Source organism: Electrophorus electricus, chromosome 7 (assembly GCF_041902795.1).
Source record: "Electrophorus electricus isolate QZ-2024a chromosome 7, ASM4190279v1, whole genome shotgun sequence".
In the NCBI taxonomy this organism is placed as follows: Eukaryota; Metazoa; Chordata; class Actinopteri; order Gymnotiformes; family Gymnotidae; genus Electrophorus; species Electrophorus electricus.
The window spans coordinates 16,296,817-16,440,995 of record NC_137503.1 but is presented as its reverse complement, the minus strand read 5'-3'; the positions used below and the strand labels follow the sequence as shown (position 1 = coordinate 16,440,995).

General features: G+C 39.5%; 5 protein-coding genes and 2 long non-coding RNA genes across 17 annotated transcripts; 5 read left to right on the top strand and 2 right to left on the bottom strand.

Moving 5' to 3' along the window:
- Nucleotides 1–21,785: 21,785 nt before the first annotated feature.
- On the top strand, nucleotides 21,786–37,635 carry rbl1 (retinoblastoma-like 1 (p107)). 3 transcript variants are annotated; one of them, XM_027004994.3, is made up of 22 exons: nucleotides 21,786–22,043; nucleotides 24,099–24,232; nucleotides 24,737–24,937; nucleotides 25,069–25,133; nucleotides 25,294–25,422; nucleotides 28,290–28,435; nucleotides 28,599–28,663; nucleotides 29,008–29,194; nucleotides 29,772–29,938; nucleotides 30,017–30,129; nucleotides 30,310–30,413; nucleotides 31,137–31,274; nucleotides 31,539–31,703; nucleotides 32,940–33,078; nucleotides 33,522–33,752; nucleotides 34,135–34,316; nucleotides 34,619–34,795; nucleotides 35,363–35,434; nucleotides 35,519–35,603; nucleotides 35,724–35,869; nucleotides 35,996–36,160; nucleotides 36,385–37,635. In XM_027004994.3, exons 1-22 carry the CDS (start codon nucleotides 21,882–21,884, stop codon nucleotides 36,553–36,555), a joined length of 3,144 nt encoding a protein of 1,047 aa, XP_026860795.2. In that variant the 5' UTR covers nucleotides 21,786–21,881; the 3' UTR covers nucleotides 36,556–37,635. The 3 variants fall into 3 exon arrangements, with proteins under 3 accessions (XP_026860795.2, XP_081574106.1, XP_081574108.1); XM_081717980.1 differs by lacking the exon at nucleotides 25,069–25,133 and having other exon boundaries at nucleotides 24,891–24,937; XM_081717982.1 differs by lacking the exon at nucleotides 21,786–22,043 and having other exon boundaries at nucleotides 24,216–24,232; nucleotides 24,891–24,937.
- A 20,675-nt stretch (nucleotides 37,636–58,310) lies between these two features.
- Nucleotides 58,311–99,000, bottom strand: chd6 (chromodomain helicase DNA binding protein 6). Of its 5 annotated transcripts, none has more exons than XM_081717463.1 (38): nucleotides 98,917–99,000; nucleotides 96,874–96,926; nucleotides 89,932–90,461; nucleotides 89,365–89,512; nucleotides 87,969–88,118; nucleotides 87,568–87,633; nucleotides 87,385–87,443; nucleotides 85,880–85,997; nucleotides 85,373–85,459; nucleotides 85,120–85,254; nucleotides 84,701–84,822; nucleotides 83,982–84,225; nucleotides 83,606–83,782; nucleotides 82,868–83,011; nucleotides 81,347–81,602; nucleotides 81,031–81,241; nucleotides 80,236–80,431; nucleotides 79,653–79,817; nucleotides 79,175–79,354; nucleotides 78,771–78,881; nucleotides 77,277–77,479; nucleotides 74,156–74,355; nucleotides 73,444–73,603; nucleotides 73,074–73,163; nucleotides 72,814–72,917; nucleotides 71,919–72,048; nucleotides 71,603–71,678; nucleotides 71,461–71,515; nucleotides 71,040–71,286; nucleotides 70,623–70,831; nucleotides 68,585–70,507; nucleotides 66,283–66,428; nucleotides 65,979–66,194; nucleotides 64,974–65,444; nucleotides 64,641–64,838; nucleotides 64,109–64,252; nucleotides 63,898–64,002; nucleotides 58,311–63,744 (listed from the first exon to the last, which is right to left on the bottom strand). In XM_081717463.1, the coding sequence occupies exons 2-38, from the start codon at nucleotides 96,898–96,900 to the stop codon at nucleotides 62,632–62,634; spliced, it is 8,916 nt and encodes a 2,971-aa protein (XP_081573589.1). In that variant the 5' UTR covers nucleotides 96,901–96,926; nucleotides 98,917–99,000; the 3' UTR covers nucleotides 58,311–62,631. The 5 variants fall into 5 exon arrangements, with proteins under 5 accessions (XP_081573589.1, XP_026860783.2, XP_081573588.1 ...); XM_027004982.3 differs by lacking the exon at nucleotides 98,917–99,000 and adding an exon at nucleotides 98,629–98,750; XM_081717462.1 differs by lacking the exon at nucleotides 98,917–99,000 and adding an exon at nucleotides 98,335–98,610.
- A 16-nt stretch (nucleotides 99,001–99,016) lies between these two features.
- On the top strand, nucleotides 99,017–100,558 carry LOC145658724 (uncharacterized). The gene is made up of 2 exons (XR_014124525.1): nucleotides 99,017–99,337; nucleotides 99,951–100,558. It is a non-coding gene; the product is annotated as an uncharacterized LOC145658724 (long non-coding RNA).
- A 2,166-nt stretch (nucleotides 100,559–102,724) lies between these two features.
- ripor3 (RIPOR family member 3) lies at nucleotides 102,725–136,539 on the top strand. Of its 4 annotated transcripts, none has more exons than XM_027005017.3 (23): nucleotides 102,725–102,934; nucleotides 115,718–115,834; nucleotides 117,265–117,414; nucleotides 117,731–117,809; nucleotides 118,089–118,112; nucleotides 118,225–118,278; nucleotides 118,591–118,740; nucleotides 119,818–119,881; nucleotides 119,966–120,009; nucleotides 120,361–120,486; nucleotides 121,510–121,655; nucleotides 123,603–123,732; nucleotides 123,835–124,047; nucleotides 124,345–124,734; nucleotides 124,831–124,976; nucleotides 127,779–127,977; nucleotides 128,480–128,609; nucleotides 129,940–130,101; nucleotides 130,225–130,383; nucleotides 131,052–131,254; nucleotides 131,426–131,509; nucleotides 134,966–135,056; nucleotides 135,718–136,539. In XM_027005017.3, the coding sequence occupies exons 2-23, from the start codon at nucleotides 115,737–115,739 to the stop codon at nucleotides 135,816–135,818; spliced, it is 2,943 nt and encodes a 980-aa protein (XP_026860818.2). In that variant the 5' UTR covers nucleotides 102,725–102,934; nucleotides 115,718–115,736; the 3' UTR covers nucleotides 135,819–136,539. The 4 variants fall into 4 exon arrangements, with proteins under 4 accessions (XP_026860818.2, XP_081573662.1, XP_081573661.1 ...); XM_081717535.1 differs by lacking the exon at nucleotides 102,725–102,934 and adding an exon at nucleotides 102,943–103,388; XM_081717536.1 differs by lacking the exons at nucleotides 102,725–102,934; nucleotides 131,426–131,509 and adding an exon at nucleotides 102,942–103,388.
- A 1,233-nt stretch (nucleotides 136,540–137,772) lies between these two features.
- Nucleotides 137,773–139,915, bottom strand: blcap (bladder cancer associated protein). The gene is made up of 2 exons (XM_027004981.3): nucleotides 139,667–139,915; nucleotides 137,773–138,740 (listed from the first exon to the last, which is right to left on the bottom strand). The coding sequence occupies exon 2, from the start codon at nucleotides 138,610–138,612 to the stop codon at nucleotides 138,349–138,351; it is 264 nt and encodes an 87-aa protein (XP_026860782.1). The 5' UTR covers nucleotides 138,613–138,740; nucleotides 139,667–139,915; the 3' UTR covers nucleotides 137,773–138,348.
- Nucleotides 139,102–140,444, top strand: LOC145658729 (uncharacterized). Its single transcript, XR_014124539.1, has 3 exons — nucleotides 139,102–139,217; nucleotides 139,966–140,095; nucleotides 140,348–140,444. It is a non-coding gene; the product is annotated as an uncharacterized LOC145658729 (long non-coding RNA).
- An 852-nt stretch (nucleotides 140,445–141,296) lies between these two features.
- Nucleotides 141,297–143,504, top strand: tmem74b (transmembrane protein 74B). Of its 2 annotated transcripts, none has more exons than XM_027005019.3 (2): nucleotides 141,297–141,546; nucleotides 142,509–143,504. In XM_027005019.3, the coding sequence occupies exon 2, from the start codon at nucleotides 142,557–142,559 to the stop codon at nucleotides 143,274–143,276; it is 720 nt and encodes a 239-aa protein (XP_026860820.2). In that variant the 5' UTR covers nucleotides 141,297–141,546; nucleotides 142,509–142,556; the 3' UTR covers nucleotides 143,277–143,504. The 2 variants fall into 2 exon arrangements, with proteins under 2 accessions (XP_026860820.2, XP_081574278.1); XM_081718152.1 differs by lacking the exon at nucleotides 141,297–141,546 and adding an exon at nucleotides 141,556–141,767.
- The last annotated feature ends 675 nt before the right edge of the window (nucleotides 143,505–144,179 follow it).

Below are 144,179 nucleotides of genomic sequence, written 5' to 3'. Positions count from 1 at the left end.
ATTGAGTTCCACTGTGAAAGACCTGTGAAGGCAGAGATGGTTTCAAAGAGACTTTCACACAAAGATATACATGGCTCTTCCTTTCACATAGCCAATCAATTGTAGACATGCTGTTTCTAATTAGTGAAGCCAAGCAGGGAACATATCTTCTATCCTCCACCAATAATTCTTTTGTCACTGAACGCTTTTGTATACTGATTTGCTAATAATAGCTGGCAGGTAATTAAAAACATCAGAAAACTGCAGAAAACCAGGTTTCTGAGGTGCCAGTGTTTGTGGTAAAAAAAAATAAATAAAATAAAATAAAAATAAATTGCCATAGCTTAACCGACTTTGAATCACAAAAAACGAAAAAGAAGACTAAAGTGTAGAACAAAATATATTCAAAATGTACCCAAAATGATTGCCCTTAAAAATGTTAAAGAATTATTCCAATCACTGCCTCCTCCTGCACACTGGGGGGTTGATTTCATTTCTCTTCAAGTTGCATGGATAAATCATTGCTGTTTCCATGTCTGTAGGCTATTATAGATGCCACCCATTTTCCCCTCCATTTCTGTCATAAACTGAGATTGATTAGCATTAATATTGCTTGAATGGGAGAAGCTTTCAATGCAAAATATCACATAAGCTTAGGAAAATAACTGAAATGTTTGGTGGTAAGGGGAAGTAGCTCCTTCTGTACTGTTTTGACTGCATCCAGCTCCAAGTTGTTGTTCTGACTACTCCACAGGACCAGCTGATTAACGACCTTCCAATATGTAGTATGAAGCAATTCTGAACGAAAGTGAACTTCTCCAAACTCACCTTAGTAATCTTAACCACCTTCGGAGGTTAGTAATCCACGTGGTGTTGGAGGATGGACTGTAGACCCATGACTGCATCTTCAACAGACCTGTTGCCTGATACGCAAACTGCATGGGTTCCAGCAGAGAGTATGTCATATCCTTCAGATTAGCTAAAACCAGTTTTTCAAAGGTTTCATGACTACAGAGATTAACGAAATGGGTCTGTAGTTGTTTTAGTCCTATGATACCTATGTTTTGGGGGACAGTTATTATTGTATAGCATTTGAAGCAAGAAGGAATTTCACATAATTCCATCTACATGAAGACAGGTGCCAGTTTGTCAACACAGACCTTAAGACAGGAGGGCAAAATGCCAACTGGGCATGGAGCATTCCTGGCCTTAAAAGACTGTAAACCAGCTTTCTGTGGTGGTCCAATGCAATATTTTACACTTCTTACTCATTTTTCATTTGGGCCAGTTACATGGAGTTTTGTTAAAATGTCTTGTTAGAGTTATTTAAAATGGCCCCTCTTCCCCCTGGCCAGCCCACCCAGTGATTCTGCTCCACCCTTGTGGACTCTATTATCCCACAAATACCGGGATACCGGTCTTTGCAAAGCCTTGCCAATTACTGCACAATCTAAGATGTTCTGATCTCTAGTATATTATCTGATCTCCAGTATAGTGTCCATGTGTTACAACCTACTTTGGTCTACCCTTTCTGTTAGTTGCATTTGACATATGCTTATCTAACTCTGTTAAAAATGGATCATTGGTGCTCATTATAAAGCCTGGAGCTTAGTCTGGGCTTGCCTGGCCATTACAGCTTCAAAACATTTGGGGCTCTATAATGAAGTCTAAGGAACAATAATAATCGTTTGGATCTTAAGCATATTAAAATTGCATGCTGGTAGTGTGACTGATGTGCCTTGTGGTATAGCAGCACTCCAAGATAAGAAATCATATTCTCCTATTTTTTAGCTTCCCACATGAGAGAATCCTGTGCACCTGCAAATAACATATGCAGACACAGCACTGCTTCTCTGATTAACTTCTAATCAAGTTTCTAATAAATGGCTAAAAAAGGTTTTCTGAGTGCAAACACTCATGACCTGCTACTTATAACAAATTTGAGTTCTGGATAATACTTTTGTAGTAACATGTTGGTTTAAAAATTGTTTCCCAATCCTTACTACAAAAAATGCCCAGTATTAAATGAACACCCATAGTTTCAAATCTTTCAATGTTCATCAAGGTACAGCTATCCTTATACAAACACTATTGGTGTCAATTCAGCACTTAGGTTTTTGTAATGCCTAATGAGTATGAGCAAGAAACTCTGAGAGAAACAAAGACCCAAAGGAGGAACAAAAGAAAAAAGTATCAAAACATACCAGTTTACCGGTTATGACAGCATTGCACCATACCAGTTTATCATAACTCTCAATACCCATTAACCCCCAAATCTAAACCTTTTATCTAAGATGCCTAACTAAGCAAATACGTTTTTCAGCCTATACTTAAATAATGAGACTGTGTCTGAATCCCAGTCATTGACAGGAAGATTATCCTATAGCATGGGAGCTTTATAGGAAAATGTTCTGCCCCCTGATGTAGATTACCTGATTCCATATACTAATAAAGAGCTTGCATCTTTTGATTGATGCAGACATTGTGGATAATAATAGACCAAGAGTTTGCTCACATAGTGACATTCAGTTCTTTGTAGGTCATTAAAAGTATTCTATAACATATTTTAGTGGGAGTCAACACAGTGTAGCTAAGATAGGAGTAATGTGATCAAATATTCTAGCTCTAGTAAGAACTCCGCCTACTGAATTTTGAATTATCTTGAACTTGTTTATGCACTTAGTGGTAACCAGATAATAAAACATTACAGTAGTCTGGTCTGGAAGAAATAAACACATGGGCTAATTTTTCTGCATCGTATAATGATAGTATAAACCTAATCTTTATAATCTTATATTGCCATATATATAATCCTAATAATAATAATAATAATAATCAGCCCCAAACATCCTTAAAAGATAAATATTTCATATATGGCTGTATAGCATGAATTGCAATAATTTCTTTATTTTTATTTTATTTTTCTCTCAATTTATTCACAGAGCTTGTTGACTTGACTGCACCACCAGTTTTGGAGGCCAATGGCCTGCATTAACCTTGTGCATAGCAACAAAGTGTGCCAGGTTTTGGGGCTAGCCAGGCTACACTGTGCCTCAGTATGCTTGGAGAAGGAATAAAAAGCTCAACCTGGCCAAGTATAGGCGTAGTCACCTGGCTGGCTGGCTGGAACATTGTATTTAAGTCCCTGCAACCAAAATAAGAATTACACCCAAATCCCCACTTTGTACTGCTCTACTCCTGTGTTTCGTCAAGGGTCAGCCAGTGGTCAGTTGAAATCCAAGGTCATGGAGAGGATACCAGATATCATATTAAATCACTACTTCAATGTTCAAATTGTCCTCAGAATTCAGACTGAGCTAAGGCTGAAACATTTGGCATTTCATTGAGTAAATCCATTTTTTTTCAATCCTGTCCACCTTGAACCAGCACTGGTGTGAAATGCTTTCAAACCAGTATATCTCTGAGTCGATATTCATAAAGGTTCTCGGGGTAGGGGTGTTTTCATTCTGTTTGTCTTCCTCCCACCTTGCAATTCAGTAGATAAGAAGTACAAAGGGCATGAGAGAGTGCAATCTAGAAAGTAATAGGGTTTAATTAATAGAATAAAAGCTTTGTTTGATTCTGGCAATGGAGAAATTAATTATTCTGAGAAAGTTAAGTCAGATGCTTGGAGGAAGATATACAGATAATATGAAATGCTCCAGGGGCATGAAAAAAATAATAATTAAACTCTTGAAAAAAGTTGCTTTCAACTGCAACTGATGATGCAATAGTGTAGCATGTAACAATGATATGAGTGCAGTTTGGCAAATCTTATTGGAATGGGAAACTGGTATTTAATCTATGAGTCTCATTCTGCACTGATATTTAATGAATATTTAACAGGGTTACCCAGCTCCGGACATGAAGGACTGGAGCCCAGCACAGTTTAGTAATTTCCTTCTTAAACACACCAGATTCAATTAATCACTTAGTTATAAAGTTTGTGGATGTATTAGATCAGGCAAATCATTTGATCTTCTAGGACAGAGGTTTGGCACAGCTGATCTAGGGGCAGGGGTAGTGGTGGCTCAGTGGTTAAGGTACTTGACTTGTAATCAAAAGGTTGCATTTTTAAGCTCCACCACTGCCAAGCTGCCACTGTTGGGCCCCTGAGCAAGGCCCTTAACCTGCAATTGCTCAAGTTGTACTCAGTCATAATTGTAAGTCGCTTTGGATAAAAGCATCAGGTAAATGTAGACTGACTTCATCATTTTCTTCCTTGATTCATCTTCACTTTGGTATACACAATATATAAATAAATAAATGCTTTACAGTATGTTTTGAACGTCCCTTAAATACTGCTCGATTATATTATCATGTCAAGTGGAGTGTGGACAATTATCAGAGATATCATCATTATTAGCTGCTCCAGATTGTGAAGGACTCATGGTCATGTGATAAGTCTAAAGTGCCTTTCTAGCTGAAATTAACCTCCATTAAAATAATTACATTAATATGAATATGCAATAGCCTATCTAGGAATATGCAGTATTAACGAACAAGTTAATTTGCCAAGTTTAATAAGTGTAAGGATTTGAGCTTACATTGAGGATCTAAATTTGTGTTTGTGATTGGTTCCCACACCATATAACACAAAGCAATAACTGTATGTACTTTCTTTCTTGCTCTCCTTTCTCGCTGTCTCCCCTTCATGTGAACTTTGCAACAATCCAGAACACTCCCTCTGTCCATGGGGATCCACGCATAAAATTTAATGGAGGATGAAAGACAGAGCGATAAAGAGGATTTATCTGGCACAGTCCTGATAAATAAGGCTCCTAATGATGTGTGCCTGTCATTATTTATGTGTGACTGGTTACAGACAGGCAATTTGGAGCACAGCCAAGGCCTTGTCTTGTCATGGACACATGGCGTCCACAAGAGGCCCTGATCAATCGGGTCCCAAAGTACATTTTGTCTGGAGTTTGGACTTGATGGCTGTGGCTGGCGATTGATGAGTATGCATGAATATGTGTGCGTGTGTACTGGTGAGTAAATTAGGATGAGGATTGAGGTATGAATTACTTGCCGACCACCCAACATGGTGTCATGGGATGAACAACTTTCTGGTGACATGCTGTGCTGCAGGGGATAATTTTTCTAGTGCCTCTTTAAAGGAAACATAAGAATCAGTTGAAAGAAAATCAGTTGTTTGTAAGAATCAGTTGTAACATAATGGTCGTATAATATTTAACATCAGTGGTAGTCTTATTCATTATAAATTTTAATTTACGTTCATTATTAGAATGTGGAATCAAACCCAGGAACACAAGGGTTGAGCTTTATGTTTTGATGCCAAAAGAGGATACCACTTCTGCAAAATACCCCAGTGGCATTGATTCTGCAGGATAAGGTCAAATCATCACACATGCCATTCACCTCAGAAAAAAAACAAAAAACTCTCTGACTTTTATGTGCTATGCCCCCTCTGTGAAGTCTCATCCTCATTTGGTGTGTGCAGTATTCCTATCACTGACATCACTCTTGTAGATGCAAGACTTCAGGAACCACTGCAAAGGTTAAAGGCCAGAGGCACTGGCCATAGTGGGAAAATGGGATAGAAGAACACAGATTTAGAGAGAAGGTGGCTGAGGAGGGAAGGACCAGTGATGTGGTAATCAGACATCCTGGAATAGCAGAGGCAGCACCAGGGGCTTTGGAAGAGACCTCAGCATGCCCAGGAACGAAGGGATTTGGAACGGGGGTAGGGGGCGAGCCTTTGAGCAGGTTCAGTCCAATGCAACTATGGGAGCTGGAATGACAGCAGGCAGGAAGTATGACCGTAGGGATCTGAGCTTGCAGAACAGTGTCACCCAGCTAGACGGGTTCTGACAAGGTGCAGAACAGGGAAGGCAGAGCGGATGAGGCGAGCAGTGGGTAACACAGAGGGCAGAGGCATGGCAAGGATGGCCTGTGGAGTAGAGAGACCAAAAAGGTCATCAGAGCCAGGCCTATAGTGGCGCTTCCAGTTTGGGGAGGTCCAACCTGAGTGTGATAGAGGAATGGGTTGGACTGGAGTGTATAAGTGGAACAGCAGCAATTTTCTGCTCTCAAAGCATTCTGTAATCACACTGTCTTGGGTTTTCCATTACCCACTCCCTGCTCACATGAGAGAAAACCTGTTCACTGTCTGCTCCATATCTAACATTGTCTTCACAAAAGTCCTTCACAAATTTCATGTTTGTTTTTTCCTCACTGCAAGATAAAAGAGTGCAACAACTGCTAACACATTTAACCAACTGACTTGCAGTTGCATTATGGCCTGTTGGTGCTTTTTTTTGCTTGTGAGATAGAGCAGTATCAATCTTGCAGTGAGAGAGAAGACCACAGAACATTTTCCCTCATCCACCTCCTCCCATGTCCTCCGTGCATACACTCCTCCTTGGTCCTCCTAATTCTCCAGGTAGGGGGACCGATTTTACCCACATACAGAGGCATATTAGTACTACAGCCCATTCATACATACCTTCCTCCCACACCCAATCACCATCCTCTCAACCACTAGTGTCAGCTCAGTGGCATGCATCATATAAATTGTGACATCATATAAATTGTGAATTTCTGTAGTTTTCATTATACCAAACTGACAAAAATAAGCAAAAGATAACAAAGGATTCAACTTTGTACTGACAACCTCCTGGTGGAGGTTTTTAAGCGTAAGTAATGTTACCTGAGGACACTGCCCTCAATCATTAACATTTAATTTTTAAAGGGACAGGTAATACTGAAAGCTTACCAACTGGCCAAAATGGAGAGGACACACAGTACTACCAGTACTGAAATTATATTTTATAATAAAATTATATTTACCAGTACTGAAGTTATATTTACAAACCACGTTTCAGTCGGTTCTCAACAAAACAAGGGATTCAACAAGTGGTATTTAATGCATTGTCTCCCCTTTCCTGTGGAAAATCATTACAGTGCTCAATTGCGCTAAATTAACCTGCATTGAAAATCACTTCAACAAAACAAAAAATATTTCAGACTGCTAAGACAGTTGTCACATTTGCTTTATTTATTTTGTCAGAACTGCATTTCAGATGTCCTAAAGATTTAGTAGTAACCATGGCTATTGACATAATATAATGTAATACAAGTTAATTTGATTTTAATCATGCCCAGGTGAAATTCTCAATTTCTGGTGTGGTTTATTTGATTTGAATCTGGACTGATGTATGAATATAAACCTTGGAGTTGCAGAACTATTACTGGTTCATTTTGTGTGAGTCATTTTACCTCAGGGGCCTAGTGGTTGTTACAAATCAACAGGGTCAAACAGTGGACAAGATAGATTACTAGGGAAAAATAAAACAACAACAAACAGGCTCTGAAATGCTCAATGAAAAAACTAAATTTAAAGAACTCAGTAAAAGAAAGGAATATATTATAAGTCTTAATGAGTTCATATATAAGAAATGGGGCTGGGCTAGACTTTGTGACAGTTGCTCTCTTGCGCTCTCTCTCTCTCTCTCTCTCTCTCTCTCTCTCTCTCTAAAGCAGACAATATATCTGAAATGAAAAGCATTATACTCAACTTGATTACAGGTTAATTTCCACAACAGAGGGAAGATTTATATGCTGTTCTCAATTAATGCCTGGCTCTCTGTTGCAGTCAGCACAAAATATGAAAACAGTCAAAGAGGGGAGCCGTTCTGAACATAGAATTTCAATTCACATGTGCCATTGCGTATTATATCTGAGAAATGAAAATCTTCCTCCTCATAATTTGGTGTTAGCTAACATCTAACCTAACTATTTAAAAGTGATGTTGAACTGGAAGCAGAGTTCATATAACAGTGACAATGACTGTACACAAGCAGGTCTTTAGGATTAGAGTACAGCAGGTACTACCAGTAGTCAGATGACCAAGGAATCTCCTGTAACCAGAGGTGGGTTTATTTAAGGTTTACTCAAATAACCTTTTGAACAAACTGTACTTTTAATAGTTCTTCTAAAGTAGGTTATTTAATAGTCTTACTCGAGTACATTTGCAAGTTCAAAAATGTCCTTGTTCTTCCCATTCTCTACATTCCTCCCATCGCATTTTAAAATGATTGTAATTCAGTGCAAGTTTTGTGCATTTCATTGAACTGCCATTGTTGCCATGATTTGGTCGGTCCAGTGTGGGAGGGTTACTGAGATCTTTAAAGGCCAACGCTGAGCGGCACGTCTGTACCGCTTCAGTAAGTTAGCCAACTGATTAACAGCAATTAGACCAAAATAAAGAGAGAACAAGAAAATTTCCTACAGGGGATGAACAATATCATGTATGGCCCACACTTTTCACAGGACACCTTTCAGTACCATGGTCAAGAGACCCTGTTCATTCATTAACCCATTAGTGTTTCAAATTGTCTTTTTGTTTTCCTTTTGTCATTGTTCTTGCACACACACACACACACACACACACACAAAAAATGTTACATTTATTAAAAATTTTATATTTATTGTATTACATTTGAGCAAATAATACAAAATGGATTTACTACTATTCTGTAGATATGCATATTAATTCCGTTACCTTTGTGCAAAACATTTTAAAAGTTTATAGATGATTTTACTTGGCTAATGTACAACAGCATAACACCAGACTAACCTGACTCAGACATTTGTGTGTGTATGCTATTCAAAACTATATAGCATTAAGTCTAAACAACAGCAAAACAGAACACTATGTATCTCTTTTTTAAAAGATTTATTTTTGAGCTTCCTGCTTATTTCACAGCTTGGGCATCTACACTTAAAAACAGAACAACCTGTGATTTTACATTACTGACACAAAACAATACACATCAGGAGGGATGCATAAATGTTCCACCACATTATCTAAAAAGAATAACATACAGATTCGTGTCTCAGATCAATATAGCAAAAGAATCAATCCTTATTGAGGCAATGAATGTAATAAGATAATAAGCAGCCTAAAAATGTAATAATAAGTGCAGTTTAAGAAACTCTGCATGCTTGGACACCTGCATAATATACGGCTGTTTAGCTCATTTTTTCACTCACTTTTCTGAGAATGTTGAAACTTTGAAAATGTTGAAGCTCTTGCTAATTAAAAGCAAAAATATCAATAAGAGCCCTTGGGCAAGACTCATAACACTACTTTCACCTCCCTCTGAAACATGACTGAAATTATAAGTTTTGCATTAATAGCGAATGTTAATGAGGTACCTTCTGTTAATTCCAGGGTCTCTCAAGAAAGCAACATCTACTTCCTGGAGTTCTTTCTTTTGTGGCCCATATGGAATAAGAGTTAGACCAGAAAAGGTCTGTTCAATACAAAGTGGGGTTTTTTTGGTGTGTCTCTGGGACCAGCATATCCAGGATAAATCTGGCTCTGTTTTTGATCTGCAGAGTGGAGAGGTCAGTGTTGGCTTGTTTCTTAACCTCAAAAAACACTTGAGTCTTACTTGGAGGAAATGCCTCCATCTCTCTGCTTCCCATAAAGACCTTAACCAAAATTGTTCATCAAACATTTTATATAGCTTTGAAGTAAAGCCATCTTTACCATGACTCTTGTTAAGTTTCAAATCTTTAATGGTTTGTAATACTTCATTCTGGGGATGCTGCAAACGCTTGCATTGCAATCTTCTGGCAAGATAATCCTACTTTTGTTGATTGAGCTGGCTGCAACTTCAGAATATTCAGGCATATAAAGCTTTGAACAAAATGCAGAACAGTAAGCTGCAATTTATTTATGTTCAAGGTCATTGAGTATTCTTTCATTCTAAGCTAGTCAGCTGTTGCATTCAAGGTCTTAGCTTTCTCCTGTCTGAAGAAATAAGGAGAATTTTGTTCCCCTTCCTTTAGCAACTTTGGTGTAGAATTAATAACATGGTCCTTTGGCCTTTCATTTGTACCAGCTGTCCAATTTATTTGGTAATTTTGCATATTAAAAATTATCTGTCTTCGCTACCATTTTGTTTTTTAAGGTGTAGATCTTGGTTGCCCTATTGTTTTTAATCAAAACATTCCAAAATTCCTTAGAAACCTGACCATCAAATATTAAAAAACTTAAGTTTTCCCTATAAGTACCTTTGTGTTTTAAATGCACTGATTTGCTGTTTGAGTTTCTTATAGTTTAGGAGTTATGTAATTACGATGGCCCGAGTGCCGCTGGGCGCGGTGCAGGATGCACAGACTTCTTCGACGGTGCAAGACGTTTATTTACACTCACATACAACATTTACGGTAATCGTGAATCTACACTTAACATTAGACGAATAACACTTACACAGTAACTCGTGGCATACACAAACCAACGTTACGGTTACAAAGATAGACAGTAACACATACGTAGTGACAATAACCAGCAAAGGGAGCACACACGGACGAGGATTTAAATAGACACACAATACATTAACATTTAATGCTATACACTTGTGTGCAATCCCGCGGGGGGGGCGTGGTTACAAAAACAAAGACACAGTACATTTGTGAATCCCCCTGCACGCGGCGGGCCGTACCACGTGACTATGGGGGAAGGCGCAGTCTGTGACGAGTTAACTATACAACTTACAAAACAAAGCCTTTGAAAGTTCTAAGGTAAGGCATCCTGAATTTTCTTGAGCAACTCTTATTGCATCAGGTGTACCAGCACACATCTGGAAACATCTCTCTACAAAGATTTCCACCCACGACAAGAAAAGCGTCAAGGTATTTAGTAAGTAAGCATGAAATGTTCCTAATGTACTACACAGAGCATTATTTTCTAACAGAGTATTATATCCAAAAATATTAACAGTTATGACTTTGAATGTGCTGACTGTGATCACCATTGTCAGGAAATGGCCCGAGGAAATCATTGACGTTTCCAAGACACACCCATTCAATTTATATTTTGAAAATTGCCACCCCAGACAAGCTCTCTAATATGTGTGCCATCCCCATTGTGACCTGCAAAAGCTAGCATTGTTAGCTGTTGAGTGACTTTCTTGAAACAAAAATCTGTATTGTATTGTACAGTACAAAAATAAAGTCTTTCATTTTATATTTTAAGACCTGGCATTAACAGACAACAAGGACAATGACATCTAATTCAACAAAGAATACTGGAACTGGAAAAGATACCACACAGTGATGAGAACACAAACATCCTCTGTAAAGTCTCAGAAATTATAGTTTGCAGAGCTCAGCAATGGAGCAACAAATCTACACTGAACTGAGGGCTTCCTCAACCCTACTTTTCCTTTGAAAATTTTGGTTAATTTTGTCTACTTGTAAAAATCCAGTTATCTAAAAATAAGTCTCTATAATGTTTTAACAGTTTTCAGATGAAGAGAAAGAAAGTTAATATTCAATTCCCAATAACCCCATAATAGTGATGTGTGGGCATATGCAAGACTAAACTACATCACAACTACATCAAAAAGGAGACAATAAATCAAAAAGGTTTGTCAGAACAGATATGCATACAGACTACTTCAGTGTTGCTGTCTAGTCATTCAAAGTAAACTACCACCAGCACTGAATGTTATTTCACATATAACAGCTTTTCAAATAACAAGTATCTTCACTGTTCTATATATTAACTTTAAGGAAAAATAGTCATAAGTGACTTAATCATGCCATTGTCTAAATGAAAATTGTCCCCAAAACAAACACTATTTAAACAATTTGGGTGATCAAGCAGAGAAAACATAAACACACTGACACCCACCACTGCAAAGATCATTTAACCAAAAAAGACTAGAGCACCAGCCTATTTCAACTAGTTTATATGTCTATCGTGACTTTGTGCCACTGATATATGCAAAGGGAACCCCGAAGCCTGCTTTTTCCCCTTTTCTTGCTCTTTTGACTAATAGCTTAATTGATTTTTGACAAAAAAGTCATTCTAGTTACCTTGGGAAAGAGCTCTAGAGTATTTCCACAAATTAGGCTAATTACAAAATGATCACTAAATCCACTGTGATTATTCTTATTCTCACATGCAAAATATCAGAGATCCTTAAAGAGAGAAGATGATGTAACAATACTTTTACTGTTTAGTGATATTCTACCCACTTCTGTCTGGCTAACTATGAGTCAGCTCTTGTATAAAGCCTTTTGGTTGACTGAACTGTTTGAACCACATGAGCTGTTCAAACCCAGTACCGTAGAAACTGGCTGCACTTGAGCTTTGGCATGGACTTTACACAAGGTACCGCATCTCTATTAGGTGTTTGCTGCACGTTCAGTACAGAGCAAAGGGCAGGTGCGATTGTGTTTCCGACCGCCGACTTCGTCTACTCAAGCTAAATTATTCCGCCTCGTCCGTTTGTATATGATGTATCGCCCGGCTGTGTGGCAGCCACTGTGAATTTCATTTTCCCCAAACCAGCAGGGGTTTCTCTCATCGTGGAAGGGGGCTACTTTTCGCTACCTGTTCCCACCTCCCCTGACAGTTCTATTACGAAGAAAAATGAACAGAAGATATGGTGGCTTGTCCACTCATGTTGGGCGGCTTCTAAAAACTACATGAAATTGGCAACGATGGGAGTCATTAGCGGCACCAACCCACCTGCAGGACCTACAGCTAGTTTACTACTAGTAAACTAGATAGTTTACTACCTACGTGATTCAGTTTACTCAAGCTCAAAAACCACTTAAACTATGTAGCTTCTACTTATTTTGGGGAGTTTACATGACGGCTTTAAACCCCTCCGACGTTTTTCGTTTTTTGTGTACTTCTTTACGCTGCTGAAGTGCACTCTTCCGGCGTGCTTCCTCCTTAAATTGCAGTTAAGAAAAAAAAACATTTGCGCTGACCATTCGTCTTTCCTGATGACGCCTTTTCTCTACTCATCCGAAATTGAGAAAAAAAAAACTAGTTTGGGCTGTTTTATAACACCCTGGGTTGTACAACATTTGAAACAAATATTACCTTAATCCGAACGTGAAAAAAAGGACCCAAATCCTTTTAATTTTCTAAATGTTTATTGGCCATTTGTTCTTTTTTACCTACTTTCTGTACAGTTTTGCCATATTTTTTTTACTGTCTAGTCTTTACCTACTTGGCACCGCCCACCCCAAAAGTTTAGCTTTTTCGAGCGCGTGATGCGTCATGTGAATGTTCCCTTAGGTAGTAGTTTTCAGTAAGATATATCAGATGTAATTTTTGGCTCTTTAAATCATTGTGCACGTGGATAACGGAGGGGAGGGGTAATACAGTCTTTGTTTTTGCACACTTATTCATTGACGTGATGCATAATAATGAAATTTTAAGGAATCGTTGGGCCACTTTTTTTTTCTTTTTTTTTTGCTCAAAGGCACCCCCTGGGTGCTGGCTGAAATCTCTCTATAGGGTGACTGTTGTGATAGAGACTGTCACCCCCTGAAGGAAAGAGTGTGATGTGACGTGGACTGTCACTTCAGGCAGGTGAAATGGGTGCTCTGGCTGCTATGTCACAGAGCTGGCTCTTTGGTCTGGTGCTCCTGTGGAGCGTGAATATGGTTATGGAACCTAACCCCTGCCATTAGGGGGAGGGGGTGTGAACCCTGGGACATGACCCTGCATGATGAAGGGTTGGAGTATGAAGGACCCATGGAAGGCATGAAGCGTGGGTGTATGCTCCCTGAAGGGGAAGGCAGTGTGGTGACAGAGACCATCAACCCCTGAAAGAGAGAGGGTGAGTGATGGTGATTGTCACTTCAGGTAAGTGAAATGGGTGCCTTGGGTGCTATGCCTGGCAGTTGGCTCTTTGGTCTAGTGTTCAGCCAAATGTTTGTTGTCTCTAGAACCTTGGTTCAAGACCCATGTGTGGTTGCTGCCTTTGTCAGTGACAGTTTTTTTCTGGAAAAAATGGGGAGTGGGAGGCAATACATTTCTGTATGAAAATGCTATTTTAACAAGATATGCAGTCCACATGTGGGAATTTAATATAGATATCCACACCTACTCTGGTGAATTCACATCTATAATTCTGTCACATTTGTTTTTAATTTCTGTTTAATGAGACAAAAAGAAATTTAATCTCAGTGTAGATGATGGGGTGTGAGCATAAGGAGACTGATTTTTTTCAAATAATTTTTTTACATGCATGCTGTACACAGACAAAACAGGCATCACAAAAAAAAAAAAGAGCCCAACCACCAGAGCCTCACGATCAGCTCTGTGTTGGGCATTTTTAGGCCTTGTTAAGAGAAGCAGTCTGAGAAGAGAAGCAGGGTGTGCATATGATCGACCAACTTTGACGTGCGAGAAGGCAGAACCTAGAAAGAGTGGTCAAAGTAATACACTGCAGCTGTTTTTGCATGCTGACTGTGTATGCTGACTGCAGTGTATGCTGCCAGAATTCTTTTTCTCACAATAATCCTTTAATTTGTATGTGTCAAAATACATGTTGCTTCTAAATTAAGCTAATTTCTAAAGAAAGCCTTAATACAGTAGGCTGTGCCTGATTTGACCATATCTATTGTTCATTTGTGACACAAACTGACACAATTTAACACTGCAAGAGTTAATGCAACAGGGTAAGTTTTATAAATTAAATACTGGGATTTTTTTTCTGTACAGGGTTTGAACTCCAAATGGAAATTAATATTAACAAATATCTAAACAAAAGCTGAAGTAAGTACACAAATATATTTGATTGGTAAACGTCAGGGCAACTATAGACCCCAACTACAGACATATCATATATCAGTTCAACAGTGTTCAGAAGAAACTCATCGGTTGATAACTGTCACACTGTACACTTTGGGAGGAGGTTACTGTTTTGGAAAGCTTGTCAACAGCTGTGGGGTCTGAGTTTCAAGTTTCAGAATATATAGTGTGTTTGACTGGACAAAAGTCTTCAAACAATGTGGGGAAAAATGGTTTCTGCAGTTTTCCTAGAGCTGTCACTGCAAGGAAGAGTACAGGTCATGTTGTTCACAGCTGATTCAATATAACTGCCAAGACATCAAACATTTCAAAACCCATTATAGCACATACTACAATATATCCTGTTCCCACACAGTATGAAGCAGCACAGAGTCCCACTGTATAGGTGAGATTCAGCTTGGAGATCACAGCCGGTCGGTGACATTGCTATTTGTAGGGAAGAGCAGCAAAATGAATACCCTGGATAAATGCATGACTTGGATATGGATATCTCTTCCTTGAGAGCAAAAGGTTGTTTCTTCAGGGTGTATCAGAAAAATATAAGTAAAAATGTGTTTGCTGGATAGCTGGTATTGCTGCCTGATAAAGGAGTGACCTATATTCGAGAGATATTATTTGTTTTTTATGAAAATCTATAAAAATTGGTTTAAAAGCATTATTCATTTAAAAATGGTTTCCGGAGAAAGATAGAAGTTCTTTATTCATCTTTGCTTAGCTTGACTTAGTGGGTGATAGTCCGTGTCTCAGGCTCTCTGCTGTTACCTGGTCTTCTTATTTGGCTTCCCTTTAAAGGAACAACCCTATCAGCCAGTAAGATCACTCTTGTTTATGCACTCACTGCCCAGATTCCAGATTCAACTTCTCCAGCTGTGAAAGACAGAAAATAAGATTGTGTGTGTGTGTGTGTGTGTGTGTGTGTGTGTATGTGTGTGTGTGTGTGTGTGTGTGTGTGTGTGTGTGTGTGTGTGTGTGTGTGTGTGTGTGTGTGTGTGTATAACGTGTCTAACCCTTAAAGAGGATTCCAGTTGAGTAACTGCAGTGTATTTTAGTAAATGATGTAGAATTATTAAAATCTCTCTCTCTCTCTCTCTCTCTCTCTCTCTCTCTCTCTCTCTCTCTCTCTCTCTCTCTCTCTCACACACACACACACACACACACACACACACACACACACACACACACACACACCATTCAAATACTTAAAATGTATTATTTTGCTATAAACAAATTTTGAAGATCAAGTGAGATGTCTAATATGGGAAACACTGTCCAAAATGATGGCATATTTCAAACTAAGAAAACTGCTTTAGAGTTAAACCTAATTCAGTATAAGGTACAGTTGCTGAATTACCTAAATAGCAGTCTGTAACCCCTGTAACACATTGTTTTTATTATCTAATTTAAGGTTTGAGGCAGTTTCTCCTAGTTTGTACAGATTCTCCTAGTCATTAACAGCTTAACAGCCTTTCCTATAACCATTCCCAATCAAGTCCCTCTCTTAGGCCAGTAGTCTGCAGTATGTGTACTGGAGAAACATGGATTTCATACAAATGTATGTATATTCATAGATATTCAAACAGATTCTCCAAGATATTGTTCTCGCAGCCTGCATGATGTGTAAAATCACAGGCTCAAGACAAACTTTGAAATCCCTGTTACAACACTGATTTAAGACAATAGCCAAAATAGTTTATTTGCTGCCATCTTGTGGCCATTTCCTGTTTTTTATTTTTATAAACAGATTTTTAACCCGTTTCCAAATTTTATTTTATTTTATTTTTTTTTTTAACCATACCCAAAACAGCTAAATTTTTTCTTATAATTGTACACAAATTCAATTCAATTCAAAGTCAATTATTATGATATATAATTTTAATCTCTGGCGTCTAACATATTTTGTATACCATGTTTGGGGGGGGGGGGTTAGTGCTCTTCCTTCAAAAGAGGAAAATGCATCACTGAAAATAAATATATAAATAAATACTTTTTTGCGAATACAGTTGGCATATGTTGACGGGGGACTCTTATAACAGCAAAAGTATACCCCAGGCCTCTTGTATAAGTCCATTCAAAATAAAGCTTCACGGTAAATGTAATTAAGAACTGCTTACACATATTCAAGCAATGTACACTGTTGCACCATTCCACATAATTCCTGTCTAAAATGAGCACTTCTTACTCCTTATACAGAAACGTAAGTTCACTGCACTACTCTAGGCTGCTCTGCTGTGCTAAGCAGCATGCAAGTCACTAAACAGCATGCAAGTCCTCCTGGGCCTTGAACGTATTCACACACACAAACCAATATGCACACACACACACCTGCTCTATTTCACACCTTTGACCCCTGCCTGGGGTGCCAACTTACATGACAGAAAAACGACAGAGAAAAGCATATACCACTTGTTTCTTGCACACTGGTCTGTGTTTAAAATAGAGCTATTTCACTCTCTATCCCACAATTTGTGTACTGTAAAGCAAGAAAACAGCAATATATGCAGCTGGTGCAATCATGCTCTCCACAGCTGAGCGCTCTTTTGCCAAGATCTGATAGCATTTTGTTCAGCTGTGCCACCGTTCAAAGCAGTTCCTGTCCAAGACAGAGAGGGACATCCCATTCTTGGCATTTCCAGGAAGTGGAATTGTACACTTTTTTGGTTTCCCTGCAGAGCTTGTAACTGTCTCCCCACTGAGACTTTCTTGCTGGGCTCCTGAGAGAGAAATTAGCACAGGTACATGCCCTGTTTTCTCACACAGCCAGTGGACATGAGGTCACCTCCACGCAGCTGTGCAGTGAGCTCCTCCACAAATCCCTTGTGGGTTCATTGCTTTTGCTTTCTTGGCCTTGCACAGTTCTACATGCAGTAGATAGTGTTTGCTGTTGCATCGTTAATAAATTGGAAACATAACGTACAGTACCACCGCATAGTCTTGTGGTGAACATAGTAGTGAATGACTTGTTTGATAGGTCCGTAACACCAATAATATTATTGTATTCAATCACAGGTGTTGGGCAGAGAACATTTTTACATGTCCACACTCCATTCTCATCTTTCCTTTTACTCTAAATTGTGTCTCCTGAGAAAACTCATTGAATTGTCAAACATAGACACCTCTGTAGAGTCCATCCACTTCACAAACAGCAAGTGATCATCTCTATCCACCCAAAAGACTTCTTAGTCAGTGTGTTTGTCTGTACATATGGTCAGCCTTTCCTGTTTTCTCTGTAGGCACCACAAGCTTCAAATTTGAATGAATACAAGTCTGAAAAGTTTTGGACTTGTATTAAAGGTGTCCACATAAAGATTGCATCCAGCTCCTAATATGCATCGTTTCAAAACATCATAAAACCTTGCCCTGACAGAAACTTACTCTTGTCCATTTAAACACTGAAATGTAGAGCATAACCACTGTGAATCAACCAAAATAAAAAGTTGAAAATCCCACTTTGTAGGTTTTGCCTTTATATATTTGAGCATTGCATTTTTCACCTTTGTTGCCACCATTCTTTCATCAGTTACGTTTTTGTGTGGGTGGTAATAAGATTGGCAGGAAAAACTAATAGCCTAGGAAGGGTTTCAGTGTGAAGAGGCCGTTATTCTGAAGAACTTTTCTTTCCACCATTCTCAGTATCTTCATCTGGGTCACTAATATGCATGTTCCAATAAATAACTCTGAACTGACCTCTGTTCATACCTGAGGATGGAAAACTCACTGAAAAAGGTTTCTTGACTCCAGTAGTCATGGATTGATTAGCTTCAGGAGACTAATATAATAACCAGCTCAGATTTGAACAATCTCAGATTTCAATCTGAGGGCAGTGATAGCTCAATGTTTCGGGTACTTGACTTGTGATCAGAATGTGAGATAAATGTAATTGTCTTTATTATGAGCTGAAACTGCCTACAGTTTTTCTAACTCTATCTGCATAATACATACATAGTGTCAAAGTAGATGCACGTCTATCAGATGGCGGGAAATTCAGTGAGATGACAACACAACTTGAACAAACAAAAGCTAGAAAATCTTAATGAGACACAGAATGATTGGTGGGTAAATTTGCATGTCAGTTTACTGCATATTAATAATCTGTTATACATTACTCCCTGCAAAGTTTTAAGATCCCATCATACTGAATGTTTTCATCAAGGGTCACACCCATGACCCTCACCAGGGGTTCACAGTGGGTATTATACCATCCCCTCACAGCAAGGGGGGGGGGGGGGGGTTCCAGAACAGCAAGGGGGAGAGCATTGGAATACTCTCAATGACCTCACAGTACCAGCATGTTTCTGACACCATGAGACTTAGTGCAGCAACCAGGTCTCAAACCCAGAACCTACAGCTGGTAAAGAGATGCCCTGACCACCAGACCAAAGAGCCAGGTGTATAAAATCAAGCATCTAGCTGTGCCATCTGCCTTTGCAAACATTTGTAAACAAATTCCAAAGAGTCATTCTAAAGAGATGACTGAATTTTTTTTTTTACAAAAAGCCAGTTTGTGGAATTTCATCTGTCCTAGATATTCCACAATCAATTGTGAGGGGTATTACTGAAAAGTGGAAGCTTCAAGAAACCACAACAACTCACGCACAAAGTGGCAGTCCACATAAATCTACAGAGCTGAGTGCTGAGGCACATAGTGCATAAAAGTCTCCAACCCTAAGCTGTCTCCATAACTGCAGAGTTCCAAACCTCAGCACATTAACATCAGCATAAAAACTGTGTGCTGGGAGCTTCATGGCATGGGTTTCGAGCAGCTGCATGCAATCCTTACATCACCAAGCACAATGCCAGGCATCAGTTGGAGTCGTGTAAAGCACTGGACTTTGGAGCAGCGGGAACATGTTCTGTGCAGTGATGAATCACACTTCTCTATCTGGCAGTCTGTTGGATTTGGTGAATGCCAGATGAATATTACTGACTGCATTGTGCCAACTGTACAGTTTGGTGGAGGAAGGATGATGCTATGGGTTTTTTCAAAGGTTGGCCTAGAACCTATAGTTCCAGTGAAGGTAAGTCTTAATGCTTCCGCATACCAAGACCTTCTGGACAACTGTATGCTTTCAACTTTGTGGGAACAGTTTGGGGAAGGCCCTTTTCTGTTCCAGCATGACTGTACCCCACTGCACAAAGCAAGGTCTATAAAGGGGTGAGTTTGGCGTGGAAGAATTTGACTGGTCCACATAGAGCCCTGACCCCAACCCCATGGAACACCTTTGCAATGAACTAGAACAGAGTTTTTGAGCTAGGCCTTCTCATCCAACATTAGTAATTAATTATTACTAATTATTAGTAATTAATTGAACACTTCTAGTATTTACTGTTGTTCGATGTTGTACTTATTCATTTTGCATTTCTTTCTTAGTAACGGCATTACATAGTACAAATGTGCTATTAATTGTTACATGTATTTCGACTTTACACAAGTGGCTAGTAACTTTAAGCCACCAAATATATATCGCCCCCATATATATATATATATATAAATGTTTTTTTTTTCCACTATTATTCTTGTAATACCGTACCACAGTATAAGCACTGCTGACTAGCTAACATCTCTGACCTGCAGCAAAAGGTAGGGTTAGCATTAACATCAATAGCAGTTACATCACTTTTGATGTAACTTTGTTGTGATGCATGTGAACATGTATACATTTTAATTGTATATTCGTATAATATCTTGTGTATGCGCAAATAGGTAAGAGCCTCCCATTGGATAATTACTGCATGGGTGATTTCGTTTCAGCTGGCAACAAGTTATTTAACCCTAACTGATGCAGTGAGTAGCTTCGCATTTGTTAAACAACCATGTCAAAAGATGTTAATCTGCCTCAGAAGGGTCAAATTATTGGCATGCATCAAGCAGAGAAAACACCTAAGGAGGTTGCTGAAACTACTAAAATCAGGTTAAGAACTGTCCAACACATTATTAAAAAGTGGAAGGACAGTGGGAAAACATCATCTTCGAGGAAGGAATGTGGTTGGAAAAAAATCTTGAATGTGATCGGCGATCACTTAAACGTGTAGTGAAATCAAATCATAGAAAAGCAACAGTACAACTCAGGGATATGTTTAATAGTGAAAGAAAGAGCATCTCCACACGCACAATGGAAGAAACTCATGTGGTCTGATGAGTCCAGATTGACCCTGTTCCAGAGTGATGGACGCATCAGGGTAAGAGAGGCGGCTGAAGTGATGCACCCATCATGCCTTGTGCCTACCGTACAAGCCTGTGGGGGCAGTGCTATGATCTGGGGTTGCTGCAGTTGGTCAGGTCTCGGTTCAGCAATGTTATGTGCCCAAAGAATGAGGTCAGCTGAAACCTGAATATACTGAACGACCAGGTTGTTCCATCAATGGATTTTTTCTTCCCTGATGGCACAGGCATATTCCAAGATGAGAGTGCCAGGATTCATTAGGGTCAAATTGTGAGAGTGGTTGGGGGAGCATGAGACATCAATTTCACACATGGATTGGCCACCAGAGTCCAGACCTGAAACCCATTGAGAATCTTTGAGATGTGCTAGAGAAGACTTTGTGCAGTGGAACAAATCTCCCATCAATACAAGATCTTGGGGAAAATGTTAATGCAGCTCCAAACAGAAATAAATGTTGACATTGCAGAAGTTTGTGGAAACGATGCCACAGCGAATGCGTGCCGTAATCTAAGCTAAAGGCGGTCCAACGAAATATTAGTGTGACCTTTTTATTGGTTGTACCTCGACATCGCGCTCACTACCAGTCATGACCTGGTCGCAACACTTCCCTTTCACACTGCAGGATTTGGACTCGCCTACAGGTCCAGATATTTAGCGTGCTGGCTTATATATATATTTTCTTGACTCTGCGAGCGATCGGTAAACCGCTTGAATTCACACATGGCAAAAATCGTGTAGTGTGAACTCGGAATTACACCGTCTAAAATAATTTGGTGGGCGCTTTTCTTTACCTAAATCCATCAAAACTATCCCAAATCACGAAGATATGATGCAAAAACTGCTTAATAATACCACTTTATTATAAACACAATACTTTTCCGATTGGAATTAGAGTATTACTGAGAAGCGAAAAGGTAGACGACTACTACCAGATTAACATAAACATCCATGTTGGTCATTGTGTTACCGTGAGAATGTAAAGCTTCATGTCTCGCTTCTATTGGCTAAACGCACAGCAATTTCGCGCCATTGGGGTCTAAGAGCATTATGGGATAGCTGCTCGAGGCTGCTGGTGCTCTGTCTTCGTTTTCTTTTAGGGCAGTTTTTTTCAAAATTACTGGAGATTTTTTAGCGGCGGTACAATGCGAGGAGACGAGTCAGATACCGAGTCTGGTAAATCAGACGACGGAGGTTTGATTCGGAGAAGTCTTGAAATGCTTTGTCAAGAACTAAATATGGATGAAGAGACAGCAACAGAATCTATGCAAGACTTCACTTCCATTTGGAAAACATACACTCTAGAGGTGAGTTCACTAGCTGACATGTTGGCTAATTAGCCAACAGCTAACAAGGCGTATTGCCAAATTGGTTTACACTTTTATCTTATTAGCGATCTATCTTACCTTTGGAGTTTGTGCTTATAACCTACTTTATCCAACTGGTTTGTGAACTAAGCTAAAGCTACGGTCTTAGGTAGGTTAGTGCAAAATTCAGTAAGCAGTGTACACCAAGTTTGTAGTGTTAGCCACTTAACCTAGCTAGCGTTATCAAACGTTAACTAGTTAATTATCTTCTGTAGCTAGTCATTTGACTTTTAGTTAGCTGACTAGCTAGATGTCTTATTTTGGTTATAATCACAGCCTGTTTTGTTAGATAGACGGTTTCGTAAATTGTTAGCGAACTAGCTATGTATTAGGTTAGCTAATTGGTTTTTCTACCAGGTGACAAAATGCCTCCCTCACTTTAAGAAGTTGGCTAACTAGCATCAACAGCGTTTGTGAAACTACGTTACCTGACGACAGTAACATTACTTAAATAGCTAGCGTTAGATATCCTAGCCAGCTGGTTAAGGTGCCAGTTAAAACGCCCCCTTTCTGTGTGGTGGGTGTGTATGTCAATATAGCGACGAGCTAGAAGACTATAGTCGCTTGTCCTAAGGCTGTTTATTACTTAGCCTCGAGTTCAGGGCCAAATGTTTTGTAATTGTGCAGCTAAATATTTCACTAAAGATTACAACATCGATTAAAGTAGCTAGCTAACAAGCTAGTTAGCTGTCGTCCTAATATTGCAAAGCTACATATTGGCTAGATAAGAGGGACCTTGGATCCTTTTAGGTTTTTGCATTCAGGTATTTTTAACAATTGAGGCATCTAGCTAGCTAACCACCGTCTTTGTGTAAACCGTCCTGGTGGTCTCCTGTACTGAGGACTTTTGTTTGCTTGCTGTAACACCTGATTCAGTTAAAACACAACCTTGTTAATTCGATCAAAGTTATGCGAATCGAGTCTCTTCACATACAAGCTGTCAGGATGGCTTGGGTAGCTGGCTGGCTAAGTGGTTTCCTCTAACGGCATATTTCTCAAAAAGAAGCGTAATAATTCTATTCAAATTTCTTTTAGCATAATTTTATTACTTTAGAATGTCACGTTGTTATTAATAATTTGGCTGTCAATAAACTTCTCTGCTGGTGTGTGCTGTAACGTTAGCATATTGAAGAAATTCTAGTATACAGCTATAGATTGCACTAACTGTTAATTGAACCTGTAGAGAAATTAGTGTAATAGTGAATGTTATATAAATAGAATGAGTGACTGACTACAAATGGCTTAAACCAGCTAAAAGTATGGAAAACCTTGGCATTGTGAAATATTATGCCTGAACCATCATTGGATCCTTTAAAGACCCTGATAAAGCTCAGGCACTGTAGTTGTGTGGGTGTGTAGATGTTCTAAGGAAGGGGGAAAGTCTCTGTTAAGCCTTGTTTTCTTTGTGTGTATGTTTATAAATGGTATGGGCAATTTCAAGTAGGCTTACAAATAAAGTGAGCATCTTGTCATTCACAGCATGTTCTTTTAAAAAAATGCACCACTGAGTTAAACTGCATAGCACAATTTTAGTTTTTGAAATTGTTTTTTTTTTTTTTTTAATGATTGCACCATTTGGTTTGTATTTTAGCCCAGTGATGGGCTGTTGACGATTAATAACGTTATAAACTCAAGCTATCATTTAGTTAGTGCTGTGAACAATTTTATAAAAGTTAGGAAGCATAAATGGTGTATGTGACTGCTTATTTATTGGGGCATAAATATGCTCATCTGAAATCACTATAGTTGAGGTGTTTTCAGTATTTTAATGCATATTTAATACTATTTGCTTAGCAAACATACATAATGTGCTGGCTTGTAGGATGATGTGCTAATCCCTTATGAACCCTGCTTTTGTGTTAATGCTGTAGGTTTGTCATGATCGGTAAACTATATACATTTATTAGCAGTTTATCTTCTAGTGTTCACTCTATAACAGGAATGTTTTTGTGCAACTACCCTAGACCACCTTTCTGTCTCCTTGCACACTCTTAGGGTGAGGTGGTGCACTGGCTGGCCTGCTCTCTCTATGCTGCCTGCCGTAAAGGTTCCACTCCCACTATTGGCAGAGGTATGGTAGAGGGCAACTGTGTCTCCCTCACCAGGATACTGCGCTCTTCCAAACTTAGGTAAAGAACTGGCGCTCGCGTGGCTGAGAGGGTGCGTCCTATCACCAGGAACAGAGTCGAGCTGTTTCACAAAATTTAAGACAATAGAGCATCATGCCATCCCCTTTCTGATTTGCTTCCTTGTAGTATTAAAAGTACAAGGGGATAAATTAAGTTGGTGTAATTTTAAATTATAAACTTCTCACTGACTTTGTGTATAAATTGTATAAATCAATGCGTAACCTGCCCATCAACTGCAATGAAAATTAATGTATTAGCTAACTCTGGCACATTTACATTGAGGTGGAAACTGATGATGTGAACTTTTGCTGGTAAATAAAATATCAGCTAACTGACTGGAGTGTAGCTTGCAAGCTAATATGAAAAATCAAAGTACAAGTCTGATGTCTTGGCAAGCAAGAATAATAGTTAATTTTAACATGGTATGCATCTTATTGTAGATGCATTATCTGGTTGTTGTTTTTTTTTTTGTTCACTTTCACCTGTTTTTACTTCTGAATTTAGTCTGATCGAGTTCTTCAACAAGATGAAAAAATGGGCGGACATGTCTAACCTCTCCCAGGATTTCCGTAACCGCATAAGTCATCTAGAAAGGAATTTCGAAGTATCGACTGTGATTTTCCGCAAATTTGAGCCGATTTTTTTGGACATGTTTCAGAATCCTCAGGGTGAACCTCCCCGTCAGCCAAGAGGCAGGAAACATAGGTGAATTTTATGTTGGCTTAACTTTGTTCATATTTATTATCTAGCCATTATGTCTCTTCTAATTTATTGTACAGTAACTATTTTATAAGGTGAGCAAAAACATTTGATGTATAATACGGTCTTTCTTGTAGGCGTCTTCCGTGCCATATCAGCGATGTATTCAAGTTCTGTTGGACACTTTTTGTGTATACTAAAGGTTAACATCACTCTGACCTTTTCCTGCTTATTATATATTCATGCTCATATTATCAATATATTCATGAAATGTTTCACATGATGCATTAAGTTTATATGTAATGCCATGTAGCTTTAATTTTCTTTACAGCATTGTTTACTGTTGTGATGCTGTAATGCAGGTAACTTCCGAATGATTGGTGATGATTTGGTGAACTCCTACCATCTCCTCCTCTGCTGTCTGGATCTGGTCTATGGTAATGCTCTACTCTGCACCAACAGGAAAGACCTCATCAACCAAAATTTCAAAGGTGATGCTTAGTCTTTTTGTTAAATCTCACCAACTTCAAGCCACAGGTAGACCTGTGTATACATCCTTAAAAGCACAATGCTCATGTGTGTGCTTTACCCTTTTTGTTTTCCTTACACTATCGTGTCATTTTGCACTGTCCAAACTTGCATTTATGGCATTTTTAGCTGATGCTTTTATCCAAAGCAACTTTCAATTATGACTGACTGAGTACAGCTTGAGCAGTTGAGGGTTCAGGACCTTGCTCAGGGGCCCAAACAGTGGCAACGTGGCAGTGGTGGGGCTTGAACCCATAATCTTCCAATTACAAGTCAAGTACCTTATGCTGGTAACCTTAACCACTGAGCTACCAGTGCCACAGTGGACTTATTTTCACTGATGATCAATGCTACTGAGTGTTCCTCATTTTTCACTTCATAAAAAATAATTTCTGCCATGCCCTTCATTCTATTCATTTTGTTTTGTTGTTTCTGCCTACAGCTAAGTCTAGATTGCGGTCACTTAGCTGACTGAAGTGCAGTTTACCACAGATAAAGTGGAATTCTTTCCCCATCACTCACATGGCTCCTTCTTTATCTCATCAAGGTTGAACCTTGTGTGTAGCTGGGTGCTCGAACATCTTTGTGTATGACATAGTAATATTAAAGTGTAGCAAAAGCATGTTTTCTGAATTATTGAAAAGTGGCACCACCCACAATGTCTACTAACTGGTGAAGTACTGAAGGCTTATTAACGTTATGTCTCATTCTTAAATTAGTTCATATCTTGTGCAGTGACTATCATTGCTTCAAATATATTTGTCGCAGCAACCAACCTGTTGAATAAATGGGAAACTTATTGATCAATGAATAAACAAATTAGTGATGTTATGAAATGGGTACTACAGACTATGATGGACTTGGCTCAGGCATACAGAATACCTAATGAATAACACCTGAGTGAGAAAAGGAAGGGTGCGGAAGAGATAAAAATGAATCGAATAATAAACCAACAACAAAGACGAGAACTGAGGGACAGACTTTTGCAAAAGCCAGAGCACTGTTTAGCTATGGTACTATCTTGGCTAAGACTAGCCTATCCCAAAAAAATTAACTGCGTTGGCGGTAACCGTAGCAATGTAGCAACTGTGTCAATGTGAAGGTGTATCCTAGATGTAGTTTATAGAAATGTAAAGTTAGCCAAACAGGATTAATTCTAACTTTTACCAACGATGCAAAACAAATTCGACTCTCTTGACTGAATAGTTCTGAACAAATTAGACAAACTTGCACAGTAGTTATAAGACAAACATAAGATGAGTGACTATTCTAAGTACTTGATTCTTTTCTGGATCCACCTAAAACTCCTTGTTGTTTTTTTTAAATTTCTTAACTGTTCAACTCCTTAACTAACACTGTTTCTGAGCGTTAATGTTTATAACCCTTACTCGGGGAGGGGGATAGATTGTTCAGGTTTGCTTATGCATATGCATGCCTTTCTTTTGTCTCTGGCTTTGGCAGTTAAAGTAAAAAAGAAAAGAACTTTAATGAATAGAAAGAGGGGGAATAAAACAAATGGGTGATGGTATTTTGGTTATGAGACATATGTCTTTTAACTCCAACAGGTGGGATCAGTTACCTTAATCCACCTGAGCCATTTGGTTGACACATTTAGATAGTGTAGACATTCTGATAAGTAATAAAGCACAGTTATATGTAAGAAAGCAGTTACATTTTCCCAGAAGTATACAACTTAAAAGCAGAGTTGGTTAGTGAGGGAGATACACATGCAATAATCATGCTTTCTATGTTATTGTCCTCTTATTAATAATGCAAATCTTCCTCTCTGCTATGAGATGAGGAGGTAATCACTAAGTGTTGCATGTCTAAAGGTTAATATGCAAACACTAGAATAAAAGGGTTAAGGCATGGATCTAATGGCTTCATAGTTAGATTTCATCCCAAATTGAGCATGTTAAGCCTGTTATATACATAACAATACATTGTTGGATGTACATAGTAAACAAGTCCAGTTGGAAGTCTGTTAATCATTGAAGGGTGTTGGGGATCCATTGTCTACAATCCATCTGAAATATCGCCTTGTTAAAAGAAAGTGAAAGCAAAAATGGAACAGTTAAAAATCATCTTCCATGATCAGTGTCTCCTTGTGATCCTTGCAAGAAGACCTTTCACAAGGAGAACATTTAAATTCCAGTATTCTTTCAGAAAGATCAAGGGAAACTTCACAAGCTGGAATACTTAAATTTTATTTTTTAAGTCATCCACATAAGGTGTTTTTATGACTTTAGTTGCCTCCCAGTTCAGGGCTGGGGTCGTAAAGCTTGGGCCATGTTTCCTGGCAGCATAAACCTTCCTTACAGTGTGGTGTGGAGACCTGATGAGGGAAGGGAGTACCCTTTTACCAGAGCTAGAGGTGTTCTTGGGTGTTGGGATACCTTGAGTTTAATTGCAGGAGCTGGCTGCAGCATCTGCTTCAAAGGTGATTCTTCTTCACACAAAGTTACACTGGTGTCTTTTTACTGTTTTGTTTTTTCTCTTCAACAATAATGGCAAATATTTGAGTTGATTAACCTTCAATCAGAAGACCTTGCCACTACCAGTAAATGGTCAAAACAGAAACACAAATTATTAGAACATATTTCCCTAACCCTACCCCCACTAAAACTCACATGCACCTTAACATTGCATTGATTAGAAACATTCATTAGGAACTGTGCACAGTTGGAGGTGCTTACTGCAATACATGCCACTGTATTTTTGAGTTGCATCTTTGGTGCACTGCTAATCCCCCACCCCCTGCCACCTAATTTCCATGTCAAGTGCAGTAATGGTAGCAAGAAAACCATAACCATATCCCTGTGCTCTCCAGGTTTACCAAAGGATCTAGAAAACTCAGAAGAGGCTCCTTGCGTGATTGAGAAGTTGTGTGAACTGCATGACGGACTTGTCGTAGAGGCAAAGGGGATAAAGGAACACTACTTCAAACCCTACATCAGGCGGCTCTTTGAGAAAAAAGTGAGAAAATGCTTACAACCGCATTTCATATCTAGCCATCACCTTTCACTTTCACGTGTGCCAGCAATCTTTCACTTAACACTTTGATACCACAACTCTTTACTGAAGAGACAACTAATGACAGAAGAGCTAAACGTTCAAATGGTTGATGTGGTGTTGGCAGATTCTGAAAGGAGATGATGAGACCCTCACAGAATTGCTAGACACCCCTAACTTCCAAGACAATAAGTAAGCAAGTGCTTTTCTTTCATTTTTCTTTTTTCCTTGATCTAATTTTATTAGCTTCTAGCACTTTGAAATATTTGTTTTTTGGAGACATATTTTTATGAACAGTCCAAGGAATCTTCGAAACTCCACTGTAATGTCTTTCCATTTGTACGTTTTTGATTTTGTAATGTTTTTGCAGCCTATGTGTTAAGTGTCGTGATTGTCATGACTGAAAAATAGCTTTAACAGATCTAGTGGTGTTCAATCCCATCTGTATTGACTTGTATTCCTAGGGGTCTTGCAGGAGATGGGTATGTTTTATAAATAGGTCTTCTTTTGTTTTTATCTGTGTATTTGTAATGAAGTAAAGCCATAAATCGTGAATATGAAGAGTATGTCCTGACTGTGGGTGACTTTGATGAGCGGGTGTTTTTGGGGGCTGATGCGGATGAAGAGATCGGCACCCCACGTAAAGTTGCCACTGAGCTGCCATCCGGCCACCTGTCTGCCCGCATGCAGGTGGAGAACAGCCTGCAGCAGCACTTTGAGAAGGTACCGGGCACACCTATCACTTAAACCCTTAAAGTGCTCAGCATACTTGTTGCTGAGACATTGACTAGGGTTGCACAAAGCTGACAGTGCCTTGGCGAGCTTACAAGCTCACACTTTTCTTTTCTATTTTGTCTGACGCAAACGCTCCACCAATCAGTTTTTGTTGTGTAGTGTTGTCAGATGACGCCCCTGTGCAGAATCTGCAATTGTTTTTGTTTTCTCTGCAATTACAACATATTATTCGACAAAGCCTGGTAAACCGCAAAGGGTATGCTAAGGCCTTAACTTCATTTTCCATAAGTGATCAATAGTGTTTGGTATCTGGTAACTACCTAAACCTGAACTAGTGGTTTGGCATGACTGAGAAATTGTCATTTTGAGACTTGAGGGGGAAAAACATCTGAAACAGATTGCTAAGCTTAGTCATTCTTACAGTAAACTGAATTTAGTTTTGTTTCGCCTGACACACTTAATTGACCTTAAGTTTGTCAAGCCCTTTTTATAAGTGGTGATATGTGAAAACATGTTGGTGTTTTGCTTGGCTTTTGTTTTGTTTTTTTGTTTTTTCTTGGCACAGGCACGCTCTCTGGCTCCTTCTACTCCACTTACGGGTCGGAGATACCTCAAAGAGAAAGAGGTGCTGATCACCCCGGTCTCCTCAGCAACTCAAAGTGTGAGTCGACTGCAGAGCATGGTATCTGGCCTCCGTAACGCACCCAGTGACACCCTCTTGCAGATCTTCAAGTGAGAATTTTAACAGCTTTCTCAACAATGCTTATAACATGGCCTGTCCTGAGATTAAAATACTATTCTGTCCCTTAGGTCTTGTTCTCGTGACCCCACTGAAGCCATTTTAAATCGAGTAAAGACTCTGGGAGAGATTTTTAAGCAAGCATACACTAAACAAACAGCTGACCTTCCAGGAGCTCATATGGGTTAGAATTCCTTAATGCTTAAGTGTATGAGTCTGGTAGATTGGTGATAATGGTGTTTGTGAGGAATGTGTTTTCTATTTTAAGACCCAAATGCATATTCCTTTATTTTATATAAAATGAATATTTTATATTATTTTTGTTAAGTAATGTTTTTTCTCTCTGGATTTGCCGATTGTGTAGATTTTGCGGAGAACCGCCTGAAGCTGGCAGAAATCCTCTACTTTAAGGTCCTGGAGAATGTGATGACTCAAGAAATGAAGAGACTCCAGGGTAAAGATATGACAGTAAGTTTGCTTGGCTTTATTGATGCCTGCTGTGCTCATTCTTTACTACCAGCCCCCCCCCCCCAAGAGGGAGCCAGAATCCATAAAGAATGGTTTGAGATGATTCAGTATTTTCATGGGAGTGTTTAAACAGCAGTGAAACTGTTCTACCTGTAATATTAAGTAATTCAATATTTTCCCACTAGAGAGTGCTAGAATGTCAGGAATATTTGATTATTGACTTCTTGCCTAGGAAGGCTAACCTTTTACAACCTGTTGGTATTCAGTCTTAAAATTGGACTGGTGGATAATACTTTGAGTAGAGATAATGGTTTAAGATAAATGTTTCTTTTCTAAATGAAATCCATTGGTTCATTTATTTATTTATTTTCCATAGATTTGTATAAAATGGGAACACACTTAGATGTTGCTTTGAGCCTGTCATTGGTGTTATTTGCACAACCTGTATGGCTCAATACTTTTCAGGGTCGGGGTGGGGGGGGGTGTAGTTGGAGGACGCGCAGGTACTGACTAGACAAACAGAAGGGGGAGCTGGTTCAAAAAGGTTGAAAATCCCTGCTTTAGTAGAAAGTGTTAGTCCTCTTGTTGGAATATTCTTAGTCAGCTAAATACTTTCTTTGGTTAACTTGTATGACAATGCTGGGATGAATATTTTTGATGTAATTAAATTATTTTCAAATGTTCCTTTCTGTGCTACATTGAGGGACTGCTGCCTGTTTTCAGGTGCTGTTGGAGCAGGAAGTGTTTCACTGCTCTCTCTTGGCCTGCTGTCTGGAGGTGGTGCTGTTTGCCTACAGCTCCCAGAGAACCTTCCCTTGGATTTTAGAAACTTTCCAGATCAGACCTTTCTACTTTTATAAGGTCAGATGTCTAAAATAAATAATTATAAATAAATGTAGGGTGCAGGATTAAAATCCTGAGTATGTGATGGTATGCTTGGCTTGAGTAAAAATGTGGAATATCTGGTTCTCAAGGACTGGTGTGACAGACGGTGGTCTACAGGCCATTGTGGGTTCTTATGAAACTGAATAATGTGTGTTAAAAATCTTAACAAAAACACAAGTAAGCTGCTGCTGCTGCTGTTTTCATGTTTGTTTTGGGGTGTGGGGTGGGGTTTGTCTGCAGGTTATTGAGGTGTTCATCCGTTCTGAGGAAGGTCTTTCCAGAGACATGGTAAAGCACCTAAACACTATAGAGGAAAAAGTGCTGGAAAGCAGAGCCTGGACCAAAGACTCTGTACTGTGGGAAGCATTACAGAATGCTAATAATAAAGTCCCTACTGTAGAGGAGGTATGTACCTTTCCACCCAGTGCAACTTGCTTTTAAAAGTAAAAGTACTTTTATCTTATGCAAGTAATCCTAATGTTGGTGCGTTAGCCTGGAGCCTGAGGATACCCCCATCATGCAACATGAAATACATACTTTTTTCCCTTGTGTACATTTGTATGTGAGTATATACACATACAGATCTGTTTATTCCACAGGATCAAAATTAGGAGTAATTAATCTGTGAACCCTGGAGCCTTATAATTTACATAAGTGACTAGTGTATGTAAGATTTATTTATAAAGCTCATTTAAAACCAGTTGCATTGACAAGTATGTAAGATAAGAGTGACACAACAAGCAAACTAAAAAGTACAAACAGACGTAGAACATTACTACCATCCCCTACTCTGTTAAAATGTACACAGATGTGGAATATTACTACCATATCCTACTCGTTAACATGTGCAAACAGACATGGAACATTACCATCTCTTACTCTGTTAAAATGCAAGTAAGCAAAGCAGGTCTTTAAAAATCAAGGACAGTTTGAGGTTTTGAGAATATCACATGCCAAACTGTTCCACAGTCTGAGTGTAGGTTGAAAACACATGGTCACCCTTTTACATTTTAGCATTTTTACATTTTTAGAACAAGCACATTCTGTGAGGGAGACCTCAAGGATTGCTGCATTACTCAAGTTGTAATTAAACTGGCAATATAAAATGGGGTTAAATCATTTACTGGTTTAAAAGCAAAAAGGTCACTTAAAACTATCATAAGTTTAACTGGCAGCCAGTGGACCGAAGCCAGGGTACTTGCTGTTTTTTCTCTTGCTCTCACTCTGTCTCCAAGTAAACGAACAGTAACAGTCTACCCTAAATGTAGGTGGGACAAAAGAAACCGGTTAATCCCATTGTATCATGAGTTACTGAACCCACATAAATAAGGAACGAAGAGGTTTAAGTTTTGCAATGTTCCTAAGATAGAATTATCTGCTCCTCCTCCCCCCCCCCATCAGATTCTAGGTGTGAATCAAAGGTGCCAACAAGATTTCTCAGTTCAGTCTTAGCATATGACGTGACCAAGACTTTGAGATGCTATTAATATGACATGGACAGAATAAAATTATTTCTGATTTGCCTTTGTTTCAGTGAGGGGAAATTTGGAGGGGGGGGGGGGGGTCCTGAAGGCATATAATATGACATTAAGGAGTAATTATTAGATTTCATGGGAAAGCGTGTGTGTGTGTGTGTGTCAGGTGAATTTCCCCAGTAGTTTGGACTCGGGTAATAACAGTAGTGGGGGCCCCACTCACCTCCCTTTGGTGGCTCTGTCCCCCATCATCCACCCACGCATCCGCGAGGTCCGTACTGGCATGGGCTCCAGCATCCGCAAAGGTACCAGACCAAGCAGCACACAGGAGAAATGGCTTTCAGACCATTACAGGCTACAGCACTTGGATAAAGTGAAGCCATTAGAGAATGTGCATATTCAGATGTTTGTCCACAGATTGAGGGGTGGCAGTACTTCCCATAAAATGTTTCAACATACTGATTACTTATGTTTTGTTTTTGTTTTTTTCACTGGTATTGGTTTGTTCTGAATGCTTGGTCCTCCAAAGTCAAACCTGAGTTAAAAAGTATGAGCATATTGCTGCTTAGTGTTTTTCTTCCTAACAGCGAGTAGGTCAGTAAAAACCGGTGCATAGTTTTTAGTAATTGTTACAGCCTAATCCATTTAATAGTTTTTTAATGCATGTTGATCTATGTTTTTCATTAATTAACGGATACATTTTCAAATGTGCGATTTGAATGCATGCTTTTGTCTCTCCTCCTCTCAGACGTGCCCTCCTCTCCCATCTCCCTCGAAGACCGATACAGTTCTCCAGCAGCGGGCAGTGCCAAAAGGCGCTTGTTTGGGGATGACCCTCAGTCTCCAGTGAAGAGAATCTCTGTCACCCCCATAAAATTCATCCCAAACACCCCTACAGAGAGCAGCCAGAATACCAGTGCTGCAACTGTCCTCTCCATGGCCACCACCAATGGCCAGCAGCTCAGCATACCCTTACCAGGTACCTCGATTGTTCCTGATGTAAGCCTAATTCTGACACAAAAAAATGGTGAACTCAAAAACGCTGGTTAATTCAAAGTCAACTATGTGCCAACAAGCTAGCAGTGACCTATTGGTCATGAGACTTGGTTGCTTTCTGATAACCAAATGAGAAACAAGCAATTTTTCAAACTAGTTCCCAGCTTCCTATACATGTCCTTAAAAGTTTCAGTCCAGAGTTTTAATACCACATGAATGTGCTTTAAATCTTGCCTTTTGCGGTGTTTAGAGTTCACTGCGCATGAAGCGCACAGTGCACCAGAAGTGAAGCTGATGCACTTTAAGTATTACACATCACCTCTGGAGTAACAAATGGACACTTTTCCGACTGTCCCTGTATGCAGTGGTGAAGAATGACATGGGAGGCATCACGGTGATCCAAGTGCAGGCCAACGACATGAACCCCCTCACGGCCCAGGTGCTGCTCACCTCCCCGGGCCGAGGCCCAGCCCCTATTGCCGATCTGCAAGTGCAGCCTGCCAGCAGACCCCGCCGAACCGGCTCCCTTGCCCTCTTCTTCCGAAAGGTGAGGATGAGGAGAGTCCTGGGCTTAAGAGTATGTGAGATTTGTCACTGATGTATGAAACTGGAAAATTCATTAACCATCTATTTAAGTCTTCAGTTTATGGATGGAGGTCACCTGTTCAATAAATGCATCGCAAATATATCTTGTTTGTGTTGGTTGAATTAATTAATTAATTAATTAATTAATTTATTTGTGTGTGTGTGTGTGTGTGTGTGTGTGTGTGTGTGTGTGTGTGTGTGTGTGTGTGTGTGTGTGTGTGTGTGTGTGTGTGTGTGTGTGTGTGTGTGTGTGTGTGTAAAAAGGTGTATCATTTGGCAAGTGTCCGCCTCAGGGATCTGTGTTTGAAGCTGGACATCGCTGCAGACTTGAGAGCTAAGATCTGGACGTGCTTTGAGCACTCCTTGGTCTACTGCACAGATCTAATGAAGGACAGACATCTGGATCAGCTCCTGCTTTGTGCCATCTACATCATAGCCAAGGTCAGTAGCACTACGTGTGGAACAGCTTTAGGCGGGGCACACAGACCTCTGGCCAATTTCCAAGACCCAGATTAGCCCTAAGCCTATTCAAAACAGCACTTTTAGTGTTTACTCATTTGGTCCAAGACTGGGCATGATCCATGTCTGAGAAACCAGCCTGTTGTGCATCAGACTTTCTGTTGGAGGCTATTTTGAATGTTGTTGCCACACACAGGTGTTGTCTTCTAGTCAAAGGTTCAGTTTTAATTAAATGAGTCCCAATGCCTTGTTGTTAAATGTTAAATAATTTCACTAAAACAACAACCTTGCCTTGCTCTACATAACACTCAGTGTTGCCAGTATATTGTCAGCGAGGACATCTGTCCAAAACATCCTGTTTCTCTATAAACCTTGTGTGCTTCACTACAAATTGGAATATACATATATAAAAATGGTGTCTGTATATACAAAACCTTGTATGTTTTGTATGAGTTTTAACCATGGAGACAACGAAGCACTTTTGTAACTTTCTCTGCTGAAGGCTGTAAAGAGTAGATGGTGCATTCACATGTCCTCTGGTCTGGACAGATCTCAAAAGAGGAGCACACTTTCCAGGACATCATGAAGTGCTATCGCAGCCAGCCTCAAGCAAGCAGCCACGTAAGTAGTCCAGTTAATTAGAGGAAAATGGGACTTGGTGGTAAGCTCCATTTGTGACCTGAGTGCATGTGATTGTATATCCAGGTATACCGCTGTGTGTTGCTAAGGAAGAGAGTCCGAGATCAGCAAGCTGATGAGAATATGGAGGTTGACCCACCAGCAGATCAGTGTAAAGTCACCAACCCAAGTTTTTTTCACCTTATCATTTTGGCTCTGTTTTTTGTCTGAATATTTAGATGTCCTGTGTAGTAAGCAGGCATTTGTTGTGGTTCCTGTGGTTTGATTTCAGCCAACGTCAGGACAGAGCGTTCCAACAGGGCAGAAGGTGACAGAGAATCAGAAGAGAGGGGTGACCTCATCCAATTCTACAACTCTGTTTATGTTTTGAAGCTAAAGCCTTTCGCGCTTAAGTACACCTTGCCAGCAGTTGATAAAGTATGTACATGCCTCTCCTTAAATTCTCCTGTTTATTTGCAAATGTAAATTGAATATAATACTAAACATCTTTTTCATGCCTTTTTTCTCCCTTTCTTTTACAAATCCTCATGCATGCACGCGCAGATGGAGGCTCCGCCGTCGTCTCCGTTTCCCTCAGTACGAGCTCAGCCCCTTTCCCCACGGCGTATCTCACAGAGACATTCTATCTACCTCTCTCCTCATAAGAACGGTTCTTGCCTCACCCCCAATTCCGCGTACACATACAAGTTCACTGGCAGCCCGTCAAAGGTGAGGAATTTCTCACCTTAGGTATTCTCTTAAATATAAGGTTATGTACATATTTGAAACGTTTAATTGTGGTGCGGTTTTTTGGGGGGTTTTTTTTTTTTTTTTGACCATCTTTTAAATAAAAAGGTGGCATCATTTGAGCTTAGATATACTTTGGTTACATTATATTTTTAAATATTACATTTGTTAATTCTGGACATGATGCTACAATTTTGCATGTTTAGGAGCTGAGTGACATCAACCGAATGATCCGTCAGGGAGGTGTGAGCAAAAAGAGGGCTTTCACCATGGAGGGAGACGAGACAGAGTCCCCTACCAAACGCCTGAGCCAGGAGAGCGAGGACGTCCTTCTCAAACGTCTGCAGGATGTGGTCAGTGAGAGAGCCAGCCACTGAGACAATTTTCTCTCCCGTCAAAGAGGGAGAGATACTGACGGTCACACATTTGTTTTTTCAATCATGGACAAATTGCAATGCAGCAAATCATCTTTGAGCAGTCAAAGAGCATTTCATTCATATTCCCTCCTGAAGCAAGCTCAGACCTGCCTAGTGGCTTGTGCCCATGGAGCATGACTAACAGATCATTGTAAAAGCCTAAACTGTTTAAGTGGCATTTCAGGCTCCTTAAAAATCTGACAAGTACTCAAGTGTCAGTCTTTTGAACTGTATCAAAATAAGTTGATCAATACATGCTGTATTACCAAAGACCATGCTCAAGTATCTTTTTTGGGGTCTGTAGTCTTCAGCCTTTAAAACTGGGCTATATTCAGGACCTAGTCACAGTTTCCATACTGATGTTTGCAGATACAGCAGTGAGTGAGGTATAAAACGTACGGGTTTGTGTCTGGTATCAAGATGAAAGATGTTCTGTGTAGAGACCCATGATTAGATGATCATTGGGCCTAATTGATGATCATATGAAATGTCTTTTCTTTAACACCAGCATGTGGTGTGTTTAAAAGTGTGTCCTCTGTACTGCAACCGTATGCAGCACTCTGTCTTGATGTGTAGTATCTATGCTTCAAGTGTTTTTTTTTTGTTTGTTTGTTTGTTTTTCTCCTTCTCTCCCTTTCCCCATCCTCCTTTAATAAGCTAATGCATTATTCCACTCAGGTGGAGAATTCATGTGCTGATGCATAACCCTGGTTGTATTGCTACATTTTTACATCAATATTTGGTTGTAATTAAAGCTTTTATATATTATAATTGGTCATGATGGTATGTCTGTGAGGTGATAATTTCACTCATATTCTCCATCTGTTTTGTTTGTTGTTTGAGCTCAATGACATCTTTGTATGTTAAATATTCCTAAGAATATTGAATGTCCTTTTTTTCTGCTCAGAAGGGGTTTTGATGAGCATCCTTTGTAAACACATTCACACACCCATTTGACTCTTAAAATTTTAGAACCAAGTTCGTTTTGTACCTACCAGTGCCTTTTATATGTAAATACAAATAAATCTATTCCTACCACTTGCCTTGCTTTATTTATTTTTATTTTTGTATTTATTTTTATATGTGTGTGTCTAATCTAAAATTAATTCTTGTTATATGAAGCTGGAATTCTGGGTGTATACTACACAATTTTAGCTCCAAGTTAGTAAATTTCTTAACATTGCATAGGTAAAATGTTACTTAGCTTTTATTGTGGGGTGGGGGCAGGTATTGGCCCAACAAAGGCTAACCTAATGGGATTTGTGTAGGTACACAAATGTTACAGAAAACATACATTGGACATAAAGGGGGAGGGGGGTGGGGGGAATATTTGGCTGAACCTGTGGTTGCCCTGCATGGTGTTTGAGTGGGTATGCTACTCTGTACCTGCCTACAGAAAACCCTTGTTGGGCCAATGTTTGTTGGGATTTGTTTGGGCTAACTGAAACCCACACTGGCCCCCAACAAGCCCCAAAAGGTTCAATGCAGGTATGTATGCTGAGTACTATTACAATGTTCATGTCCCTTGTTGTTGCTTTTTACAAAGTAATGACAGTTATTACTAAATGATTGAGCAGATATTTACTGTTTGTTTGTTTTTATTAATTTCATTTATTTTTAGTGGGATTTTTCGTATGTATGTGGGAAATCTAGGCTTTGCCCAATATCTAGCCAGTTTCTAGGCTCCAGCCCATTCCTCCTTTTAGCTCAGTAACATGGTAATATGGGAGTATATGGCATGAGTTTGCAAATGTACTGTAATGGACATTTTAGTGGGTTCCAAATGTAAATATTTAGGTTTTAAACTGTTCAAACCTTTTAATACCAAAGGCAAAATTTATCTCATGTAATTGATTAATATTGATGGATAATTTTTGATGGGTGGTTTTTATGTATGTCTCTCTGGTGTTACTGTGTCTTTTATTCAGTCATGTTAGGCGAAAAGTCAAAATATATAAATGATTTCATATGAGTTACGTTTGGTTCATTCAAAAGTTAGGAATTTAAGCATGTTATTCCTTCTTCCACACTTCACAAAACCAAATTAAAATAATTTTAAAAATGGCTTCTTATTCTAATGTGGCTGTGGTTGTGTGCAGAACAAATAGAGAAATAAAAATAAAAAAGGGTTTATGAAAAGCCCTTTAATACTGTGACACTAGTAGAGTAACACTAGTGACAAAAAGAACATAAAACGTAGCCTATAACTTAAAATGCATTAAGCTTTATGTTGATTCATAAAAGCATATGTCTAATATTGTAACATAGATGTTTAATGTTGAATCATGAAATAAAGTTTACGACGTTATTCCAAATGCGGACGTTTCTGCAGAATGACCTTTATATACAGTTCTATGTATTTTCGTGAAGGAGCGGTATTTCCGTATCAGAAGCTCTGAAAGATAATGTAGTACTTTTTTCTGCGATCGCTTGTGTAGTGTGTACACCTCTACGTCAACAACTACAAAAACGTCACAGGAGATAAATATCGTGCAATGTGAGCAGTATAACGAGTCTGAAAGTCGTGAAGTGGCATAAGGTTATTCACAGTTGGCTCCAGAGTACTAACACTTTACTGGTTGTTCTGCTGCCACCTTGTGGGCATTGTTTTGTCCCCTTTATACAGCAAATACATGAGATGTTTGACATGTACTGCTGATTTGAGAACTGCTTCAAATGCCTTTTCACTCGATGTTTTTATTTTGATGTCTACATTCCTGATATCCTTATGGCTCTATAAAGGAAATATACAGAAAATGTCAATGAATTATTAACAATTGTACTGTATATACAATATGTGCACAAAACCTATGTTATTGCCAATAGCTCGTCATATTATGGAGAATCCTTAGCTATCTAAAATATAAAATTATTCAGTTACTCGGCTACTGGTGGTCTCATAGGAGTCCATCCCCACTGTGTATTCCCCATAAACACTTCCTTTGTGTTGTGGCAAGACTTGCAGCGCTTCTGAAGTTGCATGTGTTTCTTGAATTTTGCACATGTCATTTCATTTTGATGAATATGCTTTTTTCATTTGCAGAGCAATGGGACTTTACAGCCACCATAGTTGACAGTTGGACCTGTAACATGCAGAAAAATCTATATATCTATATGTGCACAGTATATATTTTATTCCATCACATTGTCCATTGGAAACCCAGCAAACATGCCCCTACTGACCCAGTGCAGGCTTACTGGGGCAGTGTGGACCTCTGGAAACCCACACAAACTCGCATGGAATACCACTCACTGGAACCCCACCAGCATCCTAGAATTTGGGCCAGCTATACATAAGCGGACAAACCCATATTATCCCTGTGTGGAGTGACCCTCAGGGTGAGTTCACAGTGTAGCTATGGTAGGCACAAAGCTTTAAAATGTCAAACATTCTTGCTCAAGCCAGCATTAAAGCTTATTGACAAATTTCTGCCACCAGTTAACGTTAGAACTTGTTTTAGGCTCTTCATACTATAATTAACCAAACTATTGAATATAGATCAAATATTGCTGAAGAAAATTCATGAAATGCCTTACTTGTAGTGAATGGATGAATGAATAAATGAGGTTACACATATATAGCACCTTTCTCAGAACCCAAGGACACTTTACAATCAACACACTGGTGAGATGCCAGTTGCGCACAGTGTACTTTCAACCAGAAATCAAAGCCCCCTGGTTGACTAAATCAGGTGCAGGGAGGGGAGAGAGGACAACACCCAGGACAGAGCACTCGTCCACCACTAGACATGCACGAACACAGACAGACATTCACATACACACTCAAACCAGGACAGAGCACCATCCCCCACTGGGCATGCAGACATCCATTTATTGTAAACAAATATCCAAGATTCTGAACTGTACCGATGGGAGGAGAGGCAGGATGCAGAGACAAACTATTGTTTAAGCAAATTATTTAAACAATAATTCATTTATCTATAGATTTTTACAACAGCTGTGGCACACTGCAGCTTTACAGATGTCCGAGTCCATTCCAAAGGCAACAGTGGCAAGAAAAACCTCTCCAACAGCATGAAAAAAACCTTGAGAGAAACCAAAGGAGGAATATATCCTCCTCCAATTGACACTGGACACCACAATAGGAACAAAATAAACAATGAACAAAATAAGTAATAGGAGAAGTATGTTCTGGATTCCTAAAAGTCTTAGTCTTGGTTCGATTGAGTCTGTAACAACCCAGAAACAGCTGCCCAGTCAGTCTTGAGCCTTCTAGATGTACTGGTAGGGGAGGGAGCCAGAGTGATGGAGTGCATGAGTGGGGGGAGGTGGGACGAGCCACTGCAAGGGCCAGCAGGGTGGTTGGAGCCACAACAGCTGCTGTCCATGATTGAAAATGATTGTCATTGTCCATGATTGAAATGACTCAAGTGAAACACAAAATGTATTAGTCATTGATAGCTGTCAGACATGGTAGCTCACCAACATATGCTAACATACTTCCAATGCAAATTTATTTGTTAGCTTTATCTGTTATCCAGTTCATCATTGAAGCTATTGAAGCCAGCAAATCCACACTTGAGCTCTCATTAGCTACCTTGTTTGCTTTAAATATCACAAATAATTCATGCTTTCAGGTCGTGAACCTGAATGTTCTGTTGGGCCACAAAATGGAACAGAGATCAAACTGTGCAGTTTTTGAAGCAGACCTCTGTGAAGTGCTGGGCATGCAGTGGCATGCCAAGCTTGCTGGTAAGTGGATAATATTTTAAAGTGTTACAAGATTGCATCTTATAAATTTTTTTTTAAAAAAACCCAAAAAAAACCAAACAAACAAAAAAAAGCCACAGGTCCCTGGTGCATTTGAATCCTTTAATCTTTCTTTGACACCGTATGGTTTTCTGGGAGCTATCAGTGGGACATATCTATTTGGTAGTTTGACTAAAAACATAAGAGTTGCAGACTTCATACTTCTATGTTTGCATTCCTTAGATGTGTATTCCTCCTCGGCGTAAACTGTATTTGGGCACTTTAAAAGACTACATAAGATACCTACATAAGCCCTTTATGATAACTGATTTATACATAAACATTTATAAATACATATTCCAACAGCATAAGTAGTCTTAAAATCTACCTTTGTCAACTTTGATGTTAACATTTATGGCATTTAGCTGACACTTATCCAAAGCAACTTACAAGTGTGACTGAGTACAACTTAAGCAAGGGTCTTGAAACAGAGGGAAAGGTTAATTGAGTTGTTTCTATAATACCCATGCATTTTTGATGTTTCCATGAGGGAGTACTATGTCAAACAAAAAAGGTAAATGTTGGTGATAAATAGCAGAGGCACTTCAAGAACAACAAAGTGAATAGCTGTTATGCTAGATTATCATCATGATAACCTAGTTGTTGTCTGGTTGCCTGGATGCTATCCAAATTTCTATTATTTCTTGAAGACTAGAGAATGGATGAACAGCCAAGTAGAGGCTGTTTTGATGTGCTATAATGGTTATCTAATACATTACAAAAATACATACAGTTGGAAAGATCCAAACCAAAGCTTCCTCACTGAGCAATTCTGCCCAAAGCAAGTCTCTTTGAGGATGTCAAACATAGGAAGTGAAATGAAAAAAATGGCTGCCAATACCTTGTGATTTGTGTCTTGGAAGAGTGTCATTTTCAGAATAATCTCTCCTTTAAATCAAACAGATCAGTGGGGTCAGGCAGCTATTTGTAGTCAGGTAGTTCCAAGGTCAATAACTCGGGGCAGAGTCCAGATGATGTCCAGGCAGGAGATGAGGTCTGAAACACAGGCAGAAGTTGAAAACCGGGAAGGCAAATGTAGCTCTGGAACATTCAGTACACAACACAGAGTTGACAATACTTCACGATGTGAATGTGAGGGAGGGAGGTTTAAATAGGGGGGCAGTAATGAGGAGAATGAGAATCAGGTGTGTGCTAGTGCTCTGGTGAATCAGATGGGGGGGGTTCATTGGGCGTGGCAGTGCGGGGCTGAGTGTGGTTCCTGGGGTTCGTAACAGTATTTCTAACATCTGACTTCTCTTTTACTTTCTGCACATTGATAAACATCAAAATCAGTATTTAACAGGGTATGTCTAAATGGTTGTAAAGTGAAAGTTAAAAATATATTTTTAAGGCTGCTTCAGCAGCTTATTCAAACCATGAATTATATATTTTAGTTATTATATTAATATATCAAATTGTAATTACTCTGAAGACAAGAAAACTGAGAAAAAATACCAAAGGAACATTTATTTTCTTTTAACAGCATTTCAAATAGACATAAAGCCGTACATACATAGATGAGATTTTCCTTTGAATGGTACCATTATTTCATCCTCTAAAGGAACAAGAAGAAACTGATCTTGATGTTTCTGGAGCTCAGGTATATAATGCCATTCCCAAAACTAGCCATTATAACCAAGAAGTGAAAAATCACATACAGGACAATGACCTGAGGAAGGATTAAGAAATCATGCTCATCCTATTCATCACCCATCATCTGTGTTAGAAAGAAGGATAGAAAGAAGGATATGTCTATGTGTTGATTATAGGCAGCTAAACCAAAAAAGCACTCTCAGATGATCTCCCTATACCAAGAACACAAGAGATATTAGAAAACCTTGGTGGTAACTCCAAGGTGGAAAACATCATGGAAGGCTGCACACAGGAATGCCAAACAGATGTTCTTTCTGCATTGGGAAAAGGACTGGAAGCTCAGAGCAGAGGAGACACAGATTGGATATCTGCAATCTCTTGAATGTGAGTGTACTGCTGGAAATAGATTTGCTTGGTGTCAGTCAAACCTATAGCGGTAGAAGATATTCAAACATTACAGACAAGATCTAGTGATTGCCAGAGTAATCACATTGAAACAAGAAAGTGAGTAGCTAAGATACAAAGATAAAATGATAGAAACTGCACCAGGGAAACATATGCTGAGAGAGTGGTCACGTCTGCATATAGGAGAAGGTGGAATCTTGAGACATTACATGGCTTCTTGATCTCAATTAGTCATTCCAGAAAAATTGAAGGCTGTCATTTACAAGCAACTTCATGAGGAGATAGGTCACTTAGGTGCAGATAGACTGGTGTTGCTAGCCAGAGAACTTTCTTTTTGGCCAAAGATGCAAGAGGAGATGGAGCATTATGTGACTAAAGTCTGCGGTTGCCTAAAGCAAAGAAAGCCAAAAAGAATAAATAAAACTCCAGTACAAAACATTGTCACATATGCACTATTTGAAATTATTTCAATTAACTACCTACATGCTGAGAGAAGTAAGGGTGGAGTGGACTACATCTTAGTAATTGTGGATCATTTTAGTAAGTTTGAACAAGTGTAACAAATCTAGCAAGACTGCAGCGAGTAAGATATTTTATTTAATATAACAATTGAATATCCATCCCGAATTATTAGGGAGTTTAATAACAAGCTGTTCAGGAAGTTACAGAGCTATAGTGGGATCCAGCGCTCCTGAACAATTCCTTATCAACCACAGTCAAATCTGGCAGTGTTTCAACAGAATATTGTTGCTCAGGATGGTTGAAGAGACACAAAAAACAAATCGGAAAGATTACTTTAAAAAGTTGTACATGCATACAATTCAATAGGACATGATTGAATGGGATACTCTTTGTTCTTCCTTTTTTAAGAGAGCCTACTTTGCCCATGGAACTGATGTTTCCACAGGAGAAAAAGTAAAGTCTCATGAAGAATACACTGAAAAATGGAACAGCTCAATGCAGGAAGCATACGACCTGCGGCATATGCAATGACAAACATGAGAAAAGCAGCCACAATAGGGCAAACGTTCTATAATCAGAGAGCATGAGGTACTGTCTTGGATCTTGATGAGCTTGTCCTAGTCAGAAATCTTTCTGAAAGAGATGCATACTGGGAAAATAAGATCCATGTGGTGAAAGAGAGATGTGTAAACAGTCTTATTTAATTGGCAGAAGCTCTGAAAGGAAATGGAGGAAAAATGATTTCTACACAGAAACTTGCTCTTACCTTGCCTTTACCTGGTTGATAGAGATAACACAACTCACCTTCAAAAGAAAGAGATATCAACAGAAATAGTCCAACAGAAACAACCCATGAGTCATACTCACCAGTGTGACAGTTCTAGTAAGGAAGAGTGTGGATCCCAGAACAAAGCAATAAAAGCAGTTTAAACCCTCATGCAGTGACTTTCGAATCTACAGTGGATGAGAACCCAGCAGAGGCAGAACTTGCTGAGAGGATACAGATGAGAAGATACAATATGAGTGTTATACTGAGTGTTACACTGGATATTCATGAAGTGAAAGTGGATTGCAAGAGAAGAACAATGCTCAGTGAGGGAAAATTGCACTAAAACTAGAAGAGAGACAACAGCATGAACACTGATGAAAAGGCACTCTACTGGAGTTTTCCGACCAAGACTCATCTATTCCTATTATGAACTGGGATAACCTGTATGAAGGCAAGTGAAAGGAACAACCACCAAGGAGAAGATGCCTGAATCAAAACAGAAAACATGTTAGTAGAAGTTCAACAATGTTCCAGAAAGAAAAGAAAATACCATGTCTTGTAGTTTTACAGTAACTGTGGAAGCATAAGGAGGAAATTTAAACTGAAGCTAAACACTAGGGGTACACATTGGTAAAAGAAGGTAGGGTAGTAACAGGAGTGAAGTGGGTAACACATATTTGCATAGGAAAAGAGGTGCTATGTGTCTTAATAGAACTGTGTCTTAATGGAACTGTGGGCACCACCAATGTACCATAATGTAAGCCTGTACACATCAGCAATAATATATAACATTGTTATTCATGTCCTGTGTATGCTGTTGTATTGTGACAAAAATGTGCATGATGAAACTAAATGCTTACCACTGTCAGAGTTGTAAAGGTTTTGTTAACCTTAAGATGTATGTTTTGATACTGAAGCGAAAAAAAAGTCTTTGAGCATTTAAAAAAATTAAGTAATTTTTTTTTTAGTGCGGAAGCTGTTGTACCCTCAAAAATAGCATTAATCTAATTTTAAAAGAAATAACCACGCAAATTTACTTTAAAATTCTTTTCTTTTTTTTTTTACCACAACAGTTCGTAGATATAACTGGGTTGAAGTGCAGTTCCCCACTGTTTGAAAATACTGGCTATTGCCACTTTAAGAAATGTGACATCAGTTCCTTTTTGGCAAGAATCAAAGGTGATGAGAACATGATGAAAGAGAATGCAGATATTCCATTGTAAACAAAACCGTGGCTATTAAATGTTGCAAAAAAAACCAAAGATGGGCTGCTTCTGTGAGCATGCAACACAACTCGAGGGAGCAACACGACTCTAGCTAACTGTTAACCTGGCACCTACTGTATTCTTGCACCAGTCTGACCAAGACCTTCATCAAGATGTGCTTCTTCCTCACTGCTAGTGTCTGAACATATGAGTCAGCAGGACTGCAGTCCTCATCTTTGTCACCATCCCCTCCTCTTGAATTGTCCAATTTAAAAAAAAAAAAAATAAATTAGCATTTGACAAGTAGAATACAATAATACTATGCAATGCAGCTAAAAAAAGAATGCATAATTTTACTGCATATAACGCCTGCAGTAACAAACTCAAATTAGCAATAAATTGCACAAAACATTTTTGAAATTAGTTGCTTAAGTGGAATAAATACTCATAATAGACTATTTAATAAAAATTGTATTCAAATTATACCATACGCTGCTTTAAATTAGCAGAATTGGCATAAAGGCACAAAAATGCTTGCACTTGGTCCAGGAGGGGCAATCAAAACAACTGTCCCAAGGAATATATTTTCATTAATTTCATTAAATTAAGAAAAAGGTGTCGACATTTAAATACATTTTTGCTTTCTTTGCTTTTAACACACACCAGAAATGTAATTCATGTTGATCATTTAGCATTCTGCAAGGAAGTGATCTTTTAAATAAAAATAAACTTCTCTCAATGTTCATGGGTAAATCATAAATTCATCCCAGGGAATAGATAAAGCAGATGTTGGAATATATGTCCATAGATCACATTTTCCTGCCAGGGAACAGATCCATCAGGTAACAGAAAATATGCCTTCAACTGGTATCACAGTTCTTTTACTGATGTTGAGGCATTCCGAGACCTGCCCATGGTTTCTTTGGTACATTTCCAACAGGTGCATGATGGGAAATAATATCAAAAACAATTTAGATACAATTTAGTGACCCTGCAAGATGAGATGAGAGTTGTCAGGTTTTAGTCTTTTAAAAGTCTTTTCAGAGTGATTTCAAAATCATATAGTGTATGGTTATCATTAGATGTCCTGTGGCCTTAGTTAGAGATTAGAGAATGTGACATTAGAGAATGTGATGGCACCATTATGTCTAGAGAGTTTAGCAAGATTTAGTCTGGAGAGATTATCAGTGGAGTGGTAGAAAGCATAGTACTTTACAGTATAATCTGAGGTGTCCAATTCTGGCAACACAGAATTATTCCTATACACAGTCTGGTATTTCTGTGCATTTGAGGGCATGAAGTATGGATTAGTAGATTTTTACGAGGACCTCACCAATCCAGTAAAGCCATATTTAAACAGATTGTGTCCATAACTGAAAACATTAGTGCTTATTGTGCAGATAACGCATCAGTTAATTATGGTTGGAATGACTAGTTTTTTCAAAAACTCAAGAAAGTTAACCCACACCTTTTGAAGGGCAACCAATGTCACATCATAAACAACATTGTGAAAACAGCCAACTGGATCTTTAGTTCTGCAGGATGTGATGAGGAGGCTTTTGTGCTAAAGGTGTATAGTGAATTCAGTTGTTCTGCTAAAAAGTGTGAATTCACTTTTAGAAAATGCAAGGAAATTCTGAGGCATGTCCCCACTGACTTGCTGTTTTTGCTGCCAGTGATCCAGAGGATTTTAGAGTGCTGGCCAGCCTTAAAGTCTTTTTTTAACATTTGGAAGGGACAACTGCCTGAGTATTGTCTGGACATTTGTGTATGGTCCTACTGATGCTGAAAATGTGGACCCTAGTGTTGCTGAATGCATCCTGGTATCATACACAGTGTGATGTAGGAATTTGATTCCTCTATTAGGAATCTAGAGAGTGACAGTGCTACCGTGATTGATGTTTACTCTGTGATGATTCAATTGAGCAGTCATATGATCACAAGGCATACAGTCAAATTTTATGGTAGCAAAGCAAAATAAATAATGAGAAATCTTTTACCCCAGCACCAGTAACAGTTCAGAAGCTTGGTAGACAGATTTATTGAGAAAGCAGTACAATATCTTGAGGACAAAATTAACTTCAAGGCCTAGGTTACTGCACACATTGGCTGTCTCAACCTTGATGAAGGACAATCACTCAAGAGATCTGAATTGATTTGTTTAGAAGAAAAACTAGTCCTGGAGTTTATTGAAGACAAGGTGTATGGTGATGTAGTCACCCCTAATTAAATATTTGAAACCAGACCATACCCCAGACAGAAAGTGGGCCTAATTTCAGATAGGCAACTGAATCCACTGAGCTGTAGAAAGTAGTTGCTTTTGTTTTTTCCATACCAGTCAGCAAAGCCTACACAGAGTGAGTGTTCAGACACACGGAGGATGTTTGGTCCGACAAAAGAAATGTTTGTTCCATTTGCAATGGTGAAGTCTGAGCTTAAGCTCACGTTGAACTTTAAAATGTCATGCACCGAGTTCAAATCATTCAGTGAAGAACAGAGAGCAATGATAACTGCAGCAAATGGAAATGCCAAATATAAATGGAAAATTAGGTAAGATGGGCATATAATAGATATATTTTCTTATAAGCTACTAAGCGAGTATCACTTATGGTAAAAATAGCTATAGATTAGGTCTAATTATGATAAATGCAACTCTAATGTCATCCCCCTATTTATTTATTTAGCCAAGAGGGAGTGAAAGCAAGCACAAACAAAGCACACAACAGTGTCTAAGCAATCAGTTAAGCAACTGTTTCTTCTCATGAAAATACTAAAGGTATTTAAAATATTCAGGCCTTTGCACAACCCTACATCACAAAGCACAAAGCCTTCTTCAATTCTTTTTTAATTGACCTGTTATTGCTCATGGTCAAAGTTGTCCATCTGCTGTCAGTAGGTCATTGTCAATTGTCTTTTTTTTAGACATAGCTTGCAACCCTTCTAGACAGATGGACAGGTTATCATAAATCTCGGGTGTGATAATCCCACTATGGGGTGGCTTTATGGTTAGCACAGTTGCCTTCTCAGGTTTGTGTCCCCATCTGCGGGGTCCCTATCTGTGAGTTTCCATATTTCTAAATTGTCCTGGTATGAGTTTGTGTGAATGACTGTATGTCTGCATGCCCAGTGATGGATGGTGCGCTGTCCTTCCTCCTTCCCATGCCCAATGTAGTCCTCCAGTTGGCTGAGAGTTTGCTGTGCGCGATTGGCTGCTGCTTCTCACCGGTGTGTTGACTGGCAGTAAAAGCATTGTGCAGAATGTTGATTACAAAGTGTCGTTGGATATTAAGAAAGGTGCTATATAAGTATAAGCTATAATAATAAAAATTGACGATGCATTTGCATTTATAGAATGACAAGGTCACAGTACAGTGTTTCTTCAGTTATAGTTTTGTATTAGTGGTGACAAGTGATAATTTGTTTTGCTGTTTGTTCCACGTTCATTTTACTCTTTGATTCAAATTTGTAGCAAAGGTCTTGGGGAGGTCCCCTGGTAGAGGGTCTGATTATGTGGTGGCCATCAGCAAATGTATCATTAATTTACTACATGTTACACGATACAATTGGTCACTTTTTTTTTTTGCATTTTTTCCCCTGCCACAGAGAAATAGATTTTTATAACTCATACATGGTTCTTAGAGAACAAAATATTCATTTAAAAAAAGAAATAAAGCATAAAAAACATTATTGATAAATAATAATTGTAATATTAATAAAATAAAAATAAAATAAATATGTACATTTTGTTTCATTTGTGTCATTACAGTATTTGGTGAGAACCAATGGACTTTTCTCCAAATGTAATAGTTCTCTATAATCCCCATTCACCATAACCAAATAACAGCCTTTATGTTCTGTATCAAATATCAAATGTAAGTATTTGTGATCGCTAATTTCCTTAATTAAGGGCAAATCCATTATCAGCAATACTAAATCCAATCCAAGGTCGAAAAGCCAGAAAAGTCCTTCAGAGAAACTAAACTTGAATCAAAGTTTTGAATTATAGACTAGGAATAGAAGAAAGATATGATTAAACACGAAACAAGACATGATGAAACAAGACTAAACATGAAGTTGGTTAACAAGCAAAACAAACAAAGGCAGGCAAATATAGTACTCACATGACTAGACTCACATGACTAGACTATTTAAAAAATATTAAGCCAAAAGGGAAAATGCTGAAAGCATATTTACATATTGGATTTGATACAGGCATAAGGTTTATATCATGTAGTGTGTTAGAACGTACTTGATTTTACTCTGTGTGAAACTTCAGAATGCTGGTTTTCTGTGCTATGAAAAAGAGGTGCATATTACACTTTTTGCACATTACTTTGGGTGTTCTTGTGCTCCCAGGAACCCTGCACCTTCCCTTCTTGTCACACACTATTGGCCAGTGTGACGTATCATCCAAGTGGACAACCTGGTTAGGGGTGGGAGCCATGGGCCTTCTCCTCATACTGTTGGGAAACCCCACCACTGCTTTATGCTCTCTTCCTGGTGTCTTTTTTTTTTCATTCGCAAAAACTGTGTGCAGTTTGGGACTTGAAGTCATAAAGGCACATGTGGTCACTTCTTGTCATCCCACTGTCCACACAATCCCATCTGTAGATGAGCCAGCATGTCACCACTGGCATATCTATCAAATGAAAGACATAGCAGTTAAAGCAATCAGTGAATCCAACAAGTTGACACCTCCCTTGTGCTTACTGCATGTGGATACTGCTGCAGGGCATGTGACCTTGAATGGTTTTCTTTTGGAGTGTCCCATCTTTCAACATGTGATACAAGGTGAGCACCTATGTAACTACTGAGGAAAGTGACTGACCTGTTGTCATACAACTTTACTACATTCAGCTGGGTATCTCAAACATAGGCTGTTTTGTCTTGGATGGACCCATGGCCAGATCCTTTTAGATCAGCATCTGGTATAATGGAACTGTCTGACAAATGTTTACAATGCACCATACCCAAATGCCTTGCTGGGCCAACATGAACATCAATGAGAATGAGCTATACCAGCTGTTAAAGAATAGGTTGAAATGCCTGTTTTTCTGTATTGAATCAGCCAGGCATAGTAGTACATTTCCACTTGCCCCTACACATGGAAGCTCAGGTGAATAGACAGCTTTCCCAGTGTAAACTTCAAAACTGTGTAGAATGTCATCTGATCCAGCAAGGACCAGTATTTTGTAATCCCACTTTCTTGGTTTACTGGATAGGTATTGCTTCAGTTTGCTCTTGCCCTTAAACGGTATCATTTGTTCATCCACACTCAACATCTCACATATAGGAAGTTGTTTTATCTTATTTTATTTAGGAGAGGCTGAATCTTAGTCAGCCATATCTCATAGCTGATCATAGTCAGCCAATATCTTGTGGGCTGATCATTGTTGTTGCTAAAGGATAAAAATCTTGTGATGGCCTCCCAATGTGCAAGAGGCATCATGTCAGCAACTTGTGCAATGCGGCTTCTGTGGCTCCAAAACGTGGGGAGCTGGAAGACCGAATAACAACATGTGGAGCACAGTGCCAAAAACTGTTCAAGTTCTTCGATCGTAAGGTGAAGTGGCTTGGCAGGAATGCTCTGGATGCTGTACAGGTTTGACCAATTAACAATAAGCTCAAAGTCTTCAGAGAGAAGACTTTTGAAATATTGATATGGAGACAATTTCACCAGATGATGGAGGGATGTGTAACCATTCATGGTGTACTGGAATGGCAGTAGTGTAATGTTTTCCATTGAGGGGTCTTGGAAGGGCTACTGTCATCTTCAGACAGACTGTCATCTGTCTTTGTCTTTATCCTCACTAGTATGTCTATAAAATGTATATATAAAGTAAGTTTCCAATGCTAGTGATTACATACCAAGAATAACCACACCTTGATATTTGATCCCTACTTTGTATGCTGTCTGCTATATGAACATAAATTCCACTACTCCTGCTATCTGTCTCACTGTCCTCATTGTCATAATTGCCTAGCGGTCACGGGTGGCTTGCCATCCAGCAGGAAGGACATGCCCACTTTGGCTCAGGATCACAGCACACACCTGCACTGCTCCCAATCAACTTCATATTAGTCAAACTCACCTGTTCCACATTCCAATCCCTCTTTATTTAAACCCACAGGTCCCGGAAGACAACGCTGCTCATTAATGGTCTTATGACTGACGTATATGATGTAGCTCCACGTTGCCTCACAGATTATATTCTTATTTTTTTGTTCTACACTATGTGTGTGTACTGTGGAAAATAAAGAGCACTTCCAAGCAGCCTCATCTCTCGCTCCCTCTGTGTCGCCAATGTCACACTAGCATGACAATCATGCTCTTTTCTTCAAGAGAACCCCAGACCAATCTTATGTCCATTTTTCTGCCTAATGTTAAAATAATAAAAAATCAACACCAATATATTTTGAACATATATTGTACACAAATACATTGTGATATGTGAACACATTGTCAACAAAGATGTCCTTACAAAGTATCCCTTATTGCACCCACTCATTGCCCAGAGGCAATGAAAAGAAAAACTGAATTTCTGAACATGCAAAATAAAAAAAAAACTTTATAGAACTTGACAAAAGGCTTCTCTACATTTTCGTACATATACATTTTTTTTTAAAAAATCTACAGCTCATGTCATTTGAAATAAGGTTACCAATGCAAATAATCTTACCTTTTTCAAACAACACATTTCTTGTGTCCATGTATCAGGAAAGGAAGTCACGCCTTCAAATGATGCTTGGAAATTACTCTCACACTTTACTATTCTTTGATACTTTTTTTTAACCATTCTGATTGGTTGCAATCTTTACAAAAACATACTGGACATAGGGCTTAAGGAAACCTTCCATATCTCGAAGGCAACGCTGTGCAAGAGAGGCTTGACAAATTCAGTACCCACATATGAAGACTGAAATCTCTAGACAGAATGTCTCTTGTATGGCAGTCTTCCATGCCTGTTCCAGGAATTCCTGAGTGCCAGATAAGCTTGTAAATAATCTCATCAATGATGACTTGTAGTCTGGCAAGCATGTTTCCTGTAAAATGTAAGAGAAATTAATTGTTCACAAAAACATGTTTGATTAAAACTTATACTATATATAATTCAATATTAATTCCATGTCAAGATTGTCACAGTAAGTGAGTCGAGGCAGGACACAAGAGCTGAATAGAGCGACTTTTATCAAGGGCGAATCCATTAGAGATACTGGTACAAGGTTGAAAAGCCAGAGAAGTCATACAGAGAAACTAAATATGAATACATATAAAAGACAGGAACAGAAGAAAGATAAGCATGAAACAAGTCTAAACACAAAGTTGTTTAACAAGAAAATCTGGGAGTACACAACACATAAAGGGAAACCTGGTAATCAAAATGACCAACAAACAGGAGGAAGATACACAGGAGCAGAAACAGGATGACAAGACAGATGGCTGGACAAAGGATGGACAAAGGAGCTGGATAAAGGATCAAAGGGGTGCAGTGGCAGCAGGTAGCACCAGTCCAAAGGTCCAAAATATACTAGGAAAAATAACTACAAGCACTACAGAGCACACATCTAAAACAAAGGATTTCGCAATACCTCAGTGATCTATCAATTGCATGCTGTCTAGACAAATGGGACTTTAATGCACACCATGTTTTAAAAGAGCATGGGCAACTGAAATGCAGAGAGGGCAATACCTTAATGTGCCCAAACAGTTCTTTTTTAATTATCAGTGCTGCAGACCTTACATCCATACAGCTAAGAACTAAAATTGTTGTACTGGATAATTCTGTTATGAACTGCTCAACATGTGGCTTGCAAAGGCCACTAGACGTAACTCTTCAAGGCACTCTTGGTTAAGCACAGATAACCCTTCAAAGCCCACATCTACATGTAGAATGTTGGGTCAGCAAAGGCTAAGACAGCATTAGTGAGGCAATGCAGAATTCTTTGAAAGGGTTCCAGGCAGCTAGGACTCTACTGATCGCTGGCTCTGGCTCTGACTTTCGAAATAGTTTGGTTTTTCTTTGCTAGCAGTTTTGCTAGTGGGTAAGTAACTTCTGTCAAGGTCAGTCAAATGATGTGCAGAAAATGGAAAATAGATGAATAATTTGCTATAAAACATATATAATATCCACAGAACCCTAAAAAGGCTGGAGGAGCATAAGGTCTGAGGGAATTTTCCACTGGGCATCTTTTCAGGGTCAATAGCTATATCAGCCTGATACATGATGTGACAAAACTGACACTTGTCATTTCAGATTTTGAGTCCATATTCTTCCAAGTGATCCAGCACTTTGTTCCTCATGTTCCTCTAGAGTCAGGATAAAGACAATCAAGTCATCCAAATACACAAGACACTATAGCAGTTCATATCACTCACTGTACTCTCTATTAATCATTGAAAGGTGGTAGGGGCCCCAATGATTCCTTGTAGCATAGGCTCAAATTGAAAAAAATCTCAGGGGGGATATGAATGTAGCTTTCTCCTTGTCTGTTTCAACCATTGCAATCTGGGACCAGACACTTCTCAAATCCAACACAGAAAATCATCGCCTGCCTGTCAGGCAGTCCAAAGAATCATCTATCTGTGACACTGTGTAATGATGTGGATTGGTTTATTTAGCATTCACGAGTGAGTACACATCCAGATTTTGCTATTTCTCTTAGCTATGAAAATGGGTGAAGCTTAGGGGTTCCATGACTCTTTGATGATTTTTACCACAAGCAGTTCTTGTAGATCACAATGAATGTCATCAGTATCAGCTAGAGCAAGCCTTCAGGATTGTTCAGAGTCTGTGTTCCACCCCTGTTGCTAAACCAACGTCACATTTCTCTACTGAGAACATCCTGGGTTTTACTGAGAGGTTCTGTGTAATTCTCTTCCTCAATTCAGAAGGGATAACTACAAGAGAGGGAAAGTTCAGGATCAATTTTTTTTTTTTTTTTTTGGGGGGGGGGGGGGGGGGGTCTTTCTGGACCTCTGTAACTACATCATTCATGGATCTTGTCATGTTCCCTTGGGAATAATCCCCTTGCACCAGTTTCTGAGTAGAGACATTTCTGTTTCACTAATGTATAAAATAAAACAACTGAATAAAGCCTCATGCAAATTTGAAGTGGCTATTTACTCTCACTGGTTACAGCCACAATTGCAGAGTTATATATTAGTCACCCACATGGTCATAGCTTCCTGTTGGCAAAACAAATGCAAGAAGACAAATATTTTTCAGAAATATTACAGAAAACTTTCAAGTAGTCATTTTGGGAAAGAAGGAAAAATTCTGTGCATGTTGTGAATGTTGTGAAATCAAGGTCAGTTAATCTTTAATCATTTAACCTTCTTTAAACATTTTTGATATCTGCTTTAAAAATAATTGATCTCTTCCCAACAAGTTATTTTTTCCTGGTGGAATCTGCAACTGGATGTAGGTTTAGACTCCTAGTTTCTTAAGCATTCTTTGCAATTTCTATACACCCTCATACAATCCTCACCATCACACACACCTCCCCATCATGTCACATATCCATTCAGTTGATTTTTTACCGTCAATTTGCATTTCTGTTGCCTATATCGACATGTTTAGTGCTGAAGCAATAAAAAAAAACACTTGAATGGAAACGTAGCCACAGCCACACCCACTCACCTTCTCCTGAATACTAATGAAGCCCAAAGTCACACCCACTCACCCTCCTGAATAATAATGATGCGCAGTCACACCCACTCACCTTCCCCTGAATACTAATAATGACCACAGCCACACCCACTCACCTTCCCCTGAATACTAATGATGCCCACAGCCACACCCACTCACCTTCCCCTGAATACTAATGATGCATCTGTCTCCACTTTACACACAGGCATTTAAACCCATAGTTCCCACTCCTGCAGTGCTTCATGTTAGCTCATTCTTGTGCTCTCACTATGCCATTCCTCAGTATGCCATTTCTACACCTTCTGCTTTGATAATTAATCTCCATCCAACTTGTCATTCATTACCTTGTTCTGGTTCTTTAGATTTTGTTTCTGTTTATTAATTAAGATATTGTTTAACTCACGCTTCACCTGTGAATCTTTGGAAGATGTCACAGAACACAAAGCATATTGTAATAGGAGCAGTGAGTTTGAGCTCACAAGAAGCCCTCCAATTGCCTTTGATCAAGAGACTATCAAGCCATTGTGAGCCAGTTTTGCAAGGTGTTTGACCATCTGAAGAAGTGGAGAGCATGAGGTTGTTCCCTTCTCAGGCTGAGACAGGGCAACAGGACAGCTCTGGATTATGCAGTCAAGTTCCAGGCTCTGGCCACTGCCAGCTGAAGGAACAAGGAGGCCCTGGTAACAGTGTTCATGGAGGTTCAGGCTGAATGGGCTGAGAAGAGCAAGAAGTTTGAACGAGGTTATTGACAGAGCCATATCCTACGACTGTCTTATGGACATAAAGCAATAGGCTCTATGTTCCCCGTGAGATGGGAAACCCAGTCTCCAGTATCTGGCTTTCTTTTCAGTAATGCTGAACCTATGTAGCTGCGCAGAACACATCAGCCATCAGACTAGGTAAAACCTCTGTCTACTTTGTGGTGCTGTTGCCCACACTTGGCCGACATGCCCTCTGAGTCTTCCACTAGCCCGGTAAGTGAAAACCTTTTTGGTTTCAGCAATAATTTATTCCAGAGCCAACTTTATGGACATTACTTTGACCAGGGCTTTCTAGGATGACTCCATTCTCCTGCCATCTTCTCCTTCTGTGCAGACCCTGGACGATAGACCAATGGGGAAAGGAACTGTCCAGTACTGCACAGCATCCATCACACTAGTGCCTTCCACACAGAAACCATCCCCTTCCTACTCATACACTTGCCATCATATCCCATCACAATCATACATTATCTCCTGGTCTCTATTTTCACATCCAACTGCTTATATACACTTAGACTACCCCTTCCTGGTTGTACCTTTGAGTGTTTCTTCAGGGTGTGCACTTAGTAACCCCTGCTCTCCCCAAAGATCTTGCAGTGGTATTTAGTGCATTCCAAGCTACACCTCTCCCCCCTCACAGACCCATGCACTGTGACATAAATCTTCCTAACAACCCCAGTCCATCCAGGATAAGCATTTTCCTCTCACTCAGAAAGAACCCACAGCCATGACTCAATATATCAATGAATCCTTCCATCAAGGTTTCATCCAGCACTCCACCAGCCTCAGTTTCTTCTTTGTGCAAAAGGATAGCAGATTACAACTGTGCATTACCACGATCTCAACTCTACAACAGTGAAATATCTCTTTCCTCTCCCTTTAGTCCCATTTGCTCTACATTTTAGAGTCACTAGAGTGCTCACAAAGCTGGACCTCAGAAGCACCTACAACCTTGTAAGAATAGTGGAAGAAGATGAAATGAAAACAGGATTTAGCACAACTTCTGGATACTATGAATACCGGGTTATGCTATATGGCTACATTAACCCTCCTTCGACATTCCAGGCCTTTAATAATGATGACCTTCATGACTTCCTGGGTAGATTTGTCATTGTGTACATAGACATTTTAATCTATTTGACAAACACATTCAGCATGTGTGACAGGTGTTGGCCATGCTCATCAAGAACAAACCAATTAATAAGGCAAAGAACACCCCATATAAATACTGCATATCACTAAACACCAAAACCTCATCTCAGCTGTACAGCACAATGAAAAGAATATGAGGTTGGTACGCTTTGTTGTATTAGAGGTTAGACAATTTAGTTATTGAAAGATCAATGAATTTCAAGCTAAGTATATGATGACTGTGATCTAAAGCTCATAAGGATTATGCAGAACAACACTTCAGAAATATAGTAGTGGCTCAGTGAGAACTTTTGTATGGCCAAGGGACAGTTTGTATTCCCAAAGAAATCCTGTGATCGGATGCAGGCAGGTCAAGCAAGACATGCCAAAATTGCACATAAAGTGAGGGTCTTGTATGGAGAAATATGCCAAAATACATCCTAACCTGATAGTAATGGAACATTAAGCTTACAGTCCTTGAAAGCCTGCCATACTTATAAGGTATACTGGCACCAGAGGTTTGGCAGAAGGTCCTTTGAGAGACAGTAGCAATGAGAGATTGGAAGCGATAGAAGAGCAGTTTCTAGAAGAAAATGGGAGGTCCCATCATAAACACAAACACCATGTCTTGGAAAAAGTTTAGTTAATTTTAAGAGGCTTGAAAAAGATATTACATTTTCATGGAGGATTGCAGAAAAGCAGAATTTTTGCTCTTTAATGATTGTGATGAATCAAACACAATATGTCCAGTAATAAGGACTAACAAAGAGTTGGCTTGATTCTGTTTACTGTTCCATTTCAGGGACCCAAAAGTAAGTTGTGTTGAATTCAGGTATTTAATGTGTAGCAGAAAAGGCAAGGGTGCATCTTGGGGCAAAATACATAAAAATAACATTGTTTATTTTTGGGCCGGTTTTAGAGGATCCATTAAACGTAGGTTCTCGTAATAAACCACATTAAATACGCTGCCTTGAAAGTTGAAGGTCATCTTTTATTGCACAATAAAAGATCACATACCATGGTTTGAATTGTGTGATTGGTCCATATGGGAATACAGGAGCCATTCAGTAACAAACAAGTAAACAAAAAACAAAAGCAAAAAAACAAACAAACCAAAAAAAACAAACAAAAAAAAACAAACAAAAAACCCCTAATAACCACACTCAATGCTGTGGATTTTCAGATCATTCTTTTTTAAAATTTTTTATTTATTTTATTTTTTTTATTTTTTTTGTAGCATCATAATCCCATGTACAGTGGACTTCATTGTAACTAAGAGTTTACAGTACTTTCACTTAGTGAGCACTGGCCATTACTTAATGAACTGCGTTCTAACTATTCCACTTGCAAGCAGCCAAAGAACAGAACTTCTGAGCATGCATAAAGTCTGTGCTCTTTAGCCAGACTGAACATTTACAAACTTATATATCTAAACCGCAGAACTCAGACTTGAGTTTTAACGTGTTCATTTTGGTTGTAGGGGGCCAGACATAGGAAAGTCTATCTGTGTAGCTTACTGGTCTATACCTTATGGAACTGGATGGGCCTTCATTAGCATGTCTAAGCACGCAAGCACATTCACGGTATGACAGTTAATAGCAAAACCTGCCAATGTCCCCCTGTATGTGCATATTTGATAGAAGCTGATTTATAACTGAGGCTGAATGAAAATGTACTGAACCCACAGCTGAGGTGCACTTTTATTAGGCCGGGCTGCATTGTGAACTTGCATCTCTAACTTTATAATAAAGGGAAGGCCACAGGAAACCAAAGATGTGTACATAGCCTTTCTTTTTCTCCATTACAACTGAAATACATGTTTATGCTACACTTGTCCCCAAAGGAGCCTATAAGGAGATTCACTGTATGCAAAACCGTGCCACACAGTAGCCATCTGAATATCAAGGTGTGGCCGGCATGGCCAGCATTTCAGTTACTAGAATATTTTAGCCTTTATGGAAGAAAAACCAGTACACTGTAACAACAGACATTCCATGACAGGAGAACACCCAAAGTCTACTGACAGTAACTTTTTATGTACATGTTGCAATACAGAGACAGATAACAACTGGCAAGACAATGGATTACAATAAATAGAAAAACTAATGAACTGAAATTGATCTGACTTTTTGATAAATTACAAAGTATCAACACAGAGACAGACACCTTGGAAAACTCAGTGTTATCATGACATGGAACTTGAATAAATACTCATTGACCTTCAGTTGAACCCATATACTGCGCCAAGCAGACATTTCAAGTTTTTACATGAAGAGTTCTGAAATTGGCTGGGACTGGAGCAATTTTGAACTGTATATATGTATTCTGACCATACATATTCCAACAAAAGGTCTATTTTAAGAAAGTAAGTAACCACCAATTTCATAGTCTCAGGAGGTTTACTGTATATACTTGTTTATGTACAATGCTTTCTCTGAAGTGTCACAGAGAAGGCCTCATGTACTGGTCATAAAACAACGCTTGTTAGAAAGCATGGAGGAAAAGTTAGTTTACTGAAATTACAAGTTTGTTTATATAAGTTAATTCACAAATTGTTAATTGTAATAAAAGAAAATTATAGAATCATTGATTGTATTACTTATGATTTCAGGATAACTAATCAGTGAAACATGATTGGTTAAGTGGCACATAAAGAAAATGTCATAATTTTGTGCTTTAAAAGTCTGTTGAGAAAGATGCTCTTGGGCAGGTAACTGTGGTTCCCCCTAGCTGTTGAAATCTTTTTTTAAAGGGGGGGGGGGGGGGGGGCTTGGGGACCTGTAGCTACATTGATTTTTTTTTTTATTGTTTTAGTCAGTACTTCCTGGATTTTGCTATGCTTTCTTATGCTACCTTGGTTATACCCTCAGGAGATCACCGTTATCTAGAAGGCTGACTTAAGTTTCCGTTCCTCCTGAGTTTTCACTTTCATTAATGGGTCAAATAGCAATAATGCAAAAAATAAAAATAAATCAGGTAAGAACTGAACTCTTGCCCCGATGGAATGGCTATTATATGGCATGTTAAAGCAAAAAACTAGTTTTAGTTGTAATTTTGGATGGGAAATTTTGTTTACGATGTTGGTCATCACATGTAGAGAGTATGAATGGTTTGACTGGTTCAGTGTCCACGGTAACGGATTATTTACTAGGATCTACTGGACTATTATGAGGAAACAATGCCTTAATCAATTTAAAAACTTTTGACTGATTCTGCACAGGGGAGCAGATATTTGCAAAGCGCCTGGGGGTGGGGGGTGTGGGGATGACTGCACTGAAAACTGATGACCATGAACATGCACCTTTTAGAGGCCAGTATCTATACAACCAATCGAGATATTGATTGTGAGTGCTTCTCATTGTAAAACATGACAGTGATCAATTTGACACACTGCCCAGCATAGAGGTGTAACATGTTTAAAATCCTTTAAAAGGTTAAATAAGGCAAAGTGATTTGAACATAAACTAAAGTAGATGAAAGAAAAAAAAATATTTGGTGAATGTTTGGCAAAGCAAAAAAGAAAATAAATTACAATTTAGAGTCACAAATAATGACAAGGCAACAACAAAATGCAACAGTAAAAGGGGATTGGTTATTGACAAAAAACATAAGGTAGATGTTTTACATACGTCAAAGTCCTCTACAGGAAGTGACGTGTAAGCATGCGCATGCGTCCACACAAACACACGCAGACAAACAGAAAAAATAAAATAAGACAGATTACAGTTCCAGGTAAACATTCGCAAAAGGACTGTGCAAAATGTTTTCACATCAGAAAACAAGGGAGAAAAGTGAATTCGAGGAACTTATGCTATGAGAAATATGAAAATGAATGATTAAAAAAAAAAAACCCCTCCCAAAACAAACAAACAAACACAGAAAGACACCCTGTCATGAGATATGGGGAAAAACGGTGAACAAAAAGTCTTGTGTATCCACCTAGTGTACAGTATAGTAAATACAAGAAACACCAGCACTGATTTTAGTTTCTCCCAATATGCAACGTGTCAGCAAGAGGAGAGAGTGTGCTTGTAAACAAAAATAACAGCAATATACAGATAGATTTACATGTTTAAAAAAATCTTGATAGGTACTATTCTACAGTATTTTCAGATGCATCAGAGGAGTCAAGATCTTTGAAACTATTTTCTAGAACAAGGCCCTTTGTCCCAGAGACTAGTGGGCCCAGTAGTTCTCCTCTTCACCCCTGTGACCTTTACTGCACATGTGGGACAAAACATGGGATCTGACATTTTAATCAGTTCTCATTGTATTCATAACAATAAGATGTCCAAACACATTCTTCATTAGAACAGCTCTATACATGTGATGAGATCCTCTAAGAGTTGATGCGTTTTCTCCCATACTGCTAAATCCTAAGCATTCTGGATTCCAAGCTCACCTATGGCACTAGCAATTTGCCCCTGCAGCCTATTTTTATTGGTCCTTTAAGTGCAGACCACCTCTGGAGTGTTAATAAGGGCATAATTTCAAAGTGTCTTTGTGGGAGTCTCTTAAAAAAAAGTAAATCTGGATTGTTCTTTGCTTTCACTTTCAAGCAGTGTTTTTTTCTTCTTAAGGTTCCATTGCACTCAACATGTTGCACTTATGTATAGCTTTTTACAGACTCGTATTTAAATGTTTTGCATTTATACTTTCCACTAGAATGAACACAGAGCAGCAAGCAACTAAGGATGGAGCTGTGGTCCATCAAAAGGGTAACAGCAGCAATTCTGCAAAGAATCCACCTATGGGAAGTGGGTGTTTGATATAAACTTGTGTTTATAAGTATTTATATGGACAACATAATCAATTGTACACGTAGGAGCATGTTCTCTATGTGACCCTGTAAATACCATAAATTAAAGACAAAACATCCCAATTTCAACACCTACCCTTTACCATAACTCTTTTGCTGTAATGTAAAAGTATGTGGAGGTATGAGAGAGCGGGGATCATTACGATGTTTCCTTTGTCAATGCCAACGCCAAGCTAAGCGTGTCCTTCACTCCCAGGTCTTCTCCCAGGCCCACTCCCATGATGCAACAATAATATCCTTACACTAAAACTGATGTGGACTGAGCACCCATGTGGTAACAGGAATAGTAAGCGTGGGCATGCTATTAACATCTGGTATTTTCAGCAAACTCCTGAAGGGGAGAAGGTTATATCACCTTTTCTTGATTAGGTAGCAGATCTATAAACATTAACAAGGGGATAATCAAAGTTCTTTACACAAACTTTTACCAACACAACACACAATGGTACTGTTGATTAGGAGGGCGCAGAGTCTAAAGCACATCTTCCGTTATATCCAAGCCTTTGTCCTCGGGCTTAGGCACCCTGGACTCTGTTACTCCCTCGATCTCTCCTTCCCTTCCTTCTACTGCTTTCTCAACCTCAGTGCTCTCATCTGCATTGATCTCATGTGGAAGGTCACAGCTGTTGTGACCTCCAACCTCAGTGGTGTCCACAGAAAGCAGAGCTTTCTCCAGCCTGGCCTCCTCGCTCTTGCTCTCAGGCGCCTGTTCACTCCTCAACCCTTTCATCTCGCCACCCTCCACTTCTGAGCTGCCACCACCTCCCTCCACCCCACCTTCATCCCTGGCTTTCTTCCTCTTCCTCTTGGGGCTGCCAGTACTATCTGCCGTCTGCATCGCCGGAAGTGCCATGATGCTGCCATGCGGCAGGAACATGTGCGGATACAGCAATCCGTGGGACATTCCTGGGATCAAGAAAGGGTTAAAGGTCAAGTGGCTCCCAGTGCTCGTAATGCTAACACTACTGCTTGTGGCTGGGGGGCTGGGGGTGACGGTGACAGCAGCTGCCAGTTTTCTCTCGTCCTCTCCTTGCGGTCGTGTGTCTGCGTTCCATCTCTCAGTGCTGGACTCAGGGCTACCTCTGTCGGAGGGAGCGGCTGGACTGGAGTTGTCCCCTCGGCTGGGACTTAAGGCAGAGGATGTGGAGGTCACCGTTGTCGTGCTGGAGGTGGTGGCAGCCGTTGTCGCCATGGAGGCCGCTGTGGATGGCGGTTGGTTCATCATCCCGGTGATGTGAGTTCCGTACATGGGTGGCTGCACCGCAGGCATACTATGAAGCATCATGGGCAGCATCCCCAGCCCATTCTTAGCATCTTCTCCAGGGACAGCAGCAGCAGCAAAACCATGAGGGAACCCCATAAGCCCAGTGATCGGAATGCCAGGAACGTTGCGAAGGTTGGGTAAACCGACCAGGTCCATGCTACCAATGAGCCCACCATTCATAAAGAGTGGTCCCATGCTGGCAGGCAGCTCAGGAGCTTTGGGCATCTCACTGCGGGGCCGCCTGCCTCTCCTACGTGCGCCAGGGTCGCGATTCACTGGCTCAGTGAGAATACGAGTGAACTTTCCTTCTGGGAGGAAACCCTGGTGCACAGAAAGTGATATCTTTTTATCATACAACATAAGAAAGGTCACTTTAAGGATAGGATCGTGTCTTAAACATACAAAACTTTGTGTTTGACCACATAATGTTATAATATTCAAGAACATTCCGCATGTTATTAGATGAATACCCACCGAGTGCTTCACCACATCTGCCCAGTCCGGAGCCACGTAGTATTCGGAGTTTGCATCTAGCCATCGAGAGAGCTCTTTAATGGCTGGGGCCATAGCCCCACCCAGCTAGGACAAGAGCAATTAAAGCAATTAAGTCAAGGCTGTCATTAATTAAATTAAATTAAATTAAATTTGACTTAAAATTGTTCGGGCAAGCGTGTACTATTCTTACCCTGCGTCCTGTGCTCCTATGCACGACAGGAACTCTCTCCTCTCCGGTCAGGGAGTTCACATCTAGCTTCGTGGGGTCTTTACAGCGGTGCCTTCTCTGTTTTGGACGCTCTGCAAAACTGGGCAACATGCCTGCAGGCTGAGACTGACAGATGAAGGAGGTCCAAGTAAGGGATAAGAACAAAAAACACTTCAGCTCCTCCCAACTCAAGAACAAGCACAACAACAACAACAACAACAACAACAACAACAAATATTTATTTGTATAGCAAATTCAAATAAACACATTTTATTGAAATAAATTGCTTTATGTAACTTTATTTTTTAATAATATAAGCTTAATCATTTACAAATAAATAATTTACAATAAATCACTCTGAATTGTCACTTTGTTTATAAAGTTCTATACAAATAAATTTGCCTTTCCTTGCTTTAGAGTTAAGCACATTAGCATTTTTAGCAAGTATTCCTCCATTTGAAAAATCTTGCACTATTCCCTGCCCATGAAACCATTTTAAACTCAAATGACTGACCGAAGGAAAGGCAGGCAGCTCCAATCTGTAGCTGGGGTTCTGTCTGAGCCATTCCATCATGCCTTTACTGGCTGCCTCTCTGTCCACACTTGTGGTCAGGGGCTCTGGGGGAGGAGGTGCTGAAGGGGGAGCTGAAGGGCAATCAGGCTGAGAGGACGTGGAAGAGACAATGGGGTGACTGATACTCTCTGGTCGTCCCTGCAAATGATAACCCCCCCCCAAAAAAACAAAACAAAACAAAAAACACAGTTTGGCTGGTTATTGTTTTACCTGCCAGTATCCATTTCACTACCCAATTCCTTCCTTCAAACCATGTAGCTCTATGTCTCTTACCTGTTGTTCAGATAAGTGTATGCCTCCTCCTTTCATGAATCCGAGGTCAGTAGCTTCCACATTTCTTCTTCTCCCTCTTCTCCTCCTCATTATCGAGTCATCACGACGAAGGCTACCATTAACAATCTGACCTGTAACGGGGTGTATAAGGCCCGCTTGCAAAATGCCAGCCATATCCAATCCCATTGAGCTCTGCATGGAACTCAAGCCAGACATCTTATGAGCTGCTGATTGGACAGCATGAGTCATGTGACCTACAGTCTCCCCACCTATTGCAAGTTCAGTTGGCTTGGACAGGTCCATGGCTGCTTCCTGCCAGCCATTGAGAAGGAGGGTGCCTCCACGATTGGGAACGCCAACTTGGATTTTTTCTCCAAGATGACTTGGTTTAGCAAGAACCTCCGCCTCAAACTCAAATCCACGCCTTGGACGCTTGAGCTCGGGAAGAAATGCAGGAGTCACCAGCCGCTCCTGTCAGGCAAAAGTGCGAGTGAGAAAGGTACAAAAACAGGAAGGTAGTCAATGTCAAATGTATTTTCACTTTTGCTTCTGCAGTTTCAGTGCTTTAAAGGGAATAACAGCATGATTTGATTACAACTTTTTTTTTTAAAGGACATAAACAGATCTTCCGTAACACCAGCTGGTTTCACACTGTTTGTGGAAACTCACTGCTGTGCTTTAAAACATATTATCTTTAAGGGGATGTGTGGCACAAACACAAATTTTCATTGCACACAGTTCTGAGTTCAGTATGGATGAAGTGCCAAGCCAGTCCATGCACAGGGTAATCTGAAGTTCAAATCATGTCAGATTTTGTGCAATGCTTTACATTTTGAAAATACTTCCATTTAGCCAATTATTTGCATTTTCCTGGCGTGTGTTATTAGCCAAATTTAGTCGAAAATCAGGACTTTAGGTCAGCCAGGAAAAACAATCAAGGCCCAAGTCCTATGTATCTGTTCACCCTGCACTTTGTTATACATTTGAAAATCTCGAAGCGGTTACCTTGTGTATACGGGGTATGGAATGGGGGATGCTGAAGTTCAGGTTCTGAGGTAGAGGCATTCTGGCAGGCAGGAACCCTGCCCTTGGTTGGGTACTGTTGGGCATGCACGTATTGGCTGTCGAGCTGGGAGACTCGTACTGCTGAGTGGAGGAAGGCCACTTCCCCTTTAGTACAGCATGGCAAATGCTATCAATACGGTTGATGACTACTCTGTCCTGTAGAGGTTAAAGAAATTGAATAAAAATACAGTGATAACAACTTGAGGGAAATTAGCACTTTCTGTAACCTTAGAACACATGGTACCTTGGGCCATTCAGAGAATGAGTAGAGGGCTTTTTCCTGTAGAAGTTGGGCTATGGTTGGCTCCCTTACATCATGGAGACTGTCTGCCATCTCACATATCGGTGGAGCAAACCGCGGGGCCTCAATGAAACCATCTCCCAAAAGAGCTAAAATCATATAGAGTTCAACATGCCAAAACCGATTAAATAAAAATAAGCTAATTACTGGTTAAACTAAATTGTATTGAAACATAGCAATTGTTTAATTTAAGATGTTGACAGTAAATGTCAAAAACATCAAATATTGTGTCACTTTCCATATACTTGCAAACTGTATTGTATAATGAGGGTAGCAAGATGTATAAACCTGTATCATAAACTAAGGCCTCATAGTAAATGCAGGAACTAGTCTAAAATCTAAAACAACACAAAATATAACCAGGAAGTATACCATATGTGTCTTAATTTAACATATTTCAAAAAATGTTCCAGACTGACCATATCAGTTTTACTTCATGTTCTCAGGAAGTGCCACCCTGCCAATAGTGTGCAATACCAGCTTACAATATGAAATTCTGTGGATTCGAACAACTGGTGTGGCCCTATTTGAAAAATCAGTTAAGGAAAAGGTCCAAACCAAGCACCAATTATTTATTAATTTTTAGCATTTGGCACACTTGCATTTTTATCAGTACGACAGTATAGGGCTCAAACTCTTGACCTTGGTTTTGCCAGCAAGTTGATCTATCTCCACTATTACGTGAGAGACAGGAGCACAACTTTTCAACTGAGAGATGTCTATTGAGGAAACAGCCTATTTTTTAACATGATTGTCACAAACAGGATTATCACTTCAATCATCTTAATTCTCCAATGGAGCATGATGGATGAAGGATGAAGACATTTTGAATGTAAAGCACTTGCATACAGCAATTAGTTTAACAAAGTAACTACATATTTGTGTGCTTTTATAATTCAGCAGTTGCTGATAATTAGCTAATGTGTATCACACAAGCCATCTTAGACATAATTTCCATCTGTAGTAACAGTGTGCTTGATATGTAATGAAATATTCTATGAATATGCCAACTTGATACATTTATTAACTAAAATGTGCTCTTTCCAATGGCATGAATTATTTTATGGCAAACTTTGTCACACATGAACCTTTTTCAGTTGAAATATTGGTACAGTATAATATTTTTAACAGCATAAATAAAAAATCTTTATTAATTTAGGATGCCTTATTTAAAATGAATACTGGAATCTAAATCATAAAATGAAATATGTGATGGTCTTCAGTGTGAAGAAATAAAGGGTTAAAGCACAAAAAAAAAAAAAAAAGTCCTCAAACTTCAACAAACCTTATATTGGCAAACATTTGTGCCTTGGAAGATGGTCTATGTACCTAAATCAAAGTATAATCCCTGTAAATGTAATGCATCTGGCATATAAGCCCTAATAGTTCAAAAGTGATCAAGGCTGCACTTATCTTCCATAGTACAAATATTCAGAATAAAGCAGTAGCCGCACCCACTTCTTAAAGCTTCTGTATCTCAGAAACCAATGCTACATTTGGTACATGCTACATCAGTCAGTTTACAACTAATGTTTATGACTGTCAGCTGTTTGCACAATACTATGATTTCCTGAAAGTACTAAGCAAGTCCAAGATGGTCAGTAAGAAGGGCCTATTTGCATGGATTTTACATGGATTCAGTTTCCACATTCAATTCACTCAGCAGTCATTCAGCAGTTACTCTGGCTGACAGTTTGGTTATTCCCAATATACAATATTTTCCTTATATTGATTGTAGAATACATTCTATGGTCCATTAAATGCTCTTTATGACCAATTTCCATGAACTGCACTTTATGACCAATTTCCTATTGAATAAAATAATTTATATTGTTGAAATAGGTTTTACTTTTAACTATATTTAACTATTAAGACTTCGTCTCTAATATCTGGGCACAGAAATTTAGCACTAGGATGGGATTGACAGAATTCACACATAGGCAGTGTAAATCTAAACATATTAGTAAAGCTGAAATAAAATATAGGAAGCCAGTGATTTTGGTAGCGGTGGAGCGCATCAGCGAATATTTAGTGAGTGAAGGTAGTTGCTGTGTTTTCTTATCTGAACATAAAGACAATTGTTAACCATCGAAAAAAAGGACTTACATTTCTTTAACTCAACTGTTTAGAGTTAGAACACTTAGAATAAGATGAATATGAATTAGATGACTAAGTAACATCCTGCAAAATACAGATGTGTATACACGAGAAGACCCAGACATGAACAGATGGCACATGACCCTACCTGGAGTCTTTGTTTCCTCTTCTTTTATCTCATCCTTCACCTCAAGAGCAGAAGTCTGTTCCAAGTGAGGGGTCAGTGTGGTACTGTCAGGCTCAGGCTTGACCTCTGACCCCACTGTATCCAAGAGGTACTCCTGTTTCATGTTAGGGACAGCTTCAGGATCTGGGAACACAGGGTTGTCTGCTACTGTGGTGGAAAGAGTGGGAGATAAAGGAAATGATGAAGGCAATGGCTCTTCTGTTGCCAGAGTAGGATGAGTTGTATTCTCCACCTCTTCTTCTAAAGGTTCTTTGTTGTGTTCTTCAGAGGGCCCTTTTTTTATTTGTTCTTCACTTGGATCTTTGAGGGATCCTTCAAATGGTACCATCAAGGTCCCTTTGCATGGCATATCATAAGGTTCTTCTAAGGGCACTTTACCTTGCTCCATTAGGAGTTTTTCACAAGGTTCTTCCAGTGACACTTCACAAGGATCCTTCAGTTGCTCCTCACTTGAAATGTCAATTGGCAATTTGCACTCTAATTTTAGGGGCTCTAAATTATTATCTATGGGTGATTCTACAGAAGGCATGTCACTTTCCCCATTTTGGGTTTCCTTTGGCTTATGGTCAGTTTCCAAAGGGCTGTCAACTTCTTGAGAAGGCTCTTCTTTGTCAAACTGATATTCCAAATGTTCTGTTCCAATTTCAGGACTGGGATCACTATGTGTAATGTCAGATTCACTCAGCTTCTCTTCTAGATCCTCACTAATAGGCTCTGCTTGGTCAATGCTGACATCTGAAAGGGCAAGAGGTTGTGGGGGAACATATTCAGGTGGGCTGGCAGATAAATCTGGTTGCTCCACAGATGTCTCTCCAACGTTAAGATCTTTGAACAACATGAAGCTTGGTGCTAATGGTTCTACTGGGTTGCTTTGTGAGTCTGAACTGGGCATGCTCAAGCAGTCTGTAAGCGGATCATCCCGTTCCTGTCCATCTTCTGACTGCGCAGGGTCCAGGAATCCAGTTTCCAGTGCAGGCGTTCCCAAGATAGGATCAGTTTCATTAAAAATGTCAGAGGCTTCAGCATGGTCTGAGCTTTCCCATGGTGTCTGAAGTTCATCTAGTTCTACTGAAGGGGCCATTAACCCTGTTTCCTCTGAGGACCCCTGCTCTCCCACTAAAACATCACTACGAAGCTTCCCAGCTATGGAATCAACCATGTCTCCTTGAGCCCCACTTAGGTCTCCTTGTACACCATATGAATTTAACATACTTTGTCCAGCTGAAACTGAATTAAATGGGAATCCATTGAAGGCCTCTTTGCTAGACTTGCTATGGAGTGAGTCTGGGACCAAGCCTTCATGCTGTAACGACCCGAGTTCTAAAGAGTCATCAATAGGGGGGCAATCCAAATAACTCTCCCTGGCACTTGTACTTATACTTAAGGTGCTTCCTGGTTCTGATGCTACTGCAACTTCTGAGGCTTGGTTATGTCCATGAGCATGCATGTGTTGGTGTGCTTGTATAGGGTGCAAAGGTGTTGCATGATACTCCGGGGGCTGAGGGGAATGGCAGTGTCCTAGACTTGGGTCATACAGGCAGCAGTGTTGATGGGGCAAGCCTGATACTGGGTACCCATGGTTTTCTTTGTGAACATAGTTCCGATAGGCCTCCAGGAAGGACAGATGTGAATCATTGAGTATGTAGAAGTCAGTGCGACTAAGGCCATGCTTGGCAACGCCAATAAGAAGATCACGGTCGTGTTTGCCACACTCCCACCAAACAGGCAAGTAAAGGCTAGGACGGCAAAGCTTCAGTCGTTCCCCCAGGACAGGATGACGCAACACCTGCTCACGAACCTTTCTCAGGAGCTCAATGCGGTACAATGTACGGGCAGCTCTTTCTTCAGTAATGGGCTCCACAAATATAGTGGGGTCAATGGGCCCTATATGAGAGAAATAAAAAGAGAAATAAAGAGATATAAAAGACATCCTAATTAGTGAACAAACCCATCTATCCATCCCGTTAAGTATCAGTTTCACCAATTCATCCCTTCGTACCTTCATCCTTCCGTGGTGGCAGTCTGCATGCAGTACGGCACATAGATACAAAGCTCCAAAAATATCTCTCCAAACTTTCATCTGTTTTTCTCTCCAAACGAGCAAAAATACGGAATTGGCTCCAGTCAAAGGCTTTCTTCTCTGGGTCATATACCACCCCAAATGAGGACACAGTACGGTAGAAATCAGCCTGTTCACGACGTGTCCACCTGCAACAAGAATTGGAAAGCTTAAGAAAATGCTGCCATTTAGACTAGTAGCTTATCCATTTGAGTCACTAGTGAATTTTTTATTAAAAAATAAATAAATTTGTTGTTATTTGCACTTATAACTTCTTAGTTCTTTATTTTTCTCTTTTATGGACAAATGGGATAATGTTGTTACTCATAAATGGCCCCACTTTCTAACATTACTAACCTCCTTTGCCACTCCAGGAAAAGTGGATCGGGATTGGTTGTGCAGCGCCGTAATTCCTCACCCATTTGCCAGGCAACAGGCCCAATACCCTCTTGCATGAGGAATTCATGACGGAGCGGCTCACGTCGTGTGTAGCGCTGATAGGCGGTGATAAGTCGTCGTAATCTTGCCGTAAGTGCAGAACCTGCTGGCCATAATGCCCGCCCCTGTTCCACCACCTCCTGAGTCAGTCCGTCTGGAACCGACACTATCAACCACACAAACACACACATTGCTATGTGGCCTCAGCACAAATATTTAAATATTATTAAAAGTGTCAAGGTATATTAGTATTTAATCTCTATATTTATACAATTACAGTAGTATATACACATAGGGAACTGAAATCAAACTCAATCTATCTAGTTCACACAAACATTACTTTCAATATCATTGTCATTTTTCCTTGGTTCCTCTCGGAAAGGGCTGGTGTCCTCCTTTAAAGGAAACATGGAGAACAGTACATTAAATTGAAGCCAGATATTTTATCCCAAACAATCATTTATCCGAATTTTAATCATCACCTTTCTCTCTTCTTTATCCTCTAGGTCCTCTGGCTTTCCATCTATTTCTTCTTTGACATCATCACTCTTACTTACACTGCAAAAACATGTATATATAAGTATATAAAGGGGTCTGGAAGCTACAACTGGTCACAATCCTGCATAGTCATTATCACTAAACAAAAATAAAACATTTTAATATCCATTATTAACAGTTTAATTTTTGCAAGAATTGTTACCTCACTGAAATGTTTCCAAATCTTTATCACTGACACTTTTTGGCGCACACACAGTCCTAGTTTATGACTCCTGACATTGCGTATTACGTAAATTTTACCTGTCAGGTACATCAGCCACGACCTCAGTGCCACCCTGTTCTGCTGTTAGTGCGGTGACATCTGGCATACCCACTCGCTCTAGGAAGCACAGTTGGGGGTCTGCACGCATGGCATTGTAGCGCTCATACCCTGTGTGTACACACACACACACACACACACACACACACACACACACACACACACACACAAAAACACTATTCAACAATAAAAGAAGACCAAAGAAAGACAAAAACAGTAGTTAACTTCAGTCCTTTGTTACATCCCTGGACGTTCTGCTGAGGCGACAATGTTAGGTTGTCACCTGTGCCATTTCAGCTTTAATGAACACGGGTGATACAGGAGGAGCTGTCCAGAAAGATGCTGTTTAGAAGCTTGTTCCCCAGTTTGGACAATGTGACTTGCAAATGGGATGATTGATTCCTCCCTATTTCGCTGTGATTCTTGTGTGTCAATACCCTGTGGTGTCTTGAGTGGTAGTCACCACGTAGTCACTTTGTAGGTTTTTTCATAGGGCCAAGGATCTTGTACTTAACGCTGTCATATGTTCATTTTGTCATTTTATTAGGGGATTAGGGACGAAATGTTGTAATTTTTTTTACTGTTTTTTTTTTCTAGGGAAGAGAGTTTTTGGTGGGTTTTTGGATTGTTTTGGTTGGCTTAAGGCCACCCTGACATTATACTCCTGGTTTGACGTTCTTTTCTGAGATGTGACTGCTCTGATTTTTATGTGTACATGATTTGTGACCATAAATTGATAAAACCTACTGGGGTTTATGCGTCTCTGGGAGTTTTTTTTATTGTTGTTGTTGCACCCTTTATTGGGTCCTAGATTATCGAACCCATGAGACTATGCAATGAGGTCCTTACACCTTCTGTGCTTGTATCTTATCTTACCGTGTTTGTGAACTCCAATGAGCAGAGATTTGTCTGCCTCTGAGTCCCACCAACAAGTTGGAATTTCAATGTAGTCAATATCAGGCAGTGCCACTTCCAGTTTGCTGCCAATAATAAACATATTCGTCACTTATCATGTCACACATCATCAGGTATCACACATCATCAAATAGGTGGGTTCTAAAAATCTCAAGACAGTTTCTTGATGGAGAATTCTTTAACCTTAGAGAAGGCAAGAAGCACAATTGCAGATCTAATACCTGGCTGATGCTCCTTCTAGAGCCTGATTGGCGGCTTCCCCAAGCACTTCCGCCTTCAGGTAATACAACATCCGCACCCTCAGCAACACCCTGGAAAAAGATATATATGCAAAACAAATATATTATTTTCCAATAACTTGTGCATGTTTTATTCCTGTTCAATGTATTAAACCCATATATCCATCTCTCTCTCTCTCTCTCTCACACTCACACACACACACACACACACACACACACACATATATATATATATTTATTTATTATGTACATATCTAAAACTTCTTGTTTTCTAATCCATCTAATCCAAGCTACTGCAGTAGTGATGTCATCACAACTTACTAAGAAAACAGTGTGTTTAGAGCGGTCTCACTTGTTACAGTGCTGTTTGAGATGCTTCTTGTAGCTGTCATCTTGGAGCACCACCTCTGGGTTACAGTGGACCAGCCAATCTGCATTCTTTAGCTCTGGAGGACTCAATTGGTTCTTCAGCTTTTTACCCTTACGGCCCCGAGGTACAGGAGCAGACAATCCTGCACAGAAAAAATGAAAGACCCTGGACATTTAACCTTCACAGAACTTCATCACCGTTCATTGTCACGAAATAGTAACATTAGGACAACAAAATCTTTATGACGGTGCAACAACGATATGTTTAAAATGGTGCTGCTGCCTAAACAGTGCCTGAACTCTTTATCAGTACTTGATAAAAACCCTAAAAATAAATAACTATCAAATATATTTAAATACTTGGGTATGATCAGCCAAAATATGTTTAAAGTTCAAATTTTGCTTCTTTAGTTTAGAGCAAAATCTGTTATCTGCTAACTGCTAACAAACATTGGAAGTCAAGTTGTTGTTTACTTCCTAGGTTAGCAAAGTTAGCAGCTTTAATCACAATGGTGTCCATTCATCTCAGATTTTAGAGCAGTAATAATGATCACAATTTTTTCTTGCCTTTTCTTCTTAGATGTATAGCTGCATGTTTTTTGTTTTGCTTGTTTTAAAATAAATTGGCAGGCTAAATTCTTTTGTGTCCATTTCAGTGCCACAGAAAATGCAAAATATGAGTGAGGAACTCTTACCAGAATGGTTTTGCAAGGCTTGGTTGTGCCCGTCCTTTGTGGGTGTGATTAAGTCCCAGATGAAGCTCTTGATTTTGTCATCTCCTTTGTAATGGCGGACACAGTAGGCAAGCAATGCTCTGCACAGGACTTCCATGTCTCTCTCTGTGAGGTGCCACTTAAAACGTCCGTGATTCAGAATGTCCTTCCACCGCCCCCACCTACACATACAGGGCAAATATTCAATCAAGGAAAGGCTGGGTCTTTGAATAAACCACCCAAGTGGTTTAATTTTATGATGTAATTTTATTCCCGCCAACCTTTCTTAAGCAAAATGCAAACACTGTACTTTGCTATAACAGAATGATCCTGTTGTTACACAGGGAAAATTTCAACTCCTTCCATCACATCAGGACAAAGTTTGGGAATGGTGCAGTTACACCATAAACGTGCAAGACAGTATGGTTGCTTTTTTGTCTACCAAGCAATGGAACTGGATTTGTTTTAGCATGTTTTACATTAACCTGACTTCCTGGATTACACATGAAATTCCACTTAGGAACTTTTGTAGTGTGCTTTACAATAGGCAAACGTGGCCAGTCTTTAAGAGTTTTTAATATGGAAGTGGTGATTCAAACTATCTTTTTAGAATAGTATTTAATTTTAATTAAGTACTGTTCTAAAGAGTACCATTCAGGTGGGATTAGTTTTCTGGACAAATGTCCGTAAAATAATTTCACCATAACGCCTTTGGTAATATTTATGACTGTTTTGTATGGGATAAGAAATCTCAGAAAACTAAAACAGACCGGAGAGGCTGCTAGATTTAGCACTGCTGTCATTTTCTGCTAGATTTAGCACTGCTGTCATCCAAAAAAAAAATAAACACAATACATAGCTAACTTTCACAGGTCACAACAAAACACAGCTGCGTCAAATAATTAAACATCTATATAGAGTTTTATTATAACCAGGACTTAGATTTGATCAAAATTCCTTCCTTCGATATTTTTCACAGCTGATGAGTGTAGGATTATAGACAAGTGAGTCTAGGGTTATTAGTGTATTTTCCCTCATTTTTGTCGATGACAATTTCAGTTATCATTACAAAGTTATTATATGAGGCAGCCACACATGCCACATGTTTTTATTTTTAGGAGACTTGGCTACTCAAGTATCACTTTGTTTGAGGTATAAATACAAACAAGTATTTGATATCTTCATGAATGTGGCCATGTTTTTACCAAATCTTTTCTAACATACAGACATCAAAACAGTTGTCAACTCAGATATCTTTTTTTTTTTAGAAATGGTTAGACTACTTTGACTGTGAGGTGAAAATGTAAGAATTTTTATGATAAGCCATGTAATAAACTATGACAAAATATATCATTATCATAAGGTGGAAATATTTGTACTGATTTTTTTCTCTGCTAGGATCCATGTAGACTGCTAAAACTCTGATGGCCACAATAAACTAGGCCTTGAAGTTTTACTTTAATGGCCAATATGGCCAGTATCCCAATTAATAAACAATGGTATTCTCCCATACTTTTCAGTGCAACACGCGTCTTTTACTTTTCCGAAATAAACTAAAACCTATTGTGTGTCTGCCCATGGAGAATGCTCAGGAGATGTGTATTCCATTCCATATTTCATTATCCAACTGTATTTTAAGTGCTTGAATCTGCCCAGGGAATTCTTCCTTGCCATCATCACCACTCAGTTGCTCATTAGAGATCTTTACTGAAATATTTGTATAACTGCTTTGTGACAACACATTGTCAAAAGTGCTATATAAATCAAATTTTACTTGACTTCTGCAGTACCAAATGTTTGGTGACCTAATCAAGTAATAATTCATTTAAAACATCAAACATTTTAGAAATACTGGTAAATAAGAGCAGTGAAAAAGAAGTGCATGTTTGTTGGTAAATGGAAGAACCCTTTTTTTTTCAACTTTTTGATGAACTGCTGACAATGATGATGACATGCAATTTAGTCAGAAACACGAAATGAAAGTCCGAGCTCAAAGTAAATACCCTGGTTTATGTGTATTGAGCAAAGAAAATGAAATATAGTAAAGCAGAATAAAATGTGTATTTTGAAGGAGTACTTATTTTTAGATATTTTCCAAAACTGGATTACTTTTAGATACTTCTCCACACCATCACTATTTTTAGAAACTGAAAGTTCTACTGATTGTAAGTGTTAGTGAACCAGGAGTTAGTGAACCAGGAAGATAAGGTGTAATATTGCCTGCAAAACGCAGGTTTCGAGTTGTAAGAGTTAATAAAACTGCTTATAGTAACAATAAGTTGGGTTTTAACATTAGCAGGCTACACACATGTAACAGAATTTACCTGAAGCTAAGTGACACTCCTCTGAGAAGGCGTTGGGCAAGTAAATGCTTTCCTGTGTGTTTCCATTGAGAAAAAGCACGAACATTTTCCACAGCTGTCAATGGAATATTTACTCACATTGCCATGTCCATTAAAATATTTCTTATTTCTATTATTAATATTAAAATAACCTTATTCCTATATTAGGGAAAATGTGCCAGAATCTTTGCTGATGTAGAAGTGTCCAGTCTGTAAAAATGACTGAAATGGCAGATTTGGAAAGGACTAAGGAATACAGGTAATAAATTACCTTACCCCAAATCCCCATTTAAAACTAACCCTGTCCAAATAGGTTTATAGTCTGCCCCAAAGCATTGAAGGTTCGTATGGTCTTGACAGGTTGTACTCAGTGTCCTGGAATGTGGTCTTTTCAAGATATATCCATTAGTCAGAATATTGCTATTTGCCAATTATCACTGCCAGTCTGCAAATTGAAATACTAACAGGCATTAAAAAGAGAAAACATATGACCCCACCCAGAACTAGTTAGATAAAGCAAGAAAGTATGCATGTAATTCAATTTGTGCAAGTTGTCCAGTCCACAGAGAGTTCATATTAATTTGTGGATCTTAAATTTAAAACCACTTTTCATATTCTTTCATGTAAAACTTTATAATAATCCAGTTGTCAGTCATGTAGGAGATATTGTCTAAAGTGATATATTCCAGATAATGGCTAATAAAATGTTATTATAGCTAAGCTGTTTGCCAAAGCAAAGAATCCAAGCGTAAGGCACACACCCAAATATGAGTAGGTTCTTTTCCACTCTGAAGCACTCTGCGCGGAGGTACCGCCTGTTGCGTTCGCCTAGGCGACGAGAGCGGCAGGGACGCTCCTCAGAGTCGCTGTCCAGCTCAGAGAACTCCATCAGCTCGTCGTCCTCGAACGAGTTGTAGTGACGTGTTTGCTTCCTCACACGAGGTGTATCAATCACCAGACTCTCCTACAGGAGATGCCAGTAGAAGATGCAGTATCTGAACACTGACGGTACTATTCATGCACACACACACACACACACACACACACACACACACACACACACACACACACACACACACACACACACACACACACACACACACACACACAACTGACGACCCACGTTAATGAGGCAGTTCCGATATGCCCCAAGTGTCAGTACTAAGTACTGAATTTAATACTAACTTCCCCACATTTCTCTGTTTCAGCCCCATCTATTTGTGTCACTGCATGTTTCAGAACAGGTAGTTCATTAATTATGGAGTTAGGAAAATGACTTCATCTTCCAATCAGTTCTGTAGATTATTGGTTGGCTAAATGTTCAAATCTAATCCACCATGTCTAAATAACCATAGTCAACAGCACGGATATCAGTTGTTTCTTTTTTCCCCCTTTGAAAGACCACCCCTCATTCATCTAATTAGTTATCCATGTGATCTGCCACTATACATCATAACCTGCAGACCTCTGACAAAAAAATTAAAAAATCCTAAAATCAACCTAAAAGTAATACATTCCTGCAAAGTTACCAAACCATACTGTTTTCCTTACATTACAGTATCACACAGTACAGTACCACTAACATAATTGCTAGCTGGTGCCACAATGTGTATGCTATTGGCATGTTGCCACAACAAGCACCTCACCACAAACATTGTTTGTGGTGGTAGGTGTTGGTGAGGGGATTGTAGGTTGCTTTAAAATGATTAGTTTTAAGATGACTTCAATACATTTCTTTTCTATTAAGAAAATCTCCTGTGTTTTCAGATCCATCTCTCTCACATGCACGCATGCACGTGCACACACACACACAAAAACATAAAACCCCCATACATCCCCAAATGGTTATAAACATGTAGAAACAGCCCAACTATAAATACTGACCAAAAAACAAACAAAAAACAGCAGCAACAAAAAAACAAGAAACCGTTCAGTCTTTGGACACCTGCACTTGATTGAGTGCACATTCCAAAGTATGCACGCTCACACAGCCCAGTTGTTTAGCTCAACCTTGTTTTTCATTAATTCCACCCATCTGCTTCAGCCATAATAAGAGCCAGATATTCAAATCAACTCCGTCTCCTTCTCGACCCCCTCCCTCTCCCTGCTTCCTTCTCATATGTTGTCACTTGGTGGAGTCACTGGCTCTGGGCCAAGTTGGCCACTGGGAGGTCTTAACTCAGATTGAGAAAGACAAATGGAGAAACAGGAACAAAGAGAGCATGGGAAGCTTTAGAGGCAGCTGCCATCTTTACCTTCTCCGCTTTTGAATCAATCTCCAGCTCTGCAATTTTGGCCCATTTCTGCCAGAAGTTCGGGTCATCCAGAGAGATGTCCGTCCGGTTTCCAGAAGACACAAAGCTGGCCTGAGAAGGACCATAAAATCACACGAGTCTATTACAAATATTGATATTTGGAACGCAGATGGTTAATGGTTAAAAATAATTTTTTTACGTGGGACCTGTCCCAATTAAAACTAAGTGATATGCTTACTATTAAAATCAATTAAATAGTTTTTTTTTAATCCATAAAAAAGGATAAGTATGCACCAGTGTACATTTCTTCATTGTAGCAGTGGCAACCAGTAACTACATGTCATGCTACCGCATTAAGGAGGATTCTGGAGTCTGGTTCGATGTAGAACCGCCCTTGTTTTTACCTTAGCAAACGTGGAGCCCTTGCCCTCTGACTGAATGGTTATGGTCTGAGTGCGCCGCTGCAGAATCTGATCAATATCTTCCTCACAGAACTTCGAGCCTTCGTCTTCCTCGTCCATTAGCGCACCGTATGCGCCCTTCCTCAGCAGGTCTTCCACCTCCATCTTAGACAACTGCTGAACCTGTGCCATTGAGTTTGTCAGAGTTACAGTTACCACGACAACACCTGGTGAAATATCTAACAACACCGAGCCAATTAGGCCATGGCCACTGGAACACTGCTTATGTTTTGCTAGTTTGGCTAGTGAAGAATGAATAGTCATAGCTTCGAGATGCAGTTGTAAACAGAAACTGGAGCGAAGGAGAGGTCAGCTAAGACTATACCTAAAACCACTTCAGTCTCTGAGTGTACTTGTACCATCTTTTTGATGTGTAAAAGTGATGCTCTTGAAGAAGAATGAAGTAGTAGGGAGCACACACCCCATTGAGGCTGCCTTTGCGGTTGATATCTTGCAGAACAGCCTTGTCCAGTCCAAGTTTTAGACTGGCTTTGTCAAACATCTCCCTCTCATATGAATTGCGTGTAATGAGTCGATACACCTTCACCGCCTTGCTCTGGCCAATGCGATGACAGCGCGCTTGGGCCTTAAAGATGGAAAATATGAGAGAAAAATCTGTCAATTATTATTTTTAGCTGCACTGTGATAGAGGTTACTTGATACTGAGATTGACGCACCAAAAGGTTCTAAGAAATAATGTACCATGGCTAAAATTTGAGTATGGATATGTTAACACTTTCACTTGTTGTGAACTCTGTCTCCCTTCATCCTTGTCATATCTTTGTGTTTGTCTCACTCGCTTTCTCCCTTTCTCTTTCAACAGTGGCAGGGGTAGCTCCACCACTGACCTTGGCCCTTCAGCCGATGAAAGCAAAATGTCTACAGCATTTCAAAAATGTCAAACAGCCAACGACTAGAGGACTTTACGCACTCTAGCACGTCTGTATCTTCTCCTCGCCCTTATTCATTGTGGCTGTGTGTGTTAGAGACGGTAAGCAGGTAACCTGGAGGTCGTTCTGTGGGTTCCAGTCTGAGTCAAATATGATGCATGTGTCTGCAGCGGTGAGGTTGATGCCCAGCCCCCCTGCACGTGTGCACAGCAGGAAGACAAAACGGTCCGAGTCCACCTTGCAGAAGCGATCAATGGCTGCCTGGCGAAGGTTCCCTCGCACTCTGCCATCGATGCGTTCATATGTGTACCTGAAATGCACAATACCGTATACACACAATATAAATATACACACAATATAAAACACAGTTAAGCACTTGTCAAACAACAGATCTGTGATTAACCACAATTAATTACATATTTAATTACACGTTGAAAATCCATGACCAACAGATTGTGTTTAACCCCACCAAAACTGATTTAGATTTCAGAGTCACAGAAAGTATTCCCTCCAAAATAAATAATAAGCTCCTTCATTAACTCCAAAATAAAGGCAGTACCTTTGGCACAATGGTCCTGTATTCAATTACATTCCAGTGCTCAGTAGGACAAAAATGATTACTGTTAAGCAAAACTGTGCCATGGAAGTAAAACTGAGGACTGGAAGTGACATATGCATGCCAAAGGGTACCGTCTTAGTTTTACAGTAATGATGGTGTAGGCTAAACATGTTGAGAACATTAAATCAACAGAGTCTGAACTGAAAGACTAAAGTAGGCACCTTTAACATTGGCATGTTTGGCTCTCAAGGTATTTTTAATAAACGTTTCTAATGATGTGGATGGTGAGTGTGCATATCTTATATTATAAGGTACCTGAAGAAAACTATGTGTATAAGGTTGACCCTCACCTCCTCTGAATGAGGTAGTCCTCCAAGATATCCAGGCACCGCACCATTTGAGAAAAGACCAGCACCTTGTGCCCTCCAGCGATCAGCTTGGGCAGCAGCTTATCAATGAGAACGAGTTTTCCGGCAGCTTGGATCATAGCCTGGAGTTGGAAATCTGGCGCATCAGGATTGTGGGTTTTCCTGAAGCTCTCCAGGATCTTCTCCTCAGCACCTGAGTGAAGTAAGACAGACAAAATACTTGACAATGCTTTTTTTGTGTGTGTGTATGTGTGTGTGTGTGTGTGTGTGGTGGGGGTGTGCAGGAGTGCATGCTCACCTGTGATGAGGTATGGATGGTTACAGCACTTACGGAGCTCCATCATGGTGTTGATGAGGTTGGGCATGTTGTGCTGGTTGGCTCCCTTGGCCAGAAAGGCAAAGTTTTTCTCCAAGATGGCTCGGTAGTATTTCTTTTGGATGTTGGTGAGTTCCACCTCAATGATGGTCTCTTCTTTGGGGGCCAGATTCTTCTCCACATCATCCTTTAGTCTCCTTAACATCATGGGCTTCAGAATGGCCTGGAGCTTCTTAACCTGAGGAAATATATGTTTTGAGGAAAAGGCTTAACCAAATGCCCAGTATAAAGAGAAATAAATCTAAAAAAAAATGCCCACACTGTTCTTCGTGCTCCCTGAGTAATTTATTTCAACCTGATGCAGACTGAACCGCATTGAAACGTGTTGCATAAATCTGTAACAAATGAAGATAAAACTTCATTGGGTGACTTGCCTGATTTAGATTTAGTCTATTTTTTGTTAAATACTCTTTGTTGTTTGGTATGGCTTAATGAGTCTAGACTGACTGTGCTCAATTATGATCTAGAGTTAAAAGTAGTATGCACCATAATCTCAAAAGCATTTCTGTCATAACCACTAATGGCTAAATAACAGACTCACATGGAGATTTGTGCTGCATCAACCCTACGTCCACTTTGTTTTATTAGAACCTTGTCATTCATTCTCCTGAGAGTTCAGCACTCAGTAAATGCTTCCTGCCTTCTTGTATTATCTCTTGTATTATTTTATCTTTTTTACTGTTAAATGTGACAGCTGTTGCTCATTCAAATACAACAAATCAGATTACACAATCCGATATTTAATTTTGAAAGTAAACAGTGGGCATTTAGAACATTAACATGATCGCTCCTTTCATTCACAGTGAGCGCATGCAGAGAACGATCAGGAAATGGACAATAGCTCTCTTTTGTGCAGTGAATCAGTACTGGGAAGAAACTGAAGAATGACTCAGCTGTGATGTATTGATGCTTTGATAAAGGTTACATGAGCATTATCCAGGACCTTTTGAAAATATCACATTTCACTGAAAAGCTATGTGCAATGTGCATTACAGTATCCTAGTCTCTGCACTGTCAGATAACCCAATGAAGTGTGTTGTCAAATACTAGCTCAATCTTCCTGCAGTGATTAGATTAATATTATTTATGAACCTTGCCGTCAGTAGTGACTGACCAAATTATGCCACCCCTGTGTGAAAGGCCTCTCTTCTATCTTCCAATTGCTTAGTCTATACTGTAGCTCTCCATTTTATAATTCTAAATGTGCATGCTGCTTTTAGTAGCCAATACCAATTCATATACAGCTTGCTCACAAACAAGTGGATTTATAATTAATTTACCATTGCATCTGCTTACGATATGAGATGGGTAAAAAAATTTCAAATTATCAGAGTACAATCAAATATAACTTTTGTCTTAAAAGATGGATCACGATATTCACTGTAGCTCTTCTGTTTTGAAGACTAACATTAGCATGGTGGACCACAGGCACTGGAAACTCACCTGCTCCTCCGTCTTCAGATCTCCAAACTCCTCGAGGAACGTGCTCTCTGAAGGGAACTGCATCGGCTCCAGGAAGTTGAGCAAACTAAAGAGTTCTTCTACAGAGTTCTGCAGAGGTGTACCTGTTAGGAGGACTTTATACTCCTGAGGAGAGGTGATTAAAAAAAAAAGTATTCTATGGTCAGAAATAGTCAGTATACTAGCAGGCTTTTTTAAATAGCTGTCTATAAATACATCCATGGAAAATGTTCTGATATGTATAGCAATACATTGGGGAGCAATACATATAGACATACATTAATTTATACATAGACTGATTTGACTTCAAGATACCACAGGTGTATACTTGAGGATTAATGTTTACCTCCCATAGGGGAAGGAATTAATTCCATACTATCTAAAGAAAAATGTTTTTTTTTTTGCTTTGATTAAATGTAAACTCTCCCCTATGCATCCCTTCAGTGTATCTTCCCATTTCTCAGGGGTTTTTCAAGCAAATATTAGATTAATATGTAGTTGATTTGGTAAGCAGGAAGAGGATATGTGTAAGTAAAGGCAGCAGAGCAGACCTCAGAGCATGCTGAAGCTCAAGGGATATTGTGCAAAATAGACAGCACTCCTTATATGAACATTACCAATTACTTAAATTTTTCAAACAGGGTTTCTGGTTTAAACAGTTCAAACTCCTCAAACTCAACAACTCAGACTGATATTAATGTCAGAAGGTGTTAAACAGACCAAGTTCATGAGTTTGAGTCCCTCCAGTAGTTTACAGTTCCGGTTCTTCAGTCGGTGAGCCTCATCAATCACCACACATCGCCAGTTAATCTTCTTCAGTTCAGGGCAGTCAGCCATGATCATCTCGAATGTGGTGATGACACCGTGGAACTTAAACAGACCAGACACTATGTTCCCCTGCAAAGGAGAGAGAGAGAGAGAGAGAGAGAGAGAGAGAGAAGCATAAAGCAGAAACAGCTGAGCGAAATAAGCACTGGCACCCACCTCTACACACCCTGTAGCTTGTACTTTCCTGTAAAGAAGTCTGGTCAATGCATTGTTACCTTGTTCAACTAACCAAGTGATTCTGTTTCATTTAGTGGAGAGATTCCTGTACCTGCTCATCTCTGTGGTACATCTCATACTGCAGGATCATCTGCCGGCTGATCTGGCTGCCATGATAGACGATGACATTGATCTCTGTCCAGGTGCGGAACTCTCTCTCCCAGTTTGTAATGGTGGAGAGAGGGGCAATGATGAGGAAGGGCCCTCTCAAACCCATGAGGAAGATCTCATAGAGGAATGTTATAGACTGGATGGTTTTCCCCAGGCCCATCTCATCTGCTAGGATGCAGTTTTTTCTAGAAAAAAAAATTCCATTTTTTATGAGGGCAATTATTACGAGCCTTATTCGTTGCGTCACCTGTGCATTCTTATAATGTTCCAATGTGCCTTCAGAAGCTTATTGTGTTTGTGTTGGCTTTGCTCAGTAGTGATTAGTGCATGTTCATGTTTGGATTCAATTCATTCATCGTCCAGTCAGCCTAAAATTTTGAGACCTTCAGTATACAGAAAAAATGCCCAGTGTTCTTGGTTGTCACAAAAATTATTTGAGCAAGCTTGTTTTGAACTTGTTTTCTAAGAAATTTAGAAGAGCTTATTTCCTGGTTGCCAAACTTGTCAAATGCCATGAGTTACAGAGTGTGAAAGAAATCTGAATCTATTTTAAAGCTGGGAAAAAAACAAACATTCTTGATCTTAGCATCAATCAATGCGATCAATCAAATTCCCCTGTAAAATGTTCGATGGTATGAAATCAACATTATTTTTCTTTACCTATTGTACCAGTTGAAAAGAAGCCAATTCATGCCTTCTAGCTGGTATTCTCTTAGCTGGTTGCCATTTTTGTAGTCCCGAGATTTCTCCAGCTTCTGCCATTGTTCTGGTAGAGGCCTCTCCTATATTTAAATAAGAAGAGAAATAAACCATTTCAAACTGAGAATGTGTGGCCAATATTCCAGAATATCATGTGTATCATATTGTTAGATTTTCTTTACAGCAAAAGGATGTCTATATGCTAGTTACAACCAAAATATAGAAACACAGAATATAAACAGCTATAAAACAAAAAACAATGTAGAAACTGGATATGTTTAAACAGTCACAACCATGTATACTTATTGAAATTAACCAGTCACATGATATTACCTCATTACGTAAATTCAGTTCAAGTAAATGAACCTTAGAAAGCTTACAACATGTTTGAGTTCTGGAATTTTCTTGAGGTCTTCAAACTCATGGATCTTTACAGGGTCTACATCCTCCTGGAGTTCCCAAGTGCTTTCTTCATAGGGTAAAGAGCACCACTTTACCAGGTAGTGTGTCACTTCCTGTTAGTGCACACAAATACATGACCTAAAACTACAGTCCAAGAAACTGTATTTACAGGTAGTATTCTTCTCAGTTTCACTCTCACTAGGTATCATATGTTTCCATTATGATACTAACCTCTCCTGTTTCTGTGTCTGTAGTGATAGCAACCTCCAAAACTCTGTCAACTTCGGTATAGTCGGGATTGAAGAGGTCTTCGTCTGGCTGATGGTTGAACAACAACAATAACAACAACAATGCTGCCTCAGACATTTAAAGAACTAATGCAAATACTAGCATGACTAACATTCAATAAAAGCTAGCAGAGTCAGTGCAATTCCCAGCAAAACCATAGCTGACTATCTACCTTTTATTCACTGCATTCATCAATTTCCTTCATTAGTAGGACAGCATTTAACTCATGACTATTCCTCTATGAGATTCTCCCATAACACCATATAACTATAGGAAAAATCAGTAATCGTACTTTTCTTTTGGCAAGACCATAAAGTAAAGAATTATTGCGGGCAGGTAGGTGATTTTATTTAGTAAAAATCTGCAAATAATTGAACTGCTTCAGTTCACAAAATATTTTCAAGGTAGATCAACTTGTGGAATTTGTTAGCAGAATCGGGTAGGGCTTACCTCTGTGAAAATGTGCTTCATTTGAGCTTGCTTGTTCCTGAAGCGCTTGATTTTTTGGTGAATGCGTGGGTCCTTCTCTAGCTCCTCCAAACTCGCCCATTTGCAGTGAAGATAGGAGCTGGCATGAAAATGAAGATTTGATTTTAGGAGACGCATGCTCAGAGTGGTGCATATTCACAGCTATGCCACACTGGATACTCATGATCCCATATGCATTTATCTGTGCTTACTCGTAATGCCAAAAGGACACAGGCTACAGCTAAAAACAACTCCAACACGTCAGACACACAAAACCGCAGTATGGAGTATTTCATATAAGGGGATCACCAAGATTGGAGTTCAATAATTGAATGCTTAAGATGTACTTAAAACAATAAGAACCAATCATTGCATCCAGTCACTTGCTTATGCCTTGTCCATCCATCGTTCTTCATTTGAAACAAAAGCAGTGATCTGGCCCTGAGACAACATGAGCCCTAAAGCTGAAACCCAGTCAGGCAGGGATGACTCCAGGCAAGCTGCTGTCTAATAAGTACACAAATGGTCATAGACACAAAGCACCACTCTTACATAGCAATGCTCGGGCTCTGCCAGCCAACTTGACAACTGACCCCAAAGCCAGGTCAATGAAGAAGTACCAGTTAAAGGGGAAGAATCCTGACCCTGCTGGCCTAGGTGGTGACTAACATTTAAAATATAGATGCTAATATAATGTTATTGCATAATCTTAATTTAAATCTTTACCTACAGTGGCAGTTTTATTTATGTTTGCAGAGCACAGGGTTTATTTAAAACATGAGTACTTTGTGTGTGTGTGTGTGTGTGTGTGTGTGATATATATATATATATATATATATATCACACACACACAGTGATTTGATGTGGCCCAGCCTTATTATCAACCATCCTTTTTATCTGAGCTCAGACAGTTGCAATCTTTTGTGTGAAAACATGATACTAGAAGCAAACACAGAAGTGCTGAAAACAGACAATCATTAATTTTGCCCAGTGACTTATCTCAAGAGGAAAAATGTAGGAACTAGGTGCAAGTTTCAGCTGACAGTTCTGGGTTATGACACTGGGTCACTGGTAAATGAAATAATATTGTTTAATACTACAAAACTAATTAGAACCCACAGAATGATATGAACTGCTGTGCTTGAACTGCTGAGGTAGAATTCCAACGATAGCAGAAAGAGCATCGAGGGCATTTTTGCATATGGCAATGGAAGGAAATGACAATTAAACCACTAACTACCTTTAGAAAACAAAAATGAGTCTTCAAATGTCTTGTTCAGTTTTCTACTGGTTTCCTTGATATTTTATAGGCTTTATGAGTAGTCAATACCACAGGTCAGAATTCATGTAGAATTCTGCAAAGAGATGCTCAGGTAAATACATCCCAGGTTCCAACCCAAGTACACTAAAATGCCATGCTAAAGTTGGCAGAGCCTTTATTAGTTATAAAGGTATTTTTGAATGTTAGATGAAGATAGATGACTTACAAATTTCTGTACTTGACGTAAAACTCCTCTGCCTCTTCAGTGGGCTCCCCTGGGGACATCTACATGAACAGGAGTGAAGAGAGAGAGGGAGAGAAGTGTAGCTGTCCTCACTGTTGGGGAGGAATGCTGCAAATGAAACCACGCTGATCAAAAGAGAAAGAGAGCAACATGGGGTCAACGTACCTCCTTCTTAACGGTCCGCACAGAGAGAATCTTCTCTATGATGTTGGCTTCATCTTCAGGGGGTTCCTAGGATGAGAGTGGGGAGGAGATTAGTCTTGTATGTACCTATATGAAGTACGGTAGCCTCATGGAAGGTGAAGACCAAACAGATGGTACCTCCAGGAAATGAACCAGAGAAAGAAAGAAAAAACAGAAAGAGAAAGGTATGGGGTGGGCTGAATTGGCACATATTTATGATGAGGGAGAGTGAGTGAGTGAGTGTGTGTGTGTGTGTGTGTGTGTGTTTCATCTGTGCATACATCTGCTGTCCTATGAGAGAGTGTACGTGTGTGATGGTGAGCCCAGTGGACAGAAGCAGCAGTTCGGATGCGCAGTGAAATGGAGGGAGTTGCCACGGTTACCTCAGCTTGCCAGGCGAGGGTGGAGGAAGAGAGAGCAGGGATTCGCCCTGTGCCCAGCACGGCGATTGTCTCGCCGTCGTCATCCACAACCTTGAAATCGAGATCCTCGTTGTACTTCCTGCGCTTCACCTGACGTCCTGATCTCCTCTTCTGAGGGGAGAAAGAGAAACAGAGTGAGAAAGAGAGAGGGAAACAGAGACAGTGATGAAGTGTATGAAAAAAGAACTGTCCTGCTATAGGCTCTCTGTCAGTGTGCCAGTGAAAGCAGAACGAGAATGTGTCATTTGGGCATATTTAGCTGAAGGTGCTAGTCCAACTGTGGCTATGTTTACATGCAGAGTTTCATTAATTCAAATGGAATTGCTTCAATGAACTTAAATGCTCTAATTGAACTGTTTAGCTATGCCCTAAATGCAGGAACTTGTTTAAAAGTATCCATTACAAATATGAAGTCTCAACCAAACTTACTACACATGTAAGGAACATAATTTAGTCTGAAAGCTACCATACCAACAAAGCCATAACAAAATCACCGTAACAAGCTCCAGCAAGTCCTGGGAGCATGATACATGTGTCAGTAAGCCTACTCGCCTTTTAAGAGTTCGTAAAATATGATAGGCACAGCAAAATGTACTACTTATAAATTTGATCACTGTTAGGTCATTAGATTGTGGGAAGAATAATTTAGTGTCCTGCAACTGGATCATGTTTTAGAAACATCAGCAGGATGCCCCACCGCCTCATTAGGTGAACGGTGACATGTTGAAAATAATGCAGGCCTAACTATGTCAAATCTTGTGACATATCAAGGGTTTTTAATATAACGCAACTGCAGTATGTAGCAAAAATAATCAGAATATAGTAGTAGTATTGTCCATATAGTGCAGCCCTAGTTCTGATTGGTTATAAACAGAGGTGACCAAGGAGGATGGGTTCCCTCTTAGGTCTTGAACCTCCTAAGGTTTCTTGCTTAATTCCACCCAAGGAGTTTTTCCTTGCCACTGCCACCACTGGATTACTCATTTATAAAACTGCTTTATGATGCCTCATTGTAAAAAGACTTTGATTGTCAAAGTAGTGGGACTGAAGTGTTAACATGGCTATTATTCTAACATTTGTCTTTATAATGGATTAATAAAGTATGCCTGTCTGGTTACTTAGAATATTCCATAACAAGGTTATATGCAGGCTTATTATTCTGATTATTAGGATGCACATAAATGTAGCCAGTGTCTAAACTGAGCAGGAGGGGGGAAAATGACCAGAAGAACTATAAAGCAACAGGAGAATTGAGGAAATGAGCCAGGCAGCCACTAAAGCTTGCCGTGCAGTATCCAGGGGTGGGGGAGGGAGGGGTTTATCGGGATGTGGGTTTGGGGACAGGACAGCCTCTCACAGTGTTGTCCATGGGGTCCATGCTCTCCTCCCCTCCTCCAGGCAGTGTGCAGAGTGAGGCGGCATCGTCACTCTCCAGCGCCTCCTGCAGGGCTTCGCTTTTCCTCTTCCCTTTCTTCCTCTTCTCTGGAGGTACGGCCCCCTGCTCTCTATGTAACATGCAGGGGCGAGCAAGGTGAACAATACTAAGCTTTATATTCAGACACCTCACTTCCTCAGAAGCTTGTAGAATGTAGAAATTTACCAAGCTTAGAGTATACAGTGTACAGCATACATTCAATTTTGTACTTAAAAGCAGTATTCCACACCTTTCAACATTTCACCTCTTTTAAAAGGCATAAGGCTCTATGGAGGAAACAACTGTGTCATATTAAGTTTAATTGCTCTTTGACTAAACTTTTGAAACTATTTTGATGACCTTATAAGTCTTTTGGGAACAAAAAGTCTATAGGACTAACAACTATAACAACCTATATTACTAAATACCAATAAAATTAAATTCAAGATTTACAAATCATAGCTGACTGCCTGCACAGATCTTTAAGTCTAGAATCCATCTTCAACTCACTTTGGTTTCCTCCCTCGCTGTCTTGGAGGGGAGGCTATGTTCTTGGCCTGTGTCTTTGATTTGACCTCTTGGTCTTTCTTGGCCTTTTTGGCCTCCTTTACCGCCTTCACCTCCTTCTTCCTAGGGTGCTCCCTAGGCGCCTTGGGCTTTCGTGACAGCTCCTTCCCTTCTTTCTGCTCCTTCCTTTTCTTTGGTCTGAGGTCACTCTCTCTCTCCACCTTCTGCAAGGCTCGCGTGTCTTTCTTGTCTTTTTTCCTCCGTTTTTTCCTCACCCTCACCCCGCCCCCTCCATCGTCTTCCTCGCCGTTAACCGGAGAGGAAGACAGCCGTGGGCTGCAGCTGCTGGCTCCCAGCGCCGTCTCTCGTGATCCCGAGTGCTTTGCCTGGGCCATGCAGTGATTGGCCGGCCCGCCGATGATGCGTATCTGTTCCTTGCCGAAATGGCCAATGGGAAATGTTTGTGCATTTTGGTCTGAGGCAGTAGTGGCTGCAGTGACTGGAGTGTGCTTTAGAACGTGGGTGGCAGACATCTGTAAAACAACAAACAAATATAAAATGGTTTAAAACTTTGGAAGTTTTGGCCCAATGCTATGAATATGGATTACATATAGACATCATATACACATTTTCACAAAGGTGGCACATGTATAATAATATACAAGCATTGTATACATAAATGTAAAAACAAATTACAAAATATTACTACAAAAAAATTACTAATTACAAATTAAGGTAAAGACAAAACAAGGGCCATTGTCCATGAAATTCAAAGAGCCTATACATGTGATTTTAAAAATAATAATAAAAAAACTTCGAATTGTGATCAACACCAAAATAATTTAAATGAATTTAAATTCAAAAGTGAAAAACGATATGGCACACGTTCACTGGGCCTCGCGGACATGTGTCTTAGTTTGCCCTTGCACTGACCTATTTCTACATGTTCAGCTTCATCTTCATGAAAACAGTAGCTTCCTTTTTAAGCAAAGAGCACATACCAAACTGAGAGTGTTCAGGTTGCTCCGTACCGTAGACAAACACAGTGCTTTATGTTTCTGACGCACATTTAGCTAAAAGGCTCCCTCATTTATCACAAGCCTTTATTTTTAACTGTGACTAGCACTGCAGCACACATGTAGACAGACAGACAGACAGACAGACAGACAGACAGACAGACAGACAGACAGACACACACACACACACACACACACCCTGCATGCGTCTGCAGGCAGGTATGGGGATAATGTCAATGAATCACACACTTTCCAAAGCGGGCTGGAATCAGGGCCGTCGTCACGGCAACAGGCTTGGGACCAAGCTGCAGGAAGCGGCAACGTAAACACGTAGTCTCCGCGGTAACCCTTTCGTTTCCATGGGCTCCGAAGCATGCTCTGAGGCTCGTGAAAATTTCTCTTCTTTTTGAACAGAAAGTAAAATCCAACTAAAAAAAAACGGTGTAGGAACGTTTGCTGCTGAATGTACAGGGGTCGAGCAGGGAGAAAAAACAAAGACACATTTGAAGATTTCTTCAGAAATAGAGGTGACCTCATTGTTTTTCATCCTAATTTATATATGGCCAGTGCCTACTAGAGCAAAAACATAACATCTTTCCAGATTTGTAGACCAAAACAAACAGCTAACCCTGCTAGACATTCCTCCCACTCATTCACATCCTCACCTCACCTTATCTCTCAGACTGGCTCCCATGTGCTCAGAGGACTCACCACGTTGCAGTGACAGTCCAAGGCATTATGTCTTGCATGCAGACAACACACACACACACACACACACACACACACACACACACAAACAAATACACACAGGCATGCGCAAACACAGCTCATTATCCCTCTAACATGCTGCAGTATGCATGCTTGCCAGGCAAATCCACCAAACCAAACACACACACACACACACACACACACACACACACACACCAATCAAATTCCCTATGAATCAATACCGGCTCCAAACACCACAACGTGTCAGCTGCATTTTGGATTGAAAAATGCTTCAGCAGACACCTTTTCTACACAAACCCCTTTATGAACATGTGCTCATATAGTTTTAAAACAAGCTCACAACAAAGGTATTCACATGCACGCCTTTCCAGAAAAAAAATACACACACCACATGCCTCCATATGTCACATATAGGGCTTCAGGAAAACTGCCATGATTGAAGACCACCAAAAAAAAAAAAAAAAATGTTACAAACATCACAAACTGATAAAACAAAGTTGCACCTCCTATAAGATATTGATGTAGTAGAAAAACTGAATGGCTTAAAATGTGGCACATTTTTCTTGATCTTAGCCTTCGTCCCCCCCTTAAATCACTGTGGGTCTAACTGCAATAAATAAAAAGAAATGATAGCAAACGCCTGGTAGTGAGGCAACAGAGGGTACGGAAAAAAACACTGTGCCGCACAGGAAATGAATGGACAGACTTTTCACCAGACCCATTTAGATCTTTGGTGGCTTCAGACCATTAAATTCAAATTAAAATGCAGATGATTTGCATGGGAGAGATGTAGCACTGCCAGCAGGAGAACAGGAATGTCCATCTCTTTTTAGCCCAGTGATGTACTGGACTATCATGTCTATGTTCCCTTTTTAAAGTACCTGTTAGACTGGTAATGACCTTGTACTTGTGAATATGTAAAAACTAAGCAAGACTTCACTAGTAAGCACCCTAACGAAGACACGCTTTCTAATAAATCTCTCTACTTACAGCAAGACAGATGAAGTCCTTCATTTTAGGCTTTGACAATTTTCTGACCCGGAATTCAATCTCATGACTGCTAAACACAACAAGCCAACACATTACACCTGAGGTACACTTGTACACCTGATGGGTCTAAAAGGAGGAGCATTATGCTTTTTTCTTTTGTTAAAATAAGCTAAACAATAGGCTTAAGGTTCAATAAACTGAATTTATTTTATCTATATTTTCACCTGGGCTTTCTCTGAAGTAAGAACTCTATAGAGTGTCACCTCCTGTGTGAATTAAAAGGACAAGGAACAAGGTCTCACTCCTAACTAAGCAAGACTTAGTTTTTCTGCTCTGAATTTTATTTAACTTCAAATAACTTTTAAAAATTCAGAGAATTGATAAATAATTAACATTTTAAAATATGTTAAAAATAATTCATATAAACTAATGATCCCACAAAAATTCCTTCAAATTTTGTGCTCGTAATAATTAAAATATAATTATGTTAACATATAGCCTGTACAAGTCTATCGGAAACATGCACCTATCCTTTGTGTCCCATTCCAAATTCGGCTTATTGTTCACATAAACCTTTATTTTCAGTAATGTGACAGTGACAATATAATCTACATGGGGTCAAACTCTAGTCCTAGAGGATCACAGCACAACACAGTTTAATGTTTTCCCTACAGTGTTGTGGAACACCCCTAAGATGTCTGCCTGTGGGTCACATCACTTCTCCCATACTGGAACCCATGTGTCAGTATAAGTTTGCAATATACAGATCAGAATTTACGAGTCTTTTTTAATGCTGAATCGCATCATATTTAAATGTGTGATTGTAAAAGGTGCGATGAATAGCAAGCTAAGACTTGCTTTGATGTTTTAAGAGAGAAAGACTGTGTAAGTAACTGTTCAAAAGCCACAATAGGTGATTTCACCCATACAACTTTTTTGCTATAAATGTAATGGCACTTTTCTTTAGCAGCAATGTGTAATTAGGAATTATTTTTGATAGAACAGCAAATCATGTCTGGCAATGTAATATTTCAAGCTGCTGTAATGTTTCCATAAAAGTTTCATATAGATCTTATGCACAAACAATGCCATGACACTAATGGCTTAAACATTCATGGTGCTGCTATCTGAGTGTGTGAACCAATTACAATAGGGTTAGGGTTAGAGTTAAAGCAGAATGCTTGAATTTTACACTTGGTGAACTGACTGAAAATGTTTGCAAATTAGACAGATATGGAAATCAACAAGCTTTCAGGCTCAAGTTGGACAGAGAGATTTTTGGGCAGGTCTCTGGCAGCTGACAGCAGAGATGTTAACGGCATTGATAATGTATGAATGGCACAGAATCCATAAATCCATGTGTTATTGCTCACAACACATTAAAACAGAAACTGGTACCAGAAAATGTAATCCAGAAAATGTAATCCAGTAATTTTATGGGTTCTAAGTGTAAAAGAACCTTATGTGGAAAACAGAAAGTATACAATCATAGAACTGGCCTCACCACATGGCAAAACACAGAGACCAAGAGCTGCGCTCCAACTTCCACTTAACAGGGTCCTTTAATGGGGACCACGAATGTCTGCACTTTAATGACGTCTTGCAAGAATGCTCCCTTAAAAAAAAAAAGCTTCCTTAGGTGGTTCCTAGCATTTTTTGAGAAACACATTAGATGAGAAAAATTTGGAGCAGTAAGCCAAGGAATGTTTACTGCAAGCTGCTGATTTACAAAAACAAACAGAACATCCAGCAAGAAGTGATGGAGAAGGATCCTCTGTCTATTAACTAGAGAAAACTGCCAATTTTTTTGTTGCTTTTGTTGGTGAGTTTGTTCTTTTTCCAGGGAAATGGCACCACAGCTGGTGGGTGATCTAACAGTGCATAATTTGTCAGTCTCTTCTAATGTGCAGGTACTAAGGTCATGATCTTTGAAAAATATTAGCCTGTTGGTTTAAATGAAAAGCAAAGATAATGTGCAGACTTATATTGTGCAGACTTTACAGACTGTTAACTGGAGAAAAACTCGGGGTGGTGGTAGGGATAGTCCATGGTGTAGATGATTGGGTTGAACATGAGTAGACCGAACATCTCAATTGAAAACATCGTTCACACATAAAGCCACATTAGCTGGTAATGTTTCCACAAGGCTATATAGTCTCATACAGATGCTCAGTGAAAAAGGAACTACAGAAGGTCATTAGCCTACAGAGCCCATGAAGCATCATAAGCAATGAGCTCACCAAGCTACTGAGAAACCTGCATACAGCTTGTCTAAATTAAGCCTTGTGCTTAATGAATTTCATTAATAAGTACACTTTACAACCGTTAGTATATGACTGCTTAAAATGAATAGTCAAGAACCAATCCTCTATCATGGCAGAAAATATGCCATGTCGAGTGCTTTATTATTCAGCTGAACGAAGGCCCAGGCTGACAAAAACGCAATGCCGTGAGACAACCTTGTTAAGGAGTATTATACGTGCATTGTCTTTAGACTTGTAGTATTTGCCCTGTTAGAACAAACTGCTATGGTACATTACATTACTCAGTACAGACAAAGCAAGAGAGACAAAAATGTTATTGAGTGCTATTTTCCATATAATTAACATGTTATTTAGCTGTAATTGTATCATCATGCCACTGTAACAAGTCTAAAATACCTCATAAATGTATAAAGCATCATCAGACTGCATTAAAAAGTTTCACTGTATTTATTTTCCCCAGCTCCAACCACACACTGATAAGATGATGGAAAAGGAGACACTTTCCTGTGCTTTTGAGAAACAGGACAATACAACAAATTTCCTGAATGATACAACAAGCAATGTTTCACTGCGCAGTGTCACATGGAACAACCTGAGTATTTTCCTCTGTCAAAAGTAACTGCTTCCATGTACATGGATTTTGCCTCTGTAGGCCAGCTGAGCCTGTGTGTTCAGTGTGGCAGGGAAAGAAATGCCTTTACCGATCCCACTAACTACCTGTCAGTGACTCTCTTCAAACATCTTTGTGTTTGTCTACATGAAAAATGTAATATGTAAATATAAATAATACACAGTAACTGGGTCAGTGATGAACAGTAACAGGTGAAGATAAGTCTTAATATAACTTAGTGAGATGACATTCCTACATTTTACAGCAATTAATTCTTTGCTAACAAGGCAACAAATTCTCTCTGTTTCCACATCCCATCTGTTACAGTAGTCGGAAACCAAACAAAACCTGTAGATACCCAGCCAGACTGCATCCTCTTATCAAAACTGTAGATAACTGGTACTTGTCTAAAATGATCTGTTTTCAACATTTAAAGACTTCCATAGTAAACAAACAATTGTTTAAAGTCACTGTCAAAGATGGCCTGCATCTGCATTATGGTATATGCTCTGTCACTGCATGACACTGAATGCCAAAGTTTGAAGAATTATGCCATAAGAATTTAGGAATGTGTACCACCACTCCAAGACTCCTTTGCAATCAAGATTTTAAAGCTTATACTTAACATTAGTGGGGGCCTCCTTACGATAATAGAAGAACTGTGGGAAAGTTTTATCTGAAGCTTCTTAATAAGAATAAATATCCTGGAAAAGTCCTTTCAAGCCAAACAGATGCACCTTTGTAGTTTTCATACCTTTGTAATAAGATGTCGGATTCCAACTAATAGCAAAAATACTTTATGAATGTTTAAATTTTAATTGACTGCATCATCAAATATAAAAGTTACCTTAATTGTAGATATTAAGGTAACTTTATATGAACTGATGACACTTAGAAGAGTGATGTCCATTAGTCAGTAGTGATCTGTTTATTATTGTAGGAAATCTAAACATCTCTTTATACACTGAGCTCTAGTTGCAATTACTTACAAACAGATACAATTTTAATATGCTTTGCACTTGTCCATTTAAATTGAGAAATGCAAAACAAAAGGATTACATACCTAATGAGTAATAGTAAGTAAGGGTTTATGGCTCTGCACATCACTGTATAGATGAGTAAATGTTTAGACTATTTTTACATTTTGGTGCATGTGTGAGAGATTGCATGACAAAAAAGGAAAGCAGTAGACAGGGAGGGAGAGTAATGAGAGAGAGAGAGAGAGAGAGAGAGAGAGAGAGAGAGAGAGAGAGAGAGAGAGAGAGAGAGAGATAGAGAGAGAGAGAGAGAGAGAGAGATAGAGAGAGAGAGAGATTATGTTATGTGTTACACTGACCTGCTTGTCCTTCTTTTGTATTTTCATTTTTTTCTATTACTTTGCATCTGCATCTAAGAAATAGGGATATAACACCTCATTAAGACAATACCAAGCATAACCATACACATTTTTATATAAGCATGTTATGCTGAGATTATTTGTAAAAGTTATAAAATCCTGACTAAAGATATCAGAAAGCTGATGATCAGTATCATATACAAAATATACATATATACTATTCATATACAAATCAAAAAGCAGTTTAAAGACTACATAATAGACAAAACCAAAACAAATCATTGTGAAACCCTGCACATAGCAGGTAGGGAACAAAAGAAATCTGCTATCATTTGTATCCTTAGCTTTACAAATTACAGTACATTTCTGGAAAAGGCATGGGGGGACAGGGACAACCAATGGTGATAACACAGACTTGTATTTTAAGTGTGAAAGAAAGTTTGAAAACAGTTTTACAACAGAGACATAAAAACATTATAACCTAAAGTATGCATAACAACAACAACAACAACAAGAGAGACAGTTACAGGAGCATGGGTAATGGTCAAGGTCATGGATCATATTATGCTGGGAACCTATTATGTTAGTATACAATAGGCTAATTATAACATCTGCCTAATTAAACTAACAAGCCTAAAGATTACCATCATCAACTTAACCATAATTTGTGCATAAATAAAAAGGCAGTTAATGCATACAAAAGTCAATAGGTCCTAGATGATAATTTCTAATTATGTAGTCATTTCTTCTTCGGCCTCTAAATTGGTTTTTAATAAAAATATTGTAATAATTATGTTGTTAATAAAAAATGTGTGTTAATAAAAAATCTTTAAAAAAGTCTTAATGTCAACTTACACATACATACATACATACATACATACATACACACACACACACACACACACACACACACACACACACACATACACACACACACACATACACACACACACACACACACACACACACACACACACACACACACACACACACACACACACACACACACAAACAAACCTGTCTGGGCATCCTCTAAGTTAAGTCAAGTGCTCGGGTGAAGCCTACCTGTACGATTTTAGTTGTACTAGATGCACAAAATTAAGTTGGCGCAATAAGTCATTAATATTTTAATAAAATCTGTATCCACAATAAAATAAAACGGTAGTTTCTTCACTGAAGCCCCTGTTTGTTTACAGAGCTTAAATTTACCTTCTTCACAGTAGTTCAAACAAGGTATGGGATGCTTTTGTGTCATGTAAAACGGTACCTGGACGTCCAAAATACTCGCACAACATCGGAAACATCGTGTCCTATATATATTAGCGATGTACCGAGCTAGCCAGGCTGCTAACTGTAATGTCACTGCAACGGCGTTATATATTCCGGTCCTTACACGTGTGAACACCCCCTCAAACTCCGCGTAGGGACATCTCCGCTACCCCTCAACAGGACCTCACCTACCTGAGCTTCTCACACCGGCTCCGGACAGCAGCTGCAGAAAGCTATGCTTTTCCCCCGCATTTATTTCCAAGGACACAAAACGCCATGACAGTTTAGAAAAATGCATAAAAATTAGAGGGGGTGGGAGTCGGGGGGAAAAAAACTCAGTGCAATTTCTTAATCCTACTAAAGCACAAGAGCTCAGCACTTCATTCATGAGAGATGCATGAGTTAGGGACTAGCCGACCGACTCTCTACCACGCAAGACGGGTCTATATGACACAGATTAAAATAAAAGTTAAAAGATCTACTTACCTAAAATGGCTACTGCAGCAGCCAAAATACAAACAGCTATTATTTGGTGAAGTTTAGCGCTGGCCGCCTGCAACAACACCCTAACCCTAATTGGGCCCGTATTATGCTATTTTCCATTGGTCATGTCTTAGCGCAGCTGGGCGAGTGGAAATTTCTATTGGCTTCTTAGCTGTCAAGCAAGGAGTGCCGTCCTAAGCTTGTCTGAGAGCGAAATATTGCAAGCAACCATTGTGCACTTTTAGCTTCTTGTGTGGATGTCGGCTGCTGTGTACGGATCTATTTAAATACCTGGCATATAACAAAAGACTGTGAAACGCCCTTGTCCTGCCATGCTGCGGTTTGACGTTTTCGTTTGTATGGATTCGCTGTTCTCGTTCGCGTTTACCGTTTCGGATGTTAATGCTAAAGCTATCCTCTGGTTTTAGATTTCTTGTCGCTCGCATCCACCAATCATGGTGCTTTTTACTTCATCATTACGGCGCCCGACAGAAAAAAAATCTAACATTCCACGTCTTTGCTCATGTTTCATATCCCGGATGTGAGAACAGCAGAGGTTATAACACAAACGTGTTAGAACTGCAGTGTCTTTCCAATGTGTCGGAGCTTCTGCTGTTCTACCTTTAATCTGCGACCGTCTAAATAGGGATCCCTCTCATTTGGTTTGCCCCTTCATTTGGTTGCGGGGAATACGCGTTTGATATGCCAACCCGTGAGTCCAGCTACGTTGCGTTGGCTTTTATGAAAGATTTCGCGTTATTGTACTAGTAATAGGGGTTCATAAGAGTTTTTTTTAAAGGCCTTGCTTAAAATTTCAAGCTAGCCTAGCCCACTAAATAAGTTTCTTTGGTGGTGTTTGGAAAGACAGCAATACGCCAGCCTTAGAATAGCATTGCCTTCAACTCTTGACCTGTCATTCTTGCCTGTGGAACCATAAGATTTAGGTAGAATCTTGGGCCAACAGTTAAAAACATATATTAATACAACTAATATGAGTAAGTTTGGTTGTTAGACTTTTAATTTGCATATCTGACAAAATAAAAGTTCTGATCTTCAGGCCTGGATACCCTCTGTTTTGCATAAGTCATACATGAATCAGGTGGTAAAGCAGAGAACACTTATGCAAGAGTTGAGAATGCCAAACTTCACCTGTGGTCTGCTAAGGTAGCAGTTCTTTATGCTAGATCACAGAGAACTGATGTTTTTTATTTTATTTTATTTTTTGGACGGTGTAAGCTGCAATAAGTCCTGGCAAAGCAGAGATTTATGTACAAAGCACATGGCCCACCGGTGACTTTTACTACAGATCTGTTTTCCTATTGCAGAAATACAGCTAAGGAGGGGAGATGATTTCCTGCCCTTGCTACTAAGTGAAACCATAAATTGGATATTGTCCTGAGGTGATGCTCTGTGAGGTCTGTAATGTAGATATTTTTAGTTATTACTTGTTTTGTATTTTTTGCCTTTAGCCTTGTCCTATTGCATGCCCATCCACTGAGTCCAGTGTGGTGGAATTAATCATAAAGAATTATCAATAAAGACATCAGGCCACTTGTGCATACATGGTGCCCTTACCACCAAGTTTTGTAGATGAGTTGGTATGCTTTGGTTCATGAAATGTTCCCACTTTCATCACAGTTTCTTTATGCCATTGCTTTTATATAGGTTAAAGTTTTATCTGTTTTCCATGATACTTTGTCCTAGAGCTCTACTGGACAAAGTGATTTAGCAAACTGTAACCTGGCCTTCATGCTCTTGAGATGTGTCTGTGTCTTGTAAAAATTCTGCTGAGTTGCTGGTATAGAACTGCAGATCGCTCTTTGTGTTGGTCTTATATTCTTATATATTCTTATATATTCGTCAACAGGCTAGGTAATGTTCTTGATTTTTTCCCACTTTTTTGTGATTAAAAGCATACCACAGTTTTCTATTACCATTTTTGTCTACTGTTTGTTAGGTTGTTTGCTATAGCAAAGCTCACTACGGTATTTTTGCTTCTTCGTGTTAGGATTTAGCTGCATCTCTGATTGATTTATTTTGATTTTGCAGTCTTATTATGATCTGCTTTTCTCGCATTGAAACGTCAATGGTTTTCATGTTAAGGGTCAACAGAAATAGAAAGTGACACATCTTGAATCAATTCTACACCTCTTAGCTCTCTAGTAACTGAACAAATGATGCAGGGAAACAAACTAAGCAGCCAAGTAACAGTCAAGCAGCCAGTTGTTTAATTATGTATAGTCCCCTGTAATTGGGGACTCTCTCTCTCTGCTCCTTCAGTATGACTCCAAAACGCTGTCCAATTACATCTCTCTCTCTCTCTCTCTCTCTCTCTCTCTCTCTCTCTCTCTCTATATATATATATATATATATATATATATATATATATATATATATATATATATATATATATAAAGCTGTAAAGTCCCATATGGTTCACTAGGTTTAAATGTAGCTAATGTTTCATTTTAAATCCCTTTTGCTGGAGTACAGAGCCAAAACAAAAACTGTCTCTGTCCATTTACTTTTATACTGCACTTCATGTACTTTTTAGGAACTTTCTGGAAACTATGTCATGTGAAGGTCCTTCAAACCAGTGGCCAGGGTTACCTATTTGATTTCCTCTATACTTAGGTATAGACATGGAGATACTAATTGGAACTGCTGCACAACCTTAAACACCTTTATAAATGAGAAGAACACAAGTACATTCCTGATGTGTGTCCACCTGCAGGCATCTTACCTGCACCTGGATCAAGTCTCTCTGCAGCTCAAAGCAGAGTACTATGAGTGTTTCTCCATCCATGCCATTGTCTCTCTCTTCTCCTGTTTGTCTTATTGTCTGTCTCCTGGCTGTGAGGAGCTGTTTAATGCCTGTACCTGTATAAGAGCCTGCTGTTTATAAGATTTTTTCACTTTGTGATTCTGCAAGTCAGTTGCTGTAAACAGAGATGACTCCATGCATCTGTAGTGAAAAACCCTGACGAGAGTGTCCAGGTATGGTGTGGCAACAGTTAAAATGATGTGGACATCTGTTTCAGAGTTCTAACAAAACTCCAGTCCTCCCTCCCACCCTCTCTCCCCCCTCTATGCTCTCTCCTTCCCTCCCTCCTCTATGCTCTCTCCTTCCCTCGTCCCCTCCTCTCTTCCTTTCGTTTCCTGCGCTTGCTCCTGGCCAAATGCCCAGAGAGTCTCTGGCATGTGTTGTAGAAGTTCATTTTTTCAAGAATATTCAAACCATAAACATTCCTGCAATTCATCTTGTGAAGCTACAGATGATGCTCAAAGACACTGCCTACCCCCCCCCCTCTCTCTCTCTCTCTCTCTCTCTCTCTCAACTGCAAACTAGAGTCTGCTAATATTGTTTAATAACAGGCCTAATAGCAACATTATAGCAGTTTAACAGTACATATTCAGTGTTGGTAAAGAGAAATAACACGTTGGGGATTTGACATGTCACCAGAGCCAGAAGAGGGCAGTAGTCTGCTATCATTGCAGCAGTTGCTGGTATATTCTGTATTTTCAAGCATTGTAGTGTTATTATACTATAGCACACATGGATATTTATGAAGAGCACAGGCTCTACAAAATGTGAAATTCCACAGGACATTATGTTACATGATGCTACCTCACGAAAATAAATATATTATGTAAACCTTGGTGTGATTATACTTGGAGGTATTTGAATATAAGGAATATCTAGTAAAATGTCTAGTAAAAGACAGTTTTCAACCTTTATTTTATGAAGTGATGAAGGGGGAGTTGTAAAACCTGTCACAGGTATGTGTATGTGTGGGGCCTAAGAGATTTTTGACTGGTTTGATATATTTTGGGACTGGATTTCTGGTTTGATTTATTTTGGGCTTGTGTGGAAAAATGGCAACAAGAAAATGTGTAGACACGTGTGCGTGTGTGTGTTTGAGAGCAAAAATGAGGACAAAGCAGTTGTTACATTTGGGGGACTTCTGAAAATAAAGGAAAAGTATATGAAGATTGAAAGGAGAGGGAGTGAGGAGGGAGAAGAAAGAGAAAGAGAGCGAGAGAGAGAGAGAATGTGTCCTTGGTGTGAGTAGCATTTGATGTGTCCAGCCTCTTTTCTCTTTGTCCTGTAAAAGCTGCTTCTTGGAATCGGGAGTCATTTCTGCCTCTTGGTGCCTCCCAGCTTAGACAGAGCTACACTATCAGGAGCAAACAGACATCTGCACGCACACACACACCGACACGCGCTGCTGGGGAGATGAACACCGACATGGTTTTGCTTTGGTGTCAGATATAACCCACTTCTGGAATAGGAGAGCTATCGAGACTGGTAAGACCAAATTGTGCTATTACGAGTACTGCAGTAATTATACTGATACTTCACTCTGTGTTCTTTCTTGAACTGTCATTTTGATTGCACTTTCTAGTGGAATGCCAGTGTTAAAGCCTTATTCTCAGTCTTTAGATTGTGTGATGTCAGAATGGTCAGTCCATGAAAAACCATAAACATGCAGTTAAGGCCAAAAGGTTTCTTTTAGGAATCATGCTGCTTGCTGTTTGTGTGGTGTCAGTGTTCTAAAGATGGCCCCTGTGTCAAGGCTGTCAAAGTTTCCCATGCCCTCTGCCTCTTGGCAAAAACAAAGGCAAGCTTTTTGGCATCAGTTTCCCCGGCATGGCAGACGGTCAAGATGCAGTGGGATTCTCCGTAAGAATGAGAAAAGCTTTGCTTTGACCAAAGACTTGGAAGACTTGGATTCGCTGGGTCTGGGCTTATATTGTGGTTTGTAAGTTTGTTGCGATTATTTATTTATTTTTATTTTTTTTATTGTTGTTGTTTGGGTAGGGTTTTTTTCTTTTTTTTTTGTTATTGTTATTTGTTATTGATATTGTTCAACTCAGTAGGCATGTGAACTTGAAAATTCATGAAATACAATATGTCAGGAGAATCGAGAACAATAGCATAATGAGAGCTGTGCCAACATTGCTGGTTCAGGTGTGGAGCATTCATTTTGCAGACATGTATTTGCCAGATCACTCACATACAGCCTAAATATAAGAGCTCGGGTAGGCAGAGGGAAGGGAGAGGGAGTTTTCAGTGTCTTGAAAATATTTGCCTTGCTTTCCCACATTTAAAAGCAGTGAAGCCAAGTGCTGATGTCTGCCATGGTATACAATCCCCAAGATGACAGTTGCCCTCTAACAGAGCTCATGGTTATGCTCTAATTCAAACCACCACTAGCAGGGGAAAAAAAATCAAGCAAACAAAAAAACATAGGTTCCCTCACCTTCAAAGAGCAAGTCTCCTGAGACAGCATGTTTCTCCATGTTTTTCAATTTACACTTCACTGTCATAAACCTTCTCAGCTTCTTATTTCATCCTTCCATCCACTCATGCTTATGCATCTCCTTTTCTCTCTCTCTGTCTTTCTCTGTCTCTCCCGTATACTTCCACTGTAGGGATCTGAAATTGAATTGCACATTACATGACTGTATTAGAAATGTTAAGTTCGAAAAAGTGAGCTATTTTAAAAAAGGCAGAATGTCGCCATGTAGTATAAGGATCCCCCCCCCCCCATTTCTCCTCTCTCTTTTCTCTTTTGTGCCAAGTGAATGGAGAGAAACACTCCATTAAAGAATCTGTGCCTCTAAATGCAAACAATGGCATCCTATGAGGAATATTTTTTGGAGCTTGAGGTAAGGTATTATAGTCTTGTCATGCATCAAAATGCCTGTGAAAGACTCAGAGACCATGGACCTGATGCTTGTAGCTAGAAGTTGATACTGAATTGGATTAGAAATTGCAACAGTTTGCTTGAAGATATAAATTAATGGCAATGATGGCATTCCACTTTCACTTTTATCATGAATTAATGTATTTAAGTAGGCCACAGGGTGTTGGCAGTAGTGACTCTCCATATCCATTTTGGCCAGTGCATTTTCCATGGGTGACTCATTCTCCATCTCTGCCTGAGAAAAGCCTGCATTTCAGCTCTAATTTAATTTGGTCCAATTAATTAGTTGTGTCTGGGAGCATTTAAAACAGTCCTGCTGGGAATCATATTTGACATAGCTGATTCTGCGTCTGGGTGAGTTGATGGGGCTTTCCCATTCAATAATAAATTGATCTGTGTACTACCTGGGAGTCAAATACATACATAAATTCTCTCATGTCCTCCTAATTACAGCATGGGAATTAGGTTAGGGTTTTTCGTTGTTAATGCTCCAGTCAGGGTCCTGTGTAGTTCAGAGTGTTGTTTTTAGTTCTCCTGCATCACAGGCCTCCAGAATGGTGTTTCTTCTAAAATCTCAATATATGTTTTCTGTTAGAAACACTGAGCTAATTCTGGAATGGGCGTTAAGAAGTTTGGCCAGTTCCTGAAATGGTCTTTAAACTATTGTGTTCATTGTAGTGGAAAGGGTATTTAACTCCATTTGGACATACTGTTCAACACATTGTCATGTTTTACATTGACATTATGAAAGTGTCTTTAATGTTGTGAACAAACTTCAAAGCATAGATCATATATCTAATATATCACCAAATTATATTGAGGTAGGTTGTCATATTTAATCTCAATTACTTTCAGGCCTCAGAGGGTTTTATCACATTCTCCCATTCTGCTTATGTTCTCTCTCTCTCTCTCTCTCTCTCTCTCTCTCTCTCTCTCTCTCTCTCTCTCTTTCCCTGTGTGCGTGCGTGTGTGTGTGTGTGCGCGTGTAGTATGAGGGGCAGAGAGAGAAGAGCAAGACATTATCTACCTCTAACACACACTGTCATACCCTTCAAGCTGAATCTGTGGCTTTCTACAGATAGCACATACCCAGGCAGGAACAAGCCAATTACTCGTATATGTATCTGGCAACCTCTATCTCAAGCCCTAAAGCGTGCTTTGGACAATTGTTTTGGAGATTTTACTATTGATATACACTGACACTGCATCAAATGAGAAATAACAGTGGATTGTGTATCCTATTAGTCTAACACCATTTTTTGCATAGTCTGGTAAGGAATAAGGGAAGGTTCTATAACTGGGAACACCAGAACCCTTATGTGATTCAAGTAAACTGCTTTAGCAAACCTGTCTGGGGCCAGAATTCCGGTCTGTCTGTCTGGTGTGCGTGCATGCATTTTTATACTGTGTGTGTAAACTGAATGAAATATCCCAGTTAACTGAGATTCCTCATATACACAATATTGTTATCCTGTCTGGGTTGTTAGATGCATCTTTTAATGACTGTTCACTATGTGCAATACGAAACCAAGGTACAATAATTGTTCACAACCAGATCGCAATCACAAACGTGCAATACTTTGTGCTTTTGTAAATTTTTGTAACTTGTAAATTTACAGTTATATCATTGTAGTTTCCTCTTGTTACTGGTAATATTTTATGTAACATTAACACTATCGGGTACTGCAATCTAATTTTGTTGTGCTGCTGAACAATGACAATAAAATATTCTAATTATAATTCTAAGTCTAATCTTTTCAATAATCTCAAGATAATTTAAAAAAAATTAAAAAATACAGCCAAAGGTTGAAACTGAGCCAGCAAGAACATTCACTCTGTAGAGCAGAGGGTCAGACATATACAGTTAGATGTTAGACACAAAATTCATTACATAGAAACAGTCACAATCCTGGAACTCTACGATATCGTCATGGTTTTGTGAGTTCCAGCAACATATGGCCCTCTATAGTCATGTTAGGAAAGAAGTAGAGCACTGGTTAATTTACGGGATTCAGAGGTTACGAAGGGCTTGCGTGCGTGCGTGCGGAGTGTGTGTGTGTGTGTGTGTGTGTCCTGGTCCATGCATGTACATAAGTTGTCATTCCAACAGTAAGATCCACCATGGGGTCATTAGTAGGTCACGTCTTTGTAAACAGGATGAGTACCAAATGTGAAAGCTAAATGTTAGAGGTGAAATGTGCTTTTGTTTCTTGTATTTCAATCAGATATGAGATTACACATCTGACATGTTAAATATTTACATTTTTTATGGACAGACAAAATTGGAGTGGGTCAAAGATTGTATTTTTGAGGGTATGACATGGATTTTGGAAGGAACAAAAATGAAGAAAGAGAGAAGGAGAACGCAAGACAAGGGCATGTTTGTGTAACATCTACCCGGTGACTTCAGTGGTGGTACACCCTGCTGAAATACCCACGTATCCAATGCACCCCCCCCCCCCCCTTGCATTTCTACTGTGCTTTATTCGTTTACACAAGCAAAACAAAGGAAAGAAGTGCAGGAAGTATGAAAGAAAGTAACGGTTTGCACGTCAGACATGAACCCAAAGTAAAAATCTCTCAATTCTAGGTGCTTAAAGGAAGGTGGACACAGACCAGAAGATAAAAGTGAGGGATTTACTCCTTACTCAAAAACAAACATCCAAATCATATGGAAAAAAAAAACATCTATAAGGGCTGTCACATTCTTTCTAATGTGAGTTTCCAGTTTGAGTTTCAGTTCAACTTGAAGGTATCAGTACAGAATTACCCCAATACAATTCAGATTCTGGGGCATGAAAAATTACACTGGTAGCTTTTTGAGAATAACCAAAAAAGCTGGTCTAAAAAAGTACATGCTTCAAGTGCAGCTTCAAGTACCTGACCTTTCTCTGGTTGCAGTGTGTGTGAGCATACACACACATAAACTACACTTGGCTGGACCATGTTTGGCCATGATAGATGACAGAAACATGTTTTAAAGCAAAGCACTGAAGGGTCCTGTAGTGTTTGGGAAAGTAGAGAAAGAGAAAGAGAAAGAGAGAGAGAGAGAGAGAGAGAGAGAGAGAGAGAGAGAGAGAGAGAGAGAGAGAGAGACAGATAGAAGACCATGAGACAAAATGTTGCCTTGTGCAGCAGCAAATATTCTATCAAATATATCTCAGCTGTTGATTTGACAAGAACATTATAAATATAATTATAAATAAAATGCTGTAGCAAACAAGGATTGTTTTATATATGACACAAATTATATACACTTTGGGTCCACCAGGGGGCATCAAGCCAGGTCTTTTCAAGGAATATTTCAGTTATCCAGCCACAAGCCCTTTATTTTATTTTGTTTTGTTTAGTTTTTCGTTTAGAGTGTACTTTCATTAAAACTGAACATTTATGTGAACACTCTGAACAATAATCAAAGATTGGTCAAAGACTGCATTGTCATTTAGACCTTGAAACGCTGAGTTAATGAGAGCACACACAGGAAGATTGGACAGCATTAATAATGGATTCCTTTTCCCCATTACTTTGAAAGGAAGTTAATATCCCATGATTAAGAACTGTCCCAATCCTAATAGTGTGAAGGCTAACATACCTTTTTCTGAAATGTAGTCAAAAACAAAACACAGGCACACAAACAAGGGAACTGCAAACAAGACACAACAATAAGGTTCGGATAAACACACTATTGAAAAAAGGCAGTTTAACTATGGAGAGTAAGCTGCTGTAGTCATTAAGTGTATAAGATATTGAGCCAGCTTCATTTGTTCAGAATGCCCATTGGATAGAACATACCAAGCCTCTTATTTTTCCCAAACTTAAAATGTAAACATACCAACCTCTGGAAGTGTAAATGAAGGACTATGTATGTTTTTTATGTTATGTTAATGTTTTATGTTATGAGAGTGCCTCCCCTTTGTGTTCATGTGTAAGACAGAGAGAAAAAGAGAATGGAAATGAGTGTGTGACTGGACTGTGTACCAGGGCATGAGCCTTTGGTGGACCATTGTAATGGCGGAAAGCTGATTTTAAGAATTACTCCCGATCTCTAAGAGATTTATGTGGATTCTACAACCACCACCCACACACACACAAAGAGATATGCATCATACCAAAGACTGTATACATTATGAGAGAGCAGTAAAGCCAAATGTCCCTTGGCAAATATATACAAAGCCATGTGTGCTAAACACAAGGAAATCATTCTCAGCCATTTTCCCTTCCACAGGTTGAGTGATCAGAGCCTTCATCATTATTGTGTAGCTGGGCCAGATCATATGTGTAGCTGTAAATGCACATTTTCAAGGACCTGATCAGGAGACACCTGTGGACAACCAGAGGCAAAATTTACAAAATACAAATACAGCACAATAGATACTTATCATGGGTCCTCTCTAATGTGGTGAAGTTAACAGGCCATGAACATTTAAGTAGGTGCCAGGTACAAGAATGATTCAGTATAAAAACTAATTTGTTGTTGTAACATAACAAATTTAAATATCCATACTATATTTTTGAGTTAATAGAACTTCAGACAATATGAATACAAGCTTTAGACATAAAAAGGTCAAGATGTTTATGTGACGAGGGCAGCACTGAGGAAGCGAGAGGTGAGGTTGAACTAACATGTTCTTTATTATCCATAATCCTTGAAGTAGTGATGACAAGTCTAGGTAGTCTCCAAGATCGGAGCAGCATTACACCAACAGACGATCGTGGTTCTGTCCACTAATGTGCAGCGCTGTCCCTCCAAACCTGTTAATGTTAATGAGCAGCAGGTGTCTCCTGTCAGAAGGCAGGTGATTGCGAGCAGGGAAAGCAAGTGGTACGGTTCTGGTCTGGAAGGAGTGTGTCCCCTAGGAGCAGCAAAATTACTGTGCTGCACCCTCAAACTCCCAGGCCTCCACTGAGATGGAAATTTTAAGTAGGGGAAGGTGGGCCATTTTTTATTTAAGCTGACCTATAGCCAAGGTAATATGACAAAGGAATAAAACTACTGCATATAACACAAGTACAGGATGTGTGCCATTGAATGAAGCCTTAGTAGTGTACCTAACTTAAATCTTGTCCCCTCAACCTGCCCCATGTTAAGGGTCAGTCGATCCATAAGAGAAAACAGTTACTAGCTATTATATTAACCAGATTTTAAAGTATAATTCCAAATATTGTATTAATAATTAAATCCCCCATCATACCAATTGTACTGCAGTCCATGAAATAAATATAGATGACTAATTTGTCTACAGTTTTGAAAGCTTAACTTCATGTAAACCTGAAGGGGTCAGATGGAGCATCGGTTCAATGTACCCCCAAGGCTCTGGCTCAGTTTACTCCACAGCCACCATTTTGGGAAAAATTCTTAGTCTAGCAAACCACAGCTACACTTCAATTCAATCACGTTTTTATACATTGGCAGTTCATCAACATATCTGATAACTTTTTAAACTGAGAGAAATTACCTTATGTGAAAGTGATTATACCTGATATGCTAAAAATATATTCATGAAAAATATGCCTACCATTTCATTCACATGGTTCTTCTGTCCACACAAAATTGGAAATGGAGAGTGCAAACTAAATTTAAGGTTATTTGTCAAAAATTGTGTATCATTGCCCAGATACAGGCAGTGGATCAGCTTACCCATTGGCTCATCTTACACCGGTCTCCCTTATATATATAGTAACATGCTTCAGAGGCAGTCATAATATCAGAAATACCTATATAATAATGAGAAAGGCTGCCTCAGAAGGAATAAGATCCCCATTTCCATCTAGACAAGCTTTAGTATTTACATTTATGGCATTTAGCTCACACTTTTATCAAAAGCAACTTGCAATTGTGATTAAGTACAACTTGAGCAATTGAGGGTTAAGGGCCTTGCTCTAGGGCCCAACAGTGGCAACTTGGCAGTGGTGCTGCTTGAACCAGCAACCTTCCAATTAAAAGTCAAGAATCTTAAACACTAAGCTACCAGTGCCCGTTCTTAGAATGCTGCCACTGCCACTTTCTTGGAATGCTGTCATACAAGCCGTGAATTCTGTGTGAAGAATAATACCATGTTCATTGAAGGATAGGGGAGATGGGAGTCTGCTTCACTGCAGTCCGTGAACTAGAAAGTCCCATAAAGGTGTAATGATGTTAAGATATGATGATGACAGGGGATGGTGTTTATCTTCATCTTGGGTCCATGAAAATAACGCTTGAATTTGATTGACAACGTGTATGCAACATTGTCATGTTGAAATATGGGAACATCTTGAAGGGAACACTGTGCTATATGCTGCTGCTGGTCTTGTAAAATGGCCTCACGTTGATTGGGTATTATGCCACCATGCAGAGCAGTTAACAGACATTATGGCTCCCATCAGCTGGCTATCCATATTGTTATGAATCTGCCATCATAATTAACAACTTACTTTGGCTTTCTCCAGTTATAAACACACACAGATAAAGTATAAACAGTAGAAGGATACTCATCAGACTATTTCTCGATTGCTCAAAGTTCCAAGTTTTGTTTTCCTGATTCCACACCTATGTAATAGATAACACAGACTGCTTGCTCTGTATGGCTAATATGACTGCTGCCTTTGTAATTGTGCTTTAGTTACTTTACAGTTCTTTTTTTTTTTAATATATATATATATATTTTCATTATTTTTCTGCTCTTTCTGAATGACCGCCTCTAAATAATTCTAAATAAGTTTTCTGCAGGTAGAAATGATTGGTAAATAGTGTTTTGATATTATTTCCTGAAATAGAAAATATGATTTTATCCATTTACAAAGTTCTTAAAAGAGAAAAGCTACTGGTACTCAGTATTATGAAGTATATCAGCACTTTTGTTCTGTTAATATTAGTGTCAGTTTTGAAGTTTCTGAAGTTTGGATACAAAAATTGCCTGTGGATACAAAGAGTACATTCTTCTTCTACAGTCCTTTGTCAATGTTTGTCAAAGCTAACTGTACTATATTAACCTTAATTTTACATGATAAAAAAGAATAACTATCATAGCAAATTAAAGTGATTTTAATTGTACACAGATGGCAACGATATAGACATACTCTCATCCTTGTTTCCAGGTTGTTTGTCTTAAGCACATCTGCTTTAAGCTCATTAAAGTTTCTTTCCTACCTTGTCAAATTCCATTTCTCCCAAGGCAACATTTTGTCTCATGGTCCTCTCTCTCTCTCTCTCTCTCACTCTCTCTCTCTCTCTCTCTCTCTCTCTCTCTCTCTCTCTCTCTCTCTCTCTTTCTCTTTCCCTACTTTCCCAAACACTACAGGACCCTTCAGTGCTTTGCTTTAAAACATGTTTCTGTCATCTATCATGGCCAAACATGGTCCAGCCAAGTGTAGTTTATGTGTGTGTATGCTCACACACACTGCAAGATTAATGTTTGTTCTCCACACTCCAGACTCCTCTCTTAATCTCTTTTTAAAATCCTTTAAACACATTGAGACCATAGATTTCTTCTGCATCAGCTACTGGTTCCATTACTTTACAAATGCACAGGCAAATAAATGTAGCCAAAGACAAATGACAGTTCCCATTTTATTTACTCCCTCATGTACTAATGCCATTCTTTAACATGGCAGATTTGATCAGATTGATTCTAGAGTGCCAGTAATTTGCACTTGGTAATATTTCATTTATCTTATTAACATTTATTGTGCATCCTCCACTGGTGTTTGCGTGCGTGTGTGTGAGAGAGAGAGAGAGAGAGAAAGAGAGCAAGAAAGAGGAAGAGCTGCACTCAGCGACTTTCTCTGAGGGAGGCAGAGTTCATTCATGACTAACTCTCCCCTGTGCACACTTCCCTCAGATTAAAACTATGCCTCAAATCCTTTTTCGGCAACCTTATGGAAATCTCAGTCCTCTTGTGTCTAATACATGCAGGAGAACATTATCAATCATGTGGAAGAGAGAAAGGAAAAATCTGTTATGGAGTACTTAATACATCTTGCTTTAAATAATTGTTTAAGGTTTAGAAACACTGGAGGCTGAAAACATACCCTCAAATAGCAGAAGTAAACAGTGCAATCTAAGTAATGCTCTTATAATAAAAATCTTTGGATATAGTTTCTTCATTTGGCCCTGCAGGGCAGAGTTGTCCACATCAAGTCCTGGAGGTCTATGGCCTCTGAGGCTTTATTGGTTTCCCTGCTCCAGTACATTCAGTCCAACTTTACAAAGGGCCAGATGACTGGATACACTTAACCATGCTGCTTTCTGGCACTTTAGAACTGGATTTGGACACCACTTCTGTAGTGGATGGGAGGTTCAATAAGACATTTCAATGCAGTGCTGTAAAGACTCATGAAAAGATCTTTTATACCAGTTTATAAGTGGTGATTTATTATTACAGACAATCCATTTAGTTCAAAAAAGACTGACAAACAGTGTGAACTAACTCTTAGTGTAATGTTAATATCATAGAGCAATTTTTCTGAGAATTGTCTCTTGTGGACCAATGGTCTAGTCACCATGGGTTCTAGCCCATTAGTCCCCCATGGAAATGATCAATGGTAATCTTGTTCTTTCTGGGAATATTTGCCCTTTTTAATTATTAATTTATCAGTAACTGTCAACACTCACACCATGACAGATTATGCCATGAAGCTACAATGCAAGGAATGTGCCAGTTTCCCCCAACTTTGTTGGATTTCATAGCAAACACATCGATCTAAATCACATCTAACAAACAGTGATCCCCCACTTCTATTTTTCTACATCCTGCCAAAAAACAAAGGAAAAAACTTTTTTTTTTTCACAACCATCTCACTTGCTGGACATGATCCCTGTGCTAATATTACGGTTGGCTGCCCTGCTTAAGCCTTTCTGCACATCCCATCGTGAGGGTTAGGCTCCTGCGGCGGATGCTATCACTACATCCAAACTTAACTTATCTCACTAAGTCCATCAGACATTGTTTATGCAGCCTCTTTGACACACTCCATACACAAGGACATCAGCTAAGTCAGAACACGCAAGAATAAAGACTTGTCTCAAGGGCCTTGAGATGATGTAAGCAAAGAAAAATGGTGATATGTTTATTAAGACAATGTGTGCAATAGTAATCTGCTAGCAATGAACACCATGTACAAGGTATCATTTTTAATATCAACAGTTACAGAGGAAAGATGTAAGTCTGTTTGCTTGTGTTCTGTATAGTCACTCATAGTTAGCAGAGTTACATGGTGTGATGAGATGCTGAGGAAATTCTCCATAACAAAGAACATTTCATTAACTACAAAACAAGAACAAAACAACCATGAAGAGCCAAAATAAAACACACTAAAACAAACAGTACAACACTGGAAACACTTGTGATATATGCAATATAAGTAATGTGTGGAACACATGGGATCAAACACAGACAAAGACTGACTAACACGGAAGCACTTAAATATACACGCTAATGATAAGGGACAGGGTTAACACATAATTGAATAACAAGGAAGGGCGTGGCCAGGTAGACACACATACACACACAATGACAAACATCAACAGGACATCTCACTGACATGGGGAGGAGTCTAGGAGCAGGGGGCCATGCCATGACACATGGTTTTGACTGAGAATTGGAGTTGAGATTTTTCATTTTGCTGTCTGTAAATATTCAATACTTATGCCAATGTGTGCACAAAGTTTTATATACATATATTATAATAGCATATATTATTGTTTCTACATTGTATACATATGTCAGATAGGGTAGGTGTGCTTTTGATGTTTTATTTAACTCATATCAGAAGTGTAAAGCTGTCATTGTTGTCTCTAAAGTACAAATTAGTCTGCAAGTAAATTTACATTTACAAGGCTATTTTTTTTGCCTGGACAGAAACATGCCCTGTTCTCAGTGGTTACACCTTCAGGCATGTAATGTTTTACTGCCATTAGCTTTGGTCTCGATACTTTTGCTTTAGTGAGGTTAGGGGAGGTTCAAAACTTGAACACATGGTTGGACCTACACAGCTATATGTCATGCCACAGTTCATCATAATGCCTTTTCTGAAAGCCACCTGGTATTTTTTATGTGAGTGCTTGCTTTGCATGTTGTGAATTTGAGGCTTCATTCTTTCAAATCTTCTGAGTGACTTATATTTCAAATAAGTAAGAATCAGTTCTTGTCCAGTGTCTTTTTCTGTGTGTGGTACCTCTTGAAAGCTTTGACACTAATGATATTATCTGGGCAGTTCAAGGGTTTATCAGGGGTTTACCTTTGGGTATGATGTGTTCTCTTCATAAACATATCTACATATCAGTTTATATCAGTGCATTTTCAATTTTATGTGGAACAGCTTTCTTTAATACAAACCAACATATTCCAGGAACAAAACCATATTTGTAGGTTTCCAAATTCTAAATGTAACTCTAAATGTTACCTATAAAATCACATGAACTCTGCCCACATGGCCCAGTTGGATGCTATTTACTGTGATGCTAGTTACCTGTTGTCACATGACCCCCTCCACACCCCACCCCCTGGTCTTCTGTACAGTCTGACATAGTGTCCCACAAATGTCCTGTTGCAGAAAACAGAATGTGAGTTACAGCTTTGGAGACAATTGCTTCTGCTTTCTCCATTATGTCCTGTATGCCTGTCCATTTCTATTGGCCCTCTCCATCTCTTGCTCTTTCCCTCTCTTCCTGTTTTCTTCTCTTATCCTTCTCCCACTCTCTCATGTGTGCCACAGCATGATACAGCAGTTCTTTAGGTCAGCCAGGTGTAAAAGCTATATTCACAGCCTGGAAATGCCAGCAGTAACAACAGTATGATGCACAAAATCTAGACAAAAATTAGATACTCCGGTGATTGTTGATCCAGGTCTGAGAGATGTATTAGAGCGAAGTAATGGGGGTAAATATGGCTGAGGTCATCGTGTGACCACCATTAAGGAATAGTCTGATTAGTGGATGAAATGATGACTCTCACAAGCATGTGCATGTGGGTTTGAGTGTGTGCATGTGTGAGATGCATGCACACATGACAAAGAAATTATGGGCCTGTGTAGGAGGCTGAAGATTGAATCCAGACATGTCATGTTGAACAGTGAACAAAAGAGGAAAAGAGAATGAGAGACAATTCCAAATAACCACTGTTGTGATATTTATTATTTGCTTATATTATATTTATAACTTGCTTATTGCATGTTATAACTTACATATTTTCTATTATACCCATTACATGTTTCAACATATGCACCCATATATCACATCACGTTATGTTAGCATTTCCAGAAGTAACTGCAGCAGAAAATATATCTAATTCTACTTTAGAGAATTGCTTTCTACAGGGATAAAAGGAATGAGTTGTATCAAGACAAATATGATCACATGAGGTCAGGTTTGTGACCCCTTGCCCTGTGTGTATGTTTTGCAGGTTGAGAGGGGATGTCGGGATGTCGGTGAAGTTGCAATTCGATTGTCCAGGTGAAGGTGGGGTGGTGCAGAGGAGTCGCTCTTTCACTGGAGTCAACACACTCAGTAGCCGACGCAGGCAAGTGCTTGTGTGTGTGTCTTTGGAAATGAAGATGCACTTAGGGACCTTTGATGGTTTTCACATCAATTCTGTGGACCCATTTTCCTCTGCATTGTCTGGTGTTTATTCATGTTTAGTCATGTTATCAGTGTTTGCTCACCAATACTTCTGATCAAATTAACACTGAAAAATAATGTGTGTGTGTGTGTGGAGGGTAATAAAATTGGAAAACAAAGTAAACAAAAGTAAACAAAATAGACCAGAACATAAAATCTCTCACACTAAATGATGTGCTATAGTTTGTGGTGGTGAACTTAACCTGGTTGTGAGCTTTTGTAGAGCAGGTAGAGCACAGTGCTAGTAACGAGGTCATGGGTTCAATTTCTAGTGACCACACATACTGTCACACTAGTAACTATATGCAAGTTGCTGTGAATTAGCATTGTTATGTAATGGTAATTCAAAATTCTAAAAATTCGAAATTTATTTATACAGTGCTTTTTACAACAGATGTTGTCACAAAGCAGCTTTACAAATATCCAAGTCCAAGCCCCCAGTTAGCAAGCCAGGGGTGAGAGTGGCAAGGAACAACTCCCTAGAGCATGAGGAAGAAACCTTGAGAGGAACCAAGACTCACAGGGGGGTCCCATCCTCCTCAGGCCGATGATAATAATATTAATTTATAATAATAATAAGTATTTTTACCAATGGTAATAATAATTATTATTATAAATTCTTATTAATATCAGCCAGAGGAGGATTATTTCTAGAAGAAATAATTATTATCAATGGTGGTAATTATTTCTAGAAGAGAAGATCTTGAGATGATGGGTAATCTCCTTAGGCCCCAGTCCACCCTGACCACTAATAACTTACATAACTTGCAGCTGCACATGTGGGGGAGAGCAATAGTATGCATGGGTGTGTGTGTGTGATGATTTGCCATAGATATGTCACTGTATCTTACTGTACTTTAACATCTGTGCCCAGTCAAATAATTGATATCTGTTATTGCAGTCATCGCCTGAGGGCAAGCGCTTTCACTGTAGGTTTCCAGAGTATATATGTGTAAATCCGAAGGTATAGAGTGGAGCCCCCTTAGTGCTACCAGAGAATTTGCATGTTATTCATGTTCCACTGAGGGGGAATGTGTTATAAAACATCAATGACAGTACATTCTGCTCTGACAGTCAGGGCTGGTGTCATCTACTAAACCCAAGAGCCACACTCAGGAATGCATTTCCTGGGAAGAAAAGTTTGTTTATGTTTCTATGTTGTTGAGTTCTTCACTTACTGCAGGGCTGTTCATAGTGCATGTTAGTCCCAATGGATACTGAAGAGTATGTATTGTTTTGTTTTTTTTATGTAATAGCTTTTTTTTCTGCCACACAGAAGCACATGCAGTAGGTTGTTATAACTCAAGTTTTTTTCTTTCCTTTTCCTTAAAGGCTGTCTTCAGCTCGCAATTCTCTACGCACCAAAGTTCTGGTAGGAAAATCGCCAAGAATCCCACCTTCTGCTCGGATGGCCGGGAGCATTTGGGGACAGCAGCCTGAGCAGGTGGACAGAATCTTCCAGGCCTTAAGGAAGGGGCTTAAGTAGGTTTTAAACACCAAGTTCAACATAAGCTGCTTCTCTGATGCAATGCCATTTCAATGATCTGATAAGACAAATCAAAGTATGAATAGTTAATTGTTAATAGTTAACTGTTTATTGAAAATGAGTATTGTGTCAATAAAAAAGAATATACATAAGGCTGGTTAGCAAAATGTATATACTGAATTACACACTTGGGTGTAATTCAGTATTAGGGGTCTCTCTCCAGAGAACATGCATGTGTTACTATTATGTTCACAGACACTATAGATGCCATTAACAAATGAAATAAATGGTACTAACAGCACTTACTCGTAGGGAGTACCTGGAAGGTCATCAGACAGAGCTGGACTTCCTCTCATCACAGCAAAGAAACACAAAAAGAAACTCAAGACTGGTGAGGCAGCTTCACCACCCACGTTCCTCACCACCCATGTTCTTTCATGACCTTTTATTCTAGTAGCTAGTGTGTCAGCAACACTGGGAAATGCAGTTCTTGCAATTAAAATGTCATCTCTCTGTAGTAGGATAGTTTTGGAATTTAATTTTGGCAGTATAGCATAGGGCTTTAATGGTCTTTTAACACAGTGCAGACAAATTTAGCTGTAGGTCAGCATTAGATAAGTCATATATAAGTAAAATATTTCAAACAATTTTCCCCCACTTTCTCTTCTAGGCTTTTTTCTATGACTTGGAGAAGGTGAGTTTTTCCTTGGCTTGGTGAAATGCATACATGAAGTAGAGCCTTTATATTTGTTGTCTCCCAATTCAGAAAAGCTGGTTGTCCAATCATTTCGCATTTACAACCACAGGAGATACGAGCCTTGGAAAGATACATGCGACGACTGGAGTTCCAAATTAGCAAGGTAATAGCATCTAATTCTGACTCATTCTCAGCGTTTTAGGCTTTAGCTCTCTTTGTGCTTCTCAGCTAGTTGCCAAGTAGTCCTGAAATATTTAATGGCATTCATGATAAAACTCTACTTACACGAGAGCAGCCAGGACTGATGGGGGAAGTAAAGCACTATTTTATAAGATTTCATAGTTTATAAATCTTGATGTGTCCAGAAATATGTAGATGTGAGAGGATCCTGGTCTAAGGAGAAGATCGTAATGTAGACCAGGCAAAAGAGCATCTGAGGCAATCATTTTATTTATATTTGTGTCGGGGGCGGCAGGTGGAAGAGCTGTATGAGACATATTGCATCCAGTGGCGGCTATGTCAGGGCGCAGTGAACATGAAGCAAGCATTCTCCCTCTCGCCATCCTCACGAGCATCTCGAGAGAGTCTGCTGGAGCTTAACCGCAACCACAGACACAGCCTGGAGGTACATGTGCATGCACGCAAACACTGTGCACCCATAATCAAACAATAAATTTGTTACCATTTTGAAATAGAAACTTCCATGCTGTCTACACTACGGAGAGCAAACCCTGTCTGTTTGCTCAGGAAGGAGTGTCTTATATGTGGTGCTTAGGATTCTTTGGTTCTTCAATCTTTTCTCTTACTTCATACTGTGTATTGCAGGGATATATATTGTTGAATCACTGCTTGACTTCAAGTGACTGTACAGTTGCAGACTAGACTAATCATCAAAGGTAGTTCATTTTAATTAAAGAACATGAAGAAGGTAAACTGTTTGTTTATACTATGCTTATCTTATTTAAAGATAACATCATCACAGAGGATAACATGGTCACTGTGGAGGTAGAGGTGGAACTGCTAACATCCTATATCCTACATTCTATATATAATCAGGCAGGTCTTAGCCAGGTTGCCTGCTCTCCTATGCTCAGTGGTCAGTTAAAATAACCATGGCTTCTGTGAGTCATGTATGGGAGAACAGAGCAAGCACTAACTTGTGAAGCATAGCAGTTCCTCAAGATTCAGCAGCAGGAAACACTGATCTAAATGGGTTAAGACATTTGTGTGTTTAAAACTAGTCATTAAAATGTAATAACTTTAAAGGGGCAATACATCATTTTTTACAAAGATTCTTTTTAACATTATGAAACAGCCATTATACTGACACCAGGTGAACTGGATGTTTCAGAGATTATGTACTAAATCGATTATCGACAGGGCTGCCTGCATGTGGGGGACCCACTGTATGGAGAATAAATTGGTTCCTTTGAGAACTACAAAGCAATTTAATTCTTCAAGTGAACTGCACTTTTTAGAAAAAAAAAAAGTAAAAAATAATTAAGAATCACTTTAATAAATATTGTCTGTTGCTTGGTGGAAAAAAAAAGATTATTGCTCTTTTAAAATGTAGCAAGAGGTTGTTATTTCTGATCTATGACTAGTTTCACTTGTTAGACTATTTAAGATAAACCAGAATGAGGAAGAATACGGAAAAGATCTGAAGTGTGCCGTATTTAGCAACCTCAGTTTGTACTTATAGGATATGTGTGCAATGGAGGGGGAACTGGAGATTCTGCTAGGAGAACTACAAATCAAAATGAAAGGTACAAATCACCATTCTCAATTACACTCAGCATCTCAATGCAAACATTAAAGTTCCCCACACCCTCTTCCTGTCCCACTCACAGGGCTGATTGGATTTGCTCGCCTCTGCCCAGGGGACCAGTATGAGGTAAGCAAATATACTCACAAGCTCTGTGTTGGAGCCTCATTTCTGGGTCAGACTTATTCCTTATCCCCCAGTTGAAACTCTACAGCCAAGCAAATGGAAATCTTGCTTTATATTAGCACTGCAACTTGACTATTCTTAAGATATATTAGGAAAAATAAATGCAGTTGGGGCTCCTTTATGCCAAAATGTATCACAGAAATTACACATTTCTTTAATTATCTCTTATACATTTAAGACTGACTTTCCAATGACTTAACCCCCTGTGGAATGAGATGCGTGCGCACACACACACACGCACGCATGCATGCACACACATACACACACACAAACTAAGCCACTGTCTCTACGTAGGTGTTAATCCGGTTGGGCCGGCAGCGATGGAGAATCAGAGGGCGGATCCAGACTGATGACAGACAGCTGTGGGATGAAGAGGAAATGGTCTTCCTCCCTCACATCCATGAAAACTTTGAAATTAAGGTGACATACACTAGCCCACACCTGTTTAAACAACATATCCTCTGAAGGGCACCCACGGGGGCCCCTCGATGACAGAAAGGTCCCTTTTGTTCCCGCTTGCTAGAACATTGAAACTGCATCAGGTATCATATGACAGGAGAGGTCGTGTGCAAACTCCAGGGAGCAGCAGTGAGAATTCTGGCATGGACTTGCAACTCTTTCTGGCAAATGATTAAAAAATGCATTATAAAAGGATTTACTATTTAACACAGATTCCATTCCTGGGAGTACAGCCCAAGAGAGACAGAAAGCAGTTCAAATGAAGACTATACATTTGTCGTTTTACTTCCTTTAAGAAAGTGTCACTGTCATGAAATAGGACTTGGACCTGAGTTTGTGCAACCATACAATCGTTATTCTATATGATGGTCTGCTATCATACAGCCTAGGGACTATCGAGATTAGTTATAGTCTCTGTGCTTTTATGGTGCTTGGCAATAGACATATTCAGTCAGGATATGCTTTGTGAGACACATGAAACTGAGTTCCTATTTCAGGTGGCCAGTTGGGGGTCCACTAACCTAAAAGCAATGAGCCACAAATGATAGATGAGGACCAGCCTGAAAAGTCAAACTATTGTTGACAATGTATTGCTTTTGGGAAATCAGCGTCTAGAATATCCCAAAACCACAGCTAAATGACAGCAGCGGTTTGTGCACAAAATCTAGCCAAATACAGAAATTTGTTTGAGAGTTTAGAGGAGTAATTTATATATAAATTGAATGCAAGTCAGCAATTATTGCAGTCTCTGATCTATAATGGCATCTGTTGTCGATAATTTGCGTTCACTACTTCCAAGAGTAACATTTCTGTCCAAAGCACCCTTTAAAGATTAATCATCTAATTAATCATCTTCCCCTCATTTGATATGGTATTCATCACCAGTGACCAGAGATCCTAATCAGGCCACACAGTGTTCATGCAGAATGCTGTCATGCCGTTGTAGATGCAAAAACATCTCACCCATGACCTCTTGACCCCTAGGTAACTGAGGTGAAGGGGCTGAGCTCCATCCTGGTGGGTATGGTAACATGTAAGAGTGCAGACTTCTTCATGGTGCATCCACAGCTGATGGTTGTTGACATTACGGAACTGGGAACCATCAAACTCCAGCTGGAGGTGGTCTGGAAGTGAGTGAGGCCTTCATGCCGATCATAACATATCCATGACGCATTTATAAAGTATTCATAACAATGGGAAGAGATGTCTCTGCAGTGTGGTGCACCCATGCATACAGAGCAGTGCTCTTAAATACTGTTATTTATCAAAATTGCACACATGGCTTTAGATGAGATGACCTTCAACTCCAACCTTTATAAAATTATTACTTGACAATTAATCAGTAACATCTGAGGCAAAGATTTAGTGCCAATTATGAGCAGCTCATAATTAGTTGGTAACCTAATTTAAACTAAAATGAAAAGTAAATACTAAAACTAAAACGAAAAGTTGAGGAATGAGAATCTGGAACCATTAGCAAAGTTTTGGGGACTTGAGGGTTTAAATAGGACATCCTAGTGGACTCTATCTTAAAAAACTGTTTTAAAGAATGTGATAGTCATCAGCTTATTATACTGATCTATAATAGGGATGTTTTGAGTTGCACCAAATGCACCAGGGATTCAGCAAGTGTGATTTGCACATTGTAGAATTTTTGCATTTTTGCTTTTGTGCACTGAGAGCATATTTGATGATGTTCATGCTATATTAAAGTTTAGAATATACAGTCACACCATGCAGATGGACAGGACCATCTCTTTCTTGGAGAACGCTGTCTCAGGCATATTTGAGAGCTGTTATACTGTAATTGAACAGAAACATGCACAGAAAAATTCCTAGCACCACACACACTCATACACACCCCGGAGTGCAGTCCTTCAGAACTAACACAGGCCAGCTGTGAAAGAACAGCTAATCACAAAGAAAAGGAGGAACGACAGACACTCACACACTCACTCACTCTCACTCTCACTCTCACTCTCACTCTCACTCTCACTCTCTCTCTCTCTCACACACACAGATCAAATTTCATTGGTTTTTCGCAGGCCAGGTGGAGGGGATTTTCATGGCCTCTCTTTACAGCTTCACTAAATTAAAAACATCTTAGAAGCCTGTAGAGAGTCTGTGCCTTTCAATCTGTCTAGTTTGAGTGTGTGTTTTCGCTATTTTACTGCTAACACATTGTTTAATCTTCGGCCTGTTTAATCTTTGTCAACATGGGCACACAAGATTATTTCATACAGAATCAGTCAGAAGTCTTTAAAGCCCAGATAGTCTTTGGTAAGGATTTGTATTCACCAGTATTCACTCACATCACTGTGCTAGGGGTGTGAAAAGAGCTTCAGCATGGGAGGTTCTTCTCCAGGAGCCCTACTCCAGGTTACATTCCCACTACAGCACCTCAATACTCATCTGCTACTCTGCCTGATTATGGTCTCATTAGGATCCTACAAATATAGCTCTGTGTTTGCTAGTAGCCGAAGCTTTGGGATAGTCGCAAAGAGTTGTGATCTTCCATTCCTCAGCTGTGGTCCTTGGGATTCAGATTTGTGAGCCTACTGTTTTGGTTTATTGATTCTAAAATTGCCTCTAATTATATTGTTTGCCTTGACCATCCTGCCTATTTTGATTATGCCTCTTGGAACTTTCTCTGCTCATGCAGCCTTCTGACTTCTGACTGACTTTTTGTATATTACATGGGAGCTTAGGAACAGATCTGGATCTGTTTTCAACTGTCAGGTAACTGCAGAGGAAAAACAGGGTTAGTTTATGCTAGACCACTGTGCAGTTAGAGTGACATTTAAAATCAGCCCCCAAACTTAAGCACCAAGCACGCACACACAAAACGGTCATTACAACACTGCAATAAGATATGTGATGTTCTGTTTCAATTCTGCTGAGTCGTTTGCCTAAGACTGTAGCCTGAAGCTATTTGTATTAGCCCAAAGTCTGGTTTTGATCCAGATTTCTCAGGTCCAGATAAGAGTCTGTGGAATTTAAGGACCTTCTTTCGGTGACATTTGCTGTGTTCACCACTCAGCTACCTTCTATCAACCTTCCTATCTTTTTTTATGCAGTCCCTTTGACAGTGGTGAGGTGAAGCCTGTCATGTCATCTGCCAGTCGACAGTCTATCCAAAGCAGGAAGGGACTGATGTACAACTGGACACCTCCAAATACTCCCAGCTTCACAGAGAAATACTTTTTAGTGAGATGCTCTCACCCACCCCCACCCCCGCCGCTTGCATCGCATATAGTAACTCATCAAGCCAATTATACAAAAGTAAGATCTATTTTCTCTTTGGTACAGTCTATGATGCATCAGCTACAAGATGCAGATGGCTCCTTCTCCATTGGCTCACGTGAATCGAGGGGTGTGTCTTTACTCAGCTACCTATCTGACTCCGCTCAGGCACTCACTCCACTGGTGTATGATAGAGCCAGCCACCCACCAGTCATCCTAGACCCTTCCACCGACACTCAGTCTGTGGATGATGACCTTCTAAAGACACCCCTGGGAGAGGTAAGATTAGTACAAACCAACTGTTTGGAAAACTTTGCATAATCCTTTAAAAGCTTTTCATAGAAATATAGAGGATATCATAAAGCCACTATTCCTTCTCATTGTAAACAAAGGTTTAATTAAAACTCTTCAGATAATCTCAAATTACATGTGATATTTACTAGGACAATAATGGTGAAATAATAATGTTCCAATGAACTGTTGAGCTTTAATCACTTGACTGAAACATAGAGTTCATGACAGTCACAAAACTTGAAATCTTTGAAGACAAATTTTCCCCCTCACCACAAACCTCAGGGGGATGGGAGCAGCGAGTGGCCATCTGAGCCTGAGACAGGCTCTTTCAGCCCAGGGAGCAGCAAACAAGACTCCATACTCCTTTTCCAGTGCTACAGCACCCCTGACATCCTTCGACAAAACTGCGAGGTGGCAGCAAACCTAGAGGTGGAAACCAAGGGAATGACTGCCACACATGATGGCAGGGACAAGGCCTTGGCAGAGCAGGTGGCCAAGGAGAAGCCACAGGCTCCCACTGGGGTTGTAAGAGTTTTTCAAAGGAGAGAGGCAGCTGTAAAGGTCAGCTTAGCACTGGCAGAGCTGGACACTACCTTGTTAGAGATGAGCTGCGCTGAAGAAGAGCTGAAGCGTCTGGATCACCAAACCTGGCAACTCAGTCAGGTTTTGAAGGTAAAGTAATCAGTGACTCCTCACTGTAATGTGGCTGAATAACGGTTAGACAATTGATCTTACGTTTGTTTCTCATTTTCACTTCAATGGGCTTAGAGTGATGTCTACCCTCTTCAGAGCTCCTCTAGTGAGACTCTAGCTGTAGAGGAAGAAGAGGTGCTGGGCAGTTTTGACTTCCTGTCCACTGCCTTCAACGCAGATGACATCTCCTGCATGGGTAGCGTCAGACTTAGGGACACTAGGTGGGGCATACATTGTTTATTACATCACACGGTTTTGTCATGGTACAGCTAATCTGCTCAATCCCTGACATTGGCTCCACCCCCAGGAAGGCCACTCTATCAGGACAAGTTGTCTTACATAATTTACCAAAGCTAAATGTGATAGAATTGCTGTTATTTCTACACTTTAGGCAGAGTCCTTAACCCCACAGGCAAATAATGCAATTCCAAAATGACAAAATCTGATCTGTTTTAATTTAGTATCATTGCACTTGAACAGAATAACTACACTCACATGGCCAGTAAAACTGAAAAATATTTGAGTAGTTTTCCTATACACAAGTAAAATCACTCTCATGTAACAGAAGTTCTCCAAAGGTTCAGTGCTATTTCCACCTTTCCACTGGTGGAAAAGCTGTAGGCTAAATAAATTATCACCCTTGCTGAGAATCAACAGCATTAAAAAGTCTGGATGATCCAGGGCTCCACCTCTACAGTGCCAGCTTTTGATGCAGTTTTTCACCTCCAGGCACCATCTTAAAGAGTGCATGTAACTTCTGGTGCTACTACCCAAGTCTAGCCTTGCATACCCATAGCAGTGTTGAGTTTTCTTATGCCTGATTCAGCTCTTTAAGGGCAGAACAGTTAGCTGGCAGGTTAGAACTAGGGAAACAACTTTTGAAGATGGAGAGGATCTGGAAAACCCTAGGAGTCAGAAGGTTAATATGTAGGTCACTCGAGATGTGCAAATCTTGCTGCCTAATTTTAGCTATGATGAGTCAGTAGGGCGTATGATTCCTTAGATGGGAAAAACCCTGTGGTGGACAACAGGGCAGCTGGTATTGATGCACTAGCGAAAAGTACTAAATTATTAAAAATTCAAAGTCAAGGATTGTGCAGTGAGCTGATGAGATGTTTTACTATTATAGTCATGTTGGAACACTGAGCAAGATGGTAATATATTAGTGAACTTCTAGAGGCCAACCAAATATTCAACTAATTTTCTCCACAAATCCATAGTAACATTTTATCTCTGGTACAAGTGTATAACTGACCATATCTATAATTAGTTTAGTGATCTTGTACAAAGATGTTGACCTCATCATCAAAGTATTTTAAGAGATGCTCTGCTGTTGCATAATTGTGAAGCCTTAAAGGAGACACAGCTAGGTATTATTTTAGTTGCTGCACAGTTTTTAACTATGATTAGGACATTTTCATTTTAAGATTCCATCAAGGTATTTCTTGGTAAAGAGTTGGCTTGCATACATTCTGTATGTTATGTGCATTCAGAAAAACAGGTGTGTTTGAAGGAAGCTTTATGACATGAATCATTTTCATTGAATTAGCTGTGTGAGCCAGTGACCTGTAAAATAGAAAGCATTCCCATGTCAAAATGTACTGCTGAACAAATCCATTCACTAAGTAGTACACAGTTAAAAGCATGACATCCTCTGTTACTACATGCCTTTTCCTGTAACATTATTTGTTCTGTTTTCTACATTGTCTGAAAGATGTTATACTTGCACATTGCATAATTTCTCCATTGCCTGTTTTCCATGGAATTTTATGGCACTGCACTTAACACAGATAGGTGTGTAGTGTTATATTGAACAAATAATGACCACTTAACACTGTCTCAGATAGGTGTGTAGTGTTCTACTAAATATATTATGGCCACTAACACTGTCTCAGATAGGTGTGTAGTGAACAAATAATGGCCAATTAACATTGTCTCAGATAGGTATGTAGTGAACATATAATGGCCACATAACACTGTGTAGTGAACATATAATGACCAATTAACACTGTCTCAGATAGGTGTGTAGTGAACTTGTAATGGCCACAAACATTGCAATGACCCATGCCACAGGGTCAAGATATGGAATGATTCATCCATAGAAATGCATGTTGGTTATAGCAAAAGTAAAGTTCTCTGGACCAGACAGCATTACATGTGTGGTTATATTACTTTTACCCTTATACACTGGTAGTCACAGTAGCATTTTTGAGTGAAGCATGCCATTAACACACAAATAATGAAGTGGTAGTACTAGCCAGCACGCTGTGATCTTTAAGCCTACAGTTAAAATCACTTTCATTTGTGCCATCAGTTCCATTCAGCAAAAATATTTGAACAAGAATTTAAGTTTTTTATTATTTCCTCATGAAAACAAATGGAGCCTTTACCCTCTCTAGGTCTTGCATTCTCAAATTCTTAGTTCATTAAATAGAACACAAATAAGCTTGCCAATATTGATACAGTAAAGACAATCAGATGCGTTCCATTGAGTAGTATAGCATGGTACCCAGGCTCCCCCTTGTGGGGTAAAATGGAGGGTCTGTGAAATATGTCTATTGATTTCTCTCAAGGGCACAGCACATCTATTCAAATTTCCTATACATGCAAAACACTGCCTTTGTTAATGCTTGTAAAACATAATTATTGTTAACAGTATGCTAGCTAGCTTTATCATTAAATGACAAGATATAAATTATTTAAAACTGTCAGCTGGCATGCACAGCCATTTCTTTGCATTTAAAATTAAATTAAATAATTAATGGGAATTTGATGTATAATATCTAATTAGCTCATAAATATAAATCAATGTGTAGCTAAAATACACTGTTTTGTAGGGAGAATTTCAGGTTGTCTGAAGTAGAGAAATAGAGACGAATGTGCCTGTATTCCAGAATGGCTTGAAGGATTTATTTAAGATTATATAAGACTATAAAAGATCATTTAGATGTGTGTAAATCTGTATATACAGAAAACTCTTTGTATATGTTCTGCTACTGTAGTTATGTGGCTAATCTTTTCAGGATGGGTTTGCACAAGGAAAGCACTGTGAAAGGCCTGAGGGTGATGTCTCAGGATACTGCCCTGTCTTCAGAGGGACAAGAAGCAGGGTATAGGCCCAAAAGAGGGGAGAGTGAGGACAGGCACCCCCTTAGCACAGGGGACTACACTCTGGATCAAGCCCTGGAGGTCCACCTCACCATGTGTACTGCACTACTGAGGGTGAGAAGGCATACTATGGCTCTCCATCAAAATACACAATATACATTGTAAATACCGTATACCTGATAAGAAAGATGTCTCTGTATCACCACTGAACATCTGTAGGTCCTCTCAGTCTTTGTGAAGCAGTGGCAGCTATTCATTAGTTATGTAGCTATGTACCGAAATGCGTAGATACCCCCATTGTTTCAATATTAATAGCAGATATCACATTAAACTTGAATATGCATATAAAAATGTATTCATGCAGTATCTTAAAATGGTGTCCTGTGTTCAATGCTAGATTTTGCATGTGAATAGGTAATTGGATCTTCTGTTTTGTAATGATTACATTAAAGATCTCTTGTTTTAAGATGATAAAATTCTCTCATTTAATCACGCAGTTTCATTTAGGTGTAGCCTCTTAAAATTGAGTAATCCTACCATGGTAAGGTGTGTTGAGCTTGTTGGTTTTGTGAGCCACTCTGGTACACTGTATTAATCTTGTTCTATCACCTTTCAGGCTCTGAGACTGTCAGACTCGGAGCATGTGCGGCAGGACCTTCTGATAGAGCTGTCATGTCAAACTGAGGTGCTTGAAAAAATCGACACTTTGACACACAAGAAAAACGAAGACATCTCAGCCACAGAAAGTGAGTGCCTAGCTGGCATCATATTGAAACACAGGCTAGACAGAATAATTTTGAAGGTGTCTCTATTTCAAACAGACTGCTGAAGCACTAAATCTCTTCCCCTGGTAATTACATTTGCCACACGGTTTAATTCTGTTGCTCTCTGACACCGAGCAGGTGATCTTTCATCAACAGCAACAATCAAAAGGTTATAAATCCATGTTCATGAAATATAGATCAGAGCTGGAGTGAGAGTTGGGCTGGAACTGTAAGCACAGCAAGAAGAACTCACTGATGCATGTGTCTTGACATTAAAAACTGAGACAACCTCAATCTTAACTCTGAGGTGGGATCTTACATGTCATATCATTACAAAATTGGAGCACTGACCTTTAATATTATTGCTGTTCTCTGATGGGATTTGAACCCACAACATGCTGCTTATTTATATGAGGCATGTGCAACACTGCCGGAGCTCATGCTATACAGTCCAACAAGCTGCAATAGTTTTATTATTTCTAAACACTAAAAAGTGCAGCATTCAGGTCTTCCAACTGACAAAACCATGTTTCGACATACATGCCAGTGGTTTCAGTATTACATATATAGAACAATAACAAGGATCCAGTTTGAGAGCTTTTCAAACTGAGCTCTCTGCCTACTGTAAGCTTGAAATAAATTCAGTGCACACTGTCCTTCCACACCCTGTAACAAAACCCTTCATTGTAAGGGCAATGTTCGGCAGACCCAGGCGAAGTCGATGTACACCACCTGTTCTCCCTCCCTTTAGCTGTTTGCACCAGCACTGCATCCTCAGCATCTATATTAGCCATCAGTAAGGCAAGGGTCCCATGTGTACATCTGCTCAAATCCATGGACTGAGAGGGCATCTATGAAGCATCATACTTCAGGGATACAAGCAGGTGTTTTACTGGCAGGTTAACAGAGCACAGTTAAAAATAGAAATACTGTAAATAAAGAGGGAAAGAGATAGCTGTTTTGAAGTCTAAGAAACAAGCTATATCACCTAGTGTGATGTACTGTGGATGACTATTCTGGGTTCTGTAATTCATCACTCCCTAGATGAATGCCAGATTATATCTTATATCATACAGTAATTGGTGGGTGTGTGATTCAAAAGAATACCCCATATAATTAACATGTTATAAAATACCTTTAAAATAAGTACTTAAAATAAAGAGTTTAAAAGCATTTAAAATCATAAGTATTTAAGTTAGGTTGGTCTACAGTAATTATAACAGTATTACCGAGGCCTGTGATGTAGCCTGTGAAGTGATGTGGGAGGAGCACTTCTGACCCACAACCTTGTCATAACCTGGTTTTCTTGTAGTGCTGTCTGGTGCACCGAAGGTGAGGACTCTCCAGGCATTTTGGGAAGAGTGTTGTGGCAGTGATGCAGCTTTCTGCTGCCCTGCTGATGTGTTTCTCAGGACCATGCGCAAGCGTTTCATGCACAAAGTGAAAGCCAAGTTACCAGGCCAAGCTGATACAGGTTCTTGTATTCTATTCTATTCTATTCTATTCTATTCTATTCTATTCTAATCCCTCTAGTATCACAGTTGTATTTTTATGAGGTGCCTGGCTCAGTCTGGTAAGTGCGCATTCTCTCCCACAGTCTTTGGTCAGCTGTTACAGCAGGTCCAGTCCAGCTCTGTGATGGTGCCACTGGCACTGGCCACAGCGGACCGAGTGACAGTGTTTCAGCTCCAGGTCTACCTTAGCCGACGGAAGCTGATGGACTTTGGGGAGCACATATCACACCTCTCCAAGGAAGGTAAGTGCACAAAGTGAAGCACTGCATTAATGATTGAATACAGGTAACCATTATAAAATCTTAATGATTTAACATGACAATTTCAAGTGGACGAAAAGGCCTTTTTCAAAAGCCTGTCATTGTTATCATAAAGCAATTTCATATTTGGTGCTACTGGCTCAGATTATGAGCTGTTGCAAAACTTGAAAAAAGACAAAGTTGTCACAATAGCACAAATGTCAGCCAGTGACAACTTTAGCTTACTTGGAGTCATGCAGATATGCTCTGTCTGTACAGTAGTTATAACCTTATGAACGTATCAAAGTATGGAAGAGGAACCATACATTAGCTAAGATTTAATACTATGGTCATGAGATACCCTTACCATCTGACGAGAACTAAACATTAATCGTGTGCCAGTGAATGTATCAAAAATTATTAAAACCTGTCACACACGGTGAAAGTGTGTTCTCCTCCAGTAAGACATTTTCATTCTACAGTTAGCTCATTAAAGACAGTGTATGGACCAGGGGAAATAAGAAAGTACAGACAATAGACCCTAGTAAAATTCACCACTTGGAGTCCTAGTACAAATGATATAACATACAATGAAAATTAACAATATACCCAAGTGCACACATTAACAGACCTCTGAAACTGAAGTCTTCTCTGTGTGGTTTCTGTTGCAGTGCATTTGGTCTCTTGTCTGGAGAGCCCCAAGAGGAGGCGGACCCTGAAGAAACTTAAGGGGAAGAGGATCTCAGAGTTGCAGCCAATGGGACAAACCCTACAACTTCTGGCCAAGCTACTAACAGATGCCAATTACAAAGTTGCTACGACAGCCACATCCTGTCTCTGCAGGGCCTCGGGGTTTAAGTCCTTCAGGTCAAAGGTAGTGAATAAACAATCCACCACATTATCAACCCCAGTCTTCATAGCTTTCAAATGTTAAGGTTCAGAGTGCAATTTAATCATGAAATGAGATCCCAATCTAACCATACTTTTGATCTTATTATTTAAAAAATGCAAAATTTGTTGAATTCGACTATGTTGACCTTTACAGGCCTTGGTGTACTATACTTGGCTATTGAGAGACAGTGACACACAAATACAGCAACAGTCTTGTTTGGCGCTGAAATGCTTAAAGGTAACATACCCACTCTTCAAATTGCAACCAGTGATTACTGTGTAGACGAACATTGCTTTCTTTCTAAAGAAAGAAAGCTCCATAATACAAACTGATTTCTAGTAACTTCTATTAGCCTTATTAACAATTTTGGCTAAATATTCTTTAGGGGCAATTTGAACTATACTACATGAGCAGTGTATTCTGTACTGTTCCCATTCACCCCTGGATTTTCTGAGAGCATAGCCACTCAATGGGGCAATGTCACTGCTAATACCTACCACTAAAAATGAGTGAGAAAAACAAAGTATATCACCAGCATTAACAGGATAGTATTCAGACAAGCCATGTATTGTAACATAGGCTTGAACCCAGATGAGCTAGGTGATAACACCAACAGCCTACTGGGTGAGCAACCATGCTCTAACAAAAGTAGGTCTGTGTGCAGAACAGTTAGATCTTGGATCTAAACACCACAAAAAACTAAACACCACACCGAGTGTGGAAAAATGGAGAACAAAGGACGCCACAGGAAGAAATGGCAACCCCGATGCACTGGGAAAAACCAAACTAAAACTTCCCAAACAAAACCAGAAAATGGGGAGGAACTTGAATGGCTAAGGGAAGCCTCGGGAGAGAGACAGACTCGAGAGGGAAAACTGGAGAGGGGAGGGGATGTGTAAAAACATGAACACTCTCGCAGACAAGAAGTGAGATGTAACATGAGGGCTCACAGACCTCAATACCTGAAGTTACCGGCTAGGAGCTTGGCTCAAAACTTTAGCAAAGACCCAGCAATGAGTGATTGGGTCACTGGGCTTATATAAGGTCTAACCCAGCTGTTGGGTGTTAAGCCTGATTAGTGGTGTGGTTGACTCGAGGCCTCTCTCTGGTGGGCGGAGGGGGCCTCAGCCTGGTGCCAACCCTTACAGACCCCCCCCCGGAAGGGCCGGCCCCCGACGTCCCAAGGCCAGCCGAACGATCCCGCCGAAAAGCCCGAATGAGTTCCGATGTGACGGGAGGGGACCCAGGACCACTCCTCGGGCCCGTATCCCTCCCAGTCCACCAAATACTGGACTCCACCACGAACCTGCTGGACGTCCAAGAGATGCTTGACCATGTACGCTGGTGCACCGTCCACCATGCGCGGACCCGGCAGGTCGGAGGGGCCCACCGAACACAATAGGGGCCTAAAGCGAGATACATGCAAAGTTGGGTAGACACGCAATGACAGGGGAAGAGCAAGGCGATAAGAAACAGGGTTTACGTGGCAAAGAACCTTGAATGACCCGATGTAGCGAGGGGCCAGTTTGCGGGTATAACCACGCAAAGGCAGGTCCTTGGCCGATAGCCAAACCCGCTGTCCCAGCCTATAAATTAGCGCCGGTCACTGCCTCTTGTCGGCATAACGTTTTTGAGCAGCCGTAGCAGATATGAGAACCCTGCACGCCCTCTGCCAGGCCAAGCGGCAGCGCCTGACTGTCTGCTCAGCAGACCGGGCACCCACGTTGGCCTCCTGGTCGGCAAACAGGAGCAGAGCATAACCGTACTGGCACTCGAATGGTGACATGCCTAAGGAGGAGTGCCACAGGGTGTTGTGGGTGAACTCAGAAAGCCAGACAACGGAGGATGAGCTCCAGGTCCTGGTTAACTCTCTCGGTCTGGCCGTTGGATTGGAGATGTAAGCCAGAGGACAAGCTGGCTTCTTCCCCCAACAACCGACAAAAGGCCCCCCAGAACCAGCTGGTGACTTGAGGTCTGCGGGCTGACACAATGTCGCTAGGCAGCCCATGAATACGGACAACTTGAGTAAGTAATAGTTTAGCGTTCTTTTTCGCAGATGGCAGTTTTGACAGTGCAACGAAGTGGCCAGCCTTGGAGAACCTGTCAATGACCACCAAAATCACAGTGTTGCCTCTTGATAAGGGGGGCAGCCCCGTGACAAAATCGAGCGACAGATGAGACCAAGGGCGCGAAGGGACAGCCAGTGGGTGCAACAGACCAGCGGGCCTTGTCCTGGGGTCCTTGCACTGAGCGCAGATGCGACAGGAGTTCACAAACGCTTGGATGTGGAGTTCCATGCGTGGCCACCAAAACCACTGACAGAGAAACTGAAGCATCCGTGTGACTCCTGGGTGCGCTGAAAAGGGGATGGTTGAAAGTCCGCCTAAGGGCAGCAGAGAATTCTGCGAATGTATGCCACCTCTGCTCGCTCTGTGGCGAACCGAGATGGCTGCTGCTCGAAAGCCAGTGAGCAGACCTCAATACTTGAAGTTACCGGTTAAGAGCTTGGCTCAAAACTTTAGCAAAGATCCAGCAAGAAGTGACTGGGTCACTGGGCTTATATAAGGTCTAACCCAGCTGTTGAGTGTTAAGCCTGATTAGTGGTGTGGTTGATTCGAGGCTTCCCTCTGGTGGCTGGAGGGGGCCTCGGCCTGGTGCCAACCACCATGTACACCATGAAACTGGAACAAACAATGTAGTATAGAGAGATCTTTGGCCCTGAATCAGACTACATATTTTCAATTTGTATGTCCAAAAATGGTCTGTCATCTGTCCAAAAGCTGTTAAAATATCTACAGAATAGCTGGTAAGTAAGCTCAGCAATTCGGTAGCTCTCCATTTCTGTTTTTAGCAGAAAGAACATTTTTCCAGGCTCAGGCTATTTATTGTAGTTGGAGCCCTGGGAATGCCACAAAGCACTCAAATCATGGCAGTTTCTATTGAGCTTAGGGATGTCTGGCATGTGTTCTTTACTAACTACACTGGTGAATGAATAAATGTAGTAGACTAGATGTGTCTGAAACAATGTCAACTATTTTTTTCCCCACACTTCTTTCTTAATTTCATGTTGCTTGACCAAATTTCAAACATATTTCACCACTCAAATAATTCAATTAGGTTTATTCTTTCACTGAGTCTAGAAAATCTAAACACATTATGTGAATATCTTAAATATCTAATATAACTGTTGACCTACAAATGCAAAACATTTACTTGAGACACTAAAATGTAAAATGTTTCACCACCTTGAAGTTTATATCATTTTCACAAAACATAAAACATCTTCATAAACATTTGAAACCTAGTCTTTCATCTTAGGAGTGGATATGCTCTTAAATGAACTGTCTTTCAAATTTCATACATATAAGAACCCAGTGTGCACCATTTTACAGTCTGCTTAGATATCGACCTAAAGTCATACATTCATTTTAGTATGCTTCTCATTGAAACTTAAATCGGCACCCACTTATTTCATGTGAGAATGAACATAAGAGCAGTTTCAAACTTTTATCGTCCAAGTTAGAAATTGTTTGTGTCTGGTTACCATCTTATTAATCCTAAGAAATACCTTAGCTGTTTTAGATACATCATTTACAAAGGATTTGGGCTCAATTATCAAATCTGGATTACCTGTACATTACCATAGATCCTGATTGGGTGAGTAGAAATTAAGAGGCGCTGTCTTTCTCCTAGGCAACAGAAAGTGCTGAGCAGGTGGCTGAGCTGTGGCGCTCTGCAGATGAAGATTTGAGGAACGCTGCCAGAGAGACAGTGCTTTCATTTGGTAACCTCTGACACATGATCAGTCTGTGATATCTGAACCTAATGCCATCTAAGCATCTATATATTTAAAGAGCCCCTATGATGGAAACGTGAATTACAGTATATAACCTGCAAAAACATTTAAAATCACAAATGACACAAGAACAACCTGATTTACAAATCTCCACCTATTCAGCCTACAGCAGTTTAGCCCAGCCTACTTACATTGAAGTTCTCAAGCAAGCCAATCAGAATAGAGATCATTCATGTTATATCCATCTAAAAGGGGCATTAACAGAAACAACCTGTACAATGGATAGAGGTTGGGAAATGTACATGTAAAATTGAATTATGACTATTTTGGGAAAATAAAACCATACATTGTAGACATAAAGAACAAATATAAAAGAAAATAAAAATGTTGGATACGAGATATTTTCATTTTTAATAAAGGAGGTCTGAACCATTTCTACTTTGATTCCACCTTTCCAGACACAGATTACAAACTAGTCTTTGACTACAAAGCATTTTGAATTAAGATCTGATGTAAATTAGACCAACACAAGGGTGATCTTCAATTTAACAAAATGACCCCAGTCTTCAGAGAACAAACCCCTTAAGAATTCTGCATCCTAATCAGCCTGGTTTGATTTTTGACCCTAAATGCAATCTCTTTATCACAGGTAAAAAAGGCCATGAAGCCTTCCAGCGAATGGACCGGATCTGCAGTGAATTACACGAGGAGATTTATAAGAACCTGGACACAGAAATCACGATTTTCTAGAGAACACAAACATTCTCTGTGACGGCGGCAGTTGAATGGAAGTGAGGGGCGGGGGTGCAAAGAGGTGCTCTTTTTTATCCATTGTGTTATCAATGATGGAAGCATTTCACAACACACAAATTACAGAAGTACTAGTCTTCTCAAGGTAACGCAATGACTTGTCTTGATGTAATGTCGAAGGACCACTAATGTGCAGCCCCGTCTCAGGGGATCTGTGGGTTACATAAGGCAGAGAGTGAAATAAGGAACATGTGAAGGCATTTAGTAATCGGGGACTGGGAACGAGGCAGGTGCGAGGTGTGATCCTTAGCAGGAGTGGACGTGTCCCTCCTGCTATCTGGCTGACCAACCGTGACATTCACCTAGTTTAGCCCATTTTTACCTGTTAGCAGAAGATACTAACAGACTTGGCCCAGTATTTAAACACAAAGAACAGCATTAATATTCCATTCAGTAAGAAAAGCATAAAGCGAGCTGAAGGGAGCCAAAAACCTTACAATTGGAAAATTCCGCTTTTAAAAAATGTCAACTGTAGTATTTCTACAGGTCCAAATGATATACAGCAGGATATTGTTTGGATTCTTTAGAGTCTAGTCTTTATGCAGACTATCTTTTTTGTATAAATCCTCTTATAGTTAAATATTTATGTGAATTGTATTCTATATTTCATCAATATAAAATGTATACATGAAACATTATGCCAATAAATGTAAATAAATGACCTAATATTTTGGATGACAGGAGTGTGAAAAAGAAAAAGAAATTGAGTTGTTGTTTTTTTTAATTTTAGAATAAATAATCTAAGTCTCGAGTCTCACTGACAAGATGAGTGGGTAAGAACTCAGGACAGATTAAAAAGCTCTGTGTGCATCAGAAGTAAACCCAACATGAAGAGCATGATCCACTGCAAAGATAAGCAGCAGCAATTTGTGTGAATTCAGTCAGTTGATATATGGACACTAGAAATGACATCTGAGTAAAATGAACCTTTTTGCCTGGTTTGGTATTGGTATGTTTTCCTTATCTTAAGGTACAGGAGGAAATATGTTGCACTACAAAGCAGTTCATGAACATAAAAGTGTTGCATCTGCAAATGTATAAACTTGGTAAAATTATGAAACACCTTGTAGATGTATAGATATACTGCCCATCTGTTTCCATGCACAACTTGTGTTGGCAATCCTCCAACCCATGAATGGTCAGCTTCAGACTAGAGGACAACTGTTTGCTGACCACTCCTAACCCAGCAGACACTGACATGCAAAATAAACCCTCCAGCAACATTATCAAGGCTGATAAATTAATGCAGCAGCCTTACCATGTCATTGTCACTGCTGTGTTGACAATGGTCAGTTACCCAGATAGCATCAGGTCAGCAGTGGTACTGTGGCTGGTTGACAAACAGCAACAGACGGGCAACAGCGTGTAACTGTACACCTACAAGTAGGTTTACTAAATAAAGTGACCAGTGTGGGTGGGGGAAGGTAGGGTGTTTTTGACTCAGTGGGTGGTGAATATATAATGCTAACTTTCATAAATTGTATTTTTAAGTTTTGTATAAGATGTTCAAATTCTTGGTAAACAGACATCAGACTAGAGATATTAGGCTACTGCTGTATCTGACTTTAAAGTTTTGAAAATCTATCAAGTGAGTATATACATACATACATACATACATACACACACACACACACAAGGTGCAATCAGATATTTAACACTAAGTTGATATTAAGTAATTGGAGGTAATTTTTTCAACCAAAGAAAACATAATATGAAAATCTGTTCCAGACTCAGTGAATATACATTAGCTACATCTATAACTGCTTACTTGTCTTCCGGTGATCATATCCTGCCACTTACATTATTTGAAAAAAAGCGAACCAGTACATCAGTCACTTCTTGTATCAAATCAGGCCTACCTGAAGTTCAGTGAAATCAGTCAGAATCACAAAAGTTTACTGTGTAATTTTGCTTTGCTTATAAACTTTATTGAATTAAAAGTTGTGACAGCATTTGAACAAACTGAGCTGCTTAGAAGTGCATTTATTCATTTCTGGCACACTCAACCTCAAGTAAGCTCGGTCTTGACATTCACCACTAATGGTAATACCTCAGACTTTAAGATTCAAACTGATCGGTAACATGTGACAGGAAAAATAACCCACCCACCCATCCACCCCAACTACCCTTTGGAATCTCTCAGCATCCAGAAATTAAAATAAGGTTGTGCAGAATGACCATAACACTGAACAACCCTAGAAGCAACCCATGCAAGTTTTCAATCCCAAAACCAAAAGTAAAAATACCTTTGCCCCACAGAGTGGAGAATAAAGCAGTGACTTGAGAGAGCTTTTGTGATAAGTCATGGTGGGCCTGCAGTGAGGTTCTCATCTTGGGCAAGTTTCTCAGCATTTCTGCTGGGGTTCATTCAAAGTCTAGATAGAGATTGTCCAGGGCCTGCGTTGAGAATATTATGAAGGAGAGTTGAGTTTTTTGTTGTTGCTGTTTTTTGAAGATCTGGTGACTGAATCTAGGTGCCCACAATGTTGGGATCATGTGCAGAGTCTGGCAGTGGAGAGTCATGGCAGTGGTACAGGAAGCAGTTTCCCCAGCAGCTATAGCAGATGAGAAACAATGCTGCAAGGAATACTAAGGCACAAATGGTACATGGCTTCCTCTCCAGAAGGAAGCTGAGCAAGTAGAAGCCCATGAACATTGAGTGGTTGAACCAGAGGGCTGGGTTCAACGGTTTGGGGATCAGCAGGACAGGAAGCAACCACTGGAGGCAGTACATTGTCTCCGCAGTATTTGTGAGTAGCCAGGTATCAAATCAGATGTCCAGAATGATGGGTGGTGAGACAACACAAACACCCACCACTGTTGGAGTGGGATAAGGTCTGATGTCCAAGTATCAGGTCAAGCCTTGAAGAGAATGACAGACAAGTACATGAACTCTTTGCATTCCATTAACTCCAATCATCTTTTTTTAATATACATTTTTCAAGGAACAATGGATTTCACCTTGGACTGACAAAACGTTAAAAAAAAAAAACCTAAATTTGTTTGTACTTTCATAATTAACTTATTTTCGTAGTCATGATTAAACAGCCTATGTGCTTATTTTTAGTAAAAGCCAATGTGCATTTTAGGGAACTGTGCCGAGTATTATTTTAACCATTGGTCTGACATAAAACTGGTTAACTTGTTAGCTAGCTGGCTAATTAGCAAGGAAAGTTTAACATCAGTGCTTAACACCAACATCTAGGTTAGTTAGCTCGACTAAGAGATTGGTAACTAGCAAGCTGTCAAATATCGGCCCCATCTAATTACTACCAGAATCACACACTGCTAAACGAATACTTTACAGAAATGTAGCTATGGCATATACACATGAAACCGGTAAGTTAACACGTCAGTATTTACCTCATTTAATCAACTAAATAGATAGCAAATAGGCTATGCTAGCTAAGATAGCTTCATAAAGCAAGGGACTAACGAGACGAACACTGGTTATCTACCCAGATAGCTACTGTATTCTATCTTAAGTGAACTAGAATAATATAAATAAGTGCAACCGCGTTAGCTATGAGGTTAACCGAAATCTAGGTTTAAACAATCATAAAAACGTTCACGTTATCAACAGCTAACTACACCTAACGCACATAGTTTTAGCTATGCTAGCAAGCTATTTTAGCTAACGTTCATCTGATGAGCTGGCGTCATGTTGCATTGGGATGAGTTAGCCAGTCGAACAACGTAACATTTAACAAGGAAAAATAATCAACACTGAGATTAGACAGCGTACCAAATTGTCACAGTAAAGTCAAATAAAAACAAGCAACTCAGACCTGTCATTCTTTAATATGAAGCGTAGATTCTCAAAAACACCGACTTTCCACAAATGGTTGCGTAGATTTAGCCAACAGTCAGGACCCCACAAATAGCGCCCGTCTTCAAAATGCCTGATTATAATTCACAAACTTCTTTTCATAATCTTGTCTAAAAGTGTACCTTAGTCTTTAATGACGATGGGTACTGACAAAGTTCCAACACAGTGATAAGACTGTGTTACTTTTTTAATATTAATAAATTGCGCATTTACCTTTATAAGATAAATAAAATAATTACTGGTCTTTTTTAACGACAGGATTATTGCTGGTCTCTTTGTATCGAGGGGGCTGATCCGAGTGACGGACTCAACAAAGACACAGCAGAGGAAACACTCATGTACCAAGCAGGAAATGGGTGTGCTGATACGAGTAAAACACACGCATAATGTAAATATACTTAGGCCTGTATTTACATGCCATTAAACGATTGAGATATTAAACGCCAGTGATATTTTTATAGATTAGCAAACCTATTTTGCAAAATATTTAGACAATTTCACCCAGTCAATGAATGTATACTGTACGCTGTGGCTTGATCTTAGGCTACATGTCAGATTTTTTTAAAACCTCCGAACAGGAAACTATTTATAATACTCTCCACATCCAAAGCCCTGCAAATATTCCGTTGCTTATTTACAGATGACTTACATTTGCAGTGAAAATCAAGACTATGATGCCCAGAAAAGTAGCGAACTGTGCAAATATTTATTTTAATACGGTGGATTTCCGTCTTCTCTGGAAACTTTCTGGAGGAATCAATGTACCACCTTACCATTAACTCTACAATGCGCGTGCTCCCTGTATATGTATAAATGTATAAATATATATAAATATCATATCACCAATGTTTGGACATTAAGAGTTTTTTAGTTAGACCCATGTATGATCTACATGTATCATCCATGTATGAAAGATTTTTTCTTTCTTGCTTTAAACATTCCTAGTTATTTTATGAGGTCTAATATAGTGTAAGATAATAAGTATTGTAAGAGAAAAAACTTTGCTCTTGGATTTCTTGATTTCTTCATAATCAACATTGATGGAAATTGATCTTAAGTGGCACTCATAAATTGTAATACCTTGAACATTTAAGCAACAGAAAATCGTGCAAAACGGGCTCACATTCAGAGCCTTTGTGGCATTATGACAGCACTTCTCTGGCTCAATTGCAGGGGAGCACAGCACCGCATGGATTTTCTCTGCTGTGCAACCTTGGAGTATAAAGTAAAAAAAGAAAAAAGAAAAAAGAAAGTAGATAGTGAGGTGAATCAGGACGTGCTGTGTATTGCAAGTGTCCCAACCACCTCGCGCGCCTCTAATAGGTTTAATTTCTTAAAATGCTGTTTTTATCCCCTTTACTTATTTTTATATATATCGATGTATAGCCTATGACTGTAGAAAACTAAATTAATGACGAAATGAATGCTTATTTATGTTTATTCACTGAGACGCAAAATAGTATAGTCAAATAAATGTAAGAAGCATCAATGTAAGTCCTAGCAACGGGGAACTTTAATCCCCCACCCCCCACCCCGACACTCCAAACCCACCCATTTTAATACACATCATTCGGGTTACGCTAAAGGGCGTAACTCATCCTTAATTCCACTGCTGATGTACTCGACGTAGCTAACATATAGGCTAATGCCTGCACATCCGGATATATCTCAAAGGAATAAGATGGTGGTCTTTGCAACGCTTCTTGACCACAGACGCCAAATGTTACGATGTTAGTTCGCACTTGGCCAGTTCTTCCCTTGAGATATCTTTCGCGAAGGTCTCCCTCGCAACACGCAGCATCCCTTATGATGCTATCTGTCGGTCATCAACACCTAAAGGTAGGCGTAAAGTACTCTTACCAGTAACCCAATCTGGACACCGATAAAGCCTTTCTGTGCAGCATGTTACTGTGGCTGTTTTCAGCTTTTATGGCATTGTCTTGGAACTGAAACGTGCAACAAAAATACAAATATTATGTTGAATTATAGTCTACAACAAGGTCGTGTTGACTTCAGTAGCCGATATGGATATGGTAACGTCGGGTTTCTCTAACAAACAGGTAACAGTGTCCTTAATGTACACGATTTAAAGATCAGTCTGCCTTTACTTAGCTTGCGACTTCTTTTGTCATATGTTATTTTTAAGTTATCGCTGACAGTCCTCTCCACATCGATACCTAATCACAGTGAGGGCATCTGCGGCAGCAGTAGCCTACTGAATGTATATTCTGGAATTTTGAGAATTGTAAGGTGGAAAATATATTGTTTCCCAAATATGAAACGAACACAGACATAGCCCCGTTTCTGTCCCGTTATGTCAAAACCAGAGGGCACGGGGCGCATAGACGATTAAGATTAATAGACTATTAAGATCAAGGGCTAAAACGTTTTTCTAGCCGAACCCTTCGGTGGCGGGTAAAGGATGAACACTGAACCTTGAATAACGCCCCCTGAACATAATGGTTAGAGGAATGGCTTTGTTCCCAGGGTTCCAAAATGTTCGTTTTCATATTACAAATAACGTTTAACGCTGACTGCTGACTAATTGCTTTCGAATATATATATATATATATATATATATATATATATATATATATATATATATATATATATATATATATATATATATATATATATATATATATAATTTTTTTATTATTATTTTCCCCCCTTCTTTAAAATATATATGATATATGTTGCATACCAAATATATTTCCTGTGTGATACTACATAACTGATGGCTAAAAACTAATTATTATTATTATTATTATTATTATTATTATTATTATTATTCTTTTCAGACACAGTGATGGGGCCGATTTTTGATTCGACATGAGCACCCAAACTGGATGTCGATGGAGTCTCTGAATGCCGTCGAACTCCGCGTACTGGGGGATGGGGGCAGAAAACATTCACACCAGGCCTCGTCAGGACCACGGACAGCAGCAGGTATCGAGAATGCGTCTTTTCAGAACGAGGAGCAGGAGGCACGGGTCCGAATTACCTCCGAAATGGTTAGTCAAATGTCCAAATCCCATGATAGAGAACAGATCAATCCCCAGCCTTTCCATCGGGAAGTACCATCACCTCGCACTGATGAAGAACCGGAAACCGAATATAATGACCACTCGGTGGACTATGGGTTTATTTTTGCCTTGGTGTTTCTTGTAAGCGGAATAGTCTTGGTAGTTATAGCTTACACTATCCCAAGAGAGGCTAAAGTTAACCCGGACCAAGTGACAGCTCGCCAGATGGAAAAATTAGAGATGTACTATGCACAACTCGGTTCTCACCTAGATAAATGTATCATTGCGGGACTTGGTTTGCTTACCCTTGGTGGTATGCTCTTATCCATTTTACTAATGGTGTCTATATGCAAAGGAGAGCTTTATCGTCGGAGGACTTTTGCAATGTCAAGAAGGCCTATGAAATCGTATGGCTCTATAAATATGAGGCTGAGACAGTTAGCGGAAGGAGACGGGAGGGATACTCTCGTGGAATGTGAAACAAGCACCAACTCCGACGTACCGATCGCCGAGGGGATACAGCTCGGAACACGCACCCAGTAGCACAGCCTTACGATGTAACTAAAGATATTTCGGGTAGTTCACTCAGAACACGGTAAAAAATACGGTAAAGAGAAAACAAAGGAAAATCAACAAGGAAGTCTACGTAAAATTGTGAACGTATCCTATGCCGGGAAGCACACTATGTTGTAGTATATTAATTAATATGCTGCAAAACTAAACGTCATTAGCATCTTTATACAACTTGAGAAAATGTGAAATAACTAACACACACACACACAATATATATATATATATATATATATATATATATATATATATATATATATATATATCCATATATATCCATATATATCCATATATATATATATATATATATATATATATATATATATATATATATATATATATATATATATATATATATATATATATATATATAGCTAGCCAATGAAAAAGCTATTGTTGTTCAAGGATATCCTACAACCTGCCTTAAAATGAAAACGTTATAGTCCATGTATATTGGGAATACATTGCTTTTTTGTAAGATGTGAAGTTTAGTTAGCTTCATGGAAGCCTTCTTTAATGTGTATAATAATGTATATAAGTTATAACACAGCTTTTTATAGATAAAATGAAATACTGGTGCAGTCAAGAGAAAGTCTCATAGAAGTAACCTGAAAACATGTTATTATATTGTACACTGCTTCCATTATCAAAGTCACAGTGATGTTACACTAAAAACACAACAGCCACTTCAGAAATGTATAAGACATTTATAGTGTTATTATACTCATAAAAAGATACTAATAATAGAGAACCATAACCATTTTTTATTCTTTAAAAATGTACACTCAAAAGCAAGACCCTAATATATTCTTTATATAATATTGTCACTACAAATTTTGAAACAGTTATTTTATTCAGCACATGCCATTTTTCAGA

Bases quoted from the DNA above. Each gene is read 5' to 3' on its own strand.
- blcap (XM_027004981.3), bottom strand. From the start codon at position 138,612: ATGTACTGCCTCCAGTGGTTGCTTCCTGTCCTGCTGATCCCCAAACCG.
- tmem74b (XM_027005019.3), top strand. From the start codon at position 142,557: ATGTCGATGGAGTCTCTGAATGCCGTCGAACTCCGCGTACTGGGGGAT.
- ripor3 (XM_081717535.1), top strand. From the start codon at position 103,186: ATGGCCCCTGTGTCAAGGCTGTCAAAGTTTCCCATGCCCTCTGCCTCT. The intron at 103,389-115,717 runs GTAAGTTTGTTG...TATGTTTTGCAG, and splicing joins CTGGGCTTATATTGTGGTTT to GTTGAGAGGGGATGTCGGGA. The intron at 117,810-118,088 runs GTGAGGCAGCTT...TTTCTCTTCTAG, and splicing joins CAAAAAGAAACTCAAGACTG to GCTTTTTTCTATGACTTGGA.
- chd6 (XM_081717460.1), bottom strand. From the start codon at position 91,481: ATGAGGTCACCTCTATTTCTGAAGAAATCTTCAAATGTGTCTTTGTTT. The intron at 88,119-89,364 runs GTGAGAGGCTGT...TTCTCCCCTCAG, and splicing joins TGGACCCCATGGACAACACT to AAGAGGAGATCAGGACGTCA. The intron at 84,823-85,119 runs GTAAGCTTTCTA...ATTTAAATATAG, and splicing joins TTCCAGAACTCAAACATGTT to GAGAGGCCTCTACCAGAACA.
- rbl1 (XM_027004994.3), top strand. From the start codon at position 21,882: ATGCGAGGAGACGAGTCAGATACCGAGTCTGGTAAATCAGACGACGGA. The intron at 25,134-25,293 runs GTTAACATCACT...GCTGTAATGCAG, and splicing joins ACTTTTTGTGTATACTAAAG to GTAACTTCCGAATGATTGGT. The intron at 34,317-34,618 runs GTGAGGATGAGG...GTGTGTAAAAAG, and splicing joins TTGCCCTCTTCTTCCGAAAG to GTGTATCATTTGGCAAGTGT.